Source organism: Micromys minutus (assembly GCF_963924665.1).
Source record: "Micromys minutus genome assembly, chromosome: 11".
NCBI lineage: Eukaryota > Metazoa > Chordata > Mammalia > Rodentia > Muridae > Micromys > Micromys minutus.
In genome coordinates, this window is record NC_137980.1 from 14,620,108 (window position 1) to 14,764,286 (window position 144,179).

At 44.2% G+C, this 144,179-nt stretch overlaps 2 protein-coding genes across 3 annotated transcripts; one reads left to right on the forward strand and one right to left on the reverse strand.

Annotated features, from left to right (window-relative positions):
• Positions 1 to 29,739: 29,739 nt before the first annotated feature.
• Positions 29,740 to 76,080, reverse strand: THBS4 (thrombospondin 4). Its single transcript, XM_080925492.1, has 22 exons — positions 75,857 to 76,080; positions 71,807 to 72,010; positions 54,976 to 55,223; positions 54,208 to 54,316; positions 53,607 to 53,689; positions 53,229 to 53,280; positions 52,817 to 53,019; positions 51,362 to 51,499; positions 48,087 to 48,155; positions 45,284 to 45,436; positions 41,812 to 41,916; positions 41,414 to 41,521; positions 40,991 to 41,150; positions 39,760 to 39,878; positions 38,843 to 38,895; positions 36,112 to 36,305; positions 34,674 to 34,852; positions 33,612 to 33,660; positions 33,335 to 33,531; positions 32,588 to 32,760; positions 30,476 to 30,615; positions 29,740 to 29,975 (listed from the first exon to the last, which is right to left on the reverse strand). The coding sequence occupies exons 1-22, from the start codon at positions 75,942 to 75,944 to the stop codon at positions 29,914 to 29,916; spliced, it is 2,886 nt and encodes a 961-aa protein (XP_080781618.1). The 5' UTR covers positions 75,945 to 76,080; the 3' UTR covers positions 29,740 to 29,913.
• Positions 76,081 to 122,395: 46,315 nt separating this feature from the next.
• Positions 122,396 to 130,606, forward strand: MTX3 (metaxin 3). 2 transcript variants are annotated; one of them, XM_080925352.1, is made up of 9 exons: positions 122,396 to 122,488; positions 122,826 to 122,895; positions 123,231 to 123,307; positions 124,369 to 124,461; positions 125,036 to 125,218; positions 125,315 to 125,391; positions 126,405 to 126,562; positions 127,818 to 127,906; positions 130,343 to 130,606. In XM_080925352.1, the coding sequence occupies exons 1-9, from the start codon at positions 122,408 to 122,410 to the stop codon at positions 130,451 to 130,453; spliced, it is 939 nt and encodes a 312-aa protein (XP_080781478.1). In that variant the 5' UTR covers positions 122,396 to 122,407; the 3' UTR covers positions 130,454 to 130,606. The 2 variants fall into 2 exon arrangements, with proteins under 2 accessions (XP_080781478.1, XP_080781477.1); XM_080925351.1 differs by lacking the exon at positions 127,818 to 127,906.
• The last annotated feature ends 13,573 nt before the right edge of the window (positions 130,607 to 144,179 follow it).

Below are 144,179 nucleotides of genomic sequence, written 5' to 3' on the forward strand. Positions count from 1 at the left end.
GTTTTCTATTAGAGACCTGACTAAAGCCTCCAGTTAGCTTTTGCCAGGTTAGTGCCTTCAGAGGTCAGAGTTCAGAAGTCTTGGCAACTGTACTGATAGTTTGTAATTGCCAAATAAAAATGGGTGATTTATTTTTCCAATTTAAGGCCTTGAACTATCAATTGAATGGCTAAATCAAGCTAATTAACTTGTATCACTTCGTTTTTATGGCGAGTCCACTCTTGTAACAATTTGTACTATTAAATGTTACCATGTTTAACAGCACTTCTCTTAGCTTAGTTGAAATTCTGAGTCCTTCAACATGACTCCAGAGTCCTGCATAACCAGTTTCACAATCTGCTTCTGTGTTGATATTGTCTGTGTTTCAGCTGCTACACATTGAACACAGCTTCATGCATGGCAGGCAGGAACAGTACCACTCAGCTATAGCCTAGACACCAAGTCTAACCTTCCGCTCTTTTAGGCAAATGTCACTGTAGCTTGATGTTAATAAAATTCATCCTTAGGGGGAACCAAAACACCTACTCCTTCTCCAAAGGTTCCAGCCACAGACAGACATGCTTCTGCTAAAGTTCATTCTAGGGAACCAATTAGTTTAAGCTTCTTTACGAAGGGCATTGGTGAGTGGTTACTTATAGAGGTGTGGGTTGAGGGGTGTTCCTGAAATCCTTTGCCCACTGAGGGTGAGGGCTTCCCAATGGCCAAATAGATGGTGTCCCCTTCCCCTAGTCTTCCTCCACCTGTATACTCCAGCACCTCCCCCAAAGACCATATGAAATTAAAGCAGAGTATCTGGATACTCAGATAAGGATCCTGTGACCCTCTCCATCCCTTCATAATGGGGAGTAAATGAATAGTCAGCAAGCCCTGCTGTGATGATCTTTAGCAAGGGGTGCCACTGAACTGCCCAAGATGGTGGTTGCTTGGCTTAGAGGACAGTCAACACTTATGTGGCCTGATTTGTCTGTCTGCACCTGCATTGTTTTACTTACCAATGTTCTACAAGGTCATTTAAGTTACTTCACATTTCAGGAGTCCCTTCATTTTAAAGGCTGACTAGCATCCCATTGCGTGTACATCACATTTTCTTTCTGTGCTCTCTTCTCATCATAGGAGAGTAGCAAGATCATCTGGTAAAGCACTGAGATAGGAGGCTTTAGCAGCCTCTTGGGAAATGCAATTCACCACTTGCTCTAGATGGCTTACTGTCTCACTCAAAGGAAGAGCCGAAGTCTATGTGGGGTCTATTAAACCCTCTGCACGACCTGCTGTTGTTGCTTCAGTCACCTTGCACACCTCTGTCACTCCCCATGGCCAGTCTGTTCCAGCATCCTTGGTGTTCTGGCTGCTCAAGGTCATCAAATATGTACTCCTCTTCCCCGAAGACTTGGATTTCATACAGTGTTCTCCCCATCTTCCTGGACCCCCCACCCCCAGTACTCCACCCCTCCTGCTTTATCATATTACATAGAACCCATAGCCTTTTGTCTTCATTGTTTTTCTATTGCTGTAGCAAAACACTGACAGAGAGACACCTTATAAAAGAAAGTGCTTAATTGAGCTTATGGTTCCAGAGGGTTTGAGTCTGTGATGGTGGCAGGAAAAGCTGAGTACTCAGAACTTGATCAGCAATCGGGAGTCAGAGCACGTTGAGACTGGGGCTAGTCTTTTGAAACCTCTAAGCCAGCCCACAGTGACATACCTCCTTCAACAAGACCCAATCCTTCCCAAACAGGTCTACCACCTGGGGGCCGAGTCTTCAAGCACAGGTCTATGGAGGCCATTCCCCTATGAGCTACCACAGCATCCAGCTTCCCATCCACGTTTATTCACATTGTCTCTCAGACACGAAGGACCCTCATGCTTCACTCTGGTCCCTCGGATTCCTCTAATGGTGCTGGGCATGTTCTCATGTTTAGTCAGGGGTGAGTGGATGAAAAGGTAAAGGATTTGTGAATGGTATTGGTGGAAGATGAGGCTGGTGAGACTTTGACATCCATGGAGGGCTTCACACACTAAATCAAATAGCCGAACTATTTGGTGGTGAGGTATAAAATGTGATAGGTAAGGCATGGACAATATCCTTAGGCATGTATGACCGTAGGTTCTGGAGAGCACAGATATATTAGTATTGCAACATAGATCCAGTTAGGACTAGGATTATGGCTCAGTGAAACAACTTGTGTTTAACATACCCACGGCCCTGGGTTGCTCTCTAGGTTATATAGATAAACATATAAGTATGCCCATGAAAGTTACCAATAGAGGCTGAAGATAGAATAGGAGCTGGAGAGACTGCCTGGTGGTTAAGAGCACTGGCTACTCTTGCAGAGGACCCAAGTTCAATTCCCAGCACCCACATGGTGGTTCACAACTATCTATAACTTCAGTTCCAGGAATCCAACATTTTCTGAGCTTTGCAGGTACAAAGCACACACATGGCACACATACAGGCAAAACACTCAAATGCATAAAATAAATGTCCAAATATGTGGAAGCCAGCCATGGTAGAATTCACATTTAATCACAACACATAAGCAAAGGCAGTCAGATTGCTGAGTTTGAGGGCAGCTAGTCTACATAGTGAGTTCTGGTCTACATAGTGAGACCTTGTCTCAGTAAACAAAACCAAGAGAAAATATAATAGAAAATCATAATAAACACAGAAAATCACATTTGGTCCTATTAGTACCCAGGAAAATTTTGGTTCATCAATTAAATTGTCAAGTAGTTTCTGAGTGCAAAAGATGATGTTGCTGAAAACATTTTGTGTGCAGTGAGAGTAACTCAAGTTGCCTGCATCTGACATTCAACAGGTGTGTCCTTTACTTGGCAGTCACAACTCATTTCCCTTATGAGCTAATGTAAAATTGTATCTAGTCCAAAGAAAACTACAATAGCTTAGCATTTATGGTGGTGCATAACCATAATCCCAACACCTTAGTTGAATTCTGGGCCAGCCCAAACACCATGTTGAGATTCTGCATGTAATCTGCTTTCTTCTCCTGTTGTTCTGATAAAATACTCTGCTGAAAACAGTTTAAGAGAAGGGTTACTGGGGTTCACAGTTCAAGGATGCAGCCCAACATGGAAGGGAAGTACAGTAGGAGTTTGGGTGGTCACATGCCATCCACAATCAGGAAGACAAGGTGCATAAATGCCTATGCTCAACCTTCTTTGCCTTTTTATATGGTCCAGGATCCCAGTCTCAGTGCAGGACAGTCTTCTGACCTCACTTAATGTGATAAAGGTAATCCTATACAGACTTGCAAAGATGTCAAGTTAAACATCGAAGTTACCCATCATATCCTGCCCCACACAAAAGAAAAACATACATTGCTTACAAAAATAGAAGGACAGAAATAGAATTCATCTAGTGTATATATGGAAGTGGTAGGTAGATAATAAAATAGTGATGCTGAAAAAGACTGAATGTGTTCTAGATTTGTCACATGAAAAATCATTTAGAAAAAGCTGAGTGCTATAATAGAAGCTGCACGTGTACACACACCTGTGTACATGCATGTACATGCACACACACATGTGCAAGAAATAGTCCATGTAGCTGGATGTGGTAGCACACCTGGAATCTCAGAAGTCATGCAGCTGAGTCAGCAAGGTAGAGAGTTCAAGGCCAACCTGAATCACATGGAGAGGCTCAAAAACAAATATTTCAAGTGTTCATCTGTCACTGTAGTGGCACTGCCCCACCCTGCCTTCCAGGATGTTGACTATTTGTAAGTCTCTATTAGGAACAGGCATGTCCTTTGTACATGTTCCTGTGTCAGTTGCAGCTCAGTGAGCCAGGACTGGACTTTCCTCCCAAAGCAATGGCCTCTCCAAGGAAACTTGAAACTGTGAATGTTAAGGTAGTGGCTGCCTTTGTCAGCTATTAGAGGGGCAGGGACACAGCTCCACATGGCCACTCTAGTAGCCTGAGGATTTCCTGAGGAACCTCAACTCAGGGAAACCCAGGATTCCTGGCTTTAACTTCAAGATTAGCCAGTATGAATCAGGGTTGGTGTTTAGATGGGCTGGAGAGATGGCTCAGTGGTTGATCACTGGCTGCTCTTCCAGAGGTCCTGAGTTCAATTCTCAGCAACCACATGATGGCTCACAACCATCTGTAAATGGGATCTGATGCCCTCTTTTAGTGTCTGAAAACAGCTACAGTGTACTTATATATAATAAATAAATCTTTTTTAAAAAAAAGAATAGACATGCACTTGTGGAAAGAAAACACAGGATTTGAGTGTGCACATGTCAGGGGGATCCACAGTTTATTAGATGACATTTAATAGTGTTTTTAAGCATGGGACTTGAGAGAGAGACAGACAAAGACAGACAGACAGATGCATGAGAAGGAATAAGATACACTCAGATGTAGATACAGGAGTCACAGTAAATGGTTTAGCTTTAGTTTTCTATATATTTTGATGCTATGCTATTGTATAGCAGTGTCCTCCATATTTAAACAGTCTATCCTAGTAAAAGTTCTAGTGGGGACTTCTTTTTTTTAAAGATTTATTTATTCATATATCTTGTGTTTATGAGTGATCTGTTTTCATGTATATCAGAAGAGGGAGTCAGATCCCATTATAAATGGTTCTGAGCCACCATGTGGGTGCTGGAAATTGAACTTGACCTCTGGAAGAGCAGCCAGTGCTCTTAATCACTGAGCCATCCCTCTAACCCTAGAGGGGACTTTTTATGACTCAGGAAGTAAACAATTCTAAAGATCTCTGAAAGTCCCTGAAACTGACCAAATTCACAAGGCCTTTCCCACAATCAAGTTATATAAACAGTGAAGACTGTTAGGGAGAGGAAACTCTGACCTGTTGAGCAGCCTGAAAGTCCTGCAGAGAGGTCCAGCCTCTCTGAGTTGTCATCCATGCTGGGACTTTGGATGGAATGATGCTCGAATAAGTTCGGACCAGGAGCCCTGAACTGCTTAAAGGGCTTAAGTCAGGTGCTTTCACTGTAAAGGGGCTTTCTGGTGAGATTCTGAGAAAAACTTTAGGCTTATAACCTCAAAGGAAGAAAGATCCTTAACTGAATATTATTAATTATAGTGAATTTCTCAAAAACTTTTAGAAAATGGGAGACATGTTGTCTAGTTTTATGTCAACTTGACACAAGCTAGAATCAATAAAGGAAGTGTTTTCATAAGATTAGCCTATAGGCAAATATGTAGGGCATTTTCTTTTATAACTCTGGGTTATATAAGAGAGTAAGATGAGAAAGTCATGAGAAACAAGCCAGTAAGCAGCATGCCTCCTCCATAGCTTCTTCAGTTCCTTCCTTCAGGTTTGAGTTCCTGCCCTGACTTCATTCTGTGACTGTTACCTGATAGTCTAAGATGAAAGAAATCCCTTTTTTTCCCAAGTTGCTTTTGGTCACAGTGTTTGATCACAGCAATAGAAACCCTACATAAAACAGAAGCTAAAACCCATCTGGATGGTTTAGGGTAAGAAGATCCTAAGAGAAGGAACCATCTTCTTTCTTAGATAAAGGCCAGAAAAGTCCTTGGGCTCTCTGGTAGCCTCATCTCTGCCAGAGATCAGAGATGCCAAAAGTGTTGGGGACTATTATCCTCGACCCAGTGTCTAAATGACTTTTTGATTATCTCTTCAGAGGGAAGTTACCATGGCAACAGGAAAATATTAAGGGAAAGTGCCTGGTTAGGAGACAGAACATTCTGTTTGGACAGTGTCAAAGACCATCTCTAGGGTTTTGTGTGCAGCCATGGTCAACTGTACCAGTACCTAGACATCTTGGCCTATGGCAAGCCCTTGGGCCACATCTTGTTTGAGCTGTTTTATGGACAATGACCCAAAGATAGCAGAAAACTTTCATCCTCTGAGTACTGGAGAGAAAGGAATTGGTTATAAGGATTTCTTCTTTCACAGAATTATCCTGGGATCCATGTGCCAGGGTAGTGATTTCATACACCACAATGGCCCTGGCAGCAGGTCATCTACAAAGAGAAATTTGAGGACAAAAACTTCATCCTGAAGATACAGGTCTTAGCATCTTGTCCATAGTAAATGATCGTCATTTCTGACTGTGGAAAACTGATTCTTTGGAGTTTTGGGCATCTTAATCACTACACCATTTATTTCTTCTGTAGCTCAGGAGGCCACCCCCACCCCCATCTATTCATAAATACCCTGTAATTCCTGCTCTCACTAAAGTTCTTTGGGTTCCGATGTTTGCCTCATCCCCCTCCAAGTCTAGTTGGATTGCAGAGTTAAGTTTATGCTTATGAATAAAAACTAAATAAGGGGGAACAAATCTCTATGGGTTCACCATAAGTTGTGCTGAAGATGGGTGGAATAATTATCCCTTTAATGAGATACAAGACTTCTTCCCAGGAAGCATGCCTCCTGTGCAATTCCTAAGAGGCAAGGCCCTCCATCCTTCTGAGTCCCTGCTCAGAAAGACACAGCCTGTCCTTTTCTTTGTTCTCTGGATTGCTTGTGTCACCTAGAGCTGAAGTATGCTCCTTCTGTACTTAAGCTCCCATCCCCCACCATGGGACTTTCATACCACCATAACTCAGACAGCATGGCTTTCCCCTTATTCTCTCTCTCCTTCTGGTAACTGACCAGACTTATCGATTACCCCCCCCCCCCAGAGGTTTTTCCTTGTAAATGCTAATAAAATTGTCCACAAACTTCTGTTTGTGTTCTTTCTTAGATTCTTATTAAGGAGATAAAAATCCTCAAGGTAGGAAGGTGACTGATTTCCCTAGTATCTGAAGAGGCTTTAACATCACCCTGTTAATTTCCCCTGGCTTTCTATCTGTCCTGTCATTGAGCCACTAAGTTCCAAAAGCTGAAGTCCTCAGCTGTTGAGGCATCATAGTCTCCAATGGAAAGGCCACTTGCAAAAGGTAGAAGATTCTCAAACAGGTGCCGAGGGGCAAGTGTGTCGGTGAGGAAGGGAGGGAGGAAGTGGCAGATGGTCTGGATTTCTTCTTGATGTCCTGCCCTTTGTTCTGAACCACATGGGAGGCCCAGTTTGATAAAGTGATGGACCACTAACCCCCGTGGAGCATTTGTGAGACCATTTCATCCTCCTCTGTGGCTGTTGCTGTTCTAACCCCTTTCGTTAGGGGAAAGGCAGATTTTCTACAATTCTTACTAAGTACATTTGGTTTCATGGACACTGCCAAATATGCCCCCCTCTCCCAGCCCTTTCTTCCACCTCTGCTTTGCTCCCTATCCTACCCCTTAGAGTATCCCAAGACCTTCCCTGATGCCTCCTTCTTCTCATATTTAGCTTTTCCCCTTGGCCTTCTGTTGTGTAATGCTGTGTCAGGAAAGAGTTATATCGCTGGGCTTTAAACCTCTGGGAACTTGGCTTACTTGCTCTTGAATGACCAACCATAGATTACTGTAAACTTGTATCTCTCCCCTCAGTGGACCCCCAGGCGCTGCTTTGCAGATGTGTTTCATTTGCCTTCCAGCCACAAGCCCATCATCGTCAGGGCTGAGTACTTAGTGTGTGTTTTAGGAAAAGAAATATTAAGACAAGTCTGGAATATCATATTATTGACAGGACCCAGAAATTCTTCCAACAACTTTTGGAAGACAAGCTAAGTTATGTCTAGTTAGGGATTTTATCTGGAACAGAATTTTGCTGTATGCTGTGGTATTTTGTGTATATCTTCTTGCTTTCTAAGATGAATGGAGACTGATGTTTTAGGTTTAAAAGATTAGTCAAAAACCTCATAAGATAAAGCTAGTTAAGTTTAGGGTCTATCCTAATGTTTAATTTATAATTGTTTATTAAATTTAGGTCTAGTGTCTTAACTGCTTAGCAGGGTTTTTGTTTATAGATCAGAAATGAAGTGTTGCTTTGATGTTTAGTGTGTGTAGCTCTGCCCCAGCCTTCCAACAACGTGGTCTCTCTTGGGAGGGAGGAAGATCATAGCGGGTCACGTGATGACCCTTAATGTTGTTGCTTAGCATGAATACTTCTGCTGCCTTCTGCTTCTGGTCAGGGCACATGACACTGATGCTCTGAAGGCAAGAAGAAGGGATGTGGACCCCTCCCACAAGGCAGGGACCTGTAGTCACACTTCCGGCTGATGCAACAAGGTAAAGAAGTCCGTCCTCCTGATGGTGGTACAGCAAATGTTCTCAACACTGACATGACTTGCCAGAACTAGAAATAAAGACAATTTCAGAGATTCTTACAGTTTACTTCCCCCACCCCCATGGTGAGTGTGATGCCGCACAAGATGGATTGTTTCCTGTTATTGGAGTTGAGGTGAGTTTGTGATTCTTTAAAAACTTTCTTCCCGTGGGTTAAAGCTTTTATTTAAAAATAGAACTTAAAGACGTTTTTTTTAGCCAGATTCAAATGTGTAAATTTCGTCAAACAAATAAGGCAGTTGGGTAACTAATTTGTATTTTTAAGATTTATTTTTGTTTGTTTGTTTAAAGCTATCCACTTTAACAAACGAATGTTCAAGCAATGATATTATATACATTTTTGTTTATTTGTATATGAGTGTTTTGCCTGCATATATGGCTAGGCACCACATATATGTAGTGCTCCAGAGGAGAGAAGACAGTAACTCCTTTAGAACGGGAGCTCAGTGGTTATGAGCCTCCGTGTGTGTGCTGGGTCCTCTGCTAGAGCAGTAAATACTCTTAGTTGCTGAGCCATTTCTTCAGCTCCTATTCTTATTTTTCTAAGACTTATTTTTATTTTTCAAATTTGTGTGCATGTGCATGTGTGTGTGTTTCTGTGTGTGTGTGCATGAGTGTAGTGCCTATGAAGGCCAAAAGGTATCTTGGATCCCCATGGCTGTAATTACACTCATGGTCCTGAGGATCTGGATAGACATGGGAACCGAGCTAGACTCCCTTGGAGGAGCAGCAAGTGTTAACTGCTGAGCTATCTTTCCAGTATGTACAAAACAGTACTTCAGAGAAACACATCTCAAAACACTGGAGGAAAATGTGCCTTGTAGAGCATACGTTTCTAGGTATGTCTCTCCAGCATGTCAGCTTTAAAAGACTGACAGTAAAAAACAAGGTTTGTTAAGTAAACAAACAAACAAATAAATCAGCAAGTGCTGGGTGTCAGTCAGGGAAGGAAAGGCTTAGACTCATCCTGTAGTACACAATACATTGTTTTTTTTTTTTTTTTTTTGGTTTTCTGGCCCAAGTCATTACATTCTGATTTAACGTCACCAGGGACGATTACAATTCTCTTTGGCATAGAACTTACTGACTACTGTCAGTAATAGAACGTATGTGCTCCAATATCAAGCTAGTCAACATTCCGGAACGAATGGAGGAGGGTCTCATGGGGCCCTACCCCTAGCTGAGGCATTTGACGTCTACTGAGAAGGAGTGCTCAGCTGCTGGAAGGTTGCCCATGCTCGGAATATAGATCCACACCCAAGCGCATGCAGTGTGCACTCATTGGCCTCAATTAAAAAAAATTAAAGGTAAAAAAATGTGGGAAGGGTGAGTGGGTAGAAGACACTGGGTTCATACGATCAAGATACATTGTATACAGGTGTGAAGTTGGGAAAGAATGAATTAAAACCATCCTCTTAAAGTGACAGTGCTTAGAATCAACTAACTTGAGCTCTCAGGGGTTCATAGAGACTGAACTGCCAACCAGAGAGCAGGCATAGCGACAGACCTCTACCCTTGGCACACATGTGACAGTTCATGCTGCTGAGGCTTCATATGGGAACCCTAAAGTGGGAGCAGGGCGTGTTGCTGATTACATTGCCTGCCATCGGATCCCTTTTCCCTACTGTCTATCCGAAATAGAAGACCCACCTAGTCTTACTGCAACTTGATTTGCTAAGGCTGATGGATATTCATGGGAGAGCTCCCCTTTTCTAAGAAAGGGGGAGGGGCCAATAGAGGATGGAGAGGTGAGAAGGATAGATTGGAAGAAGAGGAGGGAGAGGAATCTGTGATGGAGATGTAAAGTATAAAAATAACAACAAAAAATGACAGTGCTCAACTCTCCAATAGTTTATTTTTCATCTGGTATTTTAGATATCGACCACTTCATTTACATATCTTCCCTTCCCTCCCACTGCAAGTCCTTTTCTCCACTAGGGTGATGAACCTGTTTTTAGTCACCCTTGTGACACTGATTACCTCAGCTACTGCCCAACTAGGTCTGCCATCTGCCAGTGCTATGATCTCCAGAATAGCCAGAAGTTAGCTCTGTCCTTTATAAGCCCTCAGTCTGGTAGATATCTCAACAGATGAGAACAGGTGGCTTCCAAAAGTGTATATCTGCATCCTAGGACTACAGATGATCAGAGGGTAGTGAAGGGTCTAGAGACGAGGACATCTCCCTGCAGTGATCTGGTGGTGACAAGTATCCTTACATGAGAGACAGTGTAGAAAACAGATACAGAAGACAAGGCCATTCGATGGGCAGACAGATGAGGAACCACAATCCAAGGAATGCCAATAGCCACTAGAAGTGTGAAGAGGCAAGCGATGGATCCATTGTCCTCAGAATCTCCACTGGTGGACAGCCCTGAGAACAACTTTACTGAAGACCTCAGCCTTAAGAACTGAGGGGGATAAATTTCAATTGTAGGATTGAATTGGTAATATCTGAACCAGTTCTACACTTGCTGGTTAGGGCGTTGTGCTTCCTTGACACCCGTCCCAATGATCCCGAATAAATGAAAGACCCACAATGTATGGCCTTATTTTTACTATGCCCTAAGCAGCTCAATGGCTGAGCCACTCCCTAACTTTTCATGGCTAACACAAACTCCTCTCTAATATGCCCGAGTTAATACTTACTAAATCTTTATTTCATCTTTGCTGCCCTGGTCTCTGCTGGGCAGTCCTCCTGGGGTTGCCTTCCTTGGCTCTTACATGATTTATGCAGCTCTCCTGCCTCATCTTCCTGCTTCTCTGACATGGGAATCCTAAAAGTCCCACCTCTGTCTCCCTGCCCAACCACTGACCACGTGCAACTCTATTTCCCAATCAGCGCCAACTGGGGACAGAGACCCTCAGTGCAGACATACAGGTTCCTGGGTGATTTTAAAAGCTGAATTAACCCAAATAGCATTAGAACCAAATCCACAGCATAAGACACAAGTTTGTGTCAAGGTTTGTCTTTTGGTCATATACTTTTGGCTAAATACTGGTCCCCAAGGCTTGGTTGGCCCCAGGAATGATAGAATCCCCATATAGAACCAAAAGAACCTCTATAACCTTGTCCCCTAAATTATCCCTGATTGACAAATAAAGATGCATACACCTTATAGCTGGGCAGAAAAGAGATAGACAGAATTTGTGGTTTCCACGTTTGGGGTTGGAGGAGGACCACAAGGGGAGAGAGAGAAGGTAGAGAGTCACTATGGGGCAAGTGAGCCGTAGAAACATGACCATGAGGGTTGGACAACTGGAGTTAAGAGCAGCCCAGATGGAACATAGCAGGTTATAACTCAGGGTTATTGATAGGGACGTGGATACCAATAATAAAGGGTAGATGTCTGCCCAGCTCTAGTGCATATTTATATCTACACTGTAGCTCTCTTCAGACACACCAGAAGAGGGCATCAGATGGTTGTGAGATGTAGGTGTTAGGGTGATACATGAATGGACAGTGGAGAGGTAGGCGGGGAAAAGGTAGAAAAACAGAAGAGGAGGAGATGGAGAAAAAAATCAAGATGGAGCTGGAGAAAGCAGACCTGGATCCTGGTGGCCATAATTGGCATTAGGTAGAATTGAATATTTTTAAGGGATTCTATATGTCTTTTATCTCTTATAGAAGAGCAGTTTGTATCTTTGTCCACTGGAAATAATCATAATGTGTAAAGGGTTTGTGGATTGAGAATTTAACATATAAAGCAACTATGAAAAGCTATCGGGATTAAGAATATTTGTGCCGGGTGATGGGGTAAAGAAACACACCAGGGCAGAAGCAGCAGAGCAGGCGGAGTGAACCACCTGGGAAAGGAATCCTCAGGAGAGGGCGGCTTGTGGACCGAGTGACAGAGTCCTGCGTTCGGCTCCATACAAAAGCTGCGTCCTCGGAGTGAGACCCTGGGGGCTGATAAAGGGATAAGCCTCCATTTTAATATTTACTGCAACAGTGAGCCACCATGTGGTTGCTGGGATTTGAACTCAGGACCTCTGGAAGAGCAGACAGTGCTCTTAACCACTGAGCCACCCCTTGATTTTATAAACGCGAAACCATCGCCTGGACTGCAAACAAATAAAAAACTAAAAGTAGGAGTAGAAATTGATCTCCGTACCAGAGCCCTTGCCTACGGTGGGCAGGGCCTGGGATCCAGAGCCCAGTACTGCAAAATCAACAAAATCATGGAGGTTCTGCAAGGTGTGTTACAGGAAAATCTGGAAACGAGAGGCTAGAATGGCTAAAATTAGAAGATCAGATACCCTTGGGTAATGCTTGTTGTCATCCGTCCTTTTCCTTCATTGAGTGGTTTGTGACACCGTGCTCGAGGCTATCAATCACCTCTCAGTCCGGGCTACCAGACAATGGCTCCACCTCAACCCACTTGCACCAGTCTGTTCTACAAATGAACGGGGCTGGGGGAGCTTTATCTGCATCTGTGCTCTACACAAGTCAGTGTGGTAGAGCAGACTCTCTGAACCCCTGCCGGGCACACTCCAGTCTTGCTCTACAAAGTTCCGCCCACCCTGTTTTCTCTTTTACTGAGATTTCAAGCTTGTTCCTTGAGCTGAATCACTCCACAAATTCCATGAGACCAGAGCTGGGAGTGGGCCAGGTACCTCTTGGTTTCCGCATCCTCGGCTCCCTGGCCAAAGCCAATCTGGCCTATGAAGTGTGGTATGGGGGGGCCACTGGGGTGATCTGTCAGGCTCTGGGCAGGTGAAGCACCTATCGATGGAGGCCCTGTCACTAAACCTTGTTCCACCATGAAGAAGAGAAGTAAACACTGACTCTCAGCCCCTGCCTTATCCACATAGAGTGGTGGGGGATGGGGATGCAGATTCAGGTCCCAGAGTTAGGAGTGCGGCATTCATAATGAAACCTCTGGTTTGGTTCTTGGTGCTCTGGACTAGTGGTCTGTCTCACTCTCTTCCAGTAATAGGAGGGGACTCAGGCTTCATTTTCATTTCTATTCCTTCCCCAGAAGCTGTCAACAGTCCAGACTTGGGTGCCAGGTAAAATTCTCAGGGCAGGAAGAAACGGAAAATGTCTGGCTGTAACTCCGACAGGAAAGCCTGGTTTTAGAATTTAGAAAGGTGCATGTAGCTCACTTTTCTCCAAGGAGGACAGAGAGAAGACTCTAGGGTCTCCACTAGCAACGTGGAGGCTTCCTGCCCTCCCCCAACCTCCTCCGCCCACCATCCCAGACTTCTGTGCATGGGTTTCCCAGAGGAAGCATGTTGATTTATTTCTCGTGTGTGTGTGTGTGTGTGTGTGTGTGTGTGTGTGTGTGTGTGTAATCGATACCTTCCATCCCTTTCAACAACTTCGTAACTGATTCTGCATGACTTCCCGTTGATTTTTCTGTAATTTCCCCCACTTCAGTTCTCACTGAAGATATTCTGAAAAGTCCCAGAAGAGAGCCCAGCATACTGGTGTGGTGGATGCCGGCGATTGTGGTGTTTGGAAGGTAGAAACAGAAGCATGGAGGGCGAGATCTCATCTCAAATAAAAGCAACCCAAGAGTTTTAAGTGCCTTGCCTGCAGAGGGTAACTGTGCCTCTCTTGATATAATACTCTTGCCGGCATTCATAAATATATCTGCGATTGAAATTAACCTTATCAAATGTCCCATATTATCATTAGACCTTCGAGGAGGCAAATGTACAATGAAATGACAAAAAGTCCTTTATGCAATGTTCGGGGGTTTTGCGAGTACGTGCATGTGTGTATATGAATGTATATGTGGTGTCCATGTGCATGTGGAGGACACAGGATGAAATCAACTGTCTTTCTCTACCACTCAGTCTTTATTTATTGAGGTAGGGTCTCTCTCTGAAGCTCAGGACTTGTCAAGTCTGGTTACTCTCTAGCCGGCTTGCCCTGAGGTAATCCGAACCTCCATCTCCTGAGGGCTAGGATTACGGTCAGTCACCATGCCTGGATCCCAACTTCTATCTTATGCTTACGTGGCAAGCACTGTATCCCCTGAACCATCCCCAGCCCAACCATCCCCGTCTTGGGACGTTTCTTTCTTCATTTTTCCATTCAACAAGGTTATACTGTGCACCATCTAAAAGCCAAATTCTAGGACCATGAAAATGGCCAAGGCCTACACTCAGCTGCTCAGTCTTCTGGGTAACAAGCAAGTCGCTGCAATGCGATTTAACAGCCTGCCCAGGTGTGTGCTGGAAACTGAAACTGGAAAGAGATTTAATTGGTGGCCGATGGTTTCAGAGCACGTCATTAAAATAAGAATACAGAAGACACTCTTAATATACTCAGGGTATTGAAAGGACCATGAAGTTTCACAACACAGTTCAGTGCTTGATTGGAGACTGAGCTAGACCTGGTTTGTTGTACTGTGTGTGTGTGTGTTAAGTTGTTCAGCGCTGTTGACAAAATGCCTGACAGCAGTTACAAGGAGTAAAGATTTATTTTAGCTCGTGGCTTCAGAGGTCCATCGTGATTGGTTGTTTATTTTGGTCCCATGTTGAGAAGAGTCCTCAGCAAAGTAGGAGCAGGTGATCGAGGGAGGAGGAGAGGCAGAGAGAGATTTTGCAAGAAAGTAGGGGAATAACTTTCAAAGGCTGACTCCTGCAACTTCTCCCAGCTACGCCTCGATTCCTGAAGTTTCCAGCACCTCCCCAAAAGACTAAGCATTAACACTTGCACCCACAGGAGATGTTTCCTATTCAAACAATCATACCACACACACCAGTTTCACACAGGCAACAATGATTCTGAGTAACATTTTGTCTGCTGACTTCCTCCTAACCCCACTTAACTGTGAAGTGTCTCTTGAAAATATTTCAGTAAAACTCTCACATTGGTGCTGAGAGCCATCTTTTAAAAATTATTGTTGTTATTATTATTATTATTATTATTATTATTATTATTATTATTATTATTATTACTACTAACAAGGGAGTCTTGGCATCAAGCACAGCAGAAAGCCATCCTCCAAGCAAAGCAGCTGTCATTGTCATCAGATCAGCTGGGCCTGCTTGCAAAGTCATTGCAGCTGGGACTGTTGACTGTTGGCATTCACCTAGTGGAAGAAGGGAGGGGGAGGCTCATTACATGTCACCTGTGTGTCTGGCTACTGCTCTCAGCCTTTGGAATACCGCTTGGCCCTTATTACACTGGTCATGGGGGGTGTGTAGAAGGAGATGGGGATCTGGTGAGGTGCTTGAGAGTGGAAAGACCAATAGGGGAAGCTCTATCTGTACAGCCAGCCATGGATATTATCATCCATGCTTGGCACAGACCCAATGTGGCTGGCTTAATGTCACCCACAGGCTGTAAACAAGCCTAATGAACTCATTGGTTCCCCCAGGGTGAACTTTGGCAGAACCAGTCTTTGCTTTGTCACTGAGACTGGGGTAGACATTGTTTACACCTCTCAAAGGAAGGAATTCTCGCCCAGACAGGGAACTAGACAGGTTCATATCAGCATGACCTTCGGCCTATGCAAGGACACAAGCATCAGAGACATTTTCCTCCTCTATAAAATGGAATGTCCTGTCTACCTCATTCCCTTGAAAATGGTGCGCACAACTCCTAGACAGGGCCACTTGGTAACAAGCTTCTGCAGATGACCAACTTCATATCAAGCGGAGCAGTGGGAAATTGCATATCTGAATTCACACCTTTTAGCTGAAGAAACTGGGACAGAGCGCACTAGTCCAGGGTCAATCCTGGGGCCACACAGTCCGGTACTAAAGGCAATGAGCGTAGTTGGCTGCAGGATTCACTTATAGGGGTGGTGGAGCCAACGTAGATGTGTAAGCAAATCTCAACTCCACACTGCACAGATCGGAGAGACATTTTCCTAATGGCTGACACTGATGCAGGTCTGAGAGCTGGGATTATAGGACTCGCCTTTCAGTGTACTTCCAATCACTTTCCCAGCATTCCAATGGGCGTTGTAAGACCATAATAATCATGGAGAAGAAAAAGAGCTGCCGGTGAAAAATTAGCACCTGTGACTAGCTGCAGCCCGTGCTCAACGGTCAATTGACATCTGACAAGAGGCAGATTTCATGAGCTTAGAGGCCCTGCCAGGAAAAAAAAAAGCAATTAACCAGAAGGAATCCACCCCAGGCTTGGCCGAACCCTGTTGGAGCTGGGGAAGGTCTAGCGAAGCCACAGGGAGAGGACAGTGGTGGTTTTCAGGTGCATTCCCAGACTGGGCTGTCCTCAGCCACAGATCCCAGAGGCCCAACTGAAGCCGAACTGCTAAGTGCCACCTAGTCTCCCCGGCTGTGTGCCACTGCTGCTGTGAAAAATGATGGGCAGGTCAAGTGACATGGCTCCCTGGTCCATTTCTGCGCAGTTGACAGCAGCCAGGGAGAGCATCACACTTGGCTCTAACCCAGCGGCTAGGACAGGAGCCCAGGTTTCTATGTGAATTCATTTTGAGCTAACGTTTCCTCCCGCTGTGCTGTCTAGCGCTTTTCACTTGGACCAGTGACTTGTGTGTGACAGGGAAGCATGCTGGTCATGCAGAAGCTCTGCTTCCCCATCTCAGAAACCTGACTGAGAACCAGTGGACGCCACGGAGCAAGGGGAGGCACTCATTCGTACTAACAGACACTCAGCCCCAGTCAAAAGCCACTGGACCTGACATCGGACCCTCTGCCTCAGAGGTCAGGCCGCCCCAGGGTGGGAGCCTGCTGGAAGTGTTCCTTCAATAGTGGAAGTGGGGGTGGTGGGCAGAAATGGCATGTAGGGACCCTCACAGCTGCTGACAAAGAGCACTGATTCATGGATCACTTTTGCTATTTAGGGCAAAAGAGGCCAAGCAATAGTTTGAACCAGGGCAGCCTCCTCTAGGGACGTAGGGGCTTCATGAGTAAATCCCCGGAGCTCGGTAGCGAGCAGAGAGGTCTTGTTTCCGTTTTCCAGATGGTGGAGGGGTAGGGCTGGGATGTCGCCAGCTGACTGAACAAACCCGGGACCCTCTCTCTGCTCTACTGGTGCCAGCTGGTTCTCGGGCCAGCTATACAAGCTGTGCCCAGGCACACGTCATTCCAGGTCCCTGGAGACAAGCCAGAAACCTGGCTGTTGGTCTTTCTCATCACAGCCAAGTCCTGGGCTCCCCCCGCCCCCCAGACACAGACAACCCAAGCCTCTTTCTCTCTTCTCCAGTGTTAATGACTGATATTACTTCTCAGACCACACACTGCACCTCACACAACGCCACAGGTAGATGTTGGCTACTGAATAGCCAAGACAGGGATAAAGAGGCTGCCATGCTCAAGGGGCTGTCCTTTAGGCCCAGGAGCTGATGTACTGGGAGTCTCTGTGAGGGACCAGATAAAATGTCCAATAAATGCTAAGCACAGAGCTGCCAAATATAGATCCAGGTGACAGGTAGTTTGGCATTGCCACTTTGAAGCGAGCTGTGTGTCACCAGCAGGACAAAGTGCACCTGGGTTAGAGCCAGGGTCCTCAGCTGGGGTTCTCCACTGTGGTATTTCTCCAGCGTAAGGTTCATGACTGGCATTCAGTGTGCTTGTTACACGTCAGTCTTGGGGTGCTCCCTTCATAGGCCTGCCCCATGGTATGAGTGCTGAGCATGTATCTCCTGGTTTTCCAATATTATGGTTATAGTCACAGGTGTGGTCATTGACAGTGATGGTCAAGTTGGATCTTGGCAAGCTGGCAGATGATGGTTCTTCCCTTGTATAGACAGGGCCCAGAAACATTCATTGACTTACATTCCAAATGGGGTGTCTGGTCCAAAAGTGTGGCTCAGTCCGTTGGCACCCATTACTTTATAGCTACAACCTGGGTGATCAGGAAAGACGATGGTGCCCTTTCCCTGTGGAAATGGCTCCTGTCCAGCCATGGTCGCACACATGACTTTACCTGGCCTAGATGAACTCTGCTCTGAAGATTTGTGGACCCCTACCAGGATGATATTAAACCTACTATATTTGCTACCTGGTGAAGGTTTTCCTTGGCTCTTGCCTTCTGCCAAGAGGTGGGATAAACAGAAGTTCTTTTAGCAAAGCAAAAGCTAGTATTCTCCAGAGAGATTGGAGGAGACCCAAAGGCTCTTTAGCAGCCCACTGTGTTTAGCACTGTGGATTTTAAGGACATTTCTATGTTCGTAAGATGGGTGGCAAGGTGACCCCCTTTCCCTTTCCAAATGCCAGATCTATCTTTTAAGTCCATGATCCTCTTCAAAAGCCCCTGAGGTGGGGGCTAAAACCGTCATACTAATCATCATACTAATCATATTATGATTGGCTTGTAGTCTTTCGAGGATGCAGACCCTCGGTTAGAAAGCATGCAGCTATGGAAATGTCCTGGTGACTAGTTTCTGATACAGCAGGAAGAGCCTGACTGTAGCCTCAAGGATGTTTAACCCCCAAAGGAGCATTGTGACTCCCAGAGACAGCTGCCCTGATCCCCATGTCTGACTGGAAGCAGATGCTGAAACTCGGCTGTAGCGTCCCTCTTGACTGTCCCTGTGGACCCTCCTCGGACTGAATGCCTCTCCTAGTTTCTGATGCCCATGGTTGCTTGTTGTTTCTTGAGTGCTTACATTTTATCTTCTCTGGCTTCTGTTGACTGCATTCTTTTTGGCTGACATAATTCCCCAGAACTGTTATCTGGCTGTTCCTACCCACTCTTCCGTGATGCCGCCTTCTGCTTTTGTGATCTGGGTATACACTTCACATTTTTCAGAGTGTATTAAGCATTATTAAACAGTTCTCTCTGTGTGTGTCTCTGTGTCTCTGTCCATCTCTGTCTCCTCTGAGCCGTTTCACTCTGAGTGGTCTCTTAGGGCGATGTATGAAAAGGGACTAACAAATCCCCAGGCTCTCCCAGTCTGTCACCCCACAATTGACTGCAACCACGGGTGGCCTTTGTCCCATCTGTCCACTTCCCAAATTCATTTTAACCCTTTTGATTAAGCTGATTGGTGAACATATTTAATTATACTTGCCCTATTACTTTACTGGACATTTAGTCCCTTCCCTTTTCCTGGCTTTTTCTTCTCACCGAGAGATAAGTTTGCTATGCATTTTTGTTTTTTGTAGCTCTTATTTTCATCTTCTTTAAATAATTTCTGAAAATAAATCCTGATACTAAATAATTATCAGGTCAGAAGTGGGTCAGCATTTTCTGTATGTCCTGGGGCTGGCAATCCCTTAATGACATCAGCAACCTAAACAAATGACGACAGCTGCCCAGCTCCTGGTTTTGGAGTCTTGTCTCCACAGTTGTTTTAATTCCTTGTTGCTGATTATTGAGAGGCTGGACATTCTTTCATACGGGATGTGAGAGACAGAGACCAGAGGAACATCAGGAAATCTCCCCGACGTAGAAAAGACCCTTAAAAGCCCTTTGTGCAAAGATAAAACTGTCTGTGTTGGCTGGGTCCACGGCTGACTCCCTGAGGATATATGTATTATCTGTAAGCACATTAGCTAGGAGAGGGGCCTTGGCTTTCGTTACAGTCTTAGAAAGATAGGATCTAAAAGGGCTAAGTGGTCTGAAAGACCATCCTGCCTCCAACTGGAGGAGTAAAACTGTGGTGAAAGACTGCATTGCTTTGAAATCTCTCCCTGTGTGAGCTGGGGAAAAGTCATGAGTCCTCTGAGCTGCCTGTCAAGTGGGGACAGACACGAGAGTTGTCGCTGTTTCAGAGTTCTCTCGCTAACTAAACGGCTCACACAGGTCTGGCACACATCGAGTGTTCAGCCAAACGATGCCTACCTTTAGAAATGACTAAGGCACGCTGCTTCAGATAGAGGAGAGCTCCCTGCTACTTTATGTGTCCATAAAGGTGACAACGGTTGGGAAGGCTCTTGGGCACACGGGTTGGGGGTTGTGGGTGATGAGGGGGAGTGGATCCTGGAGCTGGGAAGGGGTTGGCTTTGGCAGCTGAGTGGCTGTGAATTGCATCTGCCCTCTGGGCAGGTGGCACATGGTGAGCCTCACAGACCCCAGTCAGCCAGCAGGCATGACAGCTGTGCTTGTTGAAATGGAAATGCACTTCTGTGTAAGCAGGCTGCTTGCAGAGCATGTTCCTGGCAGCTTTCCTCAGTGTGCAGAAAACTAGGGTGGAACACCCAAGTGTGGCTTCATCGGGGAGTGCAGGAGTGGGCAGATTTCCCTTGCCACCCATGGACTCATGCAGGGTGGGCAGAGCAGACAGTGACTGTCTACTGTCCCTTGCTTCCCTGAAGTACAGGAGAAGGAGGAGAAAAAAAAGACATTGGTCACAGGCCAGGGCTATGTGTGATGGGAGGTAGGTTAAGGGAGGAAAATGAATAACTCAGTATTCCTTACTCCAGTTTGCCTTTACTTATTGGACATATACTATGATGATGGTAAGTTTTAGTTGTCAACTTAGGAAGGATTGTCTAGGGCAGATGTCCTGTGAGCAAGTGTGTGGGGGACTGATTTGGTTGCCAATGTTAATTATTTAAAGATACCGCCCATCCCAGACTGTAGAAAATGGGAGGCTGAGCATAATTAAGCAAGTGTGCCTTCTTTCTCTGCTCTTGCTTATGGAAGTGACTCTGCTTCAAGTTCCTGTCTTGACTTCCCCTCAGTGACAGACTGTTCCCTAGAACTGTGAGCTAAAACAAGTCCACTTACTAAGTTGCTTTTTATCAGGAAACTATCCCAGCACCGGAAACAATACAAGAACAGCTATTCTTACTGATTTCTTTGCCCCCTTTGAATATTGATTTGCCTCATTTTTGTTTTTGTTGTTTTGTTTTGTTTTATAACAGGCCATTGTCTAGAACTCAGAGTATTTCTGCCTCAAGCTCCTGTGTCCTGGAATTGCAGGCATACTCCACTATACTTGGTTTGTGGGCTATTTTTTGTTTTGTTTTTGTTTCGTAGAGATCCTGAAAAGTGTGTGTGTGTGTGTGTGTGTGTGTGTGTGTGTGTGTGTGTGTGTAAGAGAGAGAGAAAGAAAGAGGGAAGAGAGAGAGAGAAAATCAGACAAACAGACAGGCAGACAGATCGACTTAATCAAATTTGAGATTTCATACGTCTGGATTAGCAAAATCTGGGTGAGTAATTTACTTGTGACCAGCTCTCCCTAGAAGTAGCTCTTGAAATAAGGATTTGAGTGTAACTCCTTTAGGCTCAGTTGGTAGAGTAATTGCCTAGTATGCTCTCAGGCCCTAGGTTTGATTCCTAGTGCTTTGTAAATCAGATAGTTGCTTAGTGCATTCCATCTTCAGTTCCTGGTGAGTTCAAGGCTAGCTTGGGACACTTGGACTCCTGTAGATTGTCCTGAAGCTGTTTGTATTTTAATGTTAATTCCACTTCACCCAGAAGGCCTGCTTAGTCACTTGATTCCAACTGAACCTTCCCATTTTAATTAGTAAAATAAAGGAAAGCCAGTGACTGGGTGGGGAGGGAGGTAAAGAGGGTTGAGTGGTTGGAAGAGGTCAGAGGAAGAAGGGGGAAGATTGTGGCGTCAAGGAGTTTCCCAAGGACCAGCTAGACCCAGGTGATATTGATTGGTGTTAAAAAGATATGAACATTAGGATTTTACAGGTCTAATATCTCATATAGAAGGGCAGTTTGTATCTTTGTCTATTTGATGAAATCTTGTTGTGTAGAGGGTTTGTGGAGTGAGAGTTGAATACATAAACCTGTATGGAAAGCTATGGGGCTGTAGAGTTGTGAGTTGTGTTTGTGGGATTTTTGGGTACAGAAACATCCTGGGACAGAGGCTGGTGGCAGGGCATCGGCAAGCAATGACAGGATAGTCACAGGCCACCAGAGCATCTGGGTTTCTGGAGGGCTGGATGTGGGTCCCAGTGAGGCCTTCTGCATCCTAATGGTTCTCAGGTGCCAGCTGTGGTGGTTTGTTGTTGTTATGAAAACATGAAGGAAACTATTTGCAAGAGGAGGCGAGCTCTAGGGCTCTGAGTAGAGAAATACTTTCATAAGCTACACCCTTCTTACTCTCTGTGTAAGGGACTTTCAGAGGGTGCCTGTGGTGTTACAAGGGGGATACTGGGGGCACAAGGGAACAAACTAGGGAGAAGGGCAAGGACTGGGGGGAGGGAGAGGAAAAAAAGCTTACTGTAGAATAAACGTGTACAAACGACCAAAGGAAACCTGTTCATTTGTATGCAAATTCAAAAAATAACTCAGCTTGACAGCAGCAGGCTGTCAAGGCTATTTTTAGAGGATTGCTGCTGCCATCTAGTGGATAATTTGCAAAAAGACGTACTGGCATCCTCTTGGTGAGCTTGATGCTGTGGACACAAAATACATCTATTAATCTATTGTCTGTCTGTCTGTCTGATCTTTCTTTCTATCTATCTATCTGTCTATCTATCTATTTATCTATCTGTCTGTCTGCCTGCCTGCCTATCTATCACGTATCTACTGTGTGTGTGTGTGTGTGTGTGTGTGCTTAAGTATACTTAGCACAGCATGTATGAAGCAAATTCAGGCATGCCTTATGTGCCTGGTGAGTCTCTGCTTTCACCATGGGTTTGAACTCACACCACCAGGCTTGTGCAAAAGCACTTTTCAATGTTTGGTCATTTCACCAAGTTGTTCACAAATACTTTACTGATACAGGTGGGGGTGGGAGCATTTGGAGTTAGTTGGACACGTCCCAGTCCTGATCCTCCAGGAGTGTTCAGAAGAGTCCAGGACTGAGGGACTTTGGGGGACGTTCTGTTTCTATGCAGTGAGCACTGAATTGGTTGGAGAGGGCGAGAGAGGATGGGAATGTTGACAGGAGCATATGGGAAATAAACTGATCGCCAAGGAGACAAGGTGCTACACATGGTGTTATCCACCTGCCATCCCAGCACTGAGACGTAGAGGAGGAGGGATTGTGAGTTCAAGGTTAGCCTGGGTAAGTCCGTGATTACAAACAAACCGATTGAGAACTTTTTCAATTAAAGTGCTCTGTGACAGTTTGTATATGCCCAGTCCAGGGAGTGGCACCATTTGGAGGTGTGGCCCTGTTGGGGCAGGTGTAGCCTTGTTGGAGTAAGTGTGTCACTGTGGGCATGAATTTAACACCATCACTCTAGCTGCCTGGAAGCCAGTATCCTGCTAGCAGCCTTCAGATGAAGATGTAGAACTCTCAGCTCCTCCTGCACCGTGCCTGTCTGGATGCTGCCATGTTCTCACCTTGATGATAATGTAAGAGTTGCCTTGGTCATGGTGTCTGCTCATAGCAGTACAACCCTAACTAAGACAGGCTTCTTCAGAATCCTTTTCCCAGACACCAGATATCTCCTGCTTCCCACTCTGCTGAGCACTGTAACACAAGCGAGGAATGAGCAGCTGTCTAGGAAAGAACCTCCAAATGCGGTCACAGATGTTTACACTTAGCCAGAAAACCCTTCCTTTGTGGACATACTCACTCTTAACAGAAGGTTCCTGTTGTAGCTTCTGGTTTTAATGTGAAATGTCTCAACTAGGGCTGGGTCTTTGAATGCTCGCCTATGGCTCCTGTCTAGCTCCCTCTTTCCTTGTCTGGTAGCTGTGACAGGCTGGAACTGTAAGCCAACATAGGAACAACTTCCTCTGGAAAGTTGCTCCCACTATCTTGTCCCAGGGCTAAGAGAGGCCACTGACACAACAGTATATACATTCAACAACCACGTGTCCAAGTTAAGATTTACTGGTGGGAGACTTTAAATAAATCCTGCATCAGATGGCACAGATCAAAGCTGTGGCCTCCTACAGTCTGGGACCTTAGCTTCTCACCTGCCAAAGCACCCAGTGCAGGGGCTGCTTATAGGACCTCGAGGCACGGTGCAGACATCTTAAAACAAACAGACAACTCAACAAAACAGAGCAACAACGGACAGAACAAACAGCCAAATCTGGGAAGCCCAGGTTGAAGACATGAACCAGACGGAGTTGGAATCCAGCTTTAGGAGTGTGTATTGGGAAGCAAATTGTTACATGTGCACTTCAGTTGTTACTACAAACCTCATGTAACTGCTCACAATTCTCTCTCCGTTATCAGTTACACGTGCATGTGTGTGTCTGGGTGGAGGTGTTTGCATGTGCGTGTAGGCACCTGTGGAGGCCAGGGCAAAGCATGTGGTCACTTGAGGTTGGAGTTGTAATTGGTTGTGGCCCACCAGACTCAGGTACCTTAAACAGGCCTCAGGTCCTCTACAAGGGCACTATGTGCTCTTAAACATGGAGGTGTCTCTCAGCCCCACACGTAGGCTTTCCTTAGCCAACATTCTGCCACTCATTAGTCTTTCTGATTGATTGATTAAGATAGAGTCCCTTGTATTGCTATGTGGCTTCCACCTTGCTATGTAGAAGATGCCCTTGGACCTCTGAGCCTCTCCCTTGGGAGGAGAGCAGTTGCAGATGTGTGCCACTGCCACACCCAGTTTATGTGATGCTAGAGATCAAACCCAGAGCCCAGTGCATGTTGGGTAAGCGCCCTCTAACCTCATCTAAAGCCCAGCCTCTCACACTTCCTGGTTTTTATGTTTGTCATCTTTCTTGCAACAATAACATAAGTACTGGGGGGGGGGGGTGTGTTCATCTGAAATGGTAGGTGTGCTTTGTAGAGTCCCCTCTCGGTACCTGGATCTGAGGCTATCTGCTTCTGCCTCTAGTTACTAGAGGTTGGGTAGGAAGGGCTCTAGAGACACTTTTGGAGCTAGTGGTGTCTGTGGGGGCATCTCTGTCAGTCCTTGAGGCCCGCTGAGCTGACTTAGGTTCAGGCCACTATGATGTTGCCTTTCTACCTGTTCCTCTACTGAAAAGAGCTCAGCTCTTAGCACATCCTCTGTCCTCACTGTGGCTTCCTCCTCAACTCCATCTTCCCCTCAGGAAGTTTGGGCAGTTTTAGAGCATGGAGCCTTATCTTCTGTGCCACACCATGGCCTGGGTTCTGTAGTTACATGGTGCTCTTGTGGGGATCTGCTTTTTGCCACCGTTTTCTCACGGTGCTCGGTGGAGCCATTGGATAGATTTGCAGGCAGGGCTGTGGGGAGCCCTCACCTCTGCTCTCAGAGTGAGGTGTAAGTACCCATCCCACAGTCACATGGCTCCACTACAGGCTTCTGTCACCTCACACTGCATAGGCATAGGAGGGACAGGGCCACTTTAGACTCTCACCTTCTGTTCCTGCACTTTCTCTCCTCCCCCCATCCCCTTAGGGTTAGCTACACTGCCTGCTGTGCCTGGACCATAGAGAGATACACACCCCTTTTGTTATGTTAATTGGCTCAGTCACAAGCCACTCCACACCTGACCTTTCTGTTCCCAGTTTCTCAAAGGTAATTACAGACTCCACCCTAGGGGGTGACTCACCCAGCAGCTAGGGAATTTGCATACCTCCCCTGTGATTACCTGAGTGTATAATACTGAGACTGCAGTGTGTATGTGTGTGTGTGTGTGTGTGTGTGTGTGTGTGTGTGTGTGTGTGTGTGTGTGTGTGACTGTAGGCAGTCCTGAGAGACTGCAGTTCAAGATGGAGTAAACTTTCTGGTAACATGAATAATGGACTTGTGTCTTTCTTTCAAACCCTTAGGCCTTCTCCTGGTTTGAAGTAGCTGTTTGTGGTGTAGGCACCACAAATGGAGGCCCACGTCGACCCCCACAACATGTCATTTTCAAAGTTACTTAGTTCTCACGTTGTCCCACCTCCGGATCAGCCCCCTTTTCTCTCCTTTATCTCAGCCATCTGCCTCTTGAGCAACTCCGGTCTCTTTCCTTGGTGAACATGACTTTTTCAAACAGTATCTCTGGGGTAGCTATTTTATTTTTTTTCAGGAGACCCAAGATGACCAAAGATAAGCTTGTTCTTTAGACCACTAATGTGGTGGTTTGAAGGAGAATGGCCCCCATAGGCTCATATATTTGAATGCTTGATCTCCACTTGGTGGAAGTGTTTGGGAAGGATCGGATGGTGTAGCCTTGTTGGCAGCTGTGCCAATGGTGGTGGGCTTTTAGGTTTCAAAAATCACCTGGAACTAACAGTTAGCCCTCTCTGCTTTGTGTTTGTTGATCAGGATATAAACTCTCATCTACTGCTCCAGTGTTGTGCCTACCTCCCTGCCTGCCTGATGCCATACTCCCGACTGTGACAGTCAGGCACTTCAATCTTATGGAACTGTGAGTCCCTAAATTAAATGTTTTCTTCTATAGGTTACCATGGTCATGGTGTTCTGTCATTGCAATAGAAATGTAACAGCAATTGACAATTGCTCTGTGAGGTCATTCAGATGTGGAGACAGTGAACCTCACATCTTTCTCATTTTTCAACCATCCAATTTGGATGGGGAATAGACACATTCCAGTGAGGCTGTGGTGGATGAGTCAGTAACCTAAAGCACCCAAAAATACACCCATAAGGGGAAGTTTAGGGTTTGGGGGATTAAATGCAAGAAGATTACACAGGTTCAAATAGACTCAAGGTCCCCACTGCATGGTCTATTAGCTTCAAAGTTTGGGGCTAGATGTGACCACGGTCATATTAGGAGGTGTCTGTGGACCTATGTTCCCCATAATTCCCTGTTCTGCTCACTCCGGTGTTATTAAACATTCCTTTATTCTAACAGCATTTACGAGGATCTGCAAAGAGGAAAGGTTTATTTTGGTTGTGGTTTCAGATGACCTTAGGATGAGCTCTCTACTGTCACTGAAGAAAGAACTTAGGCTCAAGAGAAAAGCATTGATCCATACATGAAGCTTTCATCATTATGGGGATAGGCCAGATGGGAAGAGGAGATAGGGGTAAACACATGGCTAGAGCTTGCTGCAGCTGTGGACTGTGTCACGTGGAGCATTAGGTGACTAAGGTGACCACTAATGGTTGACCTTTGCTTCATTATGATGGCATCTTCTCCATATAATTAGCCTGGCAGGACTGTCTGTTCCACCACACATTGGATGACACACATAAAGGAAGGCAAAAGGAATAAAATCTATTCTACAAAAGGCCAGCATTGCTAGGACTCTGCCCGTGTGGCTCCAAACGAAACCTCTCCTCCTCTCAGTTTACGGCACTGGCCACGTGATTCCCAAGATGCCTTATTTCTGGGTCAGATATTTTTAAATTTGTTTACTTGTTTACTTATTTAAATGAATTAGCTACCTCCTTCCCTGTTAGCTTTCTAATTTGGACCATAAAACAATGCTTGATGGGATTTAAATACTAGTGACTATTCTGTGCATCTGACATCCTTCTTGACTCTAGAGCTCACCTGAATAGTGAAGAAACAGACACTCACTTCTTTTTGTGAAACCTGCTACTGCCCTGGGTGGGAGAAGGGTCTCCTGTCCTTATCAGGCAGAGGCAAAATGCCTTATGAGTCCCTTTCTTTGTCTCCTCCTATGTCCTGATACCCTGCATGATATCCCAAGGGCTCTCCCCTGTATCCTGTAGCGACCCCCACAGTGATGTCTCCTATACTCTAAGCATCAGAAGTCATCAGGAGATCAATATTGGAGCAATTTCATACAGTGGGTGGTTGTTTTTGCTTCAACTGCAGGAGCCATTCATATCAAGTTGGATTTTCAGGAGGACTCTCAGAGAGGGAGAGAGAGAGAGAGAGAGAGAGAGAGTGCTAGAACTGACCTGAAAACTTCCCCACTGCCTGTTAGCCTTCACACCGTTATCAGGCTTCTCGGGGGAGAAAAGCCATCCATGGTCTTGTCCTGTAGTTGCCCCAGCGTGCAAAATGTTCCCACTGGTGCAACATGCATGAAGGTTGTGGGGCAAGCAACTGCTTTCTGATTGGATGTGAGGCCTGCCCCACCAGAGGGGATTCATGTCCACTACTGTAAACCTAGTCAAACGCCCATGACTTGGGAGATGACAGACAAACTGCCTTCTAACCCTGTTGTCAACCCCGACCAGGGAAGCCCTGGCCGAAGCGGGCAGCAGCGAGAGCGGTGGAGACTCAGCTCTTCAGAGCACCGAGACTGGCTGTCCGAGTGCTAGGCTCTGAGTGAGACACCTACACCAACCCCACTAAGGCTGAGGGAGCGTCACAGAAGAGCTGAGACCTGGAGGATGCTGCAAAGGTTAACTAGACTCCCTAGATCTGATCAGCCAACATCCCTGCCTAGTAGATGACTGTATTTTGCATACATGTATTGATAAGCTTCAGTGATAAGAACTATTTCTCCAGAACAGGACCTGGAACTTTCCTCACAGGGCCTGGTAAGAACACCAAGAGCAAGAGCATCCTAACAGCTCTACAGGTGTGATCTACCTACACCATGAAGCAGAAGAACCAGAGAGCGGTGGAACTCTTTAAAGACCCAGGAGCTCAGAAACTACTTCTGTGTGAGCTGTAAAAGAGGGATCCTTGAAAGGTAACCATTTCCAGCATTGAGTTCCCTTCCCCACCCAGGGATTTTAGAATTAAGAAAGGGCTGCAGATGTGTTTCACGCGGAAACTGAGAAGAGTTGTTGGTGGCCATGTGGCCCCTCCACCAGCAGGTTCCCCCTGGAGACTGGGTATTCAGTCGCAGTGAGGATGGGCTGGCTTTAGTTCCCCATTCACTGAGGTCATTGAGACCTGTCACCTCCTTCTAGGCTCTACAGCTAAGGAAGATGGCCCCAATTCCAGCATAGCTCACATTCGTCACTACTAGTCTGAGTACTGTGGCCATGGTAAAACTGGGATGAATGTTTATAACTTATGACACTCTAGGGAATTGTGGTAATGAAAAATACATTGCTGAGCTGGGGACGAGTCTCAGCTGGTTAGAATGCCTAGAATTCAGTACCTAGAAGGACATTGGAAACCTTTAAGTCTAGTATCAAGCAATGGGGGCAGGAGGAGCAGAGTCTCACGGTGATCTTTGGTCACATGGAGAGTTTGGGGCCAGTCTGGTTTAGATGAGAACCCATCTAAAACCATAAGATAATAATAAGAAAATAAGTTGCGAAACTTCTTTGGAATTACATTTCAAGGGGGTTTGAAAATTTTCCGGGTATCTTGACTGACATACTGAAAAGTATCGGCTAGTACGCAGCTAAGGGAAGCTTCTGCCCTGTACACACAGCCCTGGCACTACTGTCATTGTCACCCGATCCGTCTACATCTCACTGTTTTTGTTACCTAAGAGGCAGCTACCCTTCCTTTACCGCCCAGCCAATGGTTACTGCCTATTTACTTCATGCCTGGTACTATGGGGTCTGAGTACAATAGCAAGATCCCATTTTCCTCCACTGGGCACACAGGACGCTAGAGGGAGCCAAATGTGTGTCTGTGAGTGGGGGTGACAGGGCAAGGGGAGACAGTCAGAAGGAACAGGAAAATATCTTCAGGTTTCTCAGTATGTCACCTCCTCCGGAGGCCCATGGGGCTGTCCTGGAGACTCCATTCCAAGAATGAGGAGGCTGCTGTATGAACAGAAAGCAGGTTTTAGTGTGGCACTAAATAGGGTCACCCCAGAAATGACCTTTTGTCCCATTCACACCTGTGCTCGGTGGCACACACCACACACTCAAGAGGAAAAGAAACAACAACAAAAAACAACCCCACACTTTTATCAAGGATTCCCCAGGAAACAACATACGCCATCAAAGCCTGAGCCCCCATTAGAAGTGAGCATTATGGTTATTAGAAATAGTCTCCTCTTTATTTCTACATTCATATAAAAAGTTTTGATGTATTTGGGTTGGTGAAAGAAAAGCCACGGTAATATAAAGAGAATTACAGGAATTTTTTTTGTTTTGTTTTTGCTTTTTTAAAGATGTTGTTTTTGGTGTTTGAGAAGGCGGTTGTGAGATTCCTTCTTGGCTTAATTATCCAAGCGGTCAAAGCTCTGGGTCTGGAACTCCTGGAAGTCCTCTGGTATGGTGTCTGCAACAAAAAATCGGGATGGTGGTTAGTGAGGATCCTTCCACGCATGCCAAGCAGGCCTCCTGTAGGGGGCGCTGTCAACTCGCCCAAGACTCACAGACTTGCAGCCATTTTCTACTTCAGGTTGCTTTGTCTTACATTGTTGGCTTAAAGCCTGGTAGGGCTTATTCATAGGCCTGGGGGAAATTAGCAGGCAGAGTGCCTTTTCAGTCTGTGATTATGCTTGAGCCTGATGTAAAGAAATTAAACCAACGGAATTTCTCACTAAACCCCTAACTCTAAACCATGCAGTTGAGTTCTATGGGTTTTAATTTTCAGATTTGGGAAGCAAGAAAGCCTGGTTCTGCCTTTCTCTTTGTTTATGCAGAGAACATCAGGTTTTAATGAGCACATGGTGTGAGCTTCAGACTTTGGGGGAGAATGTGTGCTATAGAAATAAGATACTGTTCTCCCTTGGTCACCCCTGTACTGTGCTGAGGGGCATTAAGCATGAAGGTTACCATTGCAGCGGTACTTGAGGTTGGACCAGATGATGTTTTCTTGAGAAAAGCAGAACACACCGAGTCGGCCTCCACGCATGGTGGTGTCTATGGTGACCCCAGAGTCAGCCACCAACTCTGAACCTTCATAAAACCGCACCCTGCAGAGAGCACAGATGTCCACTGTGAGGACGTGGTCCCATTGCTGACTTGCGTCCTGACCTCTTTATTCAGACATGTCATTTTCCACTGACTGTATCTGTCCCTCCTCAGTGAGATGAGAAGTTCCTTAGGACAGGAGCCAGTGTCCGTGGCTCCCTAACTTGGTTTTAAACAGGCCCAGCATGGTGTTGGGTGTGCAGTTTCTGAAGAGGTACTTGCTGGTGAGTTAAAATAAAATAGCCTGATACCATGGACAAGCAGTTTTGTGGCTTCACTCTCTGGTGAGTTATTTTCTCTGGCTGCTGCACCTAGAACCCCGACTGCTGTACCTAGAATCCCCGGCGGCCGCACCTAGAACCCCAACTGCTGTACCCAGAACCCCTGGCTGCCGCACCTAGAACCCCGACTGTTGTACCTAGAACCCCTGATTGCTGCACCCAGAACCCCGACTGCTGTGCCTAGAACCCTGGCTGCCGCACCTAGAACCCCGACTGCTGCACCTAGAGCCCCCGGCCGCTGCACCTAGAACCCCCGGCTGCTGCACCTAGAACCCCTGCTCTCTCTTCCTTAGGTCCAGCTGATATCACTGGTGACTCTCGGAGCCTTGATAAACAGCTTTAGGCAGTTGTGGGGGGCAGTTTCCATTGTCATAGTATCACTGAGGGACAGAAGACCCTGGATGCCTTATATCCCAGAGCGAATAGCCAAAGCTTGTCCTGCACTTCGTACCCTTGCAGAGTGTCCTCCAGACATGGGCAAAGGTGAGCTGTGCCTGGGAGAGGCAGCCATGTTTTACCCTGAGCATCATTTTCTTCTGCACTGGTTTTAAGTTAAACTCAGTTCTCCAGGTTACACCGAGAAGTGCCTGAGCAAGCTGTTTTGTTAGAAAATTAAGACTCGGTTCACGTATCTGTATTGCTAATACCATTGTAATACTTAATTCTTGGAAACACTACTCTGTTTAAATGCCACCTTCATGTGAGTCCAGGAATGGTTCCAAGGGGCTGTTTCCGTTGTCTTCTGGTGTAGCTGTGCCCAAGCATTTTCTATTTGGTTGTATAGTAATCAATTCTTATTTCCCTGTAGTCTTAGGGTTCAGATTGACTTTTCTAAAATTATACACGTAGAGAGATCATATTCCCAATGGTTTGATTTTGGGGCAGAAAAGACACATTGAGCTCAATCAGGTAAGAACGTGGTCACACCTGGTGTTCCTGTGGGGTGAACAGAGTCAGATGACACAAGACCACGGAGCACAGAACATGATTGGCTCTCACCACCTTATTTCCACTAGATGCACTGGCATACCTGGTACCTTCCCTCCCTGGCTAGGAAACAGCGATCCATATACCCCTGAACACACCACACAAGCGTTGGAAAGTCTAGTGCGTGAATGCTGCATTTCAACAAGAGCAGTTGAACACACACACACACACACACACACACTCACACACAAAATCACAACAGGAACCAAACAGTCCCGTGAGAAAACAGAGGCCGTCACCCCAGTTGCAGGATGGACAGTTCATGCTGGGCACAGTGCGTGCCAGGCTTTGTGATGCGCACTGGTTGGGAGCCAAACCACATAGGCTGCCCTTTTGGAACTTAGGACCCAGTAGAGAGGACAGACTGCAAGGGGCTCTTCAGTCAGTGTAGGCTGTGCATGAGGAGGGTCCCGTGGGGCCTGGAGGGTCGGGGTACCATCTCAGCTGCATCTCTTCTCTGCTGCCCCCTCATCAGCTCCTAGCTCACACTTCCCTCAGAGCACAGTCAAGGCATGGCCTCCCCCTGAAGTACCTTGGCTCTACAGCCTGGCGCTACTGACAAGGGATCAGTTAAGCCCGGTGTCTTTGCCCTACCTTTCTGGGAGTCCTGCCCTGAGAACTATCAGAGGTGGGGACTGCTCAATGAGGTGGAGATTCTGATTTGTAGCATATACCGAGTGCCTTGGCAGAAGAGCCCTGGGCCTACCTGATGTAGCCCACCTGGGGCCGGTGCTGCAGGAACCAGCGGTAGGACACCTTGTCCTTCCAGCCCACGTTCCTGGAATCCTTCCAGAGCAGCCTGACCTGGTCACTGGTGTCCCCAGTGTGCCACAGGGAGTTCCGGAGATGTTCCCCTGGGCCAGTTTTAGACTTCACAGCCTGAACAAAGATATGGACAAAATGTTAGGTCAGGATATGAAGATCCTTCCTGCTTCAGGTGTCTGAGGTAAACGTGGAGGTGAATTCATGCTTACTGCAAGGCGAAAGCATAAACCTCCAGTGTCATTTCTACTGAGCTGGCCCCAGCCCTGTGGAATTTAGCAGTGGATGGCACTATGCTATTCATGCTACCTTTTTCCTGATACAAGTCTGTTGCTGCCTATTTGCCCACTGAGGGCTCCCAACAGATGTCTGTCCTAGCAGAAATGACAGAAATAGCCCTTTGTTTCTGTATAGTCCATCCCTTTGGTCAAACACTTTGGCTAGCGTTTACCAGGATCTGCCTGAGGTATGCCTTTGACCTTCTCCCTCTTTTTGACCCCACTCAGCCTGACATTTGCAGCTTGAATCACACAGGTGGGCAAGGTTGTTGCTCTAGACTCTCCAAGCCAAGCGTCACCATAACTGTATTCATTTCTCAGATTACTTTAGTGACTTTTAGGAGAACTCTAAATTTATAGGAAGGTGAAGGGGCCAGAGGAAACAAAGGCATGGAGATTCAAACCACCATTACCTTGAGCTGAATACCAGGTTCTGCAACAGCACGGAACGGTGTAGCCTGCCAGTATGTCTGCTCTGTCTGTTTCCACATGACCACATAGAAACTGGAGCTGTCTTGGTAGCCAAAAATAAAGCCAGCGTAGTCATCGTCTGTCTGGGTATTCACGTGGAAGGTCCCTTCAAAGTCAACGCCATTAAATGCCGTGTACCCTGTGGAGATGAGATGTGATTAGAAAAGGCCACACTAGCTGCTGGCAGGATTCTACACAGTCAGAGGCCCAAGGACATACCGACTGCTAGGCCAGGGTCACTGTTCATTGTCTGCACGATCTCCATGCCCTGTGGAGAGAGGGGAGGGAGTTCAGGACTTGAGGGGCCTGAGAGAACTTAGGGTAGCCCAGAACCTCAGGTGCTGAGGTGACTATACACAGTCCAGTCCAGAACAAGCGTTGTTCTATTTGATATTGACTTGAAAGAGGCGGGTGTAGGGGGAGAAGTTTGAAAGAAAGCTCAGTGATGTGAGGAAATACTTTCACTAATACTGTCATATAAGTTGACCTCAACCCCAAACCAGGCAGGGCACGACACACAACCGGACAGACACCATGATAGCTCGTTTGCTTTGTAAGCTTAATATGATGTAGATCACTTGGGAAGAGACACCCAGTGATGGACTATTTAGATTAGGTTGTCTCTTGTGCCCACCTGTGGGGTAATTGTCTTGATTATGTGAGTTGATATGGGAAGACTCTGCCCAATGTGGGGAGCACCATTTGCTGGGCTTGGTCTAGGACCATATAACAAGAGAAAGATAGGGGCACCAGGTATGCACACATGCATTCTTTCAGCTCTTGGCTATGGATTTGACATGACTAGTACTTCAAGTCCCTGCCTTGACTTCCCCCAAACAATGGACTGTCACTTGGAATTGTGAAAACAAATGAACCCTTCCTCCTCTAAGCTTCTTTCACTAGACTATTTTGTCACAACAGCAATGAAACCAGGGTCGCTTTGATGTACTTTGTGACTCTGGAAACTCAACTAGCCCATGTGTCTTCTTCTTTAGTGGCATACTTAGGAGCACACGAAGGAGGCGGTCTTTTGGAAAGATGAGGAGTGTGATTCATGGGCAACACTGCCAGGGCTCTTATTCTAGCCATTTCAGCCACCTTCCGAAACACCACCATTAGCGACATTCACAAAAAGTACAGCACCTCAAGACTACAAGGTGGAGCATATGCCAAGAGAGTAGAGCCATGTGGGAGCTGATGCCTGTCATACGGGGCCCACCATTCCCAGGATAGCCTAGGCAGAGGGGCCTGGTGGAACTGCTGCCAACATCTAATGCATACCTGGTTCAGGACCACCCAGTTGGGGTCGATCTGGGCATCTCCTTCAGGGTCCAGGACTACAGTCTGGTAGGCCCTGAAGTCAGTCAGGGTGATCTCTGCATTCTCAGGGCACACATCAATGCGGTCAATGATCTGGTCCTGGTCAAAGTCAGCTTCACAGATGTCTCCTACTCCATCATCTAAGGGTGAAGGGAGGAATGAGGGGATGCTGAGTTTCACTCCTCAGTAGAGAAGGGGACTGGGCAGGGACCACACTCCTACCTGCAGGCCAGCATTTCAGAGTTGTGAAAAGACCGTTGAGTTTGTTATCTGGGCCACATTCTAGAGCTCTTGTGGCAGCCAACCAGGCCACCCAGAGACCACCTGGAATTTCTTGCAACACCAGTCTAAAAGGTTGCCCCTTGTAGTGGTTTGGCCTAATGCTGCTTGTGTTCTAATGCTAATTCGGGGCCCCTAAGACTGGTTCTCCAGAGAACACTCAGGATACTGAGTGACCCTCTTCCAAGTTACTTGTGATTGGTAAATAGAGATGCCAACAGCCAATAACTGGGCAGAAGAGACAGGTGGGATTGAGGTTTCATGGGCTTAGAAAGAGAGGACTACAAGGAGGGGAGGAGGAGGAGAAGGAGGAGGAGGAAGAGGAAGAGGAAGAGAAAGAGGAAGAAGCCATGATTAAATAAAAGAACATGCAGGAGGAGAGCGGCTGTGGGATAAGAGACAGGAGAGTGTGGTCCTGATGCTGCCCAACTGGGGCTAAGAGCAACCCAGAGGAAACATAGGAAGCAATAATTCAAGGTTATCATTAAGAAGGTAGATTCTAACAGCATGGGGGTAGGCAGCTGACCAGCTCTAGTGCTGCTTAGGGTATGTTGTAATTATAAAGGCTGTGAGTATGTCTTCTGGGAACTCAATAACCAAAGGTGGGGTAGAAGCCCTTGGCTGGGATTTTTAATATTCTTTTTACTACACCCCCCCCCACTCTTTCCCAGAAAGATGGTTAGGCTTACCACCTGATAGATCTTAAGCCTGATATACATGTGCAAACAAGTGCACAGCCTGGTCCCCACAGGCGCGTGAGTTTGTGCATTTCTCTATGGCTCCCTTCCCCTATTCCCAGTGGCAGGAGCAAGGAAGACCAGAGCTGTGCTGAGGGCCATTAGGTATCTAGCTCTAGCATGTGACTGAGTCATGTTCTATGAGCTCTCATCCCAGACCAGCTCAGGAAGCAGCCAGAGTAATCAGCATCAGCCCAGTTGCAGATTGCTGTCTATGGATGTCTACCAACTATGCAGGCTGGAGCAATGCATAGCTTTGGGGCAAAAGGTGTTGGGAAGCAGGAAAGCTGAGGATCCCCTAGGGAAGTATGCCTCCCTTCATGCAGCTACAGGGGGTCTAGGGCTGTGTGTGTCCCAGGTGGCCCTGGGCCGAGCATGCTTACTGTTGCTATCTTCCTGGCCTGGGTTGGGAACAAGCCTGCAGTTGTCTGGGCCAGGAGGCACCAGGTCTGGGATGCCATCGTTATCGTCATCGTCATCACATTCATCACCGATCCCATCCTTGTCAGTGTCCAGCTGGGCACTGTTAATGACGGTGGGGCAGTTGTCTGTGCTGTCCTGGTGGCCATCCCCGTCACTGCAGAGCAAAGAATAGTATGAGATTAAAGCCTCTCTTCCTAGGCAGGAGTCTGGGGGCGGGGGGGCGGGGGGGGCTTGTCAGCAGGCTGGGTTTCAGCAGACCCTATCAGGCCTTCCTCTGATAAAGCAGCTTCAGAAATAACTTCCTCACTTCCTCTGTGTCCTGAAAGAAGCCAGTCACTTTTAGGTTGGAAAGATAAGAGTCTATTTCTATAATCTATGACTCCGGGTGGCTGTCGTTTCTAAGGACTGCTAGATGATGCATCACTCCAAGGAGGTGTGAATGTGTAGGGTAAGAGGCATGGAAAGCTGCTTGGGTATTGACTCAGGCACTGCAGAGCAGTGGCCTCAGGCATGTTGCTGGACCAGAGAGGTGCACACTCTATAAGACATTGATACAAACAAGGCCCACCTCAAAGGGCAGCTCTGAGACTGATTCAACTTGAACACCTGTAAAAAGCATCTTCTAAGCACCTGGCATTAAGTCCTCTGATGTTTTCTGTTACATTGTTTTTCACTCTGATATCTTCTGTTACATTGTTTTTCACTCTGATGTCTTCTGTTACTTTGTTTTTCACTCTGATATCTTCTGTTACATTGTTTTTCACTCTGATGTTTTCTGTTACATTGTCTTTCACGATCCCCATCTCATCACCATGAGGACTATGACCTGAAGAGTCTTTCCCCAAAAGTGGGTACACTGGCTGTACCCAGAGCTGACCCAAGGGGCCTCACAGGAAGCTTACTCTCTGTCCACCTGCCTTTCTTCTGTCCAGGATGAAGGGCCAACCTTGAGGTACAACTGCTCTGTCTCTCTCTGAGGACCATCTGTGTCTTCTAGGACCTTCTGTGGCTACTAGGGACCAGAATCTTTTCACTGCGCTTCAATCTGTCCTAGCCTAGGAACTGTGTATACCCTCTAAGAAGGACCCAGAGGGAAGCCCCTCTTCTCATACAGGAAGCAGAGGGGCCCCAGAGAGAGTGAGTTCAACATGGGGATTGGAGTACTGTGCAAGCCGAATTTCTGCACTTCTCTTAATGCAAGAGTGAGCTTAATGGATCAGCACCATTTGCAGAGTCCTGCCACCTCTGTGGAAAAAAAAAGCAGTTCCTAACCCCTCCCAGTGAGGATCAAGTTTGTGGGAATTAAAATATGGCAGGATGAATCATGTGTTTTAGGCAAATATCTAGAGGCTGGTGGGCTAGGCTATTTTAGACATTTCTATAGATGGTAACTGGAGTACATGCTGACCGGCCAATGGGAACGTTCTTGATGCACAGAACACATCATGAGGGTACTTGCCAAAGCGCCAGTCCTACCTTGTGTTCTGAGAGATAGACAAGCACTGTCAGAATGCATCACTGACAATCTCTCCAATGCCGTGGTACCAACAGCCACCATCTCCCACCCAAGGGATAGCCTCATGCTGAAGCATGCCCTGTATTATTGTGAGTTTTCACTTAACCTATGAGGAGCACTGATTGTTTCTACTGTTCCGATGAAGCGATGAGCTTCTAAGAGATTGAGGAAATGTTTGGGTTCCCTTGACCAGGATGCACACGGCAGTAAGGAGAGAGCACAGAGAAGATGGGGCCTTGCAGGAGTCGCCCTGATCAATGCTGGGCAAACTGACTCTGTTGCAGTTACTAGAACTGTGTTCTGTCCTGCATTGCTCTTGGGGATCTTTAAACCTTTCAGACCAATCCTGACCACCTTTCCAAGAAGCAGCCAAGGAGGGATGAGGATGACTGGAACTGGGAGGGAGAAGAGTGTAGATGCCTGGTACTGAGGGCAGGTAGCTCTGCTTTTCTCCTCTAGTCCTGGCTCCACTCTCCATCCTGTGCCTTTCCTTCCTGATGGTGCTGGTGACTGCACTCCTGACCTAGCACGTGCTCTCAGTAAATGCTTAATCATCAGGTTGGGTCCCCAGCCCTCCCAGGTCTTCACAGAGGACTCCGTGTTGGGCCAGGAAGATCATCAGATTGCTCTCACATGGAATAATTCCTCTCAGTGAGACAGAAAAAGCATCAAAGACAACAAAAGACCAGTGATCCCCAGCAAGATCCTCTCTTAGGGGGTGATGAACTTTTCCTAATACAATAGTAAAAGGGCTACATCTAATGCATGCTAGCTATATGACAGGAACCACAAAGGGCACTAACCCTAACTCAACTTCATAACAGCCCATGAGCTATTTATTTACAGCCACTCCCATATTATAGGTAAGGAAACTGAGGCACAGAGAGATTAGGTTATGAATGACATCTAGCTGTCTCATTCCAAAGCCCTTCTGTAGGGTTCCATGATCTGACCTCTCTTCTGAAAACATGGTGTAAGTGCTGGGTGGGGCTGACATTGCTCCTCCTTACAGAGCTGTTTCTGGGAGGTCCAGTGACCTGGAGTAAAGGGTGGACTGACTACTTCTCTGGAACCTGATCCATCCACTGATCCTGGAGCACACAGCCAGCACAAAACTCTGACAGTCCCCACTGCCTCCAGACTCCCACCCGTTCCCCTGTGGCTGAGAGGCATACCTGTCTTGGTTGGTGTCACAGGAGTCCCCAACCAGATCGTTATCCACATCAGACTGCAAAGAGAGCAGACCGTGTTATTTATCACTGAGCCTGCCTGTATGGACTGTTCCCAAGAAGGAAAGCCTGCCTTAGCATTACCGGGTTTCGGGAATTGTTTTTCGGGAAGTAGGCTGGCATAAAACTGTAAAAGGACAACACCATATTGGTGTAGGCACAGTGCTGAATTTTCAAAAGAGCCCTTTAAAATATCAAGCTTCATGGAGGGGCTGCCCACACACCAGCTGAGCTGATTGGGAAGGGTTCTGGGTGGCTCTCTGGCAATCAGAGACAGGGTACTCTGGCTGGGTCGAGAGGGGGCCAGGCCTAGGCGTGGGTCAAAGCACACTGACTGTAGGTTGCTTCTGTACTTGGGAGTTGATACAGGATGGGGAATGAGGACTCTCGTCTGTTTCAGGCCTTCAGGCACAGACTGCTCACCACGCCCAGGGATCCCAGCAGCAGGTGTATGGGAAGGAAAACAATCGACTAATCTGCAGTGTCCATACATAGACCGAGGAACTAAAGGGCCATGTGATTAGGTTCATGCCTGTGTTTCTGTTTTCTTTGACAGCAGAAACTTGTTTGGGCATCAGTGTAAGCTCATGTTCTGAATGTCAATCAGTGTTCTGGACACACGAGGTGACTCTCAAGGGTCTTGGGTTCCTATCCTGACTCATCATTGTGGATGTTAATAACTATCTCGATTGGGTCAGCTCAGTCCCATCATTCTAAGGTCGAATGCATGTCCTTTCTCCACATGAGCTTTGATGCAACAACAAGGAACTGGCCAGACAGGGCTGGGTTTCTCTAGATGCTGATACTTAGTGAATCTTTCTATCAAGGAGTTCAGGCTACAGTGTGACCCTTGTCTTACCAACCTGGTTAGGGTTACTGACATCAGGACAGCTGTCACAAGCATCCCCGACACCATCGCCATCCCGATCCTGCTGGTCACGGTTGGGAACTCTGGGACAGTTGTCCAACATGTTTCTTATTCCTGAAAGAAAAGAATGCTACCCTGGGTCAGGAGAATGTCATAGGAAAGGGTGGAAAACAGAGATTTGTAGCTGCTGAGAGGTCAGGCTGTGGTACCATATTCCGGCTGCACCATTGCTGTATCACCATCTTTAGTAGAACCTGGAGGTGACCTCAGAATAGGAATTCTAGGAGACTCAAACTTGTACACCCCTGTGAGGCAGCTATCCAATGATTTCTCATTTGTCCAAGATATTAAGGGTTGTGGCAGCATCCAGAGAAGGAGGCCATGATGATGGGGTGGGCTGACCCAGGGGACCTTGTGGGTGTCTAAATTTTAATGCAGACATAAGACCTTTTGGGCAGTGGTGTGCAGGAGTTGGGCCTGGGGCTATTGAATCCTTGTTTTCCAGTGTCATGTTCAATGATATTTGAAGTTAGCAGCAGTGAGAGGGGTCGTATTGTGGAAATGGATAAATGCTACAAGTTAGGGTATTTTACTGAACTGGTTTATCTGCATACCACTGGAATGGGGTTGTTACCTTAGCTCACCCAAGGTAAGCTTTGGGGGAGGGATGTATATTATGGAGGAGTGAACATGTGTGTTTGAAGGGATAGATCTTTAAAAGGAGTTTCTTCTGCTAATGTGGTATGTTTTCAGAAACTCAGATTCTAGGTTGCCTTTTTACAATAGTTGTCAGACACTGTGGATGCCATATTAAATAACATGTCCTTCCTCAAGTTCCACGAGACTTTCAGAGCTGCTCCTGGCATGGACCTCTCTGTGGCAGAGTCCCAGAGATGGGCACTACACCAACCATGACATCCCAGAGCAGACAGGGGCTGGCCACACCTTCCTGGCCTGGTGTAGTGTTTTGACCCTACTGAAAACTCAGCTCTCTATTCCTGTGATGAGGGATTGGGGTGTGTGGGACGAGCCAGGAAGGCAAATGCCCGCAGACACAGCTCTGGCAAGACACTCGTAGAAACTACTCTCATGGAGTTCGTGCTAGGGCTATAAAACCACCAACACCTAGGGCTACTGAACTACCAGACAGAGGTAGGGATGAGCGACAGGGAGGGAGGCGTCTATTCCTACATATGGGGAGGTCAGAGGACAAGGGACATTCCTACCATCTCCATCCATGTCATCATCACAGGCGTCTCCTTTCCCATCCCCGTCAGTATCCTTCTGGTCATTATTCAGGACAATCCGGCAGTTGTCACAGGCATCCCCAAAGAGATCTTTATCACTGTTCCTCTGGTCTATGTTGTGAGTCAGGACACAGTTGTCCTAAATGGCGAGAAGGTGGGACACTCCCTCAGACTTACTGACAACCTGTTTCGCTGTTGTGGTTGGTCAGGTCTGACTGTTTTATATTTTAAACACTCATGGCAGGCATATTTGGGGCAGGACAGGACACAGGACACATGCAATGGTGTGGGGACATAGGCACGAGGACTGAGGTTTGGGATGATCAGTGACTGGCTTCAAAGGCTTGCTTTCACCGCCCCTGGTGTGTTTCAGTGTGCATGCCGTCCCGGCAAAGATGGTACCTGCTCATTCAAGATCCCATCCCCATCTGCATCCTCATCACATGCATCTCCAATGCCGTCTCTATCAGCGTCTTCCTGGCCAGAGTTTGGCACATACTTGCAGTTATCCTGATGGGGTGGGGAACAGTTCAGAGTCATGTTCTATCCAGAAAAAGTATTTCTGACCTCAGAACTGAGTTAGGCTGCCTGGCTTGGTTAGTGGCTATTTTGTTTTGCTCCCATGTGGTGGCTGGGATTTGAACTCAGGACCTCTGGAAGAGCAGTCAGTGCTCTTCACCGCTGAGCCATCACTCCAGACCCTATTTAAACTTTTTTACATAGCATAAGAACAGCCTTCCCAACGCCATCTAAGAGGCTAAGTTCACGGGGTGTCTCTTCCCACAGCTTGTCTGCCTTACCTTCTTGCAGTTCCTGGCAGAGCACGGCAGTTCTTCGTCAGGGTAACTGTCAATGTCCACGTCCTTTCCACAGACATAGCCATCACCAGCCCAACCGACGCCACACTGCGAGGGGAGAACCCATCAGAGCCCCGAGTAAAACACTCCCTAAGGAGGCAGAGTTCCCCTGCGTAGATGGGATTTAACAATTCAGTTGTGCTAAGCTTGGTGGAGCATGCCTGTAGTAATGGGAAACCTAGGAGGCACAGGGAAGAGCATTAAAATCTGTTCAAGGTCATCCTTAGCTACCTAGTTAAAAGCCAGCCTGGACTATATGAGGTTCTGTTCTGCCCCAGAACAAAACAAGGGCCGGAAAGACGCCTCGGTCTTAATAAAGTGCTTGCTGCAGAAGCCGGAGGCCCTGATTTGGGTCCCCAGCACCCACGGGAAAGGCTAGCAGCTCACCCCTATAATTCCAATGCTGCAGAGATGGCGACTGGCGCCTCCCTAGGGCCTGTTGGCTGGATATGTAGTCAATAGTCAGTGAGCTCCACAGTAGGTAGTGACTCTGCGAACCCCCTCCCCCACACCCCAAAACAAACTGACACACAAAGCAAGAAAACCTCCAAATGATACGTAGTTACATGGGAATGCATTAATGATTCTGAAGTCCAAAGGCTCAAAGGGAGACAGATAGACAGCATCCCCTCTGGCGCCTGTTCCCACGGTCTGGCGTCAGCCAAGCATGGATGTGCCTTGAATAACTCATGGGTTTTCTTCTGGGATGTCAGGTTAGCAGATCTGTTATGGCTGACAATGTTGCCGCAGATCATTTCAGTGTATTTGTCCTGAGTAAGTACTAGTTTAGCTCATGGGACACTGGGTTCGTAGGTCTATTTCTTTGTTTAAATGTGTGAGGATGTGTGCCAAGAGTCTGTATGTGTATCATGTATGTACATGTGCCCTTAGAGGCTGAAGCAGGTATTGGGTCCTATGCAACAGTAGCTATAGGGACTTGTGATCCACACAAGGATGTTGAAATTTTAACTCAGGTCTTCTGCAAAATCAGCAAGTGCCCTTAACTGCTGAGCCATCTTTCTGGCTCCAACAATATTTTCGGGGTCAATTTGGGGGAAACTTTAAGGTGCATTATCTCTATTCAAACCCCTTTCATTGAGTAGAGGTGGTTACCGCTGGTGTTGTCTGTGCCGGGCCTGTGTATCTTCCCCCCTCTGGTATGTCCCCTTGAGCATCCCAAAAATTCAACAGCAAAGCATCACTGCCAACAGGTCAAGTGGGAAGTAACAATTTTGTTTTAGTTAAAAAAAATTTACAGTATTGCATGAAAGGACAGAAGGCTAAAGTGTGTGTGTGTGTGTGTGTGTGTGTGTGTGTGTTTTACCTGCTGAGTCATTTCTCTGGTGTATCTGCCTAAGGTTTTTCTAAAGTGGATTTTCCCATCATTTTTCTTCGGTCCTTAAGAAGACACTGCAAGGTCACTGCTGTCCCTTTTATGCGAGAGTCACATGAGCTCAGCCTGGGTCAGCACCTTGCTCAGGCTCTCAGAATCGGGAGTATTAACCTCACCTGTCCTCTCCTGACTTTTACCCTTGCACTTAGCTAATGCGCGCTTCTGAGTTCCCCCTTTCGTAAAACCCATACCCAAAGGTGTGTCCGTGGGCCGGGACATGTGATTCGCCAAGGAGAGAGGAAGCCCTTCCTAAAAGCTGCTGGGTGTGAGATGGGGCTTGAGAACCAACTCAGGGGCAAAGAGAGAGGGTCGGGGACTAGGGGTGGGGGTGTGGGAGAGTGGTTGTGGAGGTGGGGAGGGAGGGACAGAAAGAGAAAGAGAGGAGATAGAGATTACTGGAAAAGTCAGGGGGTACGAATTACAGGAGAGGGAAATCAGGAGAGAAGGTGGGGGAGGCAGGACCAGCAGTAGGGGACAAGGCTCTGAGAGCATCCCTGGTGCTCCCTACCTGTCCTCCTCCTTTGTTCTCCCTGTGCAGCCTGAGTCATCCCCACTGTTCCTCTACTCCGGGCCAAAGGCTCCTCCCCAAAGCTCCGTTCCCACTCAAAGACTTCCAAAGCCCGCCTTTCCACAAGGCCTGGAAAGTTCAGCTGTGGGTCTGACTTGCTACTCATTTTAATGAAGAAAAAAAAATTCCTTTAGGAACAAATACATTTTTAATGAGCCATTTTCTGGCAGATTAAATTATTTTACTAGTCACACTGAGTTTATTAATCCTTTACCATCTGTCGTGCCTTATTAGAAATTCAAAAACATATTAAGAGCCCCATCACCCACTGTCTCGGAGGAGCCATAGATTTGTTCACAGAAAATGGGAATTTAAGCACATATATGTACTTGCTTTTCAATGACTTAAAAAGTATATATATAAATGTGTGTGTGTGTGTCCAGTCATCAGGATTGGGGGAATGCTTGGTTCTTTTCTCCTCTGACATAGCATTTTCCTTCCTTCGTGCCTTGCTCCAGAATACCGGCGCTGCCGTGGAGGACTGGCCTTATTATGGTATTTATTTATTTATTTATTTATTTATTTATTTATTTATTTAAGTTTTCAGTCTTAGTTTCCGATTTGATAAAGATACCACGAGAAAGTTTCCAGCCAGAAAGATAAAGAAGTGTAAGTTTGAGGTGGAATGTGGAAGAGATTTTTTTTTTTTTTTTTTTTTTTTTTTTTTTTTTAAAGCAGAATCTCTCTGTGCAGCTCCAGCCTGGGATTAACTCTAAATAGAACGGGCAACCTTAAACTCACAGGGACGGGATTGCAGGTGTGTGCCACCACACCTTGCTCAGAAGAGCGGAGTTTTTTTGTTTTTTGTTTTTGTAGGCTGAGCACCTGGAGCTGGTGACAGACAGAAGCCAGCAGCCGAAGCCAGCTGAGACTAGTACCTAAGACCCCTGAGGACTGTTATCCTGGGGTTTGGGAATGGGTCGTGGGGAGTAGGCTTCTTTATAAAGGGCTTGGCTAGGAGCCAAGGCACTGGGGCTGGGAATGGGTAGGAAGACCGACCATTCATTGAGCTGTGCCTATGTCAGGGTCAAGCTTAAAAGTTGCAACCAAGACAGGCACAGAATACAATCTAATCGGCTCAGTTAGGTTTCCGAGCGACAATCTGAGGCCCAGCTGACCTTGCTTCCCCACTTTCTCATCTCTTGGCTAAGGAGTAACCAGCCACATTGGCACCTGAATGGTGGAGCCCTTACGGGGCACCAATATGACCTTCTGTGGAAATTTTGCCTAAAACGCCAGCAGCAGAGAAGTAGGAGAGCCTCCTATCCTCTCCTCCAGCTCTGTCCCCTGCTTCTAAACTTTGTGGCACACCTACTGTTATTCATAACCGTCTTCACCTTTTAGATGCCTAGTGTTAATTTGACCTGAGTGTAGAGACGGTTTACACTCCGAAGCTAGAAGAAACTGGAGAGGTTTGTGCTTAGAAAGTTAACAGGGAAAGCAAACCAGCTTACCACACACGTCACATCCCCTTGCCGCTCCTCAATGCACTGCGCGTGCGCACTGCACGGGTTCTGCTCGGGGTTCCGGCAGCTCCTTTCAGTCTTGCATCCCCTCATCTGGTCACCAGTGTACCCTGGTTTGCAAGGCCCACAGCGGTAAGATCCCTACCAAGACAAAGACGAGACGGTAAGGCGGAACCCAACAAAGATCACTGGTCTTCGCCCGGGGGTACAAAGCCATCAGAGGACGGAAGGCGGAGAAGGCGAGACAGTAACCAGCAGTGCTCTGACTTACCAGCTCTACCCTGGAGGGAAAGGGCGAAAAGGCTGAAGGACCTCCACTGAGGTCCTGGGAGGCAGAATGACAGTTTAAACTGGGGATAGGGAAATGGCTTGATTAAAAAGTTAATTTAAAAATAACTTTAAATTAACAGTTTTTATACACGCAGAGACACGGCTATGGCTCACACTGACACGTCCGGATGACGTACGTTACCTGGGAAGAAGCATAGAGGCTGCTGGCCATTTCACAGGCTGGGGTGGGGGACCTCTAAATTTTTTTCAAAGTTCAAATATATCAATACACATAGTTTTTAGATTTATTTTTTAACATTCATTCATTTATTTCATCCATATGAATATTCTGCCTGCATCTTTATGTGTGCACCACACGCATGCCTGGTGCTTCCAGAGGCCAGAAGAAGGCGCCAGATCCTCTGAAACTGGAGTTACAGCTTGTTGTGAGGTCCCGTGTGGATATGGGAAATGGAACCTTGGTCCTCTACAGGAGCTTCTCAGGGTTCTTCACCCCTGAGCCGTCATCAGCACCTCAAAGTGTTCTTACATATCATTTCAGTGTTATTGAGATTCAATTAGCAAATAAAATGATATATATTATAAATCATATATTAAATACAATATATGCAATTATATTATTATACATGAATGAAGAGATATAAGGTGGGCACAGGGGCCGTGAAGTGTGTGTGGAGGTCAGAGGACAGCTTGTGAGTCTGTTCTCTCCTTTCAGCAGGCAAGCTCCAGGAATTAGACACAGAATGTTAGGCTTGGCAGCAAGCACCTTGACCTGCCAAGCCATCTCAGTGGCCCAGAAATTCTACACACTTAAACTATTCAGTGTGATGGTGTGATGTGTGTCTGCATTGTGAAGGAATTGCCACAGTTAATTAACACAGCACAGCTGTGACCTCGTGACATGCTTTTGTTTTGTTTTGTGTTTAGATAAAGTGTCACGTTATAGTCTAAACTATACAGATTTGTGCCTCGGTGGCACAAACTAGTCTTGAGCTTAGGGTGCTTTTGCCGCCTCTGCTCCCTGGGTGCTGGTGTTATGGGAGTGACCTTCCCCCTTTTGGCTCAAATGTTTGTTTTACATATATGATACAGCACTGCAAAATATGTCAGGCTTTCATGACAGTACCTCAGGATGTGTTCATCCACAAAGCTTAGCTGATTGGATAATTGTCATAATTTACAACTGGATGGTTTTAGTAACTTTGGACCTCTCCACTGGCAAGGCCAATGTTGTTTGCAAACATTTTAAAAATAATCTCTCGGTTTCATCGGATATTCTGTCAACTCATTCTTTTTCACGGCTTCCACTTTTTCTCTTGCCTCCTCCCTCACCCTGGGGTTCTCGAGAGTTCTATCTACTGCCTACTTCTTCTCTCTGGGTGGCTTCTGTTGGAACTGCTATACCGAGGTTTCCCAAATCCATTTGGGCAGACAAGCTTTGACCCGGGAAAAGGCTGTGAAGTACCATCATGTTCTAAAGTGATGATAGCATTGTGGGCTGCTGCAGTAAGGCTGGAAACCCAAGGAGCTGTGTGGCCTTGGTGTAACTGTACAAAATCTCTGTGCCGCAGTCTTTCAGTCCAGAGACTGGGCACCACATACTTCTGCCTACTCAGGTTTATTTACAAGGCCACGAGGAAGTTAGGAATTAAACCACTTTCCCAGAGAATTGTGGTAAGTTAGAAACTGGTCGTTTTGTGAAAGTTACAATGATCTAGATGAATCAGAACTTTTTTTGGTTGATATATAGCTCTATCCCATCTCTCGTCTTCACAAGGTTAAAACGTGTCCAGAAATACAGCCCAGACTGGAGTATTTAAATTACAGAGTCCCCCTGAGCGCGAAACATTCCAATGTGATGCAAATGGAGTTGGAAAAGCTGACGATCCTGTTGTCACCTGTAAAATGTGGAGCCGTTATTATGACCGGACTGGCTCTTCCCATGGGGACGATGTTGGTCTTCACCATCACTTAAACTGGGTTTGGAATCCCCTAAGAGAGCCAGCTCTGGGTGTGCCGTAGTGTGAGGCATTTCCAAATGGTTTAACTAAGGAAGAACACCCACTGTGGGCCCATCCAATAGGCAGCAAGAGGAGAGAGCTACTTGAGGACCAGCATTCATCTGCCTTTGCTTTCTGCCTGTGGGCACATAGTGACAGTCCCTCCATGCTCATCTCCCTCCTTCCCAGCCATGCGAAACCAAAGGGAGCTTTTCCTTCCCGAAGTTGGTTTTGACCAGTAACTCTTTTCACCATGATGGGATGGCAATATAATTATCAAAAGTCAGAAAAAGGCTAGAATAACCTGGCCTTTTAGTATAAAAATTAATTACAAAATGTCTCTAATAGGAAACATACTTTCAGCATAGACTTCTGCCCTCACTCTGCCAATCAAGTCACATGTGCGTAGAGTCTGTGTGTTTGGAGTTACAATCTGCACACACCTACCTGCTTCTGAGCCTGGCCCTGCTTTGATTAAAAAGGCTGTGAGAAATACTTACCAGAGTGTTGATGCAGATAGAATTCAGAACACATGCCCCATTCCGACACTCATCAACATCAGTGCACACCTAGGTATAAAAGTTCAGAGACATCTCAGACCTGCCGCTTAAACAGAGAGGCAATTGTCCTGTGACACGTTTTGGGGAAGACACAGAGTTCCGGGTAGAAGGGCGGGTGAGTGAGGATTGTCTCAGCTCTCTGGGCACTGGTGCACTTAAGCTAACTGCAGATGCTAACTGTCTTCACACAGGTTGAAGGAGTCCAGAGAAGATGTGTATAACTTACCTGTTCTGTAACCTTTAGTCAGGAGAGCCTTTTCCTTACCTTCCCATTTGATACCTAACACACCTCTGAGGATTCTCCACTCAACTCTGAGGATTCCTCCCCCCCCCATCTCTGAGGATCCCCCTCTCACCTCTGAGGATCCCCCAATCTCTGAGGATCCCCCTCTCACCTCTGAGCCCCCTCATCTCTGAGGATCCCCCCTCTCACCTCTGAGCTCCCCCCATCTCTGAGGATTCCCCCCATCTCTGAGGATCCCCCCTCTCACCTCTGAGGATTCCCCCCCACCTCTGAGGATTCCCCCCACATCTCTGAGGATTCCTCTCTCACCTCTGAGGATTCCCCCCCATCTCTGAGGATCCCCCCTCTCACCTCTGAGGATCCCTCCCATCTCTGAGGATCCCCCCCCACATCTCTGAGGATTCCTCTCTCACCTCTGAGCCCCCCCATTTCTGAGGATCCCCCCCATCTCTGAGGATCCCCCCTCTCACCTCTGAGGATCCCCCAATCTCTGAGGATTCCCTCCACATCTCTGAGGATTCCCCCTCTCACCTCTGAGCTCCCCCATCTCTGAGGATTCCCCCCATCTCTGAGGATCCCCCCTCTCACCTCTGAGGATCCCCCCCCATCTCTGAGGATTCCTCTCTCACCTCTGAAGATTCCTATCTTTGTTCAGTTCTTGAAGATGCTCAGCTTCTCCCCAGTTTTGTTATTCCTAGTCCTTCCTTTGGATCCACCATCAGATAAATCACGAATGTTCTCACAATAATTTCTTTCGGCCCCTGCCCTCTTGCTTGTTTTGTGTATCTTTGCTAAATTGCAAGAGGTGGTCTCTGAATCCCTTCTCATCTGGTGAATCTCTAGTTAGTGGTGTCTAATCTGTTTCACACATTGTTTTACATGTGATCCATTGTGACATTCTCATACTGAGTTATTAAATTCAGTACTTATATTTTTAATTGGTAATACCCTTTTTCCTTTCTTTAAAAGAAGGGTTTTATTGAGCTTTTTGTTTATTTTTAATTGTTTTTTAACTACATGCACATATATGTATGTATGTTCACAAATACACATAGATGACTCCTGCATGTATGGCCCAGAGAACATTTAAGAAGAGGGGACGGGACTATCATAAGAGCCAGAGTACTGAGAAGTCTTTTGTGCAAACATCTCTCCTACAAACGGCTGCACAAACATGACCAGAGAAACAGCAGTACCAGTGGATACATTAACGTGGAAGGGGGAAGATTTCATGGTGTCCCATCCCTAGACAAAGAGCTACAGGCTGATGTTAACTGCTAGGAGATACGAGCTTAGGTTCTCCCAGGCGTGAGTTCATTATCGGTTCTCCAGTGCAAAGTGGTCAGCCTTGGAACCATGCACACACACACTGATCATAGTTTTATTGAGACACTTCTCACACTTTGTCTATTTTTCCCAACAGTATCCTTTACTTTAACCACAGCACTGACCCTTTCATAGGCAGTGGTGTTTATCAAATTTCCTTATCACAGTTCCTTTACAGTAGCTCTGATTTTGCCTCTGGGCGTCTGCACACACTGGTATATCTGATTGGCTATGGCTCTGTGATGTGACTCCCTCACAAAGATTTTATGCGGACAGGTATGCTTTACCAATTACACAGACTTGGAGTTTATAACCGAATGGTGTAAACTTGGTGCTGGGTGGTAGACGATTTTCACCATTGTTAACCATGTCTCAAAGCCAAAGTCGAACTCTCTTGCTCCTTTGAGCTACTGATGTTTTTTCCATCTCTGGGTCTCAGAGAGGGAAGTTCTCTGAGGATCCTGGCTTTACACAGGATAGATACATACATCCTAATAGGTCTTCTAATGTTCACAGCCACTGCCCTCATGTACCCATTGAAAGCCCTCGATCTTTACATCCGTGGGCTGGCACGGCACTGATAACCCTTATAGCCCTAGAAATGATTCTTCCTTTGACTTCTACTAAACGCAACAGTTCATTAACATTTACCATAAAGTGTTAGCAAAGCGATCTCTTCATACACACATACATACACACACAGGGTTCAGAATTCATATCTATCCATATATGTGCATATGTAATATGTATGGATTCACATGTCTACTAGGAAGTGCTCCTTACTGTCTTATATTAAACATTTCGTATGGCATTTTGTCTATTTTCTTGGTGTAGTCTGAGAGGTTCTGTCCTTACAAGAGAAAAACTTGGCTCATTATCCTAGCGGCTCCTTGTCAATCCGGTGTCCGGTTTGCTTTCTTTTCCTAGCCTGAAAAACGATGCCCGCTGGAATCCTTTGATAGGCAGCAAGGACATAATGACCCCCTTGCCCTTCTTCAAGGCTAATCATTTCCCCAAGGTAGTAAAATATATTTATAGACCAACTATCTTTAAGGGCCGAAAACATCAAAAAGCATTTCACAGTCAGTCGGTTAAATAATGACCAGATATTGTAGAGCATTTGGGGATAAATGGAGACTGTCATGCTGTACCGAGATGCTTTCTGGCAATTTACAGCTTATATGAGAGAAAGGGCAGGCTTCCTCGGGGGATTATCTTGTCTCTTCAAACCCTCTCTTTTTCAAGCGGGCTCTGATTGGCGACAACCGCTCTATAAAGCCATCTAATTTGCCCATGCTTTTATTTGCCTCTCAGATTCTCAATTTCTTCTGCAGGACAAGATGTCCAAAGGCTGTCAGCCGAGCAGGTCTGAAATCATTTCACACACCCTCTGTTCTGCACTCACTGCTCTCCCAGAGATACTCCATTACCCCAACTTTAACAACTTCTTTTTCCTAGACTTTATGGGCATATGCCCTCCGCAAGGACTCACAAAACAAACCAAAACAACCCTTCCCTAGTGGTTCACCACACACCACAATCTTCCACATGGCACCAGCTGCTCACGGTGGTGGAGGGTAATGCTGAGGAGCTTGGGAATTGTCTGATAATGAAAAGTGAATTTAAAACTCCCACTTCTGCTCACCTGCTTGTTTGTTTTAGCAAAGTTGATCCCAACGCCCTGTACCATGGGCCCAGTGAAGCCAGTAGGACAGGCATCACATCTGAAACCCGGAGCCAAATTCACGCAGCGCACACCTGGATAGCAGGGATGGTATTTGCACTGGGGAGAGAAAATGTTCAGTCTTTAGCTTTTGGGGGGGGGGAGAACTTGGGACTTTCCGTTGTCTATTTGTGCACATTTACTTATTTCTTTATATTCTGTGGTTAAAGGGAGAAAAGGAAATTAAAATGTCCACTTTCATAGTTGCCTGTTGAGCCCCTGATCCAGCCACTTTGGGTTACCCTGTAGCTGTTCACTATGTTACAGATAATGCTGTGTCAGCATTAGATTGATCCTGAAGGCAAACCAGTCTCCATCCAGGTATGGCAAGTGCCCCAGCCTGCTGACATTCCCCAGGAAAGGCCAGTGTCACCGCGACAGTTACACTGAGGCTTTTAGGGGACACTCAGAGCATCTGTGAACTTCCCAGGAGTTTCTACAGTTGGGCAAGGTCCTTCAGGAAGACCCCGTCTTTCTGCCCTATCCAGCCCATGACTATTCCAAGGCCACTTAAAAGAGCCTACAAGGTGGTTCTGTTACCTATTTAAAACAAAACAGCAACTTTAATGTAAAAAACATGAGCACTTCCTGCCCCTTCAGAAAGGAAGAAAATTCCAGCTCACAGATAAAAACCAGATCCCGTTCTGTGGAACATATGCAGGATCCGTTCTCCTAACTTCACATCGGCAGGGGTTGGGAGTTGCAGGGAGGGGGTGTTGAGGGGTCAGCTGAGCAGCCATTAGCCTTCAGGGCCCTGTGAGCAGCATCATCTGCCCTCTTTCCCTTCCAGCTGCCTTCTTGCAGGTACAGGAAAAGGCACATTCTGGGGGCAACTTTGCTACCATCACTGCATGACCAGGCTTGGACCAGATGGTGGTCCTGCTGGTTTCCTTCTGCCAGATGCTGTCACAGGCTTCACCCTTGGGTGCTTTGGCTACTCTCAGGCCTCCCTCACAGACCTGCTTGGTTTGAGATTCCCTCTGCTCCTTCGTTTTACAAAGCTCAAAGAAAGCTACCACAACTTTTGGAGTAAGGCCCCCTAGCCCTTCCTTTCCGCATGTTCAGGTTTCTAATATGGTTGCTTGAGAAAGAATCAACACAGATGTTGGAGTGGAAAGTAGAAACTACAGCAACATAGTGATATAGTCAAGTAAGAGATCCAGGAACACAGAGGAGTGACAGTCACGGCCGAGGCTGTGTGTTAGACCTTCCTGCTGTTACTCAATATGTCTCAGGGCGTTTACGCATCATTAAGGAAGTAGTTCTCTGGACCCTGGAACACAACTCAGGTTCCCCCTAATAAACAGTAGGGCTTCTTGGTCCACAGTGGCAAGGAAAAGATCTGGAGGGCCGCCCCTCGGACCAGCTGAGCATTACCTCATCCACATCTGAACAGGTGATCCCATTTCCCGTGTAACCATCTGGGCAGGGTCCACATTGGAAGCCGTCCCTGGTGTCTGTGCACCGAACACCTCGGAAACAAGGACTGGAGTCACAGCGGCGTGTTGGGCGAGTTGGGGGTGCTGGAGGAGCGATGGGCACCAGCGTGTTTGGGGTTGGGGACTGAAAGCTGAGAGGACCTAGAAGAGAAGACTAGTTTAAGCCATAGGTTTATTAACTCATGTGGAATATGTAAGATATAACATGAAATGTGGCTTCCCTGTGAATTTCCCCCTTCCCCCCAACTCTTGTGAAGAACCGCCAGAGGTTGCAGCCACATGACCTCACTTGAGACCCTCAGCCTGCGCTGCCCCACTCGGGATGAACCGCTCACCACCGGATCACTTACCACAAGCCTGGCATTCTGCAATAGTGTTCCGCAGAAACGATGTTTCTTTGACCTTGAGAAATATAAGGAAGGCATTGCAAAGGAATACTCAATACAACCCGGAAAAAAGTGTCCCTGTAAGGCTGCCCAAGACAGGTTTCTACAGCATCCAATGAGTCTGTGACGGCTGTCCCACTACCTTGGCCATGGAGGCTCATTGTAAGCATGATCCTTTTTTCTTCTGATGGGGCCCTGGGGCTGGTAGCCCGTGTGGGACTATGTGGGGTGTGGCTCAGGGCCAAGTCCTTCTCTGCCTGTGTGAGCCAGCCACTCCACCCATCAGCACAGAAAGATGCTATCATGACTCAGGCTTGACTCAGGATAGCCTCTGCTCCTCACCTGCTGTCTCAGAAGATCTTTCACCTCTCCAAGGAGCTGGTTTAATTGTGCCATTTGGCCCAAGAACTGTCGATTAAAGTCTCCTGTGGGAACAGTCAAAGGTAAGGAATGTTCAGCCAGTGTCACTTGACAGGATTAGGAACCGAGGGTTCTGTGCATGCTTTGCAAAGTACTCTACTCTTAAGCTATGTCCCTAACCTGTGGGCTTTTCTGAGGCAGGGTCTTAGCATATAGTCCAAGCTGGTATTCAACTAGCAATCCTCCTGCCTCAGCCCCCTGAGTCCTAGAAATAGAGGCATGCACATTCATGTCTTGTTGACAGTCATGTCTAAGTGACTTTCTGAATTCAATTTAGGTGATTTATTTATCTAACAAAATAACACCACTGATGCTGTTGGTTAGTTGGTCCATATTTGTGAGTTATGAGAAATCAAAGGGCAGCAGAAAGATTACTTGGCCTGGACTTTGTCCAAGAGCCTGATTTGTATAGACGCAGTCTCAGGGACTGCTGTGCTCTCGGGACATGTCTGGGTTAGGGGACCCAGCCCTTTAGGCGCCTTGACAGGCGTTCATGTCGATGAGTCTGCCCAGAAGCTCACACCTGTGCTTGTGGTGGCCAGCGGCTCACTCTGCTGCAGGAAACAGTCTTGTAGGCTGGCCGCCTGGAACAGCGAGCCCTGAACCACCAGCTTCAGCTCTTCCAAGAAGTCCTGACAGGAAAAAAAGATGCAAGCATGGTTTGTTGATAGGACAGTTAAAAATCTCACCACCATGGCAGGAAACAAGACAAGAGACTTTTTCTTTTTGTCTTCCTCTTTTTTGAGGTTGCATTGAACAGAGCTCTTATTAAGCTCCTCTTTGTTAGTGAATGGTTTGCCAATATCTGTGAAGAAAGATATTGTTTCTTGTGCTCCTCAGCCAACAGAAACTCTATGTTCTTTGACATTCTTTGTTATTTGTGTGAACATAGTAACTAAATAACATTATAAAAGGAGAGAAGGCACAGGATCCTGCCAAAGATAATTTGCTTAATTTCAGCTACTCCTTTTAAACTGAACGGCTGTTTGAAAAGTCACTTCTAAAGAATTTACTTATTTCATCCTAAACAGAAGTCCTCAATTTTCTGACTTCATAGTAAATGTGAATTAAAAAAAAATTTTTTTGATGCCTAGGTACCAGATTCTCTAAGATTCTGATTTAATATATCTTGAGAGGAGCTATCTAACAGGTTTTGAAATTCTCCAAGTGGCTCTAATACCCAGCCCAGGACTCACAGGGATGAGCTGACACATTTTATTCAGCACAGACCTTTGACCCTTGGCCATGGAAGCCCATTTTCCACCTTGCAGAATTGTTAATGGGTTCCTACCTGGGGCTTCCTCTGGAATGTCCTCAATTCAATGGACTCTGGGTTCTGTGTGAGAGCAGAAAAGGCTCTGGGGAGGTTGTTCACCGAATCAACCTGGACACAGTCCAAGTAGAGTTCTATGGAGCCTGTCCCTCGCTGCAAATTGCTCAGTTTCAGGAGGATCCTGTGGCGCCTCCCATCTGCCAGCTGCAAGTTGTTGAAGACCACGAGATGGATCTTCCCATCATTCTTCAGGTAGCGGAGGATGGCTGTAGCCAAATGCAGAGCAAAGACACGGTGAGAGGAAGGGACACTGGAGAGGATGTAGGTTGCAATCACAAATATTGATCTACTGATTTTTGTGTGCCAGGTCCTTGGCATGGTGCAGCACTATCAGGTGACCTACATTCCTCCTGAGGACATTTTGTGAGAATGGGGAAAACACAGAAAGCTAGCAAATCCAAAAATAAACACCGAGCTTTAATGAATTAAGAGTCTTCCCCCAGCAGAAAGTCAGATCAAGTTCATGTCCTTTGCTAAAGGCATATATTCATTAACCTACCGAGCACAAGTGCCCTCCAGGGACTTCAAGACAGTGAGTGCTGTTCTCAGTTGCTTCAATTTTCTAAGCCAACCCTATGAAACTAGAATTGGTGCAGCAAGTGAAGCTGAGACGAGGAGCTTGCTCAGGTTGTCGTGAGGACAGGATGAAAATCAGAGCCCCGGTGTGCTATATTCCAGCGCACGGCTGGGTCTTTGTCAGCATACGCCACATCATGCCTTAGATGCAGTGTTGTTCTTCAGCAACACCGAGCAGGACCTTATTGTCTATTCCCAAGTGCAAAGCCCTCTCTCTTGTTCTATGTACTAACTAAAGGCTCATGGGAATCAGCCTTGCTTTTTCAGCCCATCACTGTCTCAAATATATCAGGACCTGGTTCCAAAAGATGATGTTTTGTGGGTGTAACCCTTTGGCTGGGTTTTTCTAGAAAGACTAGAATGGTTTATTTCCAAGGTTTTGATGAACCTGCCAAGACACTTCACAAAGAGAGGGGTTGGGGGTGGGGTGGGGAGACAGAGAGACAGAGACAAACAGAGACAGATAGAGACAGAGAGTGTTATGGTTTGTATATGCTTGGCCTGAGGTGTGGCACTATTAGGAGATGTGGCTCTGTTGGACTAGGTGTGTCACTGGGGGCATGTGGGCTTTAAGACCCTTATCCTAACTCCCTGGAGGCCAGTGTTCCCCTAGCTGCCCTCAGAACAAGAGGTGTAACTCTCACTTCCTCCACCCACCACTTCTGCCTGGAGGCTGCCATGCTTCCACCTCGATGATAATGGACTGAACCTCTGAACCTGTAAGCCAGCCCCAATTAAATGTTGTCCTTTATAAGAGTTGCTTTGGTCATGGTGTCTGTTCACAGCAGTAAACCCTAACTAAGATTGAGTGACAGAAAGACAGAGAGAGAGACACACACAGAGACAGAAACAGATAGACATAGAGAGACGTACACACAGAGAGCTAAAATTAAAGCAAAACTTCTTTTTAAAAGAAAAGAATGTTTGTTTCAGGACCATAGAGTGGCTCAGTGAACATACATTCTTTTAATCATTAATACATTCTCTCATATATTGCATTCCTCCCAGTCCTCCTTCCATCATCTCCTCAACCCCCATCCACCCCTCTTCAGTTTCTCTTCAGAAAAGGGCAGACCTCCCAAGGATATCAACCAAGCATGACTTATCAAGTTGCAACAAGACTGGACACATCCCTTCATATTAAGGCTAGTTGAGGCAACCCAGTAGTAGAAGAAGAGTCTCCAAAACAGACAAAGGCATCAGAAGCAGCTCCTGTTCCCGCTGTTAGGACTCCACAAAACCACCAAGCTACACAACCATAACATAGGATGTTCATTCTGTTGCCAATACTAACGATGAATATGGTCAAAGATGAGAACCAATTGTTGAAATTATTTCCTAATTTTGATAAGCACAGCTGATCTGCATGTATGAGCACACATGACAAATGATGAAGTGTAGTAAAAATGGTTTAAAAATGTCCATTTAAAGATGTTAGTAAACACTATGTATGTTTGTCTAGAAAAAGTTGGGCTCTTTAAATAAAAGTACAAACAAGAAACAAGTCCTCGTGAAATAGATCTGGGGACAGACAGATGGCCCAGCGGTTAGAGGCATCCAGATTTGGTTCCCAGCACCCACATGACAATTCACAACTCTCTGTAACTCTAGTTTAGGGATTCAGTGCCCTTTTCTTGACTTTGTGGTCACCAGGCATGCACATTGTACACACACATACTTACATGCAGATAAGCACTCACCCACAAAAAATAAAAATAAATCTTAAAAAAATAATTTTAAATGAATAGAAAAGATCTTGGTATTTTATTCAATGAAAACCAAAAGGAAGTTGTAAGCATTTCTTCATTCAGAAAATTTGCATATGTATATGTTTGCATACATATATGCAAGTGTGAGTGTGTATATACATACACATATATTTGCATGGTAAAGAAAATTATCAAAACTAGTTGAATAATTTCTGAGTGTTTCATGAGTACTTTTTGCTCATCTTTAGTGCCTAAGCTTTCTACATGAAATGTCCATTTCATGTAAATATATGTGTGCATATGTGTATACACACACACACACACACACACACACACACATATGATAAAATGGAGTCGGTAAAGGCACTTGCTGTCAAGCCTGACTACCTGAGTTCAATCCTCAGGACCCATGCTGTGGTGTGTGCGTTTGCACACAGCCACAGGCATAAACACACACATGCACCCATGCATGTGCACAAATACACACTCGTGCACATGCATCACGTGCAAATCCATCACATCTATACTAAAAACCAGGAAGTGGAAGTTAGTATACATATTAAGTCTTTGATGCTGCTGATCTGTGCAATTTGTGGCAAGTAACTTGAAGTGTCTTCCCTTAGGTGTCTCTCCAGCAGACTGGAAGCACCAGAGCTGCCACAGAGACCAGCCAGCCAACAATCCAGTATGTGGCAGTGTGGCCAAAGAAAACGATATATTTTGAGGCTTTGCCCAAATTACACTTTCTAGGTTCGTTTTCCCACCTCCTCTCAAGTCTTCTAGCTTTGCTTTTCCATGTGGCAACCGTGTGCAGACAGGAACAGCATTGGCACCGTGTTCAGTGACACACACATGCCAGGAGAGGGTCTGACAGAACTTTTCTTATGTCTGTGTGGTCACTACTCAGCGCTTCCTGCCAGAAGAGAACTTTTGTAAGATAGGGACCGTCTACCGTAGCTCAGCGCTAAGTTTCCTAAAGACTTAATAGAAATAATAAACACGTCAGGAAGACGGAACATGTTTGCAGAACACGAACGAGGAGAAACCCTCCCTCTGTTCTCTCTTTCCTCCTGAGTTTGGGGGATTAGAGATGTGAGTCACTTCCTCTGAGAAGAAAATGATTTATTTCTAGTCTCGGACGCAACAGGATCTTTACCTTTTTATTTACTACTAATAGAATCTCGAATTTATTTCCAACAATGGCTCTAGTGCTTGGAATTAGAGATACACAGTAACTAAGAGACGGAGAAATGAAAAGCAAACCTAAGTACCACTTTACTCTCTGAAACCTCAATTACTTCACTACTCAGAACAGTTTGCAAATACCTGGCATTTTACGAGCCAATAAAAATACCACACGTCTATTAAACTTGAATTAGGTCATGCACGCCTTTTGCCAATACGCCATCATTCTAGCGACAGCCACGATTTCTCCTTCCTGGATTAACAGTTTAAGAAGATAGACGTGCATTTAAGACATTTAAAACAAATACTCTAGATTTTCCTCCCCCCAGACTAAGTGTTCTGTGGATTTCAAAGGAAACATCTTTTGGGCTCAATGCCACTTTTAACAGATCTTTGCAGAGCACATGTGTCATGGTTTATTTTCCTAACTGAAGAGCTGAGATTTATAAACAGTTCCCAGTGAGGTAGATACTGTGAATATGAACTTTTAAAGAACTAAACGACTAAGTTTAAAACTTTCCACATGAATCAAGGCCGACAGAGCCGCATATCTCTGTCCTAGGCCACGCAACAAACCCTGCCCGTGAGCTCACACTCTCCTGAAGGAGAGCTGTAGTTCAACCTAGTGTTTTTCTTTTGTTTGTTTGTTTTTTGTTTTGCAGTAAAGTCTCCCAAATGACGTACTCCCTCAGGCACCTGGGACTTGTGACGAGAGGGGGAGCAGGGAGGACCACGGAAGCTTTCATGGTGTCTGTTAGAAAAATCAAGCACTTTGACATTGACCGTTCTTCATTCTTGATCTAATAATTTTTGTTTCTTTTATGGCTTTAATTTTTTTTTCGTTTTTTCCTCTTTTATGGCAAATTCTGTACTTTACTGCCTCTGTACTTCTGTTTTATATCCCCTGAGCCCTTAGCCCACCCCAGAAGGCAGCCTCGGGCGTCAACTCGTTCTCATCGGTCACAGAGGCCCTCAAGCAGCCGTGAGTTTTGCCCCTGGAGTCCTTGTAGCCTGCTGGGTGGGTGCCTCCTGACCTCCCCAGAAGCAGAGAACACACATGCTCCCTCTTGTCAGAACTCCCGGGATCCGGAAAGCAGCCTTCGACCCTGGAACACCACACGTCTACCAGGTCAGCACTCTGGGGAAAGTTCCCTGGGTACAGTTTTGTTTCTCCAGCTGCAGCACATTTCCCAGGTCAGCTTGGCGTTCCACTAATCCTGCTGGCTCATGCCTACAGATGTCTTTGTGGCAATTGCCTCAGCCTCTACCTGCTCCATCTCTGGGCTCCTCTGACTGACCCCTGGCTCACCCTCTCATGGTTGATCCTTTTTGTACAGGTTTAAGACGAGAGGACTGAGTGTCCTATAGGAATTGCTCTGATTCAATTCCTGCCTGTTTGTTTACTAGCTTGGGTTTCCTTATCGTTGTATGAGTGTCTTGCATGGATGTATGCTATGTGCAATACATTAGCACTTGGTGCAGGCAGAGAGGTCTGAGGAGGGCATCCTCCAAATTGAATTATAGACAGTTGTGAGTTGCCAGTTGGGAACTGGATCTAGGACCTCTGTAAAAACAAGTACTCTTAACCTCTGAGCCCTCTCTCCAGCCCAGGTCTGGCCTTTTTAAAGCAAGCACACTAGTAAGCAGATGGATGTATCCAATAGCTCCCTAGTGTCTTCTGATTAATTCTAAACACCTTATCTCAGGACAGGTCCCAGCCTGAGCATCCCCTCAATTTCCTTCCACACTGCGAAGACGACTTCCTCTGTATCTCTTGGTATCTGGAAGGGACTGGCTGGATAGTTATTCGATGTTGTCATCCACAATCACACCATTTTTTAAAAATGTGGAAGATTTTTTTTCTCCAAGCTTAGCCTGTTTGTGTCCTTGACAGTCTGGGGCCCGATCTGATAACCCAAAGCTACACTGGCTCACCTGAGTACCAGGTGACACAGGACCCAAAGTACCGAACCCGATCAAATGCACTCTTTGTGGCTGACAGGGAAACAAAACCACCAAACCAAACCCTAGTGAGGGGGATTTGAAGTTCTGCTATACTGGGAAAAATATTTTTTTTAAAAAAGTGCTTTTGAAGAAATGGACCTTGGAGTAAGACTGTTATAGCATGCTGACTTTTAAAGTAATGAGGCAGGGTGCCCGCTAAAAACCTAGAAATGATAGTACTGTGTCTGCTTGGGGAGCAGAATTGAGAATGACCAGCCTGCAGGCACTCAGGGTGGAAACATTGTGACAAGTGACTTTACTCTCAGTACTTTAGTCTCAAATGAAAACCCTCACTGTGAACTTGGGTCATCTTTTTACCGGCATTATACATTTTTAAAATGCCTCCTTGCTATCCATGTCCTCTGTGGCGGAACTCTGGTTTGTCTTCACTGATTCATTTTTATGGGCTGTGTATCTGGTCATGGTAACGTCTATACTTCGGGAGCTCCATACAAAAGTAAATCACCGAATAGCTTTTCCACTAATAACTCTCTGGGTGACTGTGGTAAACGTTGCCTGTTTCCAAATGTTCTTCTAACAGTTTTCACATAAGTAAGGTTTTCAGAGGCCGGGTGGAGGGAGGAGAGAGGGGAACAGTTGGTCAATTACACAGAGCGTCTGAGGAGGAAATTCTTTTAAATGGTTATGAGAGTTGTCATAGCATGTTGTCAGTGACGAAGCTGTGAGGAGTGCAAAGGTCGTGTTCTAAGGGCAGTCACAAAGTCATTTCTTCAACACCCTGGGATTTCCTAGCTTTTCCACAATCTCAGATTATTAGCAGGACAAGTCATTAGCTTAGTGTAACTCTTCACAAACCCCTTCAAGAAAAATGCAGCTGCCACCAGTGTGGTCTGGACACAGGGAACTCATTAACTCTCGGAAAAAAAAAATGTGTGCAACTTTGGGATATCTCGTCATGGTTTTCCTAGCACAGGGTAAGCAGCTGTCTCCTTCAAGGCTTACCCATAGGTTCCAGTCTTACTTTTCAGAGCTGGAACAGATCTAGCCCGATCCTGACGCCAAGTTCCTACAAATACTTTCACATCTCTCCTTCCAAATACTTTTACATCTCACCGTCTCCCGTCTTTTGCTCGACTCCTTTATTTTTCTATTTCCCTTAACTTTTCAACTTGGATGTGATTTAATAAAAAGTGTGTGTGCGTGTGTGTCTGCATGTGCGTGTGCGCGCACATGAGTGTGTCCCTTAAATGATGCTCTTCTTGAGGTGGCCTCTGGTTTCCCAGTGTCCAAGATGAGCAGCAGTGGTGTGGATGTGGTTTGACAGTGAAGGGTGCAGTGAGACCATGGAGTCAAGTAGCCCTAACTCCACTGTGTATTTATGGCATTAAAGACTTAAAGACCTTCTAAAAGTAGTTAGAGGGCTACACAGCTCAGAGCACTGGCTATTCTTCCAGAGCCCTGGTTTGATTCCCAGCATCCACGTGGCAGGTCACACACATCTGTGACTCTAGTTCCAAAGAATGTATCTCCTTCGTCTGACCTCCATGGGTACCAGACATGTATGCTGTACACAGACACATACATGGTTTATAAAGATGCATGCAATCAAAACACCCACATGTCAGGAGCCATGACTGGACAAGCTAATTACTAGCAGGTGGTCATCCTGACATGGCTGCCTCGGATTATTATATAGTCTGGGACTGGTTTGCTCTTATTCAGCAAGGCTGTAAGGGATTCATTTTAGGAAATATTCCTGCTATTAAAATGCTTTTCCTGTTATTATTAAACATATATAACAATCATTAAGTGATATCACCCCCCCCATTGGAGCAGATTTCTCCAGATCTATGTACAGAAGATGTACTGTCTTGTAGTGATGCTATATAGACAAATAGATGACTTAAGTCTTAATAATGATCCTATAAGAATTCCTAAAATTATAACTTTGATTATTAAGCTCTCTTCTAGTGGGACTGTTATTAGGTCATTTCTGATAGTCAAAACTGCAGTGAGAACTCAGTCAGTCTCCCAAGTGTCACCAGTCAATTGCTCTTAGATGGTAACCAGACTTTCTCCTACTCAGAGCACATTCCAAGAGGTTGTAAAACAATTAACCAAAGGTCATAAAAGAGAACTAACAATTTATTATAGGTGCTAGGAAAGAGGACAAAATATTGACTGGGTTTATCTATACAAAACTTCACTAATAACTTATAGTTTTATACCTTCAGTGGACCTGTGGAGCTGAGACAGGTGATGGATGTTTAGCGAGATAATCACTCCAAGTGGATATGCATGCAAACATTCTCTGCTGTAAACTTCTATTTCAATTTATGATTTGATTTTTCGTGTGAACTTGTGATGCACTTTGTAACATGTTGACCATGTGTTCTGAGAGATGTTGAAGTCCTGAGGACAGACAAGAGTCAGAACTAAGCGGAGAAAAATGGGGCTGAGAGAGGAACTGAGCTGAGAGAGGAACTGAGCGGAGGAGACGTTTTCAGACAGGACAGAGTAAGACTACAAAGAGAATGCAGAATGGGACAACTTAGAGACTGTGGGGACATAAAATACTGAGAGTCCTGTGCAGAATGCAGAGGGAAAGAGGAAAGGAGAAGCCGCAGAGAGCAGAAGGAGCAGGCCCCTCCTCACCACGGGACAGAACAGGTCCTTTCTTAATAACAAGGCAGGCTTAGTCTTATTAAAAAGAGCAAAGCTTTTTTTCTTACGAACATGGGTTTAATTCATTTAACATTAAAAGGGCAGAAGCCTTTTCTTTCTCTATGCAATAAAGATTGGAGCTCGGTTTTCATCCAGAATGAGTGAGTTCTTTCTGCACTGGTGCTTGGTCTTTTGTTCCATATGCATATGTAAGTATGGATATGTGTGTGTGTGTGTGTGTGTGCGTGCGCGCACGCCTATAAGAATATAATCGTGAGAATGCATGCAAGCTGGGCCCACCTGGTTTCCACTCAAAACCAAAATTCATAAATGCACATTTGTGAATCTGTATATAAACTTATGTGAGTTTATGCATATTTGCCTAGGTAAAAGTTTTTCCTTCTGCAAGCGCTATTCTTGTCTCTTGGTTCAATAGACGTTTATTGCTCCAAACTTCCCCCTAGCCCGACTAACAAGAGGCATCTGGACAAAAGAGATGAGAGAGAGATAGAAGATCTTTTTTTTCACTTTTTAGAAGTTTTTCTTTTCCCCACTTAAGACGTCTGAGCAGGAGGATAATCACTTTTCTAAGCGACCCCTTTCCTTCCTGAGACTTCAGACTAGCAGGCTGAGAGTTAGAGCCCAGCAGCTCCCGCTGAGACAGAACAAAGGCCACATTACTCAATCCTCTGTTGGTAGGCTACAGTGGTCAGTTGCCTAAGCCAGCATCCCTTTACCCTGAGAAAGAGCAAGACACTTTTTAGGACTTTTTAGATGTTATCATCAGCATTTTGGTACAGTTAGAGAGCTAGAAAATCCTGAGACCCTCAGATTTAAAGCCATCACCAGATTCCCTAAACTCCACCGCTACCTTCTCTGGGCCGGGAGGCTCCCGGCACCGATATGCATAAAATAATAAAGAAAGCAAATTAAAAGCAGATCTTTCATTCAGCAAATACTTTGCACATCTCTGCATCCAGCCTGGTGCTCACACTGATTGTTTCTCAGTGCTTTGAACGAGGACTCCTTGGTTAGCTCTCCCATATCCTGCACTGGTAATTCACTTTCCTCTACTGGAGAAGGGATTCACACTTGTACTTATTCGATCTAATCTGATTGGCTATGCCCCACTGTGCTGCCTTGCACACCTTGCACACGTTGATGGTATTCATTGTGTTCAATTCTGCTCCTTTGCTTTGTGCTAACAGAAGACACAATGCTACCATCACTTAAGGCACTGAATTGATTTTTGGCTTATTTAATCCCAGTTGTCTTCTGACATATTCATTTTTTTATATCATTTGGAAAGGCAAATGAGATACTTTAGGGAAAAAAATTGAAGTCAAGATAACGTTACTTTTTTGGTCTTTCACCTTGGGAATTATTGTAAATAGAGGCAGCTGGCCGTGTCCTGTTCTTATTAGCCCTGTTTTGTGTTTAGAAACTCCTGATTTCTTTGCTAGGTGATCCCCAAATACATTAATAATGATAAGGATTGTGATAATAATAATGTTATGGGTTTGATCCAAAGTTCATCATTCAGAGGCTTTCGGGATCTAATTTTCTTCTCCATAGAAAGAAGACCACATGCCACTGTTTCCTCTGACCTCCAAATGTCGCCGACGGTGGTTATGCTGCTACCACTTTCTCTACTGAGTCACCCGGTCTGTAATCCACCTGGGCACGGACAGCTGAGTCCACTCAGGGAAGCACTCGAGCACACTCGAGCGCGCACAGACACACACACACACACAAGCATACACACACACACACACATACACACACACACACACACGCACACACACACATACACACAATACACACACACATACACACACATACACACAATACATACACATACATACACACACATACACACAATACACACACACACATACACACACATACACACAACACACACACACATACACACAACACACACACACATGCACACACACACACATACACACACATACACACATACACACAACACACACACATGCACACACACACATACACACACATACACACAACACACACACACATACACACAACACACACACACATGCACACACACACATACACACACAACACACACACACATACACACAACACACACACACACGCACACACACACACACACATACACACACATACACACATACACACAACACACACACACATGCACACACACACACATACACACAACACACACACACATACACAGAACACACACACATGCGCACACACACACATACACACACACATACACACACATACACACACATACACACACACACACACGCACACACACACACAAGCATACACACACATACACACACATACACACACATACACACAATACACACACACACACATACACACATACACACACATACACACAATACACACACACACACACACACACACACACGAATGCGCACACAAAGACCTTCCCTTCTCATCTCTATCAGCATCCCTCATACTTCTATTCTTCTTCCCAAATTCATGAATTTTGGTTCTGTTGTGCGATCATTCAGCTTAAACAGGGCTAATCTGTGTGACCGTCCAATTAGCAGTATGTATTGGATACTGGTATGGCCTTCAGTGGTACACAACTAAGGCAGTGGTTCCCCATTCCCTTGAAGCTTTTGTTTGTTGGTTGGTTGGTGGTGCTGGGGACTGAGCCCAGGCTGTTGAACAAGCAAGGAAAGAGTTCCACCACTGAGCTCCATCTCCAGCCCTCTTTTTCACTTTTTAAAAAGGATTTATTTATTTTATTTGTATGAGTACACCGTAGGTGTCTTCAGACACACAGAAGGGGGCATCAGATCTCATTACAGATGGTTGTGAGCCACCATGTCATTGCTGGGGATTGAACTCAGGTCTTCTGGAAGAGCAGTCAGTGCTCTTAACCACTGAGCCATCTCTCCAGCCCTGCTTTTTTATTTTTTTATTTTTATTTTTGGAGACAGAGTTTCACTAAGTTGCCCAGACTAGTCTTGGGCTCACTCTGTAGCCCACACTGGCTTTGAACATTTGGTCCTCCAGGCTCAGCTTACAGAATATCCGGTATTGCCGGCATGCACTAGCTTGTCCAGTTTGATGTTATTGTTGAGTATTCTTTGTTTGCTTTTAACCCTTCTTGACCATCTGAAGAACATTTCGTTTGCTGGGTAAGACAGAAGCCGACTTTAGACATGTGGGCTTATTTATTTCTTCTTCTTCATTCCAAGCACAGCACAAATGTTCTCTTTATTATTGAATGTGCAAATCAATAACATCAACTCAATTCAATTTTAGCCTTTTCTATTCTAATTTTTATACTTTTGGGGAAGGTTTTTTTTTTTTTAAATCTTTCACCTTTTGCATGTGCCCATGCTAAAATTGAGCTGAGGCATGCTTTGAAATGCAAAAGGGAAAGCGAATGTTAGTCCTGTTCCACTTGGCATATTGTGACACATGCATGGCCTGTATCCTGAGAGTCTGAGACCTCCCACTTCCCCATGCTCATTACTGGATCTAAAGCACTGCTTCCTAAAGCTCCTCCTTCTCCCTCACATTGTACTGGCCTTTAGCCTGTAGGATTCAGAACTGCTACCCAGAGCCAATGGACACTTCTGGTCCTTAGTAAAGTGAATGGCTGACTCTAGTCATGGTAGCAGTTTCCTGGGGCACCTTCATTTCAATACCACTAAGTTGGTCTTGGTGACAACCAAAGGAAGACCAAGGGAACAATCCTTTTCATTGCCTTTCTCTCACAGGCAAAGTTACCAGCAAAATGGATAAATAACAGATATCTGTCCCATCCATCCATCCATCCATCCATCATCCATCCATCCATCCATCCATCCATCCATCCATCATTCATCCATCCATCCATCCATCCATCCATCATCCATCCATTCATCATCTATCCATTCATCATCTATCCATCATACATCCATCCATCCATCCATCCATCTGTCCATCCATCTATCCATCATCTATCCATCCATCATCTATTCATCCATCCATCCATCCATTATCCATTCATCCATCATCCATTCATCCATCCATCCATCCATCCATCATCCATCCATCCATCCATCATCCATCCATCCATCCATCCATCCATCCATCATCCATCCATCCATCCATCCATCCATCCATCCATCCATCATCCATCCATTCATCATCTATCCATCATACATCCATCCATCCATCCATCCATCTGTCCATCCATCTATCCATCATCTATCCATCCATCATCTATTCATCCATCCATCCATCCATTATCCATTCATCCATCATCCATTCATCCATCCATCTATCCATCCATCATCCATCCATCATCCATCCATCATCCATCCATCATCCATCCATCCACCCAGCATCCATCTACCCATCCATCATATACTATTTATGATCCTGAGGTTTTGTTTAAAATCCATAGGCTAATGGGGTTTAGCATACACTTCCATTCTTGGGATCACTCTGAGATGACTGTAATCACCCTCACTGTAGAGATGATAACTGTGCTGTCAGATTCACAGATGTACATGACCAGTTGGCAGGATTTTCAATTGGGACTCAAATCTGAGATGCTAACAAGAAAGTTGTCTCCATGCCAGACACTAGAATGGCTTCAAACATATCCAACCACATGGTTTTGCAAAATATTCATTTGTATGAAGATCATACCACCTGTGTTACTAAAAATTTGACAGATCATTTGTACCAGAAACACTACCCATGTCCTCTTGTTTGCAAAGGTTCTCCAACGTGGATTCATTACAAAACTCCTTTCAAACAATTTACATGTACCAGACACTAAAATTCCATAATTTCCACAAAATGGCGTGTCACTGTTCATGTTATTCAACTCGCACATATGGAATCGGTTTTCTTTGGGGTCCTGCTGTAGTCTCTACAAAGTGTTGTGGTCGTACAAAATCAGGGCAAGAGAAAGAACTGAGAAAGAGCTCATAACCTACTGGAGGGAATTGTAAGCAATGAAAGTACTAACCAAAGTACAGTTAGTACCTCTCTTGTCTAGAAAACAAAGTCATAGAAAGAAAACTGAGACAGTGATTAGATGACTCTTTAGTGTGCAGGACTTTGGTATTTGGAGATGGTGGAGGCCATGTAATGGGGAGAAGAGCAGGTACAAAGGGGCAGAGAAAGAAAGACAGGTGGGTGGGTTCAGAGGGGACTACACTTTCTGGCAGAAGCTCAGGCTGTGACAAGGCCACAGTGAGGTTCAATTTGGGAAGCATGTTGTGGGTTATGCTGTAGAACCTGAAAGGTAAGGCAATTGCACCTTATACATTTTGGAATGGGGGACACTATAGGTCTCTGGTGGGTGTACCTTGACTGAGACGGTTTTGTCAGCAGTAATGAAATGGCAGTGGATGGGGCTACTTAGAGAACGGAAGCAGAGATATTGCGGCAGACGCTTCTGTGGTGGTCATGGGTCACATTTGAGTCTATCCCAGCAGTTTCTCTAGGACCAGAGGGCCTGATTCTGTTCTCTAATATCATCTTTACCATTCCCTTCCAGTTCCCATCTAATGCTGGCTCAGGTCTGTTAATGGGAGAGGCAGACTTTACTTCTTACTCAGGTTCCTTTAGTCAGTAGAAATGCATTTGGATTGTTCTGACTGTGGTATTGTTTTATCTGCAAATTAACTGAAGGGAGAGCAGCTGAGCCTCGGTCAGTTGAGGGAGGGGTGACTGGAAACTACTGTGCAGGGAGACAACTCTCTCGTGGTTCTGAAAACTAAATCAGTAAGACTACCATTAAGTACTTCAACAAGGAGTCATAACTATATGCCACCTCTTCTCGGACCCAGAAACTCGCTGATTCTCTCTCACTGTGCAGTTCATCATGGCTGCCGCTCCTTCCTACAGATGGCAAGTGTGTGTATTTTCCGGTTTTTTTTTTTCTAGACAAACAACACGATGTGAATTATTCAACTCCCCCAAGCTTTAATAGTTATATAACTTTTCTTTACTCTCTGCAGAACTCTCATTACTGGAATCTCTTTTTGATGGTCACAGTTTTCTAAGAATAACATCTTTTCCAATTGGAGGGAGGGTGAGAGGTGTGCTGGTTAGCTATACATTTTTTAGGACAAAATGGCTAGGATCAACAACTTAAAACTGATCACTTTATGACAGCCAGAGAGAGAGAGAGAGAGAGAGAGAGAGAGGGAGGGAGGGAGGGAGGGAGGGAGGGAGGGAAGGAGGGAAGGAGGGAAGGAGAGAGAAGAAGAAGAAGAAGAAGAAGAAGAAGAAGAAGAAGAAGAAGAAGAAGAAGAAGAAGAAGAAGAAGAAGAAGAAGAAGAAGAAGAAGAAGAAGAAGAAGAAGAAGAAGAAGAAGTTCAGGGTCCCCATGTCCCTTCAAAGGTACACCTCCAGTGACCCAGCAGCACAAAGCTTGGCACATGGGCTTTCGGGAACATTTAAGATTTAAACCAAAAGAGGCGGTTGGGGATGGAGCTTATTGGCATAGTGCCTGCCTCCCATACACAAAACCTCAGGTTCTGTCTCCAGCACTGGAAAACAAATACATGAAGGTTTTCATCAACTATCTCTTCTCTCCCCTAAAAGGTTGATCATCTAGAGCTTACAGCTGCATAGCATTGCTAGCTTCTCTTCGAGGGGAAACAGTAACAAGCGCTTCGCTCATCAGACACACCATGGGTCTAGTGTTGCTTTGGCTCTGGGAGTAAATGGGAAGAGTCAGTTCAGGAGAGATTGCTTCCCGTGTTATGATGGTCCAGGCAGACTGGCCGTCTTAGAAGCAGAGGGTAAGACACCCTGAGTAACAAAATCTAGGAGCAGCTTTTCATTCTCACTGTTCTGCTGAATTGAGCAGGAACAAACATCTTTCCAAGGCATCTGAAGTGGCTGAAATCTCAGCAACTAACTTAAGAGATGTGAGGAAAATGGGAGGCAGGGGTTGGGAGTAAGTTACCCCTCAGCATAGAAGGGAATCGGGAAAGGAGTGCTGACCTATCTGCTCAGTATGTCCCAGACTTGGTTACCTGAGACTCACCCAGGGACAGACCAAGAAAGCCCATAGGAGATGAGTGAGTGCCAAGAAGAGGGGATAAGAAAGGGTTCCAGCCCACTCTTCTCTGGTTTTAAACTCTACCATTCTGTGCAAGCAAAGGCTTTCCTCTCTCAGCCTGCAGATTTAAGGGTTCAAGTACAAGGACATCTAAGAAGCAGGCAGAAACACTAGGAAGGGTCAACTTTATAAAGCCAGTTGAAATAGATATAAAATCCAGGGAGAAGCCCTGACTCTCCTGTTTTAGAAATGCATGAAGCAGAAAAATATGTATCTGTCACATTCCTTAATAAACAGGAACAGGTGTTGCCCCCAGGGCATGAAAGGGAGGGAAGAGGGTGAAAACCCATGATTTTTTCTTTGGGAGCCATTTCTCAGGGCAGTGAAACAGAGAGCAGACAGTGCTGAATGTGGGCTTTAGCTGGATCAGCGGAGGGCTGTTCATTCTGCCCTGCTGCTTAGGGTGTGTGGTCTCCTGAAAGGCCTGCATAGCACTCCAAGCTGTGAGTTACATCTGCTCAGCCATAGCATCTGAGGGAACAGGAAGAGGGAGTGGTCTCACACTCATCCACTGAAGTCATCATCCCCAGTGTGGGAGCATTTGGGAGTTTGGGAGTTGAGCCGGGATCCTGAGGGTGGAAGTTTCTCTGTAGGATTCATGCATTTACAAGGAGAGACATAAGAGAACATACACTGTCTCCACGTTGTGGACATTCATTGGGAAGATGACTTTGTAAGAGAGACACCACACTTGCCAGGAACTTAGACATGGTCTAAGACGGTCTTGCTGGTCTCTAGAATTATGAGAAATGTCTGTTGTTTAAACTACATAGTCTACACACTGGTTATAGCTGGGGAGGACGCAGGCAAATGTGTAGTCATTCTGATCTCATCCTTTCTGAACTGGTTTCAGAATTCAGAATAACATTCAGAGGATGGAGCCATGTCAGAAGGCATCTTGTAGTGAAAGAAAGGACAGAAACAAGGCAAGAGTCAAAGGAAGGGATAGAGTGTTGTGGACTGCTACATAGGTATCACTGCATTTTTATACTCTCAGTAGCCATGATTATGAGACTAAGGTCTGCACAAGACTGGGCCTGTCAATGTTCTGCCATAGGTTCGAAAGGATGAAACACTTCCCACGGATCTATGCATGGCCAGATCTAATGGTGGCTGGTGGGTTAGGGTTAGGACATGGCTTTTTCAGTGGTGTAGCCACCAGCAGTTTCGTGGTGTTCCTCTAAATGATCCAGTTACCTGTGCTGCTGTAACTGATTCCAACAAAATGCACCAGCTTACAACAAACAAACAAACAACAAACCTCTCAAAACATGGATGCAGAGGACTGGTTGTGACAAGAATGGGAACCAATGAGAGAAGAGCAGGCAATGCTGCAGTGGTGAATTCAATGAAAACACATTCCCTGCATATATGCTAATGCCACAGTGAAGGCTACTGTTTCTGTAATGTGGTAATGGAAGACATATTGACCACAGCAAGTCTTTATTTCTCTCTCTCAACTACCTTCATACAGTTAAGTGTCCAGTAAGAAGAACATGGCATCCAAAGGAAAACAAGCAGTGGAAGGTAGACCAGAAGGAGCCCTCCACAGAAATCCTGCAAGCCGGCTTACCTTTGTTCAGGCGTCCCATCACGGTGAATTCAAAGTATTTGCTGTTGTCAGTTGAGGAGTAGAGGCCAAAGATGGTGGCTGAGCTTTTACTCTGCAGCTTGAAGGTAGAGATGATGTAGAGCTCCTGCAGGGTGGGGTCTGTCAGGACTGGCTGCAGGGCACCTGGGTTCAGCCTCTGGCTGGAGGACGGCAGAAGGTCGAAGACTAGAGAGACAAGAAGGAAGTGTGTGGTCATCGAAGACTAACCGGGGGCAAACACTTTGGGTTGTTGTTGTTAATTGGTGGGGGGAGCATTTGACTATACGCTACAAAACAGTGTGAGCTGATCTCGCTGCTCCCATTCCCCCTACTGCCCCCCTCCCCCAACACTGACAAACTCACTAGTTTTTCCTGTCTTTAATGGTGGCTGGACATTTGAAGCAGAGGGAATACAGTACAATATTTATGACTTGCTATAGCCCTAAAGAGAAGTCTAGCTTTGCAAACACAGAATTGGATTTGGCTGAACAAGTGGCTCTGAAAATGTCCACTAGGAAAAGTATCAAAAGCTGAAAGCACAAGGAGAGCGGGGGTTGGGTGAGAGCGACCAGCTAGGCATCTTTCTCCTGTCCTCGGCAGGTCACTGCACTGATGAGATCTGCTAGGTGCCTGTTGGGCCACAGCCAATGGCATCTTCCAGTTCCATGACAAGACCGAAAAGAGGCAGAGCCCATGCTGTAGCGGCAGCCAGAGTACAGTAAAATGACTTGCCACTTCTCTGAGAGCCTAAACAGTTTTCCAATATCTCTGTTAAAAAAAAAAACAATCTCATCAAGGAAACAAAACAAAGTGACCCATGTGGCTTATCTGACTCAAATGTATCCAGAGGGATGGAGCTGGTTACCAGAGGTAAACTCCACATTTGTACAGCTATGGGTTGTTTTCCATCACAAGGAGGCAGCACTTTCTGGACAAAGCTTCCTGAGACTCACTGACATGCAAAGGGGATGTCTGGGGCCACTGAATGCTCGCTGTCAAAGCTGCCGGTGACAACTCTGATACTACAGCAAGTGCTTACTGAGGTACACAGATACTGCTTGGCCGTCCTCGGCTGGCCGGGAACTTCAGTACCTCTAGCTATCTCTGGTGCACCTCAGTCTGATGGCTAAAAGGGTGACACTGATGACCGACAGAGAGCTCTTACAAACCAGCAAGGTGATAAGCAGCCTAACGTACAAATAGGCAACTTACAGAAAAAGAACCGTGAATGGCTAACAGGTATATAGATGATGTTCATGTGCCCATTTACTTAGTAAGCACGGAGCTGCTAACTTAAACGGTAGCATTTTTGCTACCAAAATTGGGAAAAGTAAAGATACAGTAGTACCTGACACTGTAATTGAGAGTTCAGGGTACTCTTTCATGTTCTGTTCAGTGAGATTTAGATTGGCAAAAATTCCCTTTTTTTGGTAGTGGGGATCAAACCCGGACCTCACGCATGTAACCAGGGTCACTATCAGCGTGCCTTGTCTTCAGGTCGACTCAGTAGAAACATTCCAAAGGCAGTTTAAATAACAGTATCAGACTCTGAAACACAATGCCTCCCGACCTAGCAAATCTACTTAAAGAAATATATTGGAAATGATAGATAACCGACTTAGGTACAATATTTACTGTCACTTGTGACTCTACGGATTCTCTACACGTGTGGAAGGAACTAGGTGAGACTAGAAACTGGGGATGTGGAAGCCCTCTGGGCTGAGTACCTTGCTGTGAAAATGTCAAGGGAAGAAGGACTTTACAGTTAAAGCAATGGCCAGTGCCAGTCCAAGCCATCTACCACGTCATCTGTCCACTAAGATGCTTAGTATGATATCAAAACACCAGTGACACGTTTAGTGTCTTACACTACAAGACAGACTAGGTTAATTTTGGCTCATGTTTTTGAAATGCAGTTAAATTCATACAGATATAGAAAGATGTTCACAATGAAGTTTTTTTAAAGTTATAAAATTATATATATATATGTTTAACATGCTGTCTTTAGTGATTTATTTGTTCAGACAAAGATTTAAAACAAAAGTTGATTCAATAACATGTTTACATTTACAGTAGCTATTTCTAGGTTGTATAAGAATTTTTTTGGTTTATTTTCTGGCAATTGTGGTTAAATTAATTTTTTTTTTTTACAATGAGCAATCATTGCTTTCTACAATAAACAAATACATTTTTAAATCAAATAGGAAAAACTGAAGTTACTCTAGAATGTCCATTTTTTTTAAACAGATAATTCATTTCCAAGCTGGATCTCTGCTGTTTCTTTCCCCTAGAAGTCCTCACATCACAGTGATTTTAATACTAGATGAGTTGAAAGCCAAAATATCTCACGTATCCTTCTAGTACCTCACATCCTCAAGCTACAAAAGTAGGTTTTTAATTTCTAAAGAATTGAAAATTTATCATCCCCACCAATGGGGGAAAAGGCTGAATGAAGTGGCGTGCTTGAAAACTCCGTTCTAGCCAAGGCGTTTTCAGGAAGCAGACATAAATCCAGAGTTTGAGAATTGTTTTATGAGTTGAGCTCCTGATGCTTCATGCCAGCTCCAACTTTGATGAGGCCTGGGATCTAGCCGGCTCTACTTGAGAACTTCAGCCTGCCTGGCTCCTTGTCTGATTCATTTGCCGCTCCAGAGGCTGAGCTGGGCTTAGTGAGCAATGACTTCAGAGACTGTTTGGGGAGGACATAAGACGCTACCGTTTCCTATTAATGCTATCACAGTTCAGTAAAAGTACCAGGATCCAAGCAATGAGCCTTTAGCGTTAGAGGTGAAATTACTACTCTGGATGAATGTGGAAATTGAATACCTGCTAATTTAGGTCTAGCAGCTCGGCTCAGAGGGAAGGAGATAAGTGAATTAAATCAGTTGAGCTGTTGATTGCCGACTTGATAACTCTATAAAGGAATCCACCAGAAGCCCGACTTAATCAGATTGTCTACAGCAACTAAGTTAATGGGATAAGTTAGGTGATATCACTTGAACTCAAGTCTCCACAGAACTGTCAGGTCTAAAAAGCAGAATCCAAACCTAACCTACATCACAAAGTTTAATGCTCCAATGTCAAAAATTTATATAACAGAAAATATTAGAATTTATATAACAGAAGATATTATATAACAGAAAGTAACTTATGGACTATTCGGTGCAATGAATGGTAGCCACCATGGTGTCCTGACGGGTACACAGGCTGCCTGCCCCTGCAAGCTTTGCTCAGTTTCAGGAAGGAAACATTTTACTCCTCCTGTGTTTCCTCTAACTTTCTCTATTCTCGGTCCATAGTAAAACAACCCGGGGTGCCCAGTGTCAAGGCAGAGCCCTGAGGTCCTTCCTGGCTGTAGTAACTGTTTTCTTGTGGTCTTTACAAGAAATTCTGCTTAACCACAAGTGCTTTCTACCTGAAAATGATTTCAACTCCCTGTCAAATATTGAAAAAAAAATTTTTTTTACCTCTTCACACACACAAAAATCAATTTTTGAAGAGACTCAAGTAATCAAACTAAGTCCTGGGGATAGGGGCCCCACGTGTGTGTGTGTGTGTGTGTGTGTGTGTGTGTGTGTGTGTGTGTGTGTTAAATTAGCCTTTGAGGATAAGGAGAAGCACAGGAAGAGCAAAGCAGCGTTGCTCAGGGGTGTCACTTAGGGCCAGGGCTTCCCTGGGAGAAGAGACTGGAGGGGACAGACACTGGTCTTCAGACAACTAAGATTTTGTCCCCTGCCAGAGGACCAAGGGCCCTGTGGCAAGTTTTCCAGTGAATGATGAACGAAAATAAGTTTGCACCCCTCACCCTTCAAACTATACTTTAAGGAATCGGTCCTGTGCTTGGGTAATGGAAGTGGAGAAAATTCTAGACTTTCAATAAATGATGTACTTCCATTCAGGTCCCAGAGGAACTGAGAGGTGCATGGTGAGGTTCCAGAGCAGTGAGTGCAAAACTGCCCCCCTGCTAGGTGATCTCCGGACAGCAGACAGCAACAGCGGGCTGGGTGCAGGGGACCAGGGGAGGCCACTTACCCTGGGGTGTGGCCTGGGCACTCGTCCGCTGCCACGGCTGCAGGACCAGGTGCAGCAGGAGGAAGGCAGCCGCGCGTGGGGCCGGCATGGTGACTCTCGGGCTCCCCGAGGGCTGTGCAGGCGACAGCGACAACGTCTGTTGGCTCTGCCTGGGTAGGGCGCTGTCAGCTGGCCTCGGGCGGTGAGCAGTGCAGGTGGCGGAGCGGGGCCGCGGGCAGCGCACAGCCGTCGGAGGGGCGCTGGCTGCTGGGCTCCGCGGCCACAGCCCGCGCTTTATGGTCCAGCCGCCCGGGGGTGGGGTGGGGGAGGACCGAGCCGGGGCGGCCCCCTTGGCCAGGATTCCCCCATTTGCCAGGAAGAGCGGGGGCGGCGGGAGCTGGGAGTGTGGGCCACCGAGGGAAACGCTGGAGACCAGGCGGAAAGGAATGAGGTGGACATGGGAAGGGGTGGGTGGACACAGAAGTGTGCTGAGGAAGGGAGGGATTCGAAAGAAAGGACAGGGCGCAGAGGATGGGCAGAGAGGGCCAGTCCCAAGCCTGAGCTCCTCTATTCTTTTCCCTTTTACTTTTTAATGTTTTCTAGAGAAACACCACTGGAGCCATGTCTCTAAAGTCTCAGATTGCTTTCCCAACCGCTTCCCGTGGTCCAGAGGACTGTAGGATTTGTGTATTTCTACAAGCTTTTCTTGAAAATTTGAAATGACGAATTTTTTTTCCATTAAGTTTTGAGACAAAGAGTGACAAGTGGAAAGTTTTTTTTTTTGGGGGGGGGAGGGCTGGAAATAAAAACACCCCAAGGTATTTATACAGACAGTTAGGCAGAGATGGAGATGCTGAGTCTCGTGGATGATTTACTTTAGGCCATTTTGGGAAAGGGCTGTACACCCACCTTGGGCAACTCAACACTCGCTAAAGGTTCCATTTGAAGGTACAGGGGTTAAGAAGACAAAGCAGGGGCACCCCAGTGGCCCCTCTTTCTCCAGGCAGAGAGCCCTCAAAGGACGGCATGGATTAACTAAAGGAAAAAACATTTGAAAAGCCACAGTAGATGTATTCCCCGTGTAACACTCTCCACCAATGCAGAGGGCCCTTCAGAGTATTTCTAGACCCCCATCTCATTTGTCTCCAAGAATTCCATTTGTGGAAACTATCTACCACCAGCTGGGTGGTTAACCCACCATTCCATCTCTGGATTTGCCGGAGTAATCCCTTTCCACTTCCGATTGTGTTTACAGCTAATAAGCCGGAGACCTGAGCTACCCTCTCAGCAACCATCTCTTTGGGGTCTAATAACAGCCTCTCTGGGCTTTCTTTAATGTTTTATCTAGCACATTAGATGGAATGGGTCACCATATGCCTACCACTTAGAACTGAAAACGCTGGAAAGGGGCAGGCATGCGTTCCTAGGCAATACCACTAGAAATAATGAGATGGACCTGACTTGGGAATATCTTTTCAGGTTTTCATACCGTATTTCAAGGTTAAAGGGGTCGAGGGCTCCGGCCTACGCTTTAAACAAAACAGCCTTCCCTTTAAATGCCTCATACAATTCATTCAGAGTAACTTTTCCTTAAATCAAGTGAGTGAATATTTACAAGTTTGAAGGCCAACATTTAGCTGGATGAGTGCATTAGAATCTTTTTCAGGAGGTACACACACACACACACACACACACACACACAGAGACACAAACTAGGTGACTACAGGGCACCCAAACCACAAAACCACAAGTAACAAAGCTTGTAATGGTACATGGATGTAATCCAAGGACTCAGAGAACTTCACAGAGGCAGGAGAATCATGAGTTTGAAGTCATTCTGGGTCACAAAGTGAATTCGAGGCTAGCATGTATTACATAAGGATACCCTGCCGCCCCCTACCCCCTAAAGCAAGGGGAGAAATGGTTATACTGCCTAACAGCACAGCTTTTCTGACACAGAGTGGAACCACCCCCTAAGTGAGTCAATGCAAGAATCACACTGTCCTGGGAGGTTTCGTTCAGTGTGTCCGATGTTGCTGTCCCCTCTCACGTCAAATGCCACCCCTCCACAGGCAGGCCAGGAGTCTGGATAAAGTGGGAAATGGGAGCACTGAGAAGGTAGGGGATAGAGACAAGGGTATTTCCATCTCTCTGCACCTTCAGTGCCATCCTGTAGATCAGATCTGCCACAGATCCTGTAGATCAGATCTGCCATAGATCCTGTAGGTCAGATCTGACTTGGATTCTAGGGCTGTATGCTCTCATCCACAGCCCCAGGGCTCCCTGTTTGAAATCTCCATTCTTTATTTATTAAGCATTTCCCCACACTATGTTTTTCTTACTTGAACTATCCTGAGCACTTTCTGGTTTTTTTCTCATGTGAGTAAGACGGAACTGTAAGGTTCGATACTGAAGCTTGATCCTGTTTAGTTCAGCTTGCTCTTTTAAAGTCACTGTTTAGCTGTTTTAGAAATCTCCTATTCCTGGCAGCCTCCTAGGAAAACAGCTTGCACGTGTAAGCACACGATACGTTTACACTGAACTTGACATTGGAGATAATGGAGACACAAAAGAAGCAAAGGACTTCCTCCTAGCCTGACTAAGTTATCTAGGGTTGCATTCCGAGAACATTCACTTTCAGAAAGCTAAGCACTGAGGGGTCTTAGGAAGTTTTTCTTCATGTAGTTGTGATCAAAAGGAATTGTGATTATAACAAAAATGTATTACGTTAGAAAACTATGGTGGGCGCATGCCTAGTGCTGTGCTGTGGCTGGCAGGGGGGTGGGGGGGCTCCACTGGGATGAGCGGGTGCGTGCTGGAGAAATGGGGGAGAGGGGAGAAAAGGGGGAGAGAGGGAAGCAGAGCAGTTTGTGCATGTGAAGAGAGCAGGAGCTAGGAAGGTGAGGTGGGTAAGGAACGCCCAATATGAGTAGCCTGCTAAGCCACCTGAGGCCTGGGTGACCGGAGGCCATAGTGACATCCCTAGTCTGGGCTGCTGTCTGGGACCACGTTGATGTCCAAGGGCAGCATAGTGCTGGCCTTGCCCCTCCCCTGGGTAGCATGGGAGATCTGGCCCTGGTGGCATGGGTACTGGAGAGTTGGTGTCACCCTATGCCGCCTGCTGCAGGCCTAGGGAATAGCACCGCCCCCTGCCTGGGCAGAGCAGGAGATCTGGCCCTGGTTGTGTGGGCTCAGGAGAGCTGGTGGGCTGAATGACTCAGCTACCACCCAGGCCCAGATCCAGGGCTTTGAACTGGCCCACCCCAACATCTACCCCATCTGTGATCTGCTAGAGCAGTTCCAAAGCTGCGGGAACTCCATGACCCAGGGCAACGGCAAGACATCCAGGAGGAGTCCCTGTGAGGATCCAATATTGGTAGTGTAGCAGAAGCCAGAGTCCTCAAACCAGACCCGTGACTCATTGCAATGAACGTGTGCAAGTTAAGCCAAACAGCAACAGGGCCTACTGTTTGACACACTGACTCTCAGCTTCTGTAGTGTGATGTTTTATTTTATATTTATTCTTTGTTTTCTTTTGTTGTGGGGGGGTTGCAAGAGCAGAGGGTGGATATGGAGGGACAGGGAGATGAGTGGAACTGGGGTGCAGGATGTGAGATTCCTAAGAATTGATAGAAAAGTTTTTAAAAGGTGGCAAAGAAGGCGAAAGAGTCACCGTGCCTGTGTTTCTTTGTGAAGGTAGTCATGGCTCCAGAGTAGATTTGAGACCTCAGTGTAAGACTGGAAGTTGCCAGGGAACAGTGGTCAGAGCTTTGTGAGATTCATGCAGAGGCAGGCATTCTCTGAAGAGGATCCTATAACACCACCGTGGACCAAGGGGATGGATTAGAATTTGACAGCTACTGCACAGCCAAGGAGACAACCAGCGGAGTGAAGAGATGGACTAAAAAGCAGGGAGAAATGTTTGCCAGCTGCACATCAATGGGGGTTAATAGCTAAAAGAGAAGAAGACCCCCCAAAAATAAACAAATTCTTCTTCTCTCCCTTCCCCCTCCTCTCCCCTCTCTCACACACAATCATCAGCATCCTCCTCCTCCTCCTCCTCCTCCTCATCCAGTCAGTAAATGAGCCAGAGAATCAAACAGACAATTTGAAAGAAGAAACATAATTGACCAATAGATAATGAAAAAAAATTAATATTCTTACTCATCACAGAGATAAAAAATTAAAATGTTTTTAGACTTGTATCTCACCCTAGTCAGAATGACTGTCATGAAGAAAACTTGACAACAAATGCTTCTGAGGAAGTGGGAAGGAGGAGCCCCTGCCCTGTTTGCTACCACATGTTCACAGTAGCCAGAACAGAACCTGACCAGACATCTGCCAACAGCTGAATAGATAAAAGACATGGGTCACATATCTACAATGGAATCGTACTCATCCACAAAGAAAGGTGAAATAGTGAAATTCAGAAAAATGAATTTAGCTGGAAATCATTATGTTTAAAAAAAGAAGAAGCCAAATGCAGCAAGGAAAATAGTGTTAGTCTTACATGTGATACCTGGATTTAAAATTTCTCTCTCTCTCTCTCTCTCTCTCTCTCTCTCTCTCTGTGTGTGTGTGTGTGTGTGTGTGTGTGTGTGTGTGTGTGTGTGTGTAAATCTGTGGTTGCACTTACACTGAGTTTTATCCCATTATTTTAACAGCACCTGAACTTATTTGCTTATTTTCCCCAACGTCAGGCTCTGAGCCCCTGGGGATCATTTATTTATTTTTGAAAGCACCAGTGCAGTGTCCCATACTTAATGATGATCGATCCTTGCTTTGACTTCTTTTTCTGAACACTATAACCTTAGATAATGCTGATGTTAGAAATCTGTGAGAATATGCAGTTGTTTAGAGAAATGGCTGGCCTGCTCAATAGACTTTTAGCCAAAGGTCTGCAATGGTGTCTAAACAGCGCTGCCATGGTTGGGTTTGCTGGTGCCAACACCTTGCTAGCCTTGAAGAGGAGGAGTGTCCGCAGTGGCGTGACCTTAGGCTAAGCTAGCTGAGATCTGCTGAGCGCTGACTCAGACAGAATAGCCAACCCCACATGTCAGTAGCAGACCCTTACCTTGGTCAACCGTTGATGGTGGGTAGTTTGCTATGCAGAGTTGTCATGGTAATGGATCACGAGTGCACACTTTTTTCCTTTCCCACAGTATGCTATGCACAACAGGACTCAGTTTTTGTTGTTTGCTGACAACTTTCAACTCTATAACATCTCTTTCATTTAGCCCAACATGTAGGCACATATGAAAAAAAAGAAGTGATCCACCCTTCATCGTGTGCACAGGCCCAGGTATGGGAACCAACTACTCCCCACATCAGCAAAAGAACCCCACTGCTGTTTCCTTTCCATGCTCTCGAGGGTCACTTCTGGACCAATGAGGGAGCTCATGTCACTCTCCCTGAAAGCCTCATGAGGCAACAAATAAACTTTCCATCATATTCTGCACAGCATGTGTGCTTGGGACGGGGGAAAGAGACTGGGATTGTGTGGGCCATGCTCAATCTGCCGTAGGGCACTGACTGTGCCGTAGGGCACAGATGGGAACCTCAGCGAATTTATTTATTACAGGACGAAGAGCTATCTGATGTCCATAGGAGCTCTCGCTGGGAGCACAGTCTCAGGCTGTAAGCATCCCGGAGGAGGAAGGTGTGGTTAGATGTGACAGCATTTGCATGTGGACCAGAGAAAAACTTTGTCAATTCCCTTGGGTCTGAGGCACTGGTGTCCTTGTCAATAACATACATCCTTTAGCAGTGACTTCCTTTGCCCCCCACACAGCCCAACCAAAGCTGTGTGGCACCGGCACTGACCATGACAGCCATACTCGGGATAAAAGCATCCAGACTCCTCCTATAGGGTATCTATAACACTTCTTCAGAAGTGAGAAAATTACTATGCACCACTATTTGACACAGCTAAGTAGATGCTTTATACATATTGATATATGTTACTGTTACATATGCCACATTTCTACTTGAATTCTTGAATGGATTATAAATTGCAATTATTAACACAAAATGGAAATGCTAATATGGCTTACATTCTGCTATGTGATGACATTTATACCAGAGTACTGGGTGTATGTGGATGCCAAACTCTTATTTAGTTGAATGTTAACAATAAAGGAAGGGACTTGATGAAGTGACGGGAAAATAGCTTTTCTAGAAACTATTTAGCACAAATAATGGTCCAGGAAATGAAGAAGGGGGCTCCTTATTAGTATGCAATTAAACGTAGATTTTATTTTTACTCCAAAATTTAGCAAATGCTTTGTTCTAGCAATTAAGCACAGAAGATTAGGGAAACATGGAAAGAGATGTGCAAATATCACTCATTTTCATCCTCACTGGGGGTCTCAGTGGACTCTGTACAAAAGCTTGTCATTAAGTGTCTTTAATATGCTTTACTAAATTGTGTGTAAAATGCCTTAGAAAAAGAGCCTGAGATACCGCTGTGAGCACATCTATTCAGATAATAAATATGCTCACTGAACTCTCAAAGCCCGGAGAGCTCTGACAACCAGCATTTCTTAAATTAGTTCTCTCTTTCATTAGCCCACCATCAATCCGTTCACATGTGAATTCTGCAGTATGGCTGATAACAGTAACCAGTGGTGTCGGGAAACCGAAGTCCAGTGCCAGGTTTCCGGATGCTTTTGTTAAGAAATGTGGCAGCGAGTGTCAGTAGAGGATAAATGAGAGCTGCCTCAAAGTTTTGAAATAGTTCAGGATGGTCTTGGGGTTGCTAGGTAGCTAAGAATGGTCTTAAACTCCAGACCTTTTTGCCTCTGTCTCATGTTGGGATGACAGGTGGGCATCACCACAGTCAGCTCAAATATGCATTAATTGAAGTAAAGGGGTCCAGGGTTTGGGATCATTTCTTTTGGTCTGTGTTGAGGTTCATCAGCAGACGTTATAAGCAAATGAAACAATATTGCATGAGTTTTTAAGGAAATATATTTAACCTAACTAAAGTACTAGCACCCAAGAGATTTATTAGTCAGCAGGAAGATTGCTCTTGCTAACTACAAATGACCTCTCTGTAGCTCTAAAGGACTTAACTATTTTTCCAACTTTCCGTTCAAAAGTTATATGAGTTTTGCTACCCAATAATTGATGAAACTATTGTATTCAAATGAATGTTTGCCAATTGAGCATAGAATGCTAGTTCATTTTCATTAATATTAACATAATAGATTTCCCAGCAAATTAATTACCATGCGTCTATCCACTCAACTTCAGTTGACATTCCTTAAGACTGTGCCAAATGCTTTCAGACACACAACAGTGAATGGAGCACAATTTCCACTCTTCGGGTCATGGCCTACTCTGGCAAATAGTCTATACAAGGAGTACACAGGTTTCAGGGAAGGCGTGTCATGTCACAAGGAAACAAGGAGGAAATCCAGGAGAAGGTGACCTATAGCTGGAGAGAGCTGGGAAGGTATTCCCAAAACAGGTTTTTGGGTTTTTTGTTTGTTTGTTTGTTTTTGGGTTTTTTTATTTTTGGCTTTTTTTTTTCTTTGAAGAATGCATCCTCCAGGTAACAAAGTAGGGGAGACTCTTGTAAGCAAAAGAAATGTTTGTCACATAAAGACCATGGAGGGAGATGTACAAAACTCATCCGGGCTTCTGACTTGAGTGCCATTCCCGGAGTTGGCGGGTAGATCGGGCTTTGCCGTGGTGAGTTTAGGGGAGTCTTATGATCCCCACGAGGAGTAGTCTGTGGGGTGTTCAGTGGCTTGAGTCTGTGTCTAAGGAAGGAGATTATAAGTTTGGGCATCAGTAATTTACAGATAGCAATTAAAGCTGTAAGTGTAGGCGGGACAACTTAAAATTGGCTTGTAAGACAAGAATGGGTAACGGGGGGGGGTTGCTGAGGACTCCCCGATATTGGGAGAGCAAGAAAAGAAGCTGCAAACGTAACAAAGGACTGCAGGGGAAAAGAAATCCAAAAAGTGGTGTCAGGGAGGCACTGTACAGTAGTCAAGCAAGGCATGCAGTGAATGTATTTCTGCACGTGCCCAGGGTAAAGCTGGGCTGCAGTGTGTGCTCGGTATGTGTGAGGACCCGGGTTCATCCCCGGCACCAAGCAAGAAATACAAATTAAAATCCATCATGCATTAAACAATCCAGACGTCACCGATAACCCTGCTGAAGGGAGCAGTTAGCTGGAACACTGGGGTGGGGGCGGAGGTCCGCAGTGAGCAGTGAGGGTGGAGGCTTGGGAGTGGGAAGAGTGAGGACCAATGACTGTTGAGAGGCGTGCCTTTGGGGTGGAAGAAGGGTATAGGGCAGCGGCTGTCGCAGAGAGATGATGCCGATTGAGGTGGAGTAGACCTTCTGGACAGGGGTAGTTCACACACGAGGCCTATTACTCAACGGTGCTAAAAGATCAACCAGTGGCATTTGGTGGCCTGTGAAATTTGATATTTTATTTATTTATTTATTTATTTCTAATTAAAATTTTTTCTCTAGCAACATAAACTTCACATGGATGAGAGTGGTCTGTAACAGACTGTGGCAAAGCCCACTTGGGAGCTCCTTATCTCTTTTCTCGTGAAGTCCAGGGGAAGAGGAAGACAAGCTTCAGCCAGTTAACAGAGTTATAGGACAGGATCAGCTACTGAACTTTCCTCACAGCTACAAGATAGAGGCTGTGGCTCCTCTCTCTCCCCCTCCCCCTTCCCCTCTCTTTCCCCTCCCCTCCCTCTCCCCTTCTCCTCTCTCTGTTCCTCGTCCCCTCCCCTCCCTCTCCCTCCCCTCCTCCCTCATTTCTCAGAACGACTCCAACAGACTCCTTATTGTCTAGCAGTGATTCATAGTCACATTCATGCTTTTTTTTTCTGCCACAAAAGGAGAAAGTGATGCTCCTGAGTTTATATTCTGTTATATGAGGTGGATTCCATCAGGAAGGGAGAAGGGAACGGTCTGTCAGCAGAGGCCCCATGTCCTCCATGGCCACTGCACTAACTGGGTAAATCTAGGCAGATCTCTGGTGAATTGTTTTTATTTTCCTGGGAGGTTTATAGCACCATAAAACAGAGATGTGAAGATCGAGAGAAAAAAAAATGTTCTGGTCGATCGGGTACAAGTGAGAGCACGGAGCAGAGAGGAGACAGGGGAAACAGAGGTCAGGAAGAGAGAAAATGGCTTTGGCTTCCGTCGTTTAGTTAAAGAGGATTAAATGTGGCCCATAGGTCAAAGACAGTCATCACCTCTTTTTCTAGGGCCAGGAAGCAAAGGATGGGTTTTATAGCTTTCAATGGTTGGCAGAAAAGTAAATATTTCTGACACGTGAAAATTATGTGAATCCCAATAAAGTTTGATTGTACCCAGTCATGCCATTCTGTACATAGCTGTTTGTGAGACCCAGTAACAAGGGCAGCTGTAGGAGCGTCTGTCCGTCTGCAAGAACCCAGAGGAGTTCTCTGCAGGAAGAGTTGCCAACCACAGCCATCCTTGTCTATCAATGTGACACTGGATTTCTAAGCTGACTGCCGGGGAAGGAGGGGAAACCAGAAGCTAGTGGGCCCCTGTCGTTGGTATTCGACCCTGCCTAAGTTCTCAGGTCACGGGCATGGGGCTGACATCACCATCCGACTTCCTGGTTCCACAGATGAATCATTAACTCTGCAATTCTTCACCTTTCTCTAACTACAATATTAAATATTAAAATGGGCCAGCTTCACATCAACAGAGAAGTGGGAGGAGCTGCCCATGGTCCTCTGATCTGATGGGAGATGAGTTCTCTGCCAGATCTAGAGATACGTGAAGCGCAAACAGACTTCATTGCTTCACCTGAATGTTATGGTTCTTTGAGATCATCTCATCATGCACATTAGTTAAAAAGGAGTTTCTGATTTGAAAGACAAAAGCGGAGGGGGGAAGAGAGAGTGAGAGATCTTTGTGGAATTCTGATGTGCTCCTTCCCCAGATAGTTTTGCCTGTGGTTATCATGGGGAGTCATGGTGATTATTTTAGCTGATACCTTAAAAGCTGACTGGCAGCGCAGAAAACACATGTGGCGAATCTAATGAGTTTTGGCAGATAAAAACAGGGTTAGGGAATCTATTCATTTATTCATTTGCTATTCATTCATTCATTTATTATCTATTCATCCATTTATTTCTCATATAATACACCCCGACCACAGCCTTCCCTCCCTCCACTCCTTTTTCTCCCACCTCCCACTTTCCCTCTCCCCCAGATCCACTGCTTCTTCGTTTCCCTTCAGAGAAGAACAGGCCTCCCAGGGATATAAGTAAACTTGAACTGTGTAACAAGATGCAATACGACTGGCCACAAACTCCTACATCAAGGCTGGATGAGGCAACCCAATAGGAGGGAAAGGGTCCCAAGAACAGGCAAAAGAGTCAGAGCCATGCCCACCTCCACTGTTAGGAGTCTCACAAAGACTCCAAGGTAAACGATCACAACATACATGCAGAGGACTCAGGGCAGGCACTGAGCTATGAGTATGGAAGAATATCACTAGGAATATAATTTACTGTTTTTGTTTTTTTAACTAGTCGTGTTTGGTTTTCCCTTGGGTCTCTGGAAGGACCGATTTTCTTAAACTGTCTTTCCGAAAGTTTTCCCCATGCCCACTTCTACCTCATACCCGGAGGTGGTCAGACTCATTTCCTGGGTCCCCTGGATGGAAGGAAGTGTTCCTCCGAGCACAGCTTCCTGAGTTCACTCACAGTCCTCAGCTCTGGACTGGCTTCCTTGAGGCTAAGGCTTATTCCTTGGCCATAGCAAAACATTTCAACAGTGAGATCCTTTGCGGCATAAGCAGCCTGCAGACGTGCTCTGGAGCATGACAAAACTGCTGTCATACTGAAATCACTGTAGCTCCCTACAAGTTTGGACTTGTTAGCATTGCCCATGGAAAGAATGTTTTGGAGGATGCATATGATATTGGACCCCCATCTGTGACTTCAGCTACTCCCTCCTGGCCTCACCCCAGATAATTCCCAAGGAGCTGGTGTTTCCAGGAGGTGGAGTGTGGGTTGAAGAAAGGGGGGTTTTGTCTATGCCACTTTGGAGAGGTTGTCATGCAGGCTGGTTGTAAGATAGCTGTGTTGGAGTCACCTCTGTGCCTGTAAAGTGACCTAGAAACTCATTGGTTCACCAAGCTGGACTTGAGTGGTACCGCATCTTTATCTGTAGTTGGTGCCTGATCCAGGGTGAGTAGATATCTGTTTATTTCTCCCCAGGAAAAGTCATGCAGAGGTCTGAGATTGCAAGTTCATTTTTCATGTTTATATGTTCTTGTCTTCATGCTTACACATGCATTGTATAAACATTCACACATCTCTTCTGTAGAAGAATGCTATCAGGTTTTACCTCTGAGTAACCCACATTGCTATCACAGCCAACTTCATCGCATTTAGAACTGGAGTCCAGTCCTATACTATGTCTCACTTAAACTTTAGAATAAGGAGGCTAAATATATAGAAGCTTTAATGTCCACCAGACAGACTAGAAAACTCAGAAGTTGTGGAGCTTGAACAACCTTTCCTCCAAATGCCAGAGTCTGACTCAAATTTAGGCCTTCACTCTCCGTGTCGAACACCCTTCTGTTTGGCTGTTCTGCCTTTCATGAGGTCCATGAGCAAACCTGGGTTCTGGCTTGACTAAGCTGAGGGTGTGAGAATGAATTTCTTGTAATTAACTTAACTTATTTCTTCTAACTTAAGTGAAACCCCACATTCTATTTTTGGCATTTGTTTTTGCATATGCTTTAAACACATCTCAATTAAAAAAAAAAAACATAACCAAGGAACCTACTGAACCTACCAAGAAGGCTATTTCTATTATGATTAAAGTATTTGATGGCCTCACTCTGGCCTGGGAAGGACCACCCATGCTACCAGTTTCCTGGAGAAGCCATTCTGAGAGAGAGACTCCTGCTGTAAAAGGCTCCCAACCCCGACCCTCACCAGGGGAGTAGCTTTAGGGAGTTGCTTGTGGGGAAGGAGTATCAGTATCTGTGTACTCATTGGAGAAGAGCTCAGTATCTGTGTACTCATTGGAGAAGAAGAGCTCAGTATCTGTGTACTCATTGGAGAAGAGCTCAGTATCTGTGTACTCATTGGAGAAGAGCTCAGTATCTGTGTACTTATTGGAGAAGAGCTCAGTATCTGTGTACTCATTGGAGAAGAGCAAAAGCGACTTCAGAGTGATGTCACTGTGGTGGTTTGAATAAGAATGGCCCCCATAGGCTCATATATTTGAATGCTTAGTCATTAGAGAGTGGCACTATTTGAAACAATTAGAGGGATTAAAAGGTGTGGCTTTTTTTTTTTTTTTTTTTTTGGAAGGAGTGTATTATTGGGTTTAGGCTTTGAGGTTTTAAAGCCCAAGTCAGGCCCAGTGTCCTCTCTCCTGCCCTCCTTCCTTCCCTCCCTTCTCCCTCCATCTCTTCCTCTCCCTGCCCACACACTGGAATGTAGCTCTCAGCTATTTTTTCAGCACCACATGTGCCAGCTTCTGTGCCTCAGACATCATGCTTCCCACCATGATGATAACAGACTGAGCCTCTGAAACTGTAAGTAAGCCCCGTACAAATATGATCTTTATAAGAGTTGCTTTAGTCATGGTATCTATCTTCATACCAACAAAATAGTGCTGAAGACATGTGATAACCTTGTCTCGGATAGTACTGATATATTATGTTCCCTATTAAGAGACAATTTGTTCCTACATTGGCTTCCTCTGATGGCCACATCAGGTACCTGTGGCCAGTTCCTGAGATGCAGGATTCTGAAATGGTTTTGAGGATGCCCAGTTAAGCAAGTAGAAGTAGTGTCCTTGTTAGGATTGCCTATGGCTCGTTACTGTATGGCCTTGGGAAACTTTGAAGGGCTTTTCTCCCTAGCTTGGTGCATTCTTCAGAGGATGGTGCTGCTACTACCCATAAATTGTGTGTGGAGATGTTGTTGGTCAAAGATTGAATACAAATATCTAAGCCTAGTATAAAAATAAACATCATTGTTGGTTAACACAGTAGGGTTCAGATGCTTTATTTGTGATCAAATTCACTAATGTAGCATACATCAAATTTACCTGGCATATTCCTCTAAAGTGAGAGGAAGTGCGGAAGCTAAGGGTTCTCCTGTCAACCTTCAAACCCATGAAGGTATTCACTGAGGGAAGGGACACTCAACCCTCTCATAAAACACAGGGACTTAGGCAATCTTTGACCTCATAGAATATGTTCTCTTAGGGAAGGGACACCCAACCCTCTTGTAAAAAGCAGGGAAGTTTGCGGTCTTAGAGTGACTGTTGCGACTCTGATCACAATGTATACAGCACCTTCAGCTACCTGAGAAAGAAGAAATGTGCTGTGTTTCTCAGCGCCACTGTCCATGGCTCTCGTGAAAGGTGTTTACAATGCTTACAGAGGCCACATACTGTAACCCCTGCCTATCTTTATAGATTTCTGTTAGGCAATATGGACTTATAAATATGTAATAATGTGAATAAGCTCAATAAGACTGGCACGCTGAAACATTTTCTAATGTTGAGGCAATTGTATTTTGAACAGGGCATTTTAAAGGTAAATATGTGGGATTTCTGCCTTGAGGCCAATGGCTTCTTTTAAGTCATGTGGTAATGACTATTTCCCCTAACCTCGCTTCTTGTTGTAACTAGCTAGTTTAATCTTTGCAAGAACTGAGAGAAAAAAAATAATTGTAGTTTAACTTCCATTTAAAATGTTGTTGCTTGGGCTTGTGAGATGGCTCAGCAGGTAAGTATGTCTACTGCTTAGCCCAAGGACCCGAGTTTGATCCCCAGGACCAACAGTGCTTACGGCCTCACACACACACACTCTAAAAAAATGTATTAAAACACCAAAATGCTACTACTTAGGATCATGGAGATGTCATAAGTGGTCTTTAAAAAGCAATGCACCACCTAGGGTGGAAAAATACTCTTGAAATTAAATGAAGTATCGGCCCCGTGGGGAAAAAAAAGCAGGGAATTTGTAGAGGCCAAAGAAGAGCTGAAAGCAGGAAGCAGAGGTGAGAGAGCACCACAGTTAAGCCTAACCCTGAAGGTGGCCAGGAAAACTCTGGGCCTTCTGCTTCTGCCATAGCACCTCAGGGATGATGGGGTTTATAGGACAGCCCAAGACTTCCTTCAGATGACAGACTGTGGAAAGATGGAGCCTCGGGGAGCCTCACTTTGGATGTTGAGGCAGACAAGACAGAGCCTCTCTCCTCAGAAGGGCAGCAGGTGGGAATGAGGCTTGTCGCCATCTTGGTTGTGGTGTGGAGGAGGGGACTCCTGTGGGCTTTGAAATTAGAATCCTCCCGGTGTTGACTCTGTGTATCTGCTTTTATGCATTCCCAACTTTATAATTTGAACGTTTCAAAACCTGCAAAATGGTTTAAGGAAAAGTACAAAGCACAATTGTCTCAGAGTCGTCAAATTCCCACCCCGTCCCTGCCCACTCAGTACATTTCTAGGATTTTTGTTGTTGTTTCTTGCTTAGAGGAAGATCCTAAACACTGGATGTTTGACTCTTGGGTACCCCAGTAGGTGTCTCCTAGACTAAAGCTATCCATATAATGCAATATCATCATCTCACTTGCAATAAATAATTCTGTAATGATGTCTAATGCAGCCCCCCCTACATTCTAAACTTCTAATTGTCCCCCAGAACAACCATAACCCAATAAAGTATGTTGTCTGCATTTGATTGGTTGTTCTTGCACTGTGTGTGCATGTGTGTGTATGTGTGTGTGTATGTACATATGTGCATGTATGTGTGTGTGTGTGTGTGTGTGTGTGTACATATGTGCATGTGTGCGTGTGTGTGTGTGTCCTTGTTTTGTTTGTGCACATCTGTATTCAGGTGCTTAATCATGTGTGTGTCCTTGTGTGTCTGGGCTGGAGGTGACTTTTGGTACTTTCCCCTTCACTTTATTCTTACGAAACAGGGTCTCTTTGTACCTCAAGCTCATTGATTTGGGTAAGCTAGCTGGTTGTAGAATTTCAGGGATTTTCCTGTCTTCACTCCTCCTCAGCCCTAAGATCTGAGCCCAGGCTTCCACAGCAGACACTTTACTGACTGAGCCATCTCTCCAGCCCTCAACAATGGTGTTTTCTCTGTGAAAATACAAAGCAAACAGAACCAACACTCTCAACCAAAGTAGCATATCAAGCAAAGAGGGACTCAATTCACATAATCTTATGATCTCAGTTATATTAAAATGTTTGAATTAATCTCAGAAGAGCAACTTGAGGCTATGCTTTTCAAAAAGCAGAAGAAAGATGGACAAAGGGAATACCCTGGGGCCTTGGTGATCCAGTCTAGCTGAACTGATGAGCTCCAGGTTCAGAGAGATGCTGTCTCAGAAAGTAAGTGGTCAGCGAAGCTGATTAGAGTGATCAAGGGAGCCTTCGGAGGTCAGCCTCTGGCCTCCACACACACAGGCACATGCACGAACAAGCATAACCACACTCACTTCTTAAAATATTTGTGCATGGACTGCACATTTATTGCCAAGTTTCAGAAATGGTGGCTTTCATATCTCTGAATTTTTCTCAAATAAAGATGTAAAAGATTTATGTTACAATTAAGTATACTTAAAAAAAAAAAGCCCCACTGTTTATTTGGGGCTGCTTTCATTATGAGTAATCCAGAATTTTGTTCTTTTTAAAATTTGATTTTTGCTTTTGCCACCAAGATGGCAAGCCTACACACCAATCTTTGCTTTAACATCCTGGTTCCTGGGGTCAGTCCATTGGCTTGGATTAAGACAGATATCCTACCGATTTCTGAAATGGCTATAACCACACTTCTGCCATGCACAACTTTCTTTTTTTAATCAGTGCTCTCAGCACTGAGGATCATAAAATAGAAATGCTGATTGACTCTGAAGAATATTCACATCCTGTACCATCACACATTCATCTGAGATGGAATTTTTATGTGAAAATCAGCACGTACATCTCATTACCTTTTATAAAGTTATACGTAGATCAAAGAATTATTTTTTGAATCATTATATGGTTTTAAAAATCAACAAGTGCTTGATTTACATACCAATTTAAAAACACATAAATATGAGAATATCCAGAATTTTCTTGGATGAAATGGGGTTCCAAGTAGGAAAAGTCTGTTCTGTACCAATCTTTCTTTTCCAAAATTTATCCAGGTTGAAATAATAACCACTTGTCTAATCATGGGGATTTTAGTGGCTGTGAACTGAAAACCTTTAACAATAAGGTATTAATATCTTACCAGACCACCTTTTGACATCAGTAGTAATTCAAGCACAACAGTATACATATACTCTTCATCTTTTATGATGAACATACTTATGTCTCTCAAATAGAAATCGTAACTGATAAAGAGCCTGCCCTTCTTTGATATAATGAATCTTTTTAATAAGATTTCACTTCATTTGATTCCATTTATTCTAAAAATAATACCTTTTCTCAGAGCAATCCCACTCAAAAAACCAGCTGAGACATTCAAAAGAACATAGAAAATAAAAGTGAAGAGAAAGAACCCAAAATGAGCACCTTTAGGCTCCCGAGTAGGTGTTGGCTGTAGGAAGGAAACACTGCAGTAACCCCAAACATTAGGCGACGGGAGGAAATGGCCTTTGGCAGTGGAACACACATTGTAAATTAAAACAGTATGGAGCCCCACCTTACCTAGCACAGCACTTCTATTTAACATGTATAGATTTAAAATATCAACACATTTCAGAAAAGACCATTAGAGTCACAGAGGGAATTTGTCAGTCTAAAATTTGAAAATGTGTGGTTTAGGTCCATGAGGCAAAGCAAGTAAGTGATGGTTCTGTGAGGTTTGTTGGTGGGGTGGGGGGTTGTTTTCTGACCCTAAATACAGGTCTTTTGGGTGGAGAGGCAGTCAGGGTTACACTGTGAGGTTGGGTGTACCAGTCAATTACAGCCCTGCCCAAGGAGACACCTTCACTTGTCTGCCAAGCTGGTTTCTGTTAGACTGATGTTCTTGTCATTTGTCTGTGAGTGAACTTGCTGGCTTGGTGCTGATGTCTGCCTTGCAATAGACACCTTCCATTTCAATGACAGATTGGCTGCCAGCTTTTACTATTCTCCTGCCTCCGTCAGACACTTCCTGCTTCTCCACGACAGATGCTCTGACCTTAGTCTCTAGCACTGTCACATCGGAACAAAACACTGTCCACTGGAAACCATCCTGCCAGTCTTTCTGTGACAACTGACCTCCCCTTGGGACCTTCTCCATGAGAGTTGACAACCAGCAATCATTTTACTAATGATGAGGATGCCGTGTTTCAGAAAAACACATTACCAAGAGGTCCGTTATTGATGGATGGGGATGTGCCAGAGGGTATGGAATGGACCCCAAACCTTGGGTTCTGCTCTCCTCTGGCATTTTACATTTCCTCTTCACTGTGATAGGTCAAGTAGCCTTCAGCACCTGAGAATGTGGCTTCTAATCTCCCCAACTACCCATAGGCCTTTAGAGAGGGTTTCCTGTGACCAACTGTACAGATCTCAAGTCAGCAGGGCATGCCTGCCTTGGCTAATCCTGATTCCGGAATCCCTTAGCTGAGAAGTCCCTGTCTGAGGTGACAAATTCCTGCTTAGCTCCTGTTCCCACCAGCTCTGTACCAAAGAAACCAGATCTTCCTTTGACTTGGTCTTTATTTTAATTCCCCAAAAGAAAAGTGCAGCAGGGTAATACCTTCTTACATTGTCTCTTATCTAAATTTGGACAATGTTCTAGGTTGAGAACTGAATGTTAATTATTTTAGAAGATGTAGACTTCCCATTAAAAGGCTACTTATGAGAATGGTAAACTTCAAGCTTGGAGGATTATCATGTGTCAGTGGGGAAGAAATGTTAAGGAGACTCTTAGCCTGTCTGAATCTGGAGGTGACGAAATGCATGAATCACAAAAGAAGCTCTACATAAGCCTGCACACTTCTTTCTGTGCACAGGAAGAATAAAGCTCAGAGAAGCCGTTACCCAATTAGTCCAATTCTTCAGGCTCCACGACTGTTTTCACTTCCTCATTAAGATGCAGGCCAAGGAGGAGGCACCTAGCTTTACTCTAATGATCCCTGATGACAGACATGAACTCCAGCAGGGATGGCTCGATGCTAGGACCAGACATTTTCCTCTTTTCCCCCAACAGTGGGGCAATCTTACCTCCTTTGGCTTGAGGACCACCCCTGTTGGAACTCAGAGATCCTTCGACACCCTATAAAATTCTGTGAACCTAGAACTGTGAATGCTTCCAAGGGTCCTGCTATATCCACGGACCATCACATGGCTTCTGGAGACGATGGATGGTCCACTGTTCTGGACATTCTCAGTACTTTGGTTAGAAGTCATACTTGTGTGCAGATGTCATAGGCACATTAGTTAGAGGCCCCAGCCATGTCTGCTTGGTTCCCATAAGATCCCAAAGCTGTGCTGCATTTTGCCACAAGGTTGGAGAGGTTGCTTCCCTCCCAGGCAGGTGCAGAAGAGCTGCTGTGGGAGGTTGTAGTAGTGCTGGAGTAACTCCACCTTGCACCTCTCAGCCATCAACAGTTCTTAGCAAAACATTTCTTTATAATTTATTGATATTCCCATCATTCTCTGGGGCTGAGTAGTGAGTTAGTGGAAAGCTGGGCTCTGAGCCGTGTCTGGAACATCTCCTGGGGTTTTACTTCTGGATCAAGTTGACTTCTTTCTCCTTACATGAGCCTAAATTTCCTCCTGGGAGGCTTATTTATGGGCCAGCTACTGTAACATCTGTCATTTGTCAGTGCATACGACATTCCAGAGCCTGTGCCAAGAGCTAATTTTACATCGGTTAATTCTCACGACAGCCCCATGGAGCAGATACTATTGCTATATCCCTAGTTTACCAACGAGGAAGTAAAGGCTTGGTGAGGATACAGGACTCATCCATTGCCACAGAGTTAATAAGGGAGCATGGATTTGGTCCCTGACCTGTGGGGATTGGTACCCGCTTTCACGTCCCTCGCCACGCTTGATGTGAATGCACTTGAGGCAGGCTGGCACTACCAGATATCACCTATGCTGGTAAAGCCCCAAAGTGGGTTCACTGAGGGCTCAAAGGAGCGCCCTTCATGGTGATGCCACTTTCTTCTTGAAAGTATGACAATACAGAGCTCTCAAGGCTCTTCTGAGATTTAAGAAATGAAACATGGCAAGGACAAAACTTGCCCCATTTCGAGCACCTGTAGGGCTATGTCTGTATACAGCAAGAAGTCTCTGTATTTTATTATTTGTGTGTCGGACAGGCTGAGGATGAAAAAGAGGGAAGAGCAGGAGGTGAAGGGCAAAGGGAGAGAAGATAGGTGCACAAGAATGTGAGGTATGAGAGACCCTGTGTTAACATGCCCGCTCTGGTGGGGCGGGGATTTTCTAAAGATGCTTTAATCTGAGGAGAGTAACACCAATACCCAAGGAGGAGAATGAGGGGTCTGGGCCATGGATCTGGATAATGAAGCTCTACTGTACTTTGTGGAAGGGAACAGAGAGATTGACTGGGCTGCCTTTCTACTGCAGCGATAGGACAGAGTAACTGAAGTAGCTGCAGGAGAGTTTATTGTGACGTCTGATTTTACAGGGCGAGTCCATGACCACCATGGTGGGGACTATGGAAGCACTGGAGCACTAGCTGAGGGCTCACATCTGAAGACATAACCATGGGTCAGAGAGAACTGACTTGGAGTGCCAGGGGCTTTTTGAAATCTTAATGCTGGTGACATATCTCCAATGAAACCACCTCCCCTTATCCTTCCTAAACACTTCCATCAAATAGGACCAAATCATCAAATTTATGATCTCCTATTATAGGGACCATTATCATCTAAACCACCACAGAGCCTCTCTTAGTAAACTTGTTTAACACTAGTTATGGGACAATGAGTTTGCCTCAAGTGGTAGATACTGGGGCAAAGGTGAGATTAGCCAGTCAATGCCTTGAGGGAACGTGTATGGCACGAAGCTCTGAGACTTCACGAAGCTCTGAGACTTGATAACCATTTTGGCTTTAATTTCTGTTATGATTTACCTCTGGAGAAGAGACCAAAATGTTTCTGTTGGCACTCCAGAAGCCAGTGCTTCCATGGTCCCAGAATCCCACTGTTTGGGTGTCTATAGCTTTGCTCTTTCCCCAATTGCTTATTGACTTTTTATTCTTTTATTTAACCTATATGAATTACTAAATATTTCCTCACTGAGACAAATACCCAGCATGAGTGACTTACAAAGGAGAAAAAATCGTCTGAACTCATAGATTAAGAGTTCCATCCATAAGTGGCAGGCCCTGTCGCTACGTGTGCAGAGAGAATGGTGGTAGCATGAGGCAGAGGCGATTACTTTCCTCAAAGCATCCAAGATTCAGAGATAAACAGGGGCTGATGACAATATATACCTCCTGAAGCCATTCCTAGAGTGACTTACTTCTTACAAATAGGCCCCACATAGCAATAGTTCATTCAGCAATGAACAAATGAATTCACGTATGAAGTCCAATCAGTTCTGAGTTTTGTCCCTAAATTGGGATTGTGTCTTCAATACATGAACCTTTTGTGGGGGCTACTTCAAAGTCACCATACTGAGCAGAGACCAGGGTCATGTGTTTGGTCAGTACCACACTGTGTATGAGTACCACTATCTAGTCAGAGCTTGACTATCACTGCTTCTGTAGGCTACCAATCTCTTCATCTTTACTTCCAGGGACTTCTTAAATGCCTGTGCAAATTAGTGCAGGAACTGGCCTTGCTCCATTATTTAGAAAGGGATATGTATACAAGCCCCTGAACATTTCTTAGTCTCTTGTTCTGTTCAACATTATTATATTGAAACTCCAAGAAACATTGATGGAAAATAGTACCTTTGCACCTTTGCTATTTTGAGTCAATATAATAAATGTTTTTTTTTTTTGTAGAAACAGAATCATATTTCAGTTTTGTTTACTTCCCCTTCAGTTAAAATTTTGTTTTGAAACAGGGTCTTGCTACAGAGCCAGGCTAGCCACACACTCACTGTGTAGCCCAGAGTAATCCCAGACTTAAAAACTGGGAGCTTCCCACATCGCCATCGCCATCCAAGTGGTTTGGGGTTTGAGAGAACAGCCCACAAGTGCACCCTTAGGAATCAATTTCTGCAGAGCTCCAGAAACTCATACCTGGCCTATCAAGAAATCTAGCTAAGAGACAGTCATCTACTCAAGGCACGTCACTGGATGTGAGCATCCTCTCTTTCTCTTGCCCAGGTTTTAGCTCTTTCTGGCTCTGAGAGTTGGAGGTAGCCTACCTCAAGGGAACGTGTTTGCTGTAGTCCATTTGATAAACAAACTCAAATAATACTTTTCCTTCCCATTCCCTCACTATCTATTCCTCTACTGCTAAAAAAGGCCAAGCTTCCTACCTAGAGGGTACACACTCAAACCTCCCTTGCAGTCACGGTGGCCATTTGATATTCCCATAAAAAGATACAATAGTTTATTTAACTTCCTTTTATCCCCTCAAGGATGCTGCAATTCACTTCCATCTTTCTGTCTGGAATGTTGACACACAATGACCCTCCTTGAAAACTGTCTTAGTTGGAAAGAGCCATGTGTAAAGTTATGACACTCTCCTAGGGCAGCTCAGCACCAATTCCTGGCCAAGGAACCCAAAGAGCCACCATCTAAAGCTAGCTCTGCAGGATCATCTGAGCTCCAAGGCAATCTGTGCTGGTTGAGAGGAGACTCAACTGTGCTGTCCACCACCCTAACTTTCCCCACCTCCTCACTGCTTATCTCCACAAGCATTGGTCTGCATAGCTCTCCAACATAGAGCATCTTCTGGGAATACCGCTCTGTAAGCCTTTCCTTAACAGAAAGCTATCTTTTGCTTCTGGCCACCTCTCTACGACCTTTCCTGCAATTTGAGATGAAGATAGGCTAACAGTGAGTGAGCTTTGACCATCGAGTGATAAGGAGAATGCCTTGGATGTCGGGATGTAGCAAACTAGGAAGCATTGGGGCCACTGCATTCTGCTTAAACCAAGCAACCCACAAACCTGGGAAAAACCTGTGCATTTGTGTACTTTCATCCTGCTATATAAGAACACAGCCAGCTTTGATTTTATTATAGTCAGTCTATTGTGGGTTCCACACTGGAGCAACTTACTCTATTTTCTAGGAGGAATGTGCTTCTGCCTCATCAGATCATCTGGGACCTAAGACACTGTGTTAAGAACCTTGGACTTGCCCTAAAGACAATAGATCTTTCCTTGCCTTTGCCCTTTGTAGAGTTGACTTGACATACAAGAGGAGGAGGAGGGAAAGGAGGAGGAGGAGAAAGAGGAAACATACATACTGTTGAGAGCTTTGTCCTCTAAGTTTACTTAGACCGACTCAGTTAAAAGAATTCTATTGAACTAGCTTCACAAAGCAGAGGATTGTAAATCATAAATGAATAAAGGTAGAATAAGATGTTCACATATTATCTTTGGAACCTGTGTGAACATTTGTCCTTTTGAGCTTCTCCCATTTGGAAGCAGATTTGAATTTTCACTCCAACCTGGCAACCACATAGAATTTTGGTGGTGAGCAGGATTACCCTGGAAATTCCTGGGAGGGCGTTGTGATTAGTGGCTCTCAACACAGGACCAAGGAACAACATAGAGACACATCATCTTGAAAGGTTAATTCTTTTAAGATTTTTTTCTTAATACATGTAACTGTGCTACATTTTCTTTTGTTAAATAGCAAACTAAAGCCACATGCTTTCCTGGGAAAAAATAGAAATAATACATTTTCAAAATTTTCTGTCAAATTAGTGTGTGAGAAATCAAATGGTAAACAGCTTCCTTATGTGGGTTCTGACAGCATATCTTGGCCATGTGTTTTTGAACACACACACACACACACACACACACACACACACACACAGAGAGAGAGAGAGAGAGAGAGAGAGAGAGAGAGAGAGAGAGAGAGAGAGAGGGAGGGAGAGAATGTGAATCTAGGTGGTCTAAGGTGGAATTTCAGTTAATACTATACAAATACAATATGCCTTTCCACAGAAATCTGTACTAACTGTTCTTTCAGAGCCTGGGTGCAATGCTGGGACATTGAATTAGTCATGAGTTCTCTCTGCTCCCTGCTTCTCTCCAGACTTACCAAGCAGAAAGTGGAGCCTCTGACTGCAATGCCCTTCCACAAGCACCAGCTAGCTCATCTATTTCCTAGCAACCCTTTGTTGATGTCTCTCCGAAAACACTGTAAAATGAGTGCTGTGTTTTTTTTTTTTTTTTTTATAAAGGCTTTTCATTTTTTTCTTTTTGAGATCAGGGAAAGCAAGGTTTCTACTAAAGTATCCCACACTAAACTTGCAGACAGCTTCCCTCAGATCAGCAGTCCTTAGCCAGGATAGAGCTCACCACCTATAACCTCTCTGCGGCGTATTTAAGAACATCTGAAGCTGTGTGTGTATATATGTGTGCATATGTGTTTCGGCATGTGTTTGTGTACATGTGAATGTGTATGTGTATCACCAGGTTCTGCGTTAAAGACAAAAACATATGGGTTCCAGGGATTGAACTCAGATACCCTACTTTCAGCCAAGCACTCGACCTATGAAGATATTGACCCTGACCTTTAGGCATATTTTTGTTGTTGGAACAAGGAGTTGCTCCTGGCATCTAGGTGAGAAAAGTTCAGGGGAACTTCAAAACATCTAACAGAACACAGACCCTCAACAAAGAACCATCCAGTCCAATGTCAGCAGTGCTAAAATTGAGAAGCCCCAGCTCTGCGAGATCTGAAACCATATTGACCTATTTTCCAAAAGAATTGACCATCATTCAGTTTGGATTTTATTCAGTAGCAGTGTTTGGAAACAAAACTAATCCTTTACATTATGAAAGTCATATTCAGTAAATACAAATATAGAAAGCCCAGATAACTTTGAAGGTTTTATGTATATGAAATTATCAATTATTCATATAAATTTTTTTTCACTGCTCCACTCTCTTTAATGAAATTTCCATTAAATTGTTATAAATGTATATGTATTAAATTTATAGGCACATATGCCTAGTCAAACAGATTCATGAGGGACATTATAATGCAGTAAGGTATTTTTCCTTATATTACTGAGAATTTCCCAAAGCCAAGCAAAGTAACATTTAGTTGTGTCTTGTGGACAAACACAGAGGATAAGTCATGGCTGGTTTACTTGTTAAATGACAACATTTATGCTTCTTCTTTTAAACTTTTGTCTGCATGAATCTTACGTTCAATAATAAAAATTTTGATAGTCTTGTATTTTCTAGCCTAGTTTCACACATCATCCAAGGACATACTGTTGACTTTGGAGTTATGACACATGGTAAGGAACAGAGGAATGTTCTCACAGCTGACTTCGCAAATGTCTCGTGCAGGCTTCACATTGCCTTCTCCACAGTGTCTGATTGCAGTGTTAGACATGAGTAAGCTAGTGCCCGAATCAATCTTTATTTTCCCTTTGTTTTCAGTCCTTAAATCTTGCCCTAGGCAATGTCTTCCTCATGTAATACACATGCACCACTTACCATACAAGGGAAACTGAAATTCAAATCCAGAGATGTTTCTCTGAAATGAAACTGAAATAAAGTTGGAAAATAACATTATTTTAACTTTTAAGATTATAATATAATTACATTATTTTCTCCTTTCTATTTTTCTCTTGAGATAATCAGAATTTCCCATGTGCCCTTATATTATACACTCTTTTTCATATTCATTGCCTCTTTTTAAATTCATGTTGCTAACACACACACACACACACACACACACACACACACACACACACACACACACACAAACACAAAAACACTCACACATATAACCTGTTCTATCCATCTAATGTTACTTGTATTTTTTTCGGGGCTGGCAATTTGATATTGTATAAAAAATAGGTGGACACGTTCTTCCCTGGGATGATCATTGTTTTCCACTCTTAGCATTTCTTACTTGCCTGTAGTTTTGTGTTTTGGGCTGAGCACTTTTCCAGTCTTCTTAAGTATATCTACTGTTGCTATTCTTAGTAGCTTATGTTTCAACACTCATATTGGTGATACTTTGTCAGTATAGATTTGATGTTACCAGGAGACATAGTCTCATAGAGAATCCCTAATCCGCTGGCTCTTACAATCATTCTGCAGTTCCATTTTAATATAGTGTGCCTCAGAGCATAATTCTGCTAAGAATTTTGGTATTAGGAACTCATGAGTACAATCCCAATATATCTTTTTGAAACAAAGGGAAGGGCAGCAAAGCTAATATCTCTGTAGCATAATTCTCCAAATAAATTAAAAAAAAACATTATATTTGATTATCCCTTTCCTAAAATAATTATCACTTTCTCTTTTTTCACATAAATAATACTATTTTAATTTGCACTCTTCAAAAATTCTTACAATCAACTCAGGGCTGTACATACATTTCTAGACTCTGATTTTAAGTGGGAAATGGCATGAAATATCTATCTATCTATCTTTATATCTCTCTCTCTATATATATATGTGCTATATACTTCCTCATTGTTATTAGTTTTTAATTGAACAACTTTATTTTAAAAAACAGAGATAAATGTACAGATTTTAAAAGCATTTTTGCATAAAGTATAGGAATACATTTTTGTCAGTACTTGATTTTTTTAAAGGTTTGATAGTATGCATAAAATCTAGTTACAATGAGCATAAAGTACATGTAAAACAAGATGTAGCCTGGAAATGGTCAAAGTTTTCTTGGTGTGTAAAGATTAAGCATAATGATTTTTTCATTTTTTTTGTCTTTGTTTTTCTTGAACTTCATATAGTCTGTGAGTTGTTTCTGGGGTGTTCTGAGCTTTCTGGGGTTAGTATCAAATTATCAGTGACTGCATATTATGTCTGTTCTTTTGTGACTGGGTTATCTCACTCAGGATGATATTCTCTAGATGCATCCATTTTCTTAAGAATTTCATAAAGTCGTTTCTGATAGCTGAGTAGTACTCCATTGTGTAAATGTGCCACAATTTTTGTATCCATTCATCTACTGAAGGACATCTGGGTTCTTTCCAGCTTCTGAATATTACAAATAGGGCTGTTAGTGCATGTGTCTTTGTTGTATGTTGGAGTGTCTCTGGGATATATGCCCAGAAGCGGAATAACTGGATCTTCAGGTAGTACTATGTCCAATTTTCTGAGGAATCACCAGACTGATTTCCAGAGTGGTTGTACCAGTTTACAACCCCACCAGCAGTGGAGAAGTGTTCCTCTTTCTCCGAATCCTCGCCAGCATCTGCTGTCATCTGAATTTTTGATATTAGCCATTCTGGTTGGTGTGAGGAGGAATCTCAGGGTTGTTTTGATTTGCATTTCCCTGATGGCTAATGATGTCGAGAACTTCCTTAGTTGCTTCTCAGCCATTCAATATTCTTCAATTGAGAACTTTTTGTTTAGCTCTGTACCCCATTTTTTAATAGGATTGTTTGATTCTCTGGTGCCTAACTTCTTGAGTTCTTTGTATACCTTTGATATTAGGCCTCTATCTGATGTGGGGCTGGTAAAGATCTTTTCCCACTCTGTTGGCTGCCATTTTGTTTTCTTGACAGTGTCCTTAGCCTTACAGAAACTTTGCAATCTCATTAAGTCCCATTTGTCGATATTTGACCTTCGAGTACGAGCCATTGGTGTTCTGTTCAGGAAATTTTCTCCTGTGCCTATGTGTTCTAAGGTTTTCCCTACTTTCTCTTCTAATAGGTTCAGTGTACCTGGTTTAATGTGGAGATCATTGATCCACTTGCACTTGAGCTTTGTACAAGGAGATAAGAAAGGTTTTATTTTCATTCTTCTGCATGCTGAGTGCCAGTTGGACCAACACCATTTGTTGAAGAGGCTGTTCTTTTTCCAATGAATGTTTACAGCTACTTTGTTAAAAATCAAGTGACCATATATTTGAGGGCTTATTTCTGGATCTTCCATTCTATTCTATTCCATTGATTCATGTGCCTATCTCTGTATCAGTACCATGCAGTTTTTAACACAAATGCCTTGTAATATAGCTTGAGGTCAGGGATGGTGATTCCGGCAGATGTTTTCTTGTTGTTGAGGATGGATTTCGGTATTCTAGGTCTTTTGTTATTCCGGATGAAATTGCACATTGCTCTTTCCAACTCTATGAAGAATTGGGTTGGAATTTTGATGGGGATTACATTGAATTTGTAGGTTGCTTTTGGTAAGATGGCCATTTTTACAATGTTGATCCTTCCAATCCATGAGCATGGGAGATCTTTCCATTTTCGGAGATCTTCCTCAATTTCCTTCTTCAGAGATTTGAAGTTCTTGTCATACAGGTCCTTCACTTGATTAGGTAGTGTTACACCAAGATATTTCATATTGTTTGTGACTATTGTGAAAGGTATATTTTCCCTAATTTCCTTCTCCACATGTTTGTCCTTTGAGCAGAGGAAGACTACTGATTTGTTTGAGTTAATTTTATTTCCAACCACTTTGCTGAACTTGTTTATCAGCTGTAGAAGTTCTCCGGTAGAATTTTTGGGGTCACTTAAGTACACTAACATGTCATCTGCAAATAGAGATGTTTTTACTTCTTCCTTTCCAATTTGTATCCCTTTGATCTCCTTTTGCTGTCTAATTGCTCTGGACAGGACTTCCAGTACTATGTTGAATAGGTAGGGGGAGAGTGGGCAGCCTTGTCTAGTCCCTGATTTTAATGGAATTGCTTCAAGTTTCTCACCATTAAGTTTGATTTTGGCTATTGGATTGCTGTATATTGCGTTTATTATGTTTAGGAATGAGCCTTGGATTCCTGTTCTTTCCAAGACTTTTAACATGAAGTGGTGTTGAATTTTGTCAAATGCTTTCTCAGCATCTAGTGACATGACCATGTGGGTTTCTTTCTTTGAATTTGTTGGTGGATTACGTTGATGGATTGTTGTATTTTAAACCATCCCTGCATTCCAGGGATGAAGCCTACTTGATTATGGTGAATGATAGTTTTGATGTGTTCTTGGATTCGGTTTGCAAGGATTTTGTTGAGTATTTTTGCATCAATGTTTATAAGTGAGATTGGTCTGAAGTTCTCTTTCCTTGTAGGTTCTTTGTGTGGTTTAGGAACGAGGGTTATTGTGGTCTCGAAAAATGAGTGAGGTAGTGTTCCATCTGATCTTATTTTGTGGAATAGTGTGGATAGTATTGGTATTAGGTCATCAATAAATGTCTGATAGAATTCTGCACTGAACCCATCTGGACCTGGGCTTTTTTTTTTGGTTAGGAGGCTTTTGATGACTGTTTCTATTTCTTTAGGTGTTATGGGATTATTTAGATGGTTTACCTGGTACTGGTTTAAATTTAGAATCTGGTATCTGTCTAGGAATTCATCCATTTCCTCCAGATTTTCCACCTTTGTTGAGTATAGGCTTTTTGTAGTAGGATCTTTTGATTTCTTGAATTTCCTCAGTTTCAGTTGTTATTTCTCCACTTTCCTTTCTGATTTTGTTAATTTGGGTACTCTCTCTGTGCCCTCTAGTTAGTCTGGCTAAGGGTCTATCAATCTTGTTAATTTTCTCAAAGAATCAGCTCTTGGTTTTGTTGATTCTTTGAATGGTTCTTTTTGTTTCTATTTGGTCAATTTCTGCTCTGAGTTTGATTATTTCTTGCCATCTACTCATCTTGGGTGTAACTGCTTCCTTTTGTTCTAGAGCTTTCAACTGTGCTGTCAGGTTGCTAGTGTATGCTCTCTCCAGTTTTTTTTTTTTTTTTTTTTGGAGCCACTCAGAGATATGAGTTTTCCTCTCAGTGCTGCTTTAATTGCATCCCATAGGTTTGGGTATGCTGGGTTTTCATTTTCATTAAATTCTAGAAAATTTTTAGTTTCTTTCTTTATTTCTTCTTTAACAATGCCATTGTTTAATAGAGAATTGTTTAGTTTCCATGTGTATGTGGGATTTTTACTTTCTTTGTTGTTATTAAAGATCAGCCTTAGACCATGGTGATCTGATAGGATACATTGGAATATTTCAATCTTCTTATATTTATTGAGGCTTGTTTTGTGACTGATTATATTGTCAGTTTTGGAGAAGGTGCTGTGAGGTGCTGAGAAGGTGTATTCTTTTGTTTTAGGATGAAATGTTTTGTAGATGTCCATTAATTCCAGTTGGTTCATAACTTCTGCTAGTTTCACTGCGTCTTTGTTCAATTTCTGTTTCCATGATCTGTCCATTATAAGAGTGAGGTGTTGAGGTCTCCCACTATTTTTGAGTGGGGTTCAATGTATTTTTTGAGCTTTAGTAGCGTTTCTTTTATGAATATGGATGCTCTTGTATTTGGAGCATATGTGTTAAGGATTGAGAGTTTCTCCTGACACATTTCCCTTGTAATGAGTAAAAAGTGTCCTTCCTTATCTTTTTTTATAACTTTTGGTTGGAAATCTACTTTATTCGATATTAGAATGGCTACTCCAGCTTGTTTCTTGGGGCCATTTGCTTAGAAGGTTTTTTCCAACCTTTTACTCTGAAATAGTGTCTGTCTTTGTCTCTGAGATGAGTTTCCTGTATGCAGCAAAATGCTGGATTCTGTTTATTTATCCAGTCTGATATCCTATATCTTTTTATTGGGCAATTGAGTCCATTTATGTTAACAGATATTAAGGAATAGTGGTTGCTGTTTTCTGCTATTTTTGCTTTTAGAGGTAGAATTGTGCCTGTGTGTCTTTCTTCTTTTTGTTTTCTTGCTTAGGTATTTTCTTGTTTTTACTAGGATATAGTTTCCCTTCTACTGGGCTTTCTACCTATAATTCATTGTATTGCTGGGTTTGTAGTCAGATATTGTGTAAATTTAGTTTTGTCCTGGAATTTCTTGGTCTCTCCATCTATGGTGATTGAGAATTTTGCTGTGTATACCAGCTTGGGCTGACACTTGTGTTCTCTTAGGGTCTGCATGATGTCTGTCCAGGATCTTCTAGTTCTCATAGTCTCTGTTGAGAAGTCGAGTATGATTCTAATTGGTCTGCCTTTATATGTTACATGACCTTTTTCCCTTACTGCTTTTAGTATTCTTTCTTTGCTTTGGGTACTTTGTGTTTTGACTATTATGTGTCGGGAGAAATTTCTTTTCTGGTCCATTGTATTTGGAGTTCTGTAAGCTTCTTTTATGCTCATGGTGATCTCATTCTTAAGGTTAGGGAAGTTTTCTTCTATGATTTTGTTGAAGATATTTACTGTGCCTCTTAGTTGATATTCTTTGCCCTCTTCTTATTATCCTTAGGTTTGGTCTTCTCATTGTGTCCTGGATCTCCTGGACATTTTGGGTTAGGAGCTTTTTTGGCTTTTGCATCTTCTCTGACTGTTTTGTCTATGTTTTCAATGATGTCTTCAGCCCCTGAGTTTCTCTCTTCCATTTCTTATAGTCTGTTGGAGATTCTTGCAGCTGTGACTCCTGATTTCTTATTTTAGGTTTTTTACCTCTTGGGTTGTCTCCTTTAGTGTTTTATTTATTGTTTCCATTTCTATTTTAAATTCCTTCTTCAATTCCTTCATCTATTGGTTTTGCTTTCCTCTAGTTCTTTGATTTCTTTAAGTGTTTTTCTTGTTTCCTCTTTAAAAGCTTCTATTTCTTTATGTTTTTCTCCCATTCTTGTTTAAAGATCTCCATCATCATCTTGAGGCATGATTTCAGGTCTGTGTCTTCTTTTTCTGGAGTGTTTGGCATTCTGCTGTTTGCTGTGATGGGAGAGCTGAGTTCTGATGTTGCCAGGTTGTCTTGGTTTCCTTGGGGTAAGTTTTTTCACTTTCCTTTTGCCATCTTGTTGTCTGTGTTTAAATGTGGTCTTGTTGTCATTGATTGGTTCCTGTCTCTCCCTTGTACCTGTCCTGTGTCCCTGGATTTCTGCTGTTGTAGGTGGTAAATGGCTTGAGCATTTGGTTCACACCTAAGGGCCTACCTGGTGGACCTGAGTCTTTATGGTAGAGTTCCTGCTCTTCTAGACCAATCGGAGGGCCACACCTCTGCGTGCTAGGCCTAGCCCTCTCTGAGCCTGGCTACTCGCAGCACAGCCTCGCCAGGCTTGTGTCCCTGGATCTCCACTGTTCCTGGTGGCAAATGGCCTGAGCATTTGGTCTGCACGCCAGGGCCTTCAGGGTGGAGTCCCTAAGGCAGAGTTCCTGCTCCCCTTAATCAATCGGGTGGGGGGGGTTGTGCTTTCTGCGCCCCAGGCCTAGCCCTCTCTGAGCCCTGGCTACTTGCAATGCAGTCTCACCAGGCCTGAGTCCCTGAATCTCCCATAAAATTAAAATTTAACTGAGACTCCTGCTGTTTTATCAAGTAACTCTGCTGGAGATGAAGACATTTTTTTTAGCTTCTAACTTTGACATCTCACAACTTTTTTTATCTTAAATTTTATGGAAATGATGAGTTTTGAATTTTAAGTGAGATCCACTTTTATACTGGTCACCATTAATGTGATGTGTTAATAAAATCTGTAATGTTCTTCTGTTGTGCCAGGGATTGTTGAAATTTATTCTGGATGCAGACTTGGATCTTCCTTAGATCTTATCATAAATAGAAGAGTCTCTCATTTGTGTTTCTTGCAAGAATTTCTATTCTTTTTTGACTTTCAAAATACAAAATTCATTACTATTCCAGAAGAGTATAAGTAATTGTCTCAGACAAATTTAACATACCAGGACTGGAGAGATGGTTCAGTAGGTAAAGTGCTTGCCACACAAGTGTGAGGTTCAGAAGAAACTCGGAAGCAGGGACAGACATCCATATTCCTGGAGCTCCTCTGGGAGGGTGAGAAGTGGAGACAGGAGAATTCTGAAGATTACATGCCAGTTAGCTTCACACACACAGTAGCAAACCACAAGAGACTCCGATTCAAACAAGGTAGATGGTTGGGACTGGAACCCAAGGATGTTCTTTTACGTCTGTATTCATTGCACACACGCAAGCACATATCATACTACCCAAATCACCAAAACAAAAGAAAAGCAATGTTTAAGTTCCACATAGTAATATGTCCTAACAGCATGTGGTGTGTGCTGGGGTCAGAAGAACTGCCATCTACTATGGTTCAGTACTGGCTTGTGTTGGGTTGCTCACTGGTTTGCAAGTTTCGCTTTCATTCACAATTTGGGTTGTTAAGCTCAAAGGACCCTGAGAGCCAAATCAGTTGACAGGGACACAAGCCTTGGGTGTGTCCTGAGTCAGAGGCAGGAGCTGAGCATTAGCCAGATCTTGTAGATAGGACACACACATCAGATAGGAGAAGGTGTGGCTGTTTCTCCAGGGTTTGGCCAGACACCAACCACTTGGCTTCATGGTATGGTCTAATTCCAGACAGCATGGAGATGCCCTCTGTACTCAACTCCATTTGTGGTAGCCCCAGACAGCACAAGCATTGTCTCTTTAGGACCAGCAGATCACTACTGGAAATATTGGTAAGTATCAGAGAGATATTTGGGGGATTCGTTGCTCCTCCATGCCATTGTTACATGTCTGTGTAATCCAAAAGAAAAAAAAGGTAACTGCTTCAGTCTTTATCATTGCCAAGTCTAGGTCTGTACATGTGTGTGAATGGGGAGATTGAGACAAAAACGACATTTGTTGGGCGTTATCACCATCAATAGGTCATCTATATGCTTTCTATCTTATCTGCTTGGGACTTTCTGGACATATATACTCACATTTTTAGGTTGCACTCTGGAAGGAATTCTTGTACAATTTTCTCATTTATGTACCCAAGACGCTCAGGGGGTTGACTGGCTCGCGGCTGGTGCTCAGGCATAGTTACTGAAACGAGCGAGAAAGTGCCGTGCCCATTTGTCTCAAGGACAGTTCTGCCAATAGTGGTGAGCCTCATTCCCATCTACACACTTTCAACAGAGCAACAGGGAAACCTCCTGGCAGGACACGCCCCTTCCGGAGGAATGGCAAAGAACCCAAAGGAAGAGATGGGGTCTAAAGACAGCACAAGACAATTGCGAGACCGAGGAAATGAAGCTTCTGGTATTATGGCTCTGTGAAGTGTTTTCTCAATTCTTCGTTTGTTTCTATGGGACCTATGACTTTTCAGGGAGGAAAAAAAAAAAACAAACCTAATATTCATGTTTCCCTTTAAAAACACTGCAAACAGAACTATACTTGTGTACAGCGTCCCAACTTGCAGACATGTTTCCTGTGCGTCATTTTTCTTTTCTGAAAACACACAAGGCCACAATCCAGCGATCAGTGTTCTTCTTCTGTCCTAGTTAGGGTTTTATTGCTGCGAAGAGACGCCATGACCATGTGACTCTTATAAAGGAAAAACGCTTACTTAATTGGGGTTGGCTTATATTTTCAGAGGTTTAGTTTATTATTACCATGATAGAAAGCATGGCAGCCTACAGGCAGACATGGTGCTGGAGAAGGAGCTGAGAGCTCTACATCTAATCCACAGGCAGCAGGAGACTGTGTACCACACCAGGCATAGCTTGAGCACATGTCACATCAAATCCCACCACAACAGGCCACACCCACTCCAAGAAGGCCACACCTCCTGATATAACACTCTCTATCGGTCAAGCATCCACACACAGGAGTTGTTGGGCCATTACTATTCAAATCACCATTGCTTTATACAAAAGCAACCAGGACACTCAGCTTCATAGAAGCTAGGTGAACTGCTTAGGCCCATAAAATGGCAGAACAAGGCCTGAACCCAGTTCTCTAGTGCTCATGTGAAGGTCATTTGTGCCTCTGTTTCTCTTTTCAAAGTTTAAGGTGATTTGCAGCTTAAGTTTATTCAAATATATTAGAAAGACTTAATTCACTCACACAATTGTCAAATCCAGCAAATTAAAGCTAAAGAGTCGTTAATTGCGATTATTCCAAATGTACTAATTAAGTTAACCTTAAGCTAGGTGTTTTTATTACATATGGAGCTACAAACATCTAAATTCTTCAATAACAAACATCTACAAATTTCAGGTCTTACAAGAAGTAGTGATAAAATGACTCCTATTGACCTTCTGCTGTATTCATAGATCAATGCCTTATTCAACCATCATCAGAGAAGCTCCCTCCTGCAGCTGATGGGAACAGATGCGGATACCCACCATGAGACATTGCTCTGAGTCTTTGGGACACACAGCTCTGAATGGGATGTTTCCATCAAATTCCTCCCCTCAGAGCTCAGGAAAGAGGAGGCACAGGGTTGTCTGTGTATATATTATGGCTTTTAGTTAGTGTTTTTATTAATTAATTAATTAATTAATTAATACAGAGGCTCACTACCCAGCCCTGGCTGGCCAGAAACTCATACAGAGCTCTGCTTACCTCTGCTCCCCAACAGCTTGGATTAAAAGCATGTATCACCATTCCCAGCTCTTTATAATTCTAGTTGATCATTCGTTCATTCTTTAGTCTCCATAGCTACAGAATGATAAAAGTTGTAGTGTTGTCTTAATGGAGAACCAGTTCATCTGCTCATTCCTGTACTTGCCTAGAATTTTTCTAGACCGTAAAAGAGGGACAACTGACTATAGTGGATGAGAAGCCACAGACTCCAACCCAATATCCTGCAAAGGTCTAAGTCTGCAGAATAAACATGGAGAGAGCATTGAGCTCCGGGCTGAAGGCCCTCAAGTCCAGTGGCAAATGGGGGTGTCCTGCGAGCATCTGTGTGTTGTGAGTCACAGGGAAAGGAGGCAAAAATACAAGGGTTAGATTTGATGTATCACCTCTAGATTTAAAACCCACCCATGAGAAATGCCACTTATGAGACCTCCATCCCCAGGTCCAAACTCTTTCCTACCAACCCTACTGCATCATGGATCAAGTTTTCAGTGCATAGGTTTGGGGACAAACACCAAAATTACAAGAAATTTCTGTGAAATGAATGATCTATTTTTTTTTCCATCTGGGGGAAAAATTAAATGTTAAGCCAATCCTGAATGATGTAATAGAACAGTCAGCTTCAATTTCGCCATCAAGAATCAGGGTCCCTGTGAAAGCTGCCTGCCACATGTAGAAACTGAGGCAGCCAACCAGATTTTAAGAACCCCTCTAGCTGTAAAAGTTAGCATCCTTTATTTTCCCTGTCTGGCCCTAACTCATTCGGATGACATCAGGACCTCTCCCCACACCTGCTGTCCCAGAACTCCCTGGACTCATCTTCACTGTCAACGTTTAAATAAACAGACCTGGAATGTTCTAAATCTACAATATATGAAGAGCCTCTCTGGAATGTCTCACCAGGCTGTTCCTGAAGACAAATACCAGATTCTAAAGAGGAAGATTAACTATGCAGACAACATGCTTGTAAATTACAGCAAATTATACAGCAGAAGAGGGGTCTGGAGGGAGAGGCAGTTTCACTGTGAACTTGGCTAAGGCATCTGATTCTGTTCCCAGAGGGAAGGAGGCTCATTCAGACATGCATGCTCACTGCTTTTCCTGCTCTTTGGGGGTAGCTGTGGTTGCTGGCCTCTTCTCTCCTCCTTCCTGTCTGTTGTGGGAGTTGCTTTAAATTGGATGAAGTTACTTTGTGGGTGGGTTTTAGAAACCCATGTGCTACTGGCAGTTGAGTGAGGCTTTCCATCAGTGGGAGACGATTACAGAGTTATCTATCAGAAAGTTGATTGATAGGACCCTTAGCCTAGCAAAGTGCGTGGTGGCTCTAGCCCTGTTTATAACCATCGTTTCTCCTCTTCTCTCTTTCTACTTATTTCTTCTCCTTAGCCTCTGCTCCTCTGGCCTCCTTCTTATACCCTTTCATCCTTCCCTCCTCTAAACATGACTTGAGCCTCTGCTTCTCCTTTGAAGAGCAATGGAAGTGTTGTAACATTTGGGCAATTAATGAAAAAAAAAAAACCTATGTGGAACAATAAACATTTGCTCTGTCTAGTCTCAGCTAACAGGTTCATTTTAGGAAACCACTGGGGCTGCTTGTTGATGATGTACACCGTCATCTCTTCCACCCCAGGAGCCAACCACAGCACTTCACAATGGGCAACTAGACAAAAGCTCAAGGTAACCAAGTGAGAAGGCATCTCAGCTGTGATTAGTCATGTAACAGTCTTGCCCACACCCATAACTGAACCAAAAGTAGGGAGGGAAGGCAACGGCAGGAGGTGAGTGCTTTATATTTGGAATCCAGTGGAATGGGAATGTAGTGCCTCATGTCAGATCAGGGTGATGGAAGGAAAAAGACAGAGTGAAGAGAGAAAGCAGACATCAGAGGGGGCTGCTGGAGAAAGAGCTGGGCCTTTGTGCTAAAAAGCAGAGTGTTTTGAAGCATTGGCTATTGAATAAGCTATAAGCATTTATTATGTGCTTACTGGATGTTGTAGGTCCTATGAGAAATTTGCATAGAAAATCAGTGTGAAAATTTCAGAGGCAGGCAACCATATATAATCTGAACAAATAGAACAGGAATGAACAACAGATCACAAGTGAAATTCAGAAGCTTTTTGTAAAGAAGCTGATGCATATGCCACCCTCTCTGATGGCACCCTTCTTCTATACGCCTCTTTGTCTTTCAATGTCATTACTTTGGGACCCAGATGAACATGGACATCAAGGTATTCAGAGCTGTGAACAATCTCACAGGTATAAACCATGACACAGCTCACAAACTCTCTTCTTCTGGAGATTTTTCTCCGGAATGCACATGATTTCTCTCAGGGTGTAGGTAATATTTAAAGCATTAATGCAAATACTATGCCGATCACAAGACGTCAAATTTCACAAGGCAAGATTTGGTTTTTGTTCTTACTAATAAACAGCCTCAAAGAATATGTGAGCTCCCTAAAAGCTAAGTTCTGGAAATAGCTAAGATTGTTTTGTGTCTTCAGTTTTATATAAACCGGAAAGTGAAATCATAACTCTAACTTTTTGGTCATCACCATAAGATTTCAAGGCACGTGAATTTATTGTCCCCTCCTAATACACTGGGCTAACTCAACAGAAGAAACAGAAGGCAATGCATACAGTATAATTTACATTTTTATACATTTTTTTCCTTAACGAAAAACTTTTGAAATGTGTCTTTAGTCAAAATAAAGAATTCTGGAGGATTTGTGGGTTGTAATGAGGAGCCCAGTGATTTCCAAGGATGATTAAATCCCAGTGGTATAAGGAGGCATACCAGTGCCAAGACTGTGCCCTGGGGGCAGCCTCCCTCCAGAGGCCTGTCTTTAATCATTGTTATTGATTCTGGAGAGCCATGTGGTCAGCAGAACATTCAAGGCATCACTCTGGGGAGACATTTAAATGGCACAGTCTTGCTGATGAAAAGTTATAAGTCTGCAAATCATATGGGTAAAGACCCAGGAGCACAGCTGCTATAGTGTGTGGTGCATTAGTTTTCTGGGGCTTTCATAATGGATTATTATGAACTGGGTGGCTTAAAAGGATAGAAATCCCCTCTCGGAGTTCTGGAGGCTGGAAAACAAGGTGTCAGCAGGTCTGTGCTCCCACTCAAAGCTGTAGGAAAGAATCCTTCCTCTCCCTTCCCTGCTTCCTGAGGTTCCCAGCAACCCTTGGTGTTCCTTGGTTCACGGTTGCATTCTTCTGGCGTTTGCCTCCATATTTACGTGGCCTTCGTTAATTTTCTCTTTATGTTCTAATTTGCTTTCTGTTGTTGTGATAAAAACACTGAACAAAAGCAACATGGGTAGAAAAAGGTTATTTATTTATTTATTTATTTATTTATTTATTTATTTATTTGCTTGTAACAGAGCTTATCATCAAGGGAACATAGGGACTCAAGGCAGGAACCCCAAGGCAGGAACTGAAGCAGACACCACGGAGGGAGGAACACTGCTCACTGACATGTTTCATCTGCTTTGCTCACCTACCATCTTATACAGCACAGAACCACCTGTTGAGGAATACCACTGCTCACGCTGGGCTCACACATCAAGTAGGAAGCAAAAAAAAAAAAAAAAATGTCCCATAGATATGCCCATAGGACAATCTGATGGGGTCAATTGTTCAACCGAGACTCCCTCTTCCCAGATATGTCTGGGTTTGTGTGAAGTTGACAAAAGCCAACATGTCTGTGTTTATTTCAGCTTCTCTTTTTTCCTATAATTAGTCATTAGACTTTAGCTACATCCTCATTCAGCATGTTTCCCCTGCACTTTGGCTGTATCCTCAAAGACTCTATTTCCGGATAAGGTCACACTCACAGGTGAGGTTCAACATATCTTTTGTTTGGCTCTGTTTTTGTTTTTGAGACAAGGTCTCATGTATCTGGGCTGGCTTTCAACTTTTTATGTAGTACAAAACACCTTAAAACTATGATCATCTTGCTTCTGGAATTATGAGTATGATGGTGTATGCTTTGTGTGGTGCTGGGTATTAAACACAGGACTTTGTGCTCTAGATAAGCGTTTGACTGAATTACATCCCCAGCCTCTCTGTATACCTTTTTGAAGGAACACTTTAACTCACAACATACGGTAAGATAAAGTTTATTTAATGTTGTCTTTCAAAGTTTTGCATTCCCAGCACCAATGACTGACAGTTCCTTCATGCTCTGCGAGCTTGTAAACTACTTGGTGATGTCAAGTTTGGATTTTAGCCATTCCAGTCCTACAGATGTGTAGTGATTTACCATGGTTGTCTTAATGTTCAGTTCTCAAATGGCAATACATTTACCATTTCCATATACTCATTTCCTTTCATAGAACAACTTTGGGAAGCTGTCTGACTATAACTTTCCCCCATTTTTCTTTAAGTTGGGCTGTTGCTTTCTTGTTGCTATGATTTGGCTAAATGCACCCAAAGGCCCATGTCTAAACTCTTTGTGCCAGTTCTATGACTATTGGGGGGGGGGTTCAAATACCTTTAAGAGGTGGGGCCTTGATGGATTGATGAAGTCTTCCAGTGAGTTCCATGGACATGGGCGGGCCCTGGAAAGGGAGTTTGGCAACCTGGCTCTTCATTCACGTTTTGCTTTCCAGCATCCATGAACCCATAAGGTTACATCACCACACACTCTCTAGCATTACACACAGCCTTGCTATGGCCCAAGGGAATGAATTTAATTGATCACAAGCTGGCACTTCCAAACTATCAGCTAAAGCAAACTTTACCCTTTTAAAGTTGAGCATCTCAGGCTTCTGATACAATAGCAGAAAGCTGACCAATGCCGGTTTTTTAAGATTGGGGTTGGGGTAGAAGTCTTTTAACAGATGTGCATTGTGCACATTTCCCTCCCTGTATGTGATTTGTTTTCTCATTCCCCAGTCTGCTTGGCTGTATTTGTAATCATTTAGGTGTAGGGTTTTCTTTTCCTTTGTGACTTCCTGGCTGACTATGTGGTTATTTCAGCTTACATCACTTTCCGTGTTTGGAAATATTGTTTGTATCTTTCTATTATTCATTTCTAGTATGCTTAAGGCATACGCTACAGATGTTTCATTAGCTCATTTAGTTGGTGTCTGCTTTATGACTCAGGATAGCCTGCCTTGAAGAGTGGTCCATTCTTTTCTGGAAAGAATGAGTTGGTGTTCTGGTATTAGTGAGTAGAGCTTACTACTGGTATTCACTAGATCGAGTTGCTTAATTCATGAACAGGTTTATTTGTATTCTGTCTGGTAGATGTGCCAGTTGCAGGGGTAGGAGATAACTGGATTATAATTTTGCGTTTGCCCATTTCTTTCTTAACACTTATCACTTCACTGCACATACTTGAAAAGCTTATGTTTGGCATTTATGGTGGTTAAACTTAGTTGTCAACTTGGCTGGGTTTAGAATCACCATGGTAACAGAACTCTGTGTGTCTATGAGGTTGCTTCCAGGAAAGTTTCAGGAATGAAGGCCCATCCTTACTGTGGGCAGCAGTCATGGGATGAGTAAGGAGAATGTGAGCTAAGTTTATTCTCTCTCTGCCTTCTGACTGTGCCCAGCTCCTCATACCTACACCATGCTTTTCTCACTGTGAGGGACTGATGTCCCTGACCCCAACTGTAAGCTAAAACAGACCTCCTCTAAGCTATTTAAAATTTTTTAAATTTATTTTGATTTATGATAGATTTACAAGATTCTTCTGAAACCAGAAGAGGATAATAGATTTCTTGGGATTACAATTATAGGCAATTGTTAACCTCCCACTGTAGATGCTGGGAACCGAATTCAAGTCCTTTGAAAGGGCAGCATGCACTCTTGAACTTCTAACTAACTGAGCATTAAGCTGTTTAACATTAGGAGTTTGATCATAGCAGCAAGAAAGATATCTGAAACAATGCTCATATTTAAAATTACCATGCGTTTTTAGCAGGTTGGTTCATTTATCATTCCATAAAGCATTCCCCCCTCATGTTAAGTTTATCTGAAGTCTACTTGATCCACTATTAACACATTCCCTTCTGGTTCTATTCCTGATCAATGTTTGTGTCCTGTAACTTTCTTACCTTTTAATGTATGTTTAAAGCTTGCCTACCTATATCACTGTGTTTGAAGTAAATTTGTCATAAGGCAGAATGCATTTGACTTATGATTTTTGTCCATCTGACAGTCAACTCTTACCTGTTGTATTTGGACCACTTACATTTAAAGAAATCATTAATAGTTTGGAGTTTAAATCTGTTTTGTTGTGTCCTGATTCTACTCCCTTGCTCATACACATACTTGTATCACCTCATGTGTCCTTGGACTCTTTAAAATTTAATTTTGATGCTTCTAGCATTCACAACCATATGCCTTCTACCATTTTCTTGGTGGTCACCTTCAATGTTATAACTGTGTGCATTTATCTTATCACCATTAGCAATATGTGGTTCATTACTTTCATTGTGACATAAAACCTTATTTCTATTTAGGACCTATTATCCTCATCACTTCAAATTTATTCAATTACAACTTAAAACAGAATTATCATTTGATTCTTTCTGCATACATTGAATACCATATCAGATATTTTTAGATTTTTAAAATTACAACTTGTATACATATATTTATATTGTATATTTTCTACATGTTATATTTATATAAGAGATAAATTATAATGATAATTTTTAAAAATAATTTTTATTGCATTTAATTTGTTCTAATGCAAAACATATATTTCAAGCTCACTATGCTGGAAGTGCACAACGAAGCCCTTACACTATGTATCACCTCCTGACAGCCTCCACATAGCTACTGAATGAATGCCTTTAACAAGGCATCTTTGGAGGAAACCATATGCCTGCACAGATGGAACTGGACTCAGTGATAGCTGAGCTTCCACCACACCGAAGCTACTGACCACCAATTTCTGTCAATCCTTAAATGCTCCTTTCCTTTTCTCACCCTCATATTTTAAGCACAATTCCTTAAGACGTACTAAACATCAGGTATCCAAATAAACCTTAACATAATGGGTAAAATGTAAACCGATCTGGTTACACTTTGAAGTCAGGATTATCGCCACTAAAAAGGTTGAAAGTTTTAAATAATACCTGTTTGAGGTCACCTTGTAGTCAGCCTGACTTTGGCATTACACATCTTCATGGTGAACTCTGTTTGTGTTTTAACAATGTTTATAGTCACTATCAACTAATTCCCTGGAAATAGTCTGTCTTTCTGTCTGTCTCTCTGTTGTTCTGTCTCCACTGCTCCTCCTTCCCTCTCTTCCCCTCCATCTTTCATGCCCCTTTGCTTCCTATCATAATAGAAAAGTTTGACGCTTACTCAGCATCCAGTGCTCCTGCTTCAAGCTCCCCCAGTTGTCAAGAAGAAAGCATTCCTATCACTTCCAGCGTTAGCCTCTCAGAACAAGCTCCTAATGTTGGCCTCTCAACTCTTAGATCCCATCTTTCTTTCCACTATCTCAGGCTTTTGCTCACAATGGCCACTTCTGTCTTCAGCTGTGTATAAACCCATCTTGACGTCGCTTTCAAAAGCTTTATCTACTATGGTGATAAATATTCTGATATTTTGTCTATGTTTTCAACATCTTTGCCATCCCCACTCCTCCCACTGCTTCTTCCAGTGAATCCTAGCAGTTTGAGTTCTAACACAGCTGTGAAAAATGTTCAGTCCAGGTGTGCCAAGTGGTCTTCTTTCGTGATATCATGCAATGCTTCCTCGTTTCATCTTCCATCACATTTTGCTCTATTTGATGATACTTATGGATTCATAAAATGTAGATTGTCCTGAAGCTGTTTGTATTTTAATGTTAATTCCACTTCCCCAAGAAGGGCTGCCTAGTCATGTGACTCCAACTGAACCTTCCCATTTTAATTAGTAAAATAAAGGAAAGCCAGTGACTGGGCTAGACATGGGAGGGAGAAAGGGCTGAGAGGTCTGAGGAGAGCAGAGGACAGTGGGGGAAGGTCATGGCAACATGGAGCTTCCCAAGGACCAACTAGACCCAGTTGATATTGATTGGTGTTACAAAGCTATGAACATTAAGGATTTTACAGGTCTAATATCTCATATAGAAGGGCAGTTTGTATCTTTGTCTATTTGATGCAATCTTGTTGTGTAGAGGGTTTGTGGATTGAGAGTTGAATATATAATCCTGTATGAAAAGCTATCGGGCTATAGGGTTGTATTTATGTGGGATTTTGGGGTAGAGGAACACCCCGGGACAGAGGCAGAGAACAGGCCTCTGTAAACTGCCAGGGAAGGAAGTTACATGGACAAGATGGGCTGGTGGTGACTTGGACCAGGTGCTGGAGGTGCACATGGCTCAGTATCAGGGAGATACAGTGAGAGCTCAGGGCCAGTAAAGATATAAACCTTTATTATTTTTTAATATTTACTGCAACAATAAAACATCTATTATATTTATGAAATAACTCTATGAATCCTGTTGCCCTTAACTGAGAAATCTATTGGTTCTGTTAAGATGGTTCTGTTCACATTCCCACAATATCCAATTCTGGTAACCATTAGTTAGTTGTCACCCCTCTGACCAATATCCGTCTTATAATGTCTTGCTGAAGACACCCCCAAGTCACAGCTTTCCCATCTAGTTTATCTCATGTGACCTTTCCTTCTTTGTGCTAAACTAAACCCAATCGACTTATGATTCCAGGTCAGCAATGCTCTGCTTCTTTCATTATGCCTTTGCCAAGCATGAAGAGATATTTAAATCCTCTGTCTATAAACCACGCTAGGGTGTGGTCTTCTTGACAAAATGGTCATGTTAGTTTCCAGTTATGTCGAAAGCAGAGGTTTTACTTCACCAACAATCCATCTGAAAGCATGAATGTCAGGTTCTATTTTCTCACTCTCTTACAATGTGCTAGGCACACAGAAGTTAATCAACTGATTTGATCAATCAATGGCTTAATGTTAATCAGCACTTAAAGAAGTGATATGTGCATTGTGTCACAAAGGGGACTTTAAAAAAATCTTAATAAAGCCTCTTCAAACAGATAAATGAAAAGTAGACTTTTAAACAGATTTCTCATAGTAATGCACTGTGGTATTTGGCTAAAAAGAAGTCTCAGCTTTAAAGCAGATTGCTTAGGGTTAATTCCTTGTTCTCCCACCTAGCTCAAGGTTTGGGGAGTTAAGGAACATCTTTGCACGTTAATATCTCTCCATGAAAACAAGAGGGGATGACACGAGATCAAAGAAGTTGTGTCACATACTGAAAACAATTCTGGTATGTATTGTTCCACAAATGTCCATTATTACTAAATGTTCATTACACATATAGTGATAGTACCTCAGAGCTAAAAGAACCTGTACTTTATAGTTGAAGAGTCGAGGAGCCAAAGTTAATAACTGGCTCACAAATACATGGCAAACTTAGAAGCTAAAAATGAACAAACAAACAACAAAAACCAGTTCTCTTGACCTATTTTCAATGGGATTTTCCTCCTTAAGGATTTCTAAATCTGAACATGAGCTAAGGGACATTCAAGGCTCTTCAGTTTAATTCCCCCATAAAGAATCACACTGCGTGATCATTTATTGCATCTTTACTGGAAACTCCATTTCATAGACTCTTAGTCACAGGAATAGAGCATGTGGGAATTCTAACAGAATTGTATCGTGGCCCCAAGTAAAACTAAGAAACACATGAGTGACAGGAATGGATGCCAAGGTCAGGTCCTCTGAGTTCAGATGGAGCCACAGGAGGAGCATCTTCTGAAAAACAAAAATGTTCAGGGAAAAACGTTGTCTGGAAGAGTCATTATAATGTCGTGCTCCAGGCTATCCTGCCCATACACAAATGCTTTGCAGACAGTGAGGATGCTTTGCCTGGGAAGAATCCGAAATGACGGTTTTGATGAACTCTGAACAACCTCTTTAACAGCCAGGAAAGATACAGGAGCCAAGTACCCGTACCAGGCATGATTTTTGTGGTTTCCGCTTTCTTCCTTGTTGTCTGGAACGGTAGTCAGCCTGGTTGTGCAACCAGGTACACCAGTATTTTAAAATTTAACCTAGCAGATAGAGAATCTCAAAAAAAACTACTACAACAACACAAAGATTGCTATGAACTAGGCACACATAAACCTGTAAGAAGGAATTCTCTTATCAGATTGGGGGAATGGTGCTCTCTGCCTTAATAAGGTAATAGATTTAATTTCTCTAATGCAAATAAAATCAGTATAAGTAACAGGAGTGATGGAGAGAAGGCCACACTAAGTAATCACCTATGTGTCCACAAGGAATGATCACCAACCACCTCAACAGCCAACAAGATGCAGAGAACCCACATTCTCACTGTAGGATTATTTAAAATGTCTCATTGTAGGACACAGACTCTGAGCTTTATTTTTATTGCTTAGGCTTTTATTTCTCAAAGCATGAAATTTCCATTATGCTGAGTCAGAAAGTTAAGTTACCTTCTTTATATTGAAGATGGCGCACATGCTCTCCAACAATCCTACAGTGATGCAAGGTTCCTCCTTTGTGTTTATAATATTTTATATACAACTCTAAATTTACTTGTGACAATGGCTTTTTGTAGTTTTGGTTGTAACCTAGCCTTTAACAGCCAAAGACTTTGTATATTTACCTATGTGTAATGTTTGATTTGTAAACTATTCATTCCTAAGGAGAGACTCCACACCCCATCTCTCTCTGTATTCTTCCAGAGCCTCATAGTACCTCAGATGTTCTATCAGCTCAGTAAATGTGTGGTTTAGTTTCAGCTATACATTTGCTAAGAATTTCCTACTTAAAAAGTGCGACTAATGGACTTTTATGGTTGGAATGCCTTTTCTTTTCATTCTTGAGATATCCTATTTCTGAAGCCAAATATCTAATGCAAAAATTGCCTCGAAAATTTTGTTGACTACTATTGTTATGGCAATAGTTTTCTATTGAAGGGAGCCCTAGCATCTTTTTGTGACAGAGGAAAACAGAAACCCAGAGGTATATCAAGAAGGCCATTCCAGAAAGACTATTGTGCTGCCTATAAAAACCACACAGCACCAAGGTCCTGATTCTGAGATCCAGTAAGTATGCCTAAATCTCCACATCATCAAGTTTTCTCTTTAATGGTTTTTCTGAGAAATTAATATTTAGTACATGCCCATTAGGCCCATAGACAAGACTGGCAGAATGATTTACAATGTTTAGTCTAAAGTAAAACTGCAGAGCTCTTTGCACCAAGATTATGACTTCAAGAGAGTGACAGCAGAACAGGAAGTGACTGGAGCCTTTCTAAGCACAAGACCTTCTGTGTCTTTACTGGTCCCACACCTAGGAAGCCAGACCTGTGCTTCCTCAAAGAGCTTCTCTACAGTGGTTGGCAAAAAGCCTTTGACTATGGACAGAAGCAAAATTCAAGAGCGTACAAAGAGCCTCAGGAAGCTGGAAGAAGCTCATAATTTTTTAAAAGGTGAGTTTAACTTTAAAAATAAATCTTTTTATGTGCATGCTTTGAATGCATGAATGGGTATGCACCATGTGAAAAGTTAGTGCCTGTATAAGCCAGAGAGGGCGTCAGACTTCCGCGAACTGGAGTTACAGTGAAAGTGAGCAGGTTCTAGGAACCAAGCCATGTCTTCAAGGGCTGCTCTTAACCGAGCCACCTCTCCAGTTCCACTAAACTTAGTCTGGGGAGAGCTGCTAAGGAAGAAAGCCATTCTGGATTAAAGGAGTGACCAAGCAGGACTCCCATGTTAAAAACTTTAGAACAGGGTTAATGTTTAATGAGGTCGAATCACACTAACCTAAGAATGACGACTGAAATTGAGTCTGGAAATTGAGACAGTTAAAGGACCATCACAGAGACTGAACATCAAAAAGACCCACTGTGTACCCACTAACTCCATGGCATTTTAAACTGTGTGAATAGTGATTTTACAGATTTATGTATACCGTAGTGACGCTTGCAGGCTTTGTTATACATTAATACTGAATGCAATAAAACTTTAGGGACGCCTAGCAGGTGTGTTTCCCTTATGGCACAGCTCTTAGTCCGGTTACTATTTTTTTTTTTCCCCCAAAGACCTGCTGCTGTCCTTTCTGACTCTGTCCAGCCCCAAGGAGTCAGCCTTTGCTCCTCGTCCCGCCCCCTCCATTCCACGTGCAGAGAGTGGGCGGTAGGAGTACTTCCGGGTGACGGAGGTCAGCCCCGGCAAGATGGCGGCCCCCATGGAGCTCAGCTGCTGGGGAGGAGATTGGGGTCTCCCTTCGATCCACAGCGAGTCCCTAGTAGTGCTGGTGAGGCCGCCTCGCGGGCCGGGGCGCGGGAGGACCGGGATGGCTAGCGGCGGGCTCCACTGGGGACGGGCGGGCCGCTTGCAAGCGCGTCAGGTCCTGTCGGCCTGTCAGGTTGTCTGGGCAGTGGGAGAAGGCCAGCCGGCCCGGCATCCTCAGGACCTCCCTCCTGCAGCCGAGGTCCCCCGAAGCGGGAAGCCTGCGCGTCCCCGACGGCAGAAGGGGGAGGGGCGCGGGCAGCCGCCTTCTGCTTTTGCGGATGCAGCTGTCAAGAGTCGCGCTGCAGACTTGCAAGACTGCTCTAAATGTCTAAAATGTCTTATTGCAAACTCTGTTTCAGGCTTATGCCAAATTTTCTGGCGCACCCTTGAAAGTCAATATTATAGACAACACCTGGAGAGGTTCAAGAGGTACAGTATAAGCTTTGACACGCCCCTCTCTGCCCCCTTTTAATAGTTGCATCCCTTCTTGCATTTAAGCCACGTAGCCCAAGAGGACTTAGCTTCTTAGAATGACCTTGGCTGTTCGTTGGTTGTGTTTGGTCATTCTGAGTGAGTAACTCAAAGTACAAGCCAGATCTGGAAAATAGGAGAAACGAAAATGTTTTCTATAGCTGCCCTTTGTAAAACCCGCAAATGTTTGCACCTACACTCTCCCATGTGCCAGCTGGTGTAGTTTTTAAAGCATTGTAATCTTCAGAATAAATCACGGTGTTTGCTTGTGTGTAAACTGTTTTCGATTATAGGTGATGTACCAATTTTGACAACTGAAGACAGCATTGTTTCTAAGCCTGCAAAGATTCTAAACTTTTTAAGAAAACAGGTGGGTAGCTCCTTTAGAAGAGGTGGTTTCTGCATGGTACACTTATTATTATTTCTGACTGGGTTATGCTGACCAGCCACTATACCGCACAGACTGTCTTCAAATGCTACCATTGTGGGTGTGACTTATCTTGTATAACTTGTTTTTAACTCATTATAAGGTGGTTTTAATTCTTTGGGGGAATGCCTGGAGCTTGACAACAGAGAAACAAAGACTTGCTTACCAGTGCTGAAAGGCATGCATTTTACTGTGGTTTGGAAATACAGTGAAGTCTATGTAGTGTGTTTATTGTGAATTTATTGAAAAGGACATACTATTCGATTTACTTATTCAAACTTATTCTTGTTGATAAGGTTGTCACTTTAGACCTTTTGTTACTCTACTCTGCTGTTCATGTGACACCTGAGTTCCCACCATATAGCAACTATTTTATTTGATCATTTTGTTGTTGTTGTCCGGTTTGGTTTGATGCTGAGGATTGCCTTGTGACTGGCAGGCAAGTATTCTATCTTGAGCTTTGTGTTTCGACTTTTAAGAAGCACTTATCTGATAGTTACATGCTTCGTAAAATCACGTATCTGAAATGTGTGCAAGTATAAATATGGAGTAAGTCATGACGTTTAAACATACAAAACCTCATATAAACACAAAGGTTACAAATGGTTTGTCAGTACTTAAAGAAAAAAATCCTGTACCATTAAAATTGGAACCTTTTCTAAATTGAGAAGTTTCTTTTTTTTTTTTATGGAAAAAAACATTATAATGAACTGTATGTGTTTTCCTCTCTTGTGCCTTTACTCACCAACTTTGTGCCATGGGCCATACTCTGAACAAAGGTCATTAATAATCGTGGAAACACTAGAAGTTAGTTGACAAGCTCTAAGCAGCACCTGGGTTTCTGTGTGTCTGGTGCATTAAGGAAGAGTTTTCATTGGTTGGTAGTATTCCTCCCTCTTAGGTCAGGTTTGACATTTATGAGCGAGAAGAGGAGTTTTAATTTATCTCCCTTGTCCTAGGAATGTCCTTTGACCTGAGAGACTTTTTTTTTTTTTCTTAAATAGAAATATAATGCTGATTGTGAGCTCTCAGCAAAACAAGGGGCAGATACACTGGCTTACATTGCTCTCCTGGAAGAGAAGCTCCTCCCTGCTGTGGTGAGCATTTCTGAATATGGCAGTATTGTGGTGACTTAGTTGAAAATGCTGTGGTCTGTTTAGAAAGAACAAAAAGGGTTAGGAGTGTGTCTTAAAGAAGAAATTTTTTGTATTAGTCTTGATCTTTTATATTATGACAAAAACTGGATTCTCTTAGACGTTTAAATTCCCATTGCAGTAGATAGTCTGCTTTGTTTGTTTGCATGTTTGGCTAAGGAAACATTTTACCACTGAGTTACAGTCTAATACAATAATATCCCTTTGGAAATAAACGCTGTTGGTGGAAGATGAAACTTTGCTCCGTGTGTAGAATTGGTTATATTGAAGTTTGTACATTCTGTGAATATTTGCTGAGCATTTACTCTATGGTAGGCTTTATCCTGGGTACTGAGATAGAGCAGTGAACAAAATCTGTATTTTAACGCAACCTCATTTTGCCTTGAATGCCATTTCATCTGGAAATTTTTAAATGAAGTTGCTTTATTCAAAGACATTTATGAAAATACCATCACACCAATTGGGTGATGTTTGCTTTGGCAGAACATACCTGAAATTGTTTACCTTCCTTTGGCAGCTGCACACCTTCTGGGTTGAGAACGATAATTACTTTACTGTGACAAAGCCATGGTTTGCGTCTCGAATCCCTTTTCCTCTGAGTTTAATCCTGCCAGGAAGGATGTCCAGAGGAGCCCTGAATAGGATTCTCTTGACAAGGGGAGTTCCTCCCCTCTACCATGTCCAGGAAGTGGAAGCACAGGTACAGCCTGTACTCTCCCAGCAGGCATCCGGTAAGAAAGGGCGAGGTGGCCTTGCCTAGAGAGACTATCTCCAAATCGTTTTTCATCCTTTTTAGATATACAGAGATGCCAAGGAGTGCCTAAATCTCCTCTCAAACAGATTGGGAACATCTCAGTTTTTCTTCGGTGACTCGTGAGTAAATTCCCTTAAAAGTCATTTTGCCACAAGCCTCTGTTTTTGCTATTTCTACCAGTGTATTTCAGAAATGCTTGACTCACGACTTTCCTTGTACTGTTACTATGAAAATGTCATGAGGCCAATGCCACACTGAAAACCCCACATGGAGTAGCCCAAGTCTGCTCCTGTGACATGGCCATTCAGATCTGACTCAAGAATAAGATATCTCCTATCCCTTAACAACAACAAAAAGTCAGGCCAGTAATTCTGCTGTGGAAGATGAGAGCCCTTCTGAGTGAGGCCCCATCCCAGTAGCCACAGGGCCCTCTCCTCCCCTAGGCCATTTAGAGCACACGCCTCTTACCTGCTGTACTGATCAAGAAGCTCCTGGACACACATGCCACCATGCCCTTCCTGATGAACACCCTGGAGAGTCATCTAGCTATTTTTTCAGCCCCAGGTCGGGTTGGTAGTTCTGGATTCCTGTTGATACTTACTTACTGTATAAATATACCTTGTCATTTGTATCACGGGGAAAAGTAATTCTTTACATGCAGTTGTAGTCAATGATATATGAGTTACAGCCAGTTCGCCCCCAAAAGATCAGTTTTCCACTTCAAAGGGGGTTCTGTGGGTTTAGCTGAGTGGGCAGAGCTCTCAAATAGTTTACACAAGGCCCTGGGTTCAATTCTTAGCCCAGGATTTGCTGGGTTTTTATAGTGTTTTCTTGTTGTTGTTGTTAGCATTAATCTAACATTAGCTTAATGTACCACCTATGTAGCTATAAAGTATCAAACATTATTCTTACCTTGCTTCTAATCCATAAAAGTTGTAGTTCACAGCCTCAGCTTCTTCTGAATAAAATAAAATGGTTAGAATATTTTAAAAACTACTTAGAAGGTAAAACTCTGACTGCCCCACTTTTGGAAAAAGAAATGGCAGTAAACTGTTTAAAATGTGATGCTGTCTATTAGACTTGATAGTTTGGATTCTAAAAGTGCCCCTGAAGGAGAGTTTCTTGTCCCCAGGCCTTCCACCTTGGATGCCTATGTGTTTGGTTTCCTTGCACCTCTTTATAAAGTGCGTTTCCCCAAAGTTCACTTACAAGAGCACCTGAAGCAGCTCTCCAACCTGTGCCGCCTCTGTGATGACATCCTGGACAGCTACTTTAGGCACGGTCCTGGAGGTAAGTCAGCGTTCCCTCAGCTAATGTTTATCTAAATTGGGTATCTTAATATAGTCTCCTGAGAGAGCAGAAGTAGGACAAGTTTGTGGGTTGCCTCAGAATCTGGTTCACAGCTTCAAGACCTGGTTTTCCAGTCTCATCTGCTCTCAAGGTTTTATTTACATGGAGAAAGGCATTTGAGTCCCACCATCCTCTGGAATTACACTTTATGTGCATCTATAAGTATTGCCCCCATGAAGTGAGTCATTTTCTTCTGAAAGGTTAAACCACAGGTGTTGAGTCCCCGCTGAAAAGTAGTGTTTATCCTCGTGTGAATGGGCAATCTCTGTAAATGACTCTTACCTGCCGCTTCCAGCATTTTCCTTCATGAACAGAAATCAGTAGCAGATTGACTTTGGTGAGGTACACTCCCATGATTCTACTTCTTGAAAACTGATTGCACCAAACTGGAGATATAGTAAGTAGAGGGCTCTTGGCACTTAGGATGGAATTCTCTGTGACTGGGGGCCTTGTGCTTAAGGGATTGGGGCACTGAGTTTGCCATTTGTGGAGGTGGCTGGAATTGTCCTTTAAGAAGCAGAAGTTGAGAAGTAGCTGGCTTAGGTAGACAGGCGATTTTTTTTTTTCATCATGGGTTATGCTTTACATACAGGGAGGTCTAGGAAGTGGAAAGTTAGGGAACCAAGTAGCGTCCAACCTCATCACTGGAGCAGTGGCGAGCAAGCCTGACTAACTACAGCCCATTCATACTTCCCAAGTTAGAATGTCCCGGGATCAAGTGCAGAAAGTTCTGCCTTTATTCTACCTATAAAAATCCTGTCACGTGTCTTGGGTGCCTGGTGAATAGCTGGTAGTAAATCTCCACCTCAGCAGCTGCCTGCAGTGTTCAAACAGGGACCGACAGGGACCCACCAATGTGTAATGGTTAGAGAGAGACAACGTGAACCTGAGACCACCACGCCTTTAGTAGCCACTATGGTTGGCTGCATGCCATTTCACTCAGCGCTCAGGGTTCTCCATAGATAACGCTCTGTGTTTTCCTTTCTGATTTCTCCTGGCACACTGTTATCCCTCCTAACTTTCCCCTTGAACCCAATTTGTTTTTTCTCCTTTTCTCTTTTGTTTTCTTTGGGCTGGGGGAATAGAGCAATTGAGAGGGTGGGTAAACTGAAAAACGTTTTTTTTTCAATGTTAAATGGCGTGAAAGTCTTTCAAAGTGCCCTTTCTTTCTCTGATTTCTCTCCTGGCTTCTCAGGCATCTCTCCAGCTGGACAAGAGATGGTAGATGCAAACCTGCAGAAACTCACACAGCTTGTAAATAAGGAGTCCAACCTAATTGAGAAGGTCGGGTTACTTCAGTCACTGTTTTCCTTTCTGTGGGAATGTTGTGATTTGGCTTGTGCATTCACTCCCTCCTCTTAGTTTTTTAAGAGTTTACTTTTCAAAGGGCTGTTTAAATATACTTTAAGCAAAAATGTGTTTAATACAGTGTTTTGAAGCCATCAGTGGCCTGATTGCATTGAGAGAAAACTGAATAATTGTATTGGTTTGCTTCTTACTGTAGAGTTTGCATTTATGAAGTTGGGTGACACAGACATTACCGTCAATGACAGGAAGTCAGAAGCAAGCCTGGCTTGTCGCCCCGGCTCTGTCCTGATGTTATTTCTGCAGGTCTAAGTGCCTGTGCTCTGTCTTCCTTATGAGCAATGATTCTCTTCTTTCCCAGGGCCCTCCTTCCTCCCAGTTTTCCGGCCTTCATATGGTCTGTGGTGTTTTTGACCAGTTTAATTATTTTCTCACTCCGGAGAGTCTCAGTTTGTGAGAGACTCTAAGGACCCGGGCAGTGGGGAAAGAGCCAACCATGGAAGATTTGAGGATTCTAACCGGAAGTGTGCGAAAGGCTGTGCCGATTCTCCTCAGGTGTCTGATAAGCTCAGGCTCTCATTCACAGACACTGAGGTGTAGAGCTTCAGGGGTTAGTTCATGCAAGCCTCTTGGAAACTCTGATTGCAGATTCTACTGCTGTCCTATTTCACAGATGTGAAGGTGTGAGCAGTTCCGTCACCTGCCAAGGTCTTTGGGCTGAATAGAGTAGAGAGCAAACTTGACTGTAGACAAGGGGCATGGGTGCTGTAGCTTATTGCTCTCTCCTGGAGGCCGATGTTCAGTGACCAAACGAGATTGTGTGTCCGTTACCCGGGGTGAGCAGGTTTGCCACTGGCATTCTCGGGCATGGCCTTTGTTCCCAGTGTTCCATGTGGTGGTATACTTTGGCAGTCTGAGTTAAAGCCTGGGTTGGTTCAAGCCTTTGCTTAGTCCACTACACATCCTATCCAAGTACTACATATGGTCAAAGGATCTCACTCATCTAACAGGTGAAAGCTACTTGACAAAGTTTCATTTTCTGTATGTGGGGAATTCCTGACCGATGTGCCCAGAGAACCACGAGTACCCAGTCAGGCAGAAGGCAAAGCCAGGAGCCCAATTACTACTTTATAGGTATCTACCTTGGGTCTTCATCAGTTTATGGAAGTCTTGTAAGCCTGTCACTAGTATCTGCTCTTGTGTAAGAGGTGTGTGATGGCTGGTGTGACCGTGTGGGCCAGCAGGTCTTCTTAGACACACAATCACAGTTTTTAGCAGAAGTCTAGAGCTTAAAAGAGAGACTAGTGCTTGAGAAACAGCTCTGGCTGGGAAGTAAAAACCTCTTGCTATGGTTGTTGTCTGGTCACACCCTCTTCCCATTTGGAATTGAAAATTAATCATTGATTTTCTCTTTTGTAATCCTTGCACATACACACTTTGCTAAAACGTCCTCTCCTTGTGTTGAAAGAACATCCTGAGAAACAAGGGAAGTTTTAAATAGTCTTCATTTATGCAGTGTTCTGAAAACAGCCTGTCTGTTGGGTGAATGATAGGATAGTATTTTCTGCTGCTTTTGGGGTCTGGTGGCGGCTGCTTTCAGGTCTTTTAAGGAGTGGAGTTGGTAGGGAACTCAATACAGATCTGCATCCTGCACCGTCTGAGTTAGTCTCGGTGAAGGTGGTCAGTAGAGCTCTAAGTGCCGAGCAAGCCCTGTCCTGGTGTCCCAGGGTGCGAGTGTGTGTCTCCGAACTTCTTGGGAATTTTAAAAATATACTTTGAAGAGTTTCTCTGAAGTCAGTTTAGAACTGATCAGTGCTTGAAAGACGTATTTGCCACATCTTTTCCCAGCATCCTTTGGTCTGCATACTCTGAATTGGTGTGGGGTGCTTTTGCATTGTGGCCACTATCAGTTTGAAAAAGAAGTATCGTTAAAAAAAAAAAACCATGTTACAATAAGAAGACCTGGTTCAAGCTTCAGCTCTGATGCTGGCTTCAGGACCGGGAGAAAGGACTTTTTTCTGAGCCTCATTTGTTGTCTTATGTAGGAAGGGGCTGAGCCTGTCAGTCAGTGTGTGGGGAAGACTAGCGAAGCGCAGAAGCATTCCATCCATGCTCACCTGTAGACAGTGTCTTAGTGAGGCTCCGAGCAAGTTCATCAGCATATTCTTTTTTGTGGAACGTACTGTAATCTTGTGATGGGGCGAGTATCCACATTGCTATTTGTGGATACCGAGGCGGCTGGTATTCAAAGTATGACACTGGTCATTTTTGAAGAGTTGTTTGTCAGAGGAAGGCACCCCGTCAGTCCTGCAAATACCCGGTTCTGCCCTCTCCCAGCTGCAGACTAGATGTGGTGGCCACTCTCCATGGGAATAGATCCTCAGCCTTACTCACAAGTGCCTGTACTTTTTACAGATGGATGGCAACCTCCGCCAAAGCCCCCAGCTTCTTCCTCGGAAGCTGCCCACCCTCAAACTGACTCCAGCAGAAGAAGAGAGTAATTCCTTACAGCTGCTGTCACCCTGATAGTCACAGCCAGCGTCCTAGGATTGTCGCAGTAATCGCTGATGCCGAGTGTACGGAGACCCAAAGGAAACACTGCAGTGGGTTTAAGACTCAAGCAGAGGGAGCTGTATGTGACTTTCTTTTTAAATTAGGGAAGCTATTATCCTAGCTTGGCAGTGCATTTTAAATAAAGGTGAACGCTCAGTGAACTGGGTGGGTGGGTGAGCAGGGCAAGCACTGTACTGTATATAAAAACCTTGCCTTAACCATGGCAGATCTTTGCCTTTGGTTCAGGTGTTGCTGACCAAAAGCTGTAATTCTGTTCTGAATGTGCATTTTTTAATTTATTTAATTTATTAACTTGGTTTTTCTTAGACTCGTCTCAGTACATAATATGTGGTTTTTTGGCTGAGACCTTACTCTTTTGTTTTTTTAGAAGTCTGATGCCTGTTCTACGAACCAGGAAAATAGAGATCATTTTAGTAGAAAAGCCTGTCTTTAATTTTGAAAAGCAATGAGGAATGTGCTTCCTAATTATTCTCTCGTAAGTCGCTCCTTTGGCAGTTTAGTACCACATACGCAAATACTGAAGGTGGTTTATGTAATACCCCCGATAACAAACCACACACTCCAGTATGGCTAAGTACTTGCTGATAGATTTGCTCTAGCGAAGGTGAACGTGGCAGCTCTAGACCTGCGTGTATTGTAGTGTACTTTTGCTCACTTGTCTCATTCTTATATCAGCCCAGGACTGGAAGTCTAGCTCATCTCACTGTTGGCTGAAGCCCTGATTCAAGTGTGCTCAGTTCACTGGGCTGTGGTGAGGGGAGAGCGCTCCCACGTGCCGGGTCTCAGGGCCCCATTCCACTCAAAGCAGTGTTTTCATAACAAGCATATCATGTAGTCACACTTTCTGACAGACTCTCACTTCCTGTGTATTTTTAATTACAGTTGTGGGATCCAAAAGAATGAGTCAAGAAAAGCAGGTTTCTAAGACAATTTACAGTTACTGTTATTGATTGTGAACGAGGATTTGCTGTGTGGTAAATGTACATATCATAGAAACTTGCGGATTTTAGTGACTGAGGTGCTTCTATTATTGTAAAACTACTTCTGGGATTTTTAAAGCAGGACCATGGTTGGGATTAGTGTCTTACAAGATTACTATGGTGCTCAGAACATTAACTGAGTTCTGCAGAAGCCCGGCTGTGTTGTCTAGAGACTCTGCTCCTGTGGGGGGGGGGGGGGGGCTCGGCTGCATTTGAGCTGCATCACTCCAGTTTGCTTTGATTTTGGTGGATTTAAGTCTTAGGTCACTGTGAATACTCTTTCTTGAAAGCTTTAAATGTGACACAAGGTGGCCCTCACAGTCGTCCACTTCTGAGTGCATTTGCATTTAGGACACATACTCAGTGAGTTTCACAATACTTCTTTAGCAAAGGGCAAAGGCTGTGTGTGCTTGTGCGTGCACGAGTATGTGGAAGTGTGTGTGATTTAAAGTGTGAAATAAGGTAACTATGCTAGTGAGTGTGGATTTGCACATGTGTGTGTGAGTGAATGAGTATAGGGTAAGTGTATGTGTATGTGGTGTATTGTGTATGGGGGTGTGAGTGTGTGTGTATGTCTGTGTGTGATCTAAGGCAAGTTACAACAATCTGACACTTGAGTATATCTGAGCATTGTGTTTTAAATGATCGAGAAGCTTCATTGTCTCTAGGATTGATTTCATACTGAAGAAGGATGGTTAACACAGTAATCATACATCTGTTTATGCTTTAATCAGGGTTAGTCATTTTTCAATTATTATTAATAATAAACCTTCCAAAAAGTATTTGAAGTAGTTTATAATTATAAAATGCATGTAAAAATAGGACTATTATTTTTGAAAAATGGAAATTCCTAAGAGAAAGAACCGTATCCTCAGTATTAGATCGTAAAGTCTCGCTCTATGGGTGAAGTCAGGAGGAAATATTGGGGTAAGTAAGTTCTGCTAATGTCTGTGAGGAAGGAACATGTGCTTACATGGTAGAAGACTCTAGACTTCAACCACGGAGTGCACTGTACTGTTTGTGCACTGGACTCCTGTTCAAACGGGTTCGTTTTAGAATAACAACACTTGCTCTTTTTAGTGGAGAGGGTGTCGAAGGGACTTGTGTGCTGTGCCCCTGCTCTGACCTGCCGTTAGCCTTATGTTCTGTGACACGCAGAGCCTTAGCTGAGTAAGACCTCGGTGTTAGTCACTTGGCTCAGCTTTGTCTGTCTAAGCAGGTGGGACACCAGGGAGTTGTAACTGAGCACAGGACACTTCAGGAAACTGTTTCTTAGACTGGACAAAGGGCCCGCGGTGACCCTGTCAGGATGTTTGTGCATGAGTGGTCCACGGCCTTGACCAAATACTGTGAGCCTTTGTGGTTTGGAGGTGGTGGTGGAGGACAGGATGAAAACAGGACTGTGCTCATCTTCGTTTTTGTTGATTGTTCAAAACTAGAAAAATGTTGGTTTGCAAATTCCTGCAGGAAAACATCCTCAGTGACCACCGAGGTCACAGTGGTGACCTGACTCTGAAGAAACCACATACAAGGAGGATGGGGGTTTCTTTAGACCTTGACGTCACACAAGCCAATAAATTTCAATTTAGGGGGACTGGAGGACCTGATACATTTTGGAAGCAACCATTTTTATTTTCAATTAGAATCCCTAAAATTTATAATTGATAGGTGCAGTAACACAGGGAACAAAGATACTTAAGTTAGAGCTCAGTTAAACTTTTCTCAAAGTCTAAGAATGGGCAAAACTAACATCAACAGAGGCAGAAACTTGTGGAATACTTGAAGAAAACACTTTGTTCAGGTAGCTGCATGTGATAATGTGGAATTTGAGTTGGATGCTGCCTCTCAAACATATGTACTTACCAAGCTTGCTAAGTTTGGGGGGGTTGGAGGGTGGGGTGGCTCAACAGTTTTTCAACAGCCACAGCCATAACTGCTCAAAGGCCGAATATAAATATTAAAATATGTGTGGGAGCTGAAAGGATGGCTCAGTGCTTAAGGGAACCTACAGTTGTTGCTGAGGACCTGGGTTCAGTTCCCAGGACCTGTAGCAGGTGGTTTACAGCCTTCTGGAACTCTAGCTCCAGGGAAATCTGACACCCCGTTCTGGAGTCCATGAATGCCCGTACTCAAAATGTGTATGTACCCTCCCACATATATACACACAACTAACAGTAAAATACATTTAGATGTACACAGGGAGCAGAGTGATGGGGTCATGGAGTATTTCATCTATTTTTGTAATGCTTTAAGAGTCTATACTTACTTCAAAATAAAAGGATTAAGAAAAAAGCAAACCTAAGAGAGTAAGTTTATCACTATCTATGTATCTGTATCTTACAATTTAACACTGTAGACCTAGTATTTAGTTCCAAATAAGAACTATATTATATATTGATAGAATTTTTTTTTCTCTGCTGAGTTTAAAGAAAAAGCAGCTCAGGTTTCTTACAGACACTTTCCTGAAGATCTCCCTTGCCTTATGTTAATGTTTGTAACAACCTCACACCAAAACCTCATTTTCCACTAAAATATCAAGGCTTATGATTTTATGTTTCTAATGTGTACTTTCCCCAGTGGCAGCTGGGCTCATAACGGAGGACAAGATTTGGTGAGTCCTCTGCTCTGTGTGTGGGCATTCCTCTTTGTCTGCCGTTTCTTTCTCTGTGTATTCACAGTGTGGACCACGTGCACTGACACCACCCTCTGTTGCAGGTGTGACACAGCCATGCTCAAGACAGCATGTAAGACTTTTGTCTTGTCCTGGTTGATGGAAATCCTGAGCAGAGCCACAGAGACGGTCAGGGTCGTGATGGCAGTCTTTCTGTATGTTCTTGGTGGTAACCCACCCCTGCTCCTGCTGTTGTTCAGTTATGTGCAGTTCACATTTATTTCTCAGCGTTTTTATGTTTCTTAAACAAATTTTAAATCCATGGATATGTGAAATTACAGATCGGTGGTCCCACCCTGAAAGTGTTATCTGAAGCATCACTGGGTTTCAGAGCGCTGCTTTTCATGATTAAAAAGCCAGGAAGACATTTCTTCTTTGTTTTTAAGTGTTCGTAAAATAGCTTACAAACTATTATCTGTAATATTATTTTATTTAGAATGTTTGGATGTTGCTGTTTGGTGTTGTAACCTCTGGGAGCCCAGGATGCTTGTTTTGCACTCAGGACTGTTGTGTCCAAAACAAATGGGCACTCTGGGAATCTTAAAGGCTTAAAAATATTTTTCCAGAAAAACAGTCCACGAGTTACTTAAAAGAGTGAACGTTCTTGAGCAGCAGCATGTGATAAGAGGGAAGTTTGAGCCGATGGCTTGTGAGTATTAGGGGTGCACTGTGCTTGAGGATTGGTCCAGCAGAATAGGCTAGCTTCTTTCAGAGGGAACAGGCTGGTTATTTTTGTGCCCTCATTATTATTAATTTGAACTTATAAAGTAAAAACATTTAGTTTATGCAAGAGTAGATTCTAGGGGTATTTGGCAGAATATATTGTTCTAATATGTTTGGAAAATGCTGGATTAGGCAAAGCTGACTTGCTGTAGGCTTTTCAGAAGCTTTGATGTGTAAATGTGTGGTTTTGGTTTTCAGCTTCAGAGATGCTTTATTTTATTAGCAAGGAGGACAGTGAACCAAGCTGCACGCAGGCACATGTAGAGAGGACAGTGAGGCAGGCTGTGTGCAGACACATGTAGAGAGGACAGTGAGGCAGGCTTGTGCAGGCATATGTTCATCTCCCAGTAAGGACTCGTTGTCTCCACTAAGCACCTCCGTTTAATATCCCACTTCCCTAACTTATTTTACTGAGGATTTTTTTAAAGTAGGTGTTTGTGGTATTTGTGTTGTGAGAAATTTGCTTAGGAGAACGTTGAGTATTTGGTTTTCAGTGCTCATTACAAAGTTTCTGCTTTTGAGTGTTTCTGTGGTGATAGAAAGGGTAACTAAACAGGCTTTGTTTCCTCCCAGAGTATAAACCAGCTCATCCACGAGACTGGCATTTTGTCAGCCTTTGCAATATACATACACAGTCGCAGGCTTGGCGCCCCAGGGTTTGGATGTACATTTGAAGCACAACTTGCTTTGGGGTCTGAGTGCTAGTGTAATGTGAGCAAGCATCCAGCCACATGAAAAGCTCTCACATCTTAGTTCCGATGCTTTAGCTTTCCTCTCGGAGATGAGAGCAATGCCGTAATCATGTCATTTACATATCCCAGATCCTTGGAGATCACAGGAGACAGAGTTTGCATCAGCCCTGAGAGTCACTGGACATGGCCATTCTGGCTGCTTGTTCTTTGGTCCAGGGGCTATGGCATTGATCTGATGGTTGAAGGATGCACACAAGCCTTTTAAGTGCATAAAGATGGTTTGGGTTTCCCTTACATCTTATTGTTTCGTAAAAGAGAACCTGCCTTTATGTGAGACTGAAGCTTTGTAGCTTCACTTTAACTTTCTGGAAGAGCAACAGAGAAAAGGCAAACACTGCATATAGTGCGTGTTGGCTCCGTCTCCCCAAGGCTGTCTCCGGATGGGAGAGCAGCTTAAACATCTGTTCTAGCGTGCACATGTAATCAGCAATGTCGGCCATGGCCGCATATTCTAGCCTTGTCTGCTGTGAATGTATCTTACCTAGAGCTGATGTAGAAATACCCAGAAGCGGAAGTGATGGTCATTGTTAAGAATTTATTCTAATAAACGAGAAACTGGATATAATCTCAAAATAGCTATTTTCTCAATAAAATCTCAAATCACCTGAGTGTTTGTTAATTCTTGGTGTTATCATTTATTCATTGATGTATTGTCTTTCTTGAGATGAACTTTAGTGGCTAAAAATAGTTACTAGTTACTGGGTTCTGGGGCTCAGCTAGATGAAGTACTGTCCCCTTTCATCCATCTTGTCTAGGATGCATGGGCGCCATGGTGAGATGTGCACCCCATGCCAAGTGGGTACTGAGTACCTTCTTTCTAGCACACTGCCCTGCATGTGACACCAGACACCTACAGCCGTGCACAGTCGGGACTTGTTCATCCCTGAGTTCTGTCAGTCTCTCTTCCTTTAGTCGGCCCCCAGCCCAGCAATACACACATGTGGGGTTGGTTAGTGCACATGCCAGTAAATAACCTTGAGTGCCATTTTTCAGGTGTTATTTACCATTTCCTGAGTCTTTACTGCCCTGGAGTTCACCAAGTAGGCCAGGCTCTATGGCCAGCAAGTTCCCCACCTCCATCTGCTCAGTGCTGGGATTACAAACTTGTGTTAACCATATCCAGCTTTCACAGTGTTGGGTCTGGGGATCAGACTTAGGTCCTCATAAGTAAGTACTTTATTGATTGAACCATCTCCCCTTCCCCCCCCACGTACCCTTTTTAATGGGGGCAGGACATGTGTCTGTAGAGAATATTGTGGTTTATTTCTAGTTGTTTAGGGCAGTCCCTGATACGAACCTGATAGGTGTCAGCCAGAGTTGTTTTCATTAGAATGTAATTAACGTGCTAAAGTGTGAAGCTCTTCCAGGACCTGTTTAGGCGAGTATTTCTCTCACTTCAGAAACTGCTACATCTTGGCTGAGTTTTGTATCCATGAAGAACTGAGACATGGGTGTCACCTGCTCCCTGCAGGAGGACACACACACACACACACACACACACACAGAGTGCTGCACTTGAGGAGCAGGTGGAATTCCCCTGAGGAAAGAGAACTATCTGGTGGACATGGTTGGGAGCCATTCAACACAGAAGTCAAGGAGTTCTTACGCTTAATTGCTCTCCTCAGGGGACTGGCCTTGTCTGATAGTATTTGGGGCACTCTGTATTGCTGAGTATTTAGTGGATGGTAGGCCACAGCACAAACAGTATTTTGCTGTTCCTTTGCCACAACAGCAGCTATTAGTAGGAAAAGTGAAAGTTTTTTGCAGAAGACTCCAGTTCTGTTCCCGGCACCATGGGCTGCTCACAACCACTTTATTCTACTTCCAGGGGATCCAAGGCTGCCTTCTGGCCTTCTTCCCCAGACACTGCACACATACATGCAGGCAAGACACTCATGCACATAAAGTTAAACTTTAGAAAAAAAGCTGGGAACTTTGGCTGGGTCTGAAATAGAAATGTCGGTAAGAAATCAAGATTTGCCATTCTGTGAGCTGGATCTTGAGTGATATACTTTGCCTCTTTGTGACCTCACAAGAGCTTCCGGAGAAAACCATGGTCCCTCTCCCCAGGTACACAGGGTCAGCTTCCTGGGATGCTTCTTAGCATCTGTGAGCAAGAAATGAAGGCAGCTGTACATTTTTAAAGGCGTTTTTAATTTCTAACATAACCAATAGAGGCTCCAAAGGTTGCACATCTCCCAGTGAGGGAGTCACTTTGTCCTTTGGGATAGGACAATGGAAAGAACATAAACGCTCTCACAATATAAATACAACTAAGGGCTAGTTCCTTAGGTCTCGCCGGGAGGGTGACATCTTTTGCTATAGAGGGAAGCAATGATATTCTACAATCTGGACCAAATGGACTCGAGTTCATTTTAAATGCGGAAAGCAAACCGACTTATTTGAAGACGTCTCACGTTCCTCCAGGTTTGATATGCAGTATTCCAGTTTTCCCCTTTGAGAGAGAAAATTATCCTTGAAACCTGATAAGCCATTTGCATTTCGAATCATGAACAATATCTTGACCCCTGCTTTAAAAAAATGGCTTAGGAAAAAGTGGGGGAAGAGGGGTATAGTAGGTGTAGAAATTAAGACAAAAAGCATTGTGTGTGCACACAGTCAAAACTAGCTCTAAAAACATGCAGAACATGCAGTCTTTGGAGTATATGGGTGAACATGGACTCCTGCGAACCTAATGCACTCTGTTCTGAAGCTGTTTAGGTTTCACGCATGTCTCTCTGGGGCCATGTGGAAGCTGGAAGTGTCCACACCATTAGAATCCCACTTCTGCCATGTGTCCTTACTGCTCTCAAGGAGAAAGCTTTTGTGATGGACTGAGCATGGATGGGTTCCAAACACTAGTTCATTGGAGGGAGTGTCTAAGACAGTTCCAGAGACTGCATTCAAGGAACTTACGGTGTGAGATAAGCGAGTGTAGTTTCAGCCTAGGACTGTCTGGACTTGATTTAGACTGTTTCCTTTCATGTTGCCGTAACTGTTTTGTGCGCAGCCTGAGTGGTTTATAGAGAAAGGAAACTATGTCTTACCATTACTGAGGCTGGAGGTCCAAGATTAAGGAACTGGCCTCTGGTGGTGGCCATATGTTGTGTTGTCTCATGTGGAAAGTTCAGTAGAAATGGAAATGAGGGAGAGATGGAGGGGCCAAACTCACCCTTCAACTCTCAGTACTGTGTATAGCCTTGGGATTAAAGCCCTTACTCATGGTCTTTGAGAGGAACTTCAAAACCATAGCAAGTAGCAGTGACTCGCCATCTTCCCAGGGTTTCCTTCTGCCCCACAGACATAGATGTAGTTAAAGATTTATCTCCAAAGGCCAACAGCAAAGGAGACTGTATATGTAGCTCTTATGCCCAAGCCTGCATAGAGGAATAAGGCACATCCTTTCACCGACTGTTGGGAAGCTTGAAAGGAATAAATGACCAATTGAGGGCTTAAAAGATAAGGAACATGACAAACCGAGCAGAACAAAGGCACATGTATGTTACCCCCAGTTCTGGGAGTACAGAGGGAGATCGCTGGGGCTTTCTGGCCATCCAGGTTACTGAGACCAGTGAAACTCCAGGTTCACCAAGGGACCCTATATAAAAAAGTTAAAGTAGAAAAGCCATCAAGGGAAACACTCAATGCTGACCTGTGGCCTCTACAAACACATGGATGTGTATGTATGTAAGCATACACACATGGACTGGAGCATGCTCATGCACACATACAAGCATCACAATGAGTAGGTTACCAGTAGAAAAGCCCTGTACTAGTTCTTATGAATAACTTTGGTTAGCTAATTGGTATCTGTTTCTCCAGTCTCCTCCTCCTTCCTTTATGTCCCTCCAACCCCACTCTCTCCTCTGTATATCATAGTCTCATGGTATTTGCTATTCTGCAATAAACTTTTAATAAACAGAACATCCCTATAGGCCATTTAATATGTTCACTAGTCCCATGGTTCTCAGTGGCAGTATGGGGTTTTACTGTCTGGATGGAGCATTGCTCTATTTTATCCCTTCTGAGGACCACTAAGGTTGGTTCCTCCTACTGTGGTCCATATTACCTGCATTAAACTGTTTCTCAGAAACATGATACCATTTTACATCCCCTGTAAAATAGTATTTAACCCCACCAGCTTCAGATACTATTTTTTTTTCTTTACTAGCTTGGTACAAAGTAGCATTTTAATTGTTTAATATATAGACTCAATACCTAACAAGATCAAATATTTTTTCTGTTTCTGTTCTTTGAATTTAGGTTGTAAGCTACTGTTGCAGTTTGGATAAAGAATATATTCAAGGCTTGTCTATTGGGAAACAGTAGAAACTTTTAAAGGGTGCTGCTCACTGGGAGACACATACCCTTAAAGGGGACTGTGGGATGCCAGCTCCCTGCTCCCTTGTGTTTCCTGTGCTATGTGCTCTCAGTGTAAAGTGTTTGTGTGACATCACCCTGTTGCATAAAGCAACAAGGCTTCATGGATAGAAACCTCTGAAACCAGCAGCCAAAACAAACAAATCTTTAGCAATTGATCATCTCCGGTGTCAGCAAGCTTGAGTGTCTGTCCATCCACAGTCTGGATCAGGGACAACTACTTCCTGTCTGAACTCCTGCTCTACCAGCTGTTAAGTGGGGTTTCACTGAGGAACTCATGGGCTAATGTATATTGCAGATCCAGATGTGGCAAGTACTCAGGGGTGTTTGGTAGGAACGAAGCTTATCTGGTGTGCGGATTCCACAGGATCTTGGTCTGTGAGCGGAGAGAAACAGCCTTCTCCAAGGCAGTTTTGAGTGAAACAACTTGCATTTATTGGGCATAACAAGGGCCATTTAAACCTTGGGGAGTAGCTAGGGGTCTTGGGGCTGAGTGTCCATTATTTCCTGGTGCCGAAGTTTGGGGTACATTTTATTTGCATGAAGAGAAATTCCAGGTGTTTGCTGTGCATGTACTTATAGGGAGAGAGGAAGTTAAACCTGTAATCTGGCCACCAGGCTGTTACTTCCTCAAGGGTGGCAGACGTGGGGGTCCTAGAGACTACATGCCCCGAGCATGCAGACCCAGACGAAAGAGAACAGTCATATTCCTGCCGGTCTCAGGGCAGGATCCTCAGGGTTTGGCTGTGTCTCCATCTCACTCTTGCTCCAGCCTCCCCTAGTCACACAGCTCTCCAGCCCCTCGGTGCTTTCTCTCCATCCTCTTTGCTGGGTAGAGCAGCCCTGGGGGCATCATGACCCTCTTCCCTGTAGCCCAGCATCTGGAGCTCAGAACAGAAGATACCAACGAAGTTTTGGATCTTTTGTTTATTCTGAGACAAGGCCTCACTCTGCAGCCCAGGCTGGCTTTAAACTCAGCATCTGCCTGCCTTGTTTTCCTCCATGCTGAAGGGCAGAGTGAGATCTGAAAACATGTTTAAGGATATCAGAAAAGAGGAGGAAGAGTGGAAACCAAGAGCCAGTGAATCACGGCAGCCCCAGTGGCTTCTTCATTGTTAACAGGAAATATTTGAATCATCCTTGAGATTTATGAAGATGTGGTTTCTTACAGCCTGGCTAATTGATGTAAGTAAGCACCCATGTTCAAGGCTGAATCTAACATTAAGAAGTGGGATAATACATTTTTTCCCTTTTTTTTGCAAGACAAATATTTTAAGTATATTGGAAAACATGACTTATTAAAGGTATTGATCATTAATTGTTCTGAAAGGTGGATACTAACTCAGTTTCTTCCCCCTGGTATCATTAGGTTTCAAACTCCAGGCCTTGTACATCCTATGACATCTCCAGCTCTTCTAACTCACTTAGAAAATTATTCATCTGGATGTCACATATCTAGATTTGGTCAAACTGGGAGCATAAGAATATATGTGCAATGAGACTAGACTAATATTTCTTAAAGGTCATAACTGAGAGCAATCTAGATAAGTATTTCCTCAAATGAAGAAGAGAGATCTGGTGTCAGCCCTTGTATTCAGCGTGTCCTGTAATCTTGGGAGAGGAGGAGTCAGCATTTCACTAATGAGGTTTGCAGATGGCTTTAAGTTGAGGGGCACCATAAACAGTAGGAATGACTGAGACATGATACAGAGGCTCTGGAAAGGTTAGGAACATGGACAGGAAACCAAATGACTCAGCTTAGAGTAATGCAAGCCAATCTGACATCTGGGGCCAAACAAGAAGAAATACAGATGTGCCTCCGAAAAGACTAACGTGGAAAATAGTCATCTTAAGGCTACCGGAGGGGGAATGACAAGACAAGGGCACATGCTGGGAAGAGGGGACTTGACGTTGATTTTCCATGTCTGTCCAGCGCTTTGCTTACTGAGTCCTCCTTGACTACGGTTAACCTGCTCTGTGCACATAGAACAAGTCATGGTGCTTCTCTTGAGGACTGATTATTCACGGGAGCTTCTTAGTTAGTAAAATAAAAGGTCAACCTCACTCTAGCTGTTCCTAATGTTGCAGAAGGTCAACAGTATAGGGAGGGAGTCGTGCGGAAGTAACAGGAATCTTTCAAAAGGTTTAGTAGGAGAGGTCACTTAGCACACACTTACTGGACCGTTTTCAGGGATGCTTGAACAACTTCCCAGCTATTCCCAGCAGCAGCCTGGCCTGGGAGTCTGGCTTAACTGAAAATAAGATGCATTCTCATGATGGCTCTACACAGGTGATCTGTTTTTATTTTTTCTGGTGGTGGTTCTCCTCCCATCTTCAAGTGCCTTCATTTTAACCCCTAGGAACAGCTCCCATCCCAGTTTCTTGCTTGGCTTGGCTCACCTAGTATCCTCCCTTTTACTATAAAGGTAGAGTGAGTGTCTGTGATCCCTCTAGATGTCAGTGAATCAAATAAAAATTACTGGTGATGTGGGCTAATTTATGGACCTCCAGTTTTTTATTTTTATATTTTTCATTTTTTTCCTCTTATGGGGACTGTGTATATGATGACCCAGTTTTTCTAATATTGGGTCATAGTGAAGACTGCATGGGGACAAGAAGGGAAACGATGGAATTCAAACAAGGACACACCCTCAGCAGACACTACTGCACACATCCATTCCCCATCCTGAGGAGATCAGAGCATGAAAAGGAAGGGTACAGGGAAGGGGTGAGTTAGAAAGCAGACCCTTGTGAGATATATCAGTGGCTCACATCAGAGTCTGAAGCTCAGTGCATCATTTGTTGCTGGTAATATTTGCCTTTTAACCCCTCTGCATTTGTCCATTTCGCACCCTAGTGAAGATATTGAGTCAGCCCTTGTGTATAAAGAAGCGTATTGTTCTTGAAAATGTAAAGGACTCATTCATTCATCTAACACATGTTTCCTGAGTGCCTCTAGGGTCCCAGATCCTGGTCTTGCTACACAGGATACTGCTGTGAGCGCAGCAAGTCTCTCTGGCCTTGTGGGACTGACATTCCAGCAGGGGAGAGAATTAATAATGAACACAACAACAAGCATGTTGCATAGGACAGTAACAGTGATCCTTGCTAGGGGAAAGGAGGCGAAATAAAGAGCGGGAAGACTGGGGTGGAACGAGTTACGATAGCAAACATAGCAGCTAGTCATCGCTGTTTGAAGAAGGCATTTGTACAGACTTGAGGTTAAAGTGTGGGGCTGGCCTTCTTGATATCAGGGGATGAACAATCGAGCTTATTGGGCACATCTGAGAAACACTGAAAAGTCTAGGCTCTTTGAAGCAGAGTCTGCAAGAAAATAAAGGAGATAAGGTCACTGAGCCAAGGAGTCAGAGCAGAGTAGGCAGGAGTGTGAGGGTCTTCACATAGCTTTGGTTTCCTGTGCGTGTGTGTGCACATGAGAGCATGTGTGTGCACATGTGTGTGTGTGTGTGTGTGTGTGTGTGTGTGTGTGTGTGTGCAGGCACACATGAAGAGTAGCATATGCTACCACAATGCACATTTCTGTGGAGGTCAACATCAGCCCTAACTGAACCTAGAGGTCACCAGCTCAGCTAGACTAGCTGTCTGGCAAGCCACAGGGTTCATCTTGTCTCTGCCACTCCAGTACTGTGTTTACAGAGAAGGCTGCTGTGCCCAGCTTTTTCATTGGTGTTGGTGTCCATATCTTAAGACCTCATGCTTTTGAGGTATGAACTTTCTGACTGAGTCATACCCCCTCCCCCAACGCACACACCCCATCTGACCCGTACCGAGGATAGACAAGAGGGTATATAGGCATAGATACTGAGCATATTACAGTCGTGTAAAACCAAGGCAGGGGCAAGAGGAGATTGCATGGTGAGTGTGTTTTGCCAGCACTATGGAGATTTAGATGTGCACTGTAAGAGAAAGAAAAGAGACATTCCAAGATTTTTGGCATGAACATTAGATGGATCAAGTTGCTATTAACGGAGATAGGAGTGGGAGGGGAGATGGGGGCGGGGTGCATGCATATAACAGCTGTGGAAGAGAGACTGGGAGTTGTTCTGACATGTTGTGTTTGAGTTGGTGTCTATGCAACACCCAAGAATGGATGTTAAATGTTGGGTGTTGAGTGAGCACAGTGTCTAGGTAAGCCTGGAGTCTGGAGGGAC

What these genes read in the sequence shown, in the direction of transcription:
- MTX3 (XM_080925352.1), top strand. Translation starts at nt 122,408, where the DNA reads ATGGCGGCCCCCATGGAGCTCAGCTGCTGGGGAGGAGATTGGGGTCTC. An exon ending in CACCTGGAGAGGTTCAAGAG is followed by an intron (nt 122,896 to 123,230) that starts GTACAGTATAAG and finishes TTTCGATTATAG; the next exon opens with GTGATGTACCAATTTTGACA. An exon ending in AGAAGCTCCTCCCTGCTGTG is followed by an intron (nt 124,462 to 125,035) that starts GTGAGCATTTCT and finishes TTCCTTTGGCAG; the next exon opens with CTGCACACCTTCTGGGTTGA.
- THBS4 (XM_080925492.1), bottom strand. Translation starts at nt 75,944, where the DNA reads ATGCCGGCCCCACGCGCGGCTGCCTTCCTCCTGCTGCACCTGGTCCTG. An exon ending in GCTGGCCACCACAAGCACAG is followed by an intron (nt 53,690 to 54,207) that starts GTGTGAGCTTCT and finishes CTGTTCCCACAG; the next exon opens with GAGACTTTAATCGACAGTTC. An exon ending in CTGCCAGGAACTGCAAGAAG is followed by an intron (nt 41,522 to 41,811) that starts GTAAGGCAGACA and finishes CCACCCCATCAG; the next exon opens with GATAACTGCAAGTATGTGCC.